The 144,179-nt window shown below is 43.0% G+C and overlaps 4 protein-coding genes across 6 annotated transcripts in view; 3 read left to right on the top strand and 1 right to left on the bottom strand.

Annotated features, from left to right (window-relative positions):
- The first annotated feature begins 60,858 nt into the window (after positions 1-60,858).
- On the top strand, positions 60,859-73,731 carry LOC129853519 (serine/threonine-protein phosphatase 2A 55 kDa regulatory subunit B alpha isoform). The gene is made up of 10 exons (XM_055919648.1): positions 60,859-61,343; positions 61,840-61,917; positions 65,138-65,235; positions 65,363-65,528; positions 65,707-65,819; positions 65,976-66,153; positions 66,372-66,536; positions 66,853-67,022; positions 67,357-67,448; positions 68,924-73,731. Exons 1-10 carry the CDS (start codon positions 61,337-61,339, stop codon positions 69,198-69,200), a joined length of 1,344 nt encoding a protein of 447 aa, XP_055775623.1. The 5' UTR covers positions 60,859-61,336; the 3' UTR covers positions 69,201-73,731.
- Positions 73,732-74,019: 288 nt separating this feature from the next.
- On the top strand, positions 74,020-88,879 carry LOC129853520 (BCL2/adenovirus E1B 19 kDa protein-interacting protein 3-like). Of its 2 annotated transcripts, none has more exons than XR_008759135.1 (6): positions 74,020-74,125; positions 84,650-84,911; positions 85,014-85,095; positions 85,220-85,314; positions 85,735-86,383; positions 86,663-88,879. XR_008759135.1 is itself a non-coding variant. In XM_055919649.1 (6 exons), the coding sequence occupies exons 1-6, from the start codon at positions 74,038-74,040 to the stop codon at positions 86,709-86,711; spliced, it is 726 nt and encodes a 241-aa protein (XP_055775624.1). In that variant the 5' UTR covers positions 74,020-74,037; the 3' UTR covers positions 86,712-88,879. The 2 variants fall into 2 exon arrangements, 1 of the variants encoding a protein (XP_055775624.1); XM_055919649.1 differs by having other exon boundaries at positions 85,735-85,884.
- A 2,851-nt stretch (positions 88,880-91,730) lies between these two features.
- On the top strand, positions 91,731-124,718 carry dpysl2a (dihydropyrimidinase like 2a). 2 transcript variants are annotated; one of them, XM_055919645.1, is made up of 15 exons: positions 91,731-92,112; positions 99,769-99,811; positions 99,952-100,040; positions 100,177-100,361; positions 100,586-100,750; positions 100,936-100,997; positions 102,626-102,706; positions 102,799-102,867; positions 117,843-117,963; positions 118,435-118,591; positions 119,910-120,051; positions 120,305-120,475; positions 121,008-121,187; positions 121,324-121,507; positions 122,194-124,718. In XM_055919645.1, exons 2-15 carry the CDS (start codon positions 99,794-99,796, stop codon positions 122,283-122,285), a joined length of 1,716 nt encoding a protein of 571 aa, XP_055775620.1. In that variant the 5' UTR covers positions 91,731-92,112; positions 99,769-99,793; the 3' UTR covers positions 122,286-124,718. The 2 variants fall into 2 exon arrangements, with proteins under 2 accessions (XP_055775620.1, XP_055775619.1); XM_055919644.1 differs by lacking the exon at positions 99,769-99,811 and having other exon boundaries at positions 91,735-92,112.
- A 6,667-nt stretch (positions 124,719-131,385) lies between these two features.
- The window catches only part of LOC129853518 (alpha-1A adrenergic receptor-like), a 19,450-nt gene continuing 6,656 nt past the window's right edge, over positions 131,386-144,179 (bottom strand). The window contains exons 2-3 of the mRNA XM_055919647.1: positions 138,754-140,480; positions 131,386-132,750 (exon numbers count right to left, since the gene is read on the bottom strand). Of these exons, the coding sequence (XP_055775622.1) occupies positions 132,200-132,750; positions 138,754-139,657 (1,455 nt within the window). The 5' untranslated portion in view covers positions 139,658-140,480 and the 3' untranslated portion in view covers positions 131,386-132,199. The remainder of the gene's footprint in view (positions 132,751-138,753; positions 140,481-144,179) is intronic.

Genomic DNA, 144,179 nt, shown 5'->3' with positions numbered 1-144,179 from the left:
CTGTGTAATGGGCCGCTGTTGCTGCTGTCGCTGCTGCCCGTTACTACGCTGCTTGGTCCGAGTTTGGTGGGTGGTTCTGTAACGGCAGCCTTCCTCCTCTTCGTCTGAAGAGGAGGTGTAGCAGGGATCGGACCAAGACGCAGAGTAGTTTGTGCTCAACATGATTTAATCAAGACGAATAACGTGAACACTTAAAAAATACAAAAATAACAAACATGGCAAACCGAAACAGTCCTCTCTGGTGAAACGAACACAAAGACAGGAAACAACCACCCACAAAATCCCAACACAAAACAAGTCACCAAAATATGATTCCCAATCAGAGACAACACAAAACACCTGCCTCTGATTGGGAACCATATTAGGCCAAACATAGAAACAGACAAACTAGACACACAACAAAGAATGCCCACCCAGCTCACGTCCTGACCAACACTAAAACAAGTAAAACACACAAGAACTATGGTCAGAACGTGACAGCACTGTAGCTGTGTTTTGTAATCAGTTTAATTTCAGCTAGTCTTGAAATAATGCTGTGGGAGGATCCATGTGGTGATGAGCCTTCATGCTAAGAAAGTCACAAGCCAAATGAAACAATGTAGAAAGAAAATGTTTGTAACAGATGGATAAGGTCACCCTGTAATACACAAACACAGGAACACTGGGCGGCTTATAGCCTAGCGGTTAGAGCGTTGGGCCAGTAACCGAAAGGTTGCTAGTTAAAATCTTTCGATGTGGCCTTGAGCAAAGCACTTAACTTTAATTGGTGGCGTAGCAGTCGGACGTGTGTTTGTCTTGTCCCGTCCTGTCCCGTGTATATATCGTTTTTTCTCGTATATATTTTAATCTCACTTTCCATCTACGGACTGAAAATACTCTCCTGCAACCCGCCTCAGCCAATGTGGTACGGATCTGCTATTTTTTATACTTTAGAACCAGAACCCGCATCAGAAGCTAGCCAGCTAACTAGCTACTGGTCAGTTAACGGTGAAGACTGCTAGCAGTGGTTAACTCGGACACCAGTCAGCCTCAGCTCGGTCAATACCTGCCAGTCTGCAGAACGCGATATCAACCCAGAGCACACCGGACTGCTTTTTTTCTACCACATCTCCGGATTCCTACCGCACGCTCTGAACCTTTACACCAGATCATCACAGCTTGCTAGCTGCAATCTGAGTGTTTACTCCTGGCTAACGTCTCTGTCCCGAAGTAAGCACCAGATAGCCTCGAGCTAGGCTCATCTCCCGGCTAGCCGAAGAGGTCCACCAGCCAATTCCTGGGCAACAATATCTCTTTTGCCAATTGGCCTGGACCCTTTACTGCCGACATGGAGCCCGGCCGATCTAATCGTCTGAGGTGGTTTCAGGCTCTTCTGTTGCGACGTCGCCGGAGGCCCATCTGCTAGCCCCGGCCCGCTAGCTGTCTGAATCGCCGTGCCTCCAGCTCGCCTAGCGTAGTAGTGACTACTGAATCTGCTCCCTGACTCATCTATTGCTACTCTTTGGACCCTATGATCACTTGGCTACACATGCCTCTCCCTAATGTCAATATGCTTTGTCTATTGCTGTTTGGTCAGTGATTATTGTCTTATTTCACTGTAGAGCACCCAGCCCTGCCCAATATGCCTTAGATAGCCCTTTTGTTCCACCCCCCACACATGCGGTGACCGTACCTGGCTTAACTGGTGCCTCTAGAGACAAAACCTCTCTCATCGTCACTCAATGCCTAGGTTTACTGCCACTGTACTCACATCCTACCATACCATTGTCTTTACATTATGCCTTGAACCTATTCATCCACGCCCAGAAATCAGCTCCTTTCTGTTCCGAACGAAATAGACGACCAGTTCTTATAGCCTTTAGCCATGCTCTCATCCTACTCCTCCTCTGGGAATGCGGAGGTTAACCCAGGCCCTGCAGCCCCCAGTACCACTCCCATTCCCCAAGCGCTCTCATTTGTTGACTTCTGTAACCATAAAAGCCTTGGTTTCATGCATGTTAACATTAGAAGCCTCCTCCCTAAGTTTGTTTCTTTCACTGCTTTAGCACACTCCACCAACCCTGATGTCCTAGCCGTGTCTGAATCTTGGCTTAGGAAGGCCAAAAATTCTGAAATTTAGTTTCCAAACTACAACATTTTCCGACAAGATAAAACTACCAAAGGGGGCGGAGTTGCAATCTACTGCAGAGAGAGCCTGCAGAGTTCAATCATACTATCCAGGTCTGTACCCAAACAATTCGAGCTTCTACTTTTAAAAATCCACCTTTCCAGAAACAAGTCTCTCACCTTTGCCGCTTGTTATAGACCACCCTCAGCCCCCAGCTGTGCCCTTGACGTCAAATGTGAATTGATTGCCCCCCCCCCCCGCCCCCCCATCTGTCTTCAGAGTTTGTAACTGGGATATGCTTAACACCACGGCTGTCCTACAATCTAAGCATGATGCCCTCAATCTCACACAAATTATCAAGGAACCTACCAGGTACAACCCTAAATCTGTAACCATGGGCACCCTCTTAGATATCATCCTGACGAACTTGCCTTCTAAATACACCTCTGCTGTCTTCAACCAGGATCTCAGCGATCATTGACTCATTGCCTGCATCCGTAATTGGTCCGCGGTCAAACAACCACCCCTCATCACTGTCAAACACTCCCTAAAACACTTCAGCAAGCAGGCCTTTCTAATCGACCTGGCCCGGGTACCCTGGAAGGATATTGACCTCATCCCATCAGTAGAGGATGCCTGGTTGCTCTTTAAAAGTGCATTCCTCACCATCTTAAATAAGCATGCCTGATTCAAAAAAATGTAGAACCAAGAACAGATATTGCCCTTGGTTCACCCCGGACTTGACTGCCCTTGACCAGCACAAAAACATCCTGTGGCATTCTGCATTAGCATCGAATAGCCATACGATATGCAACTTTCAGGGAAGTCAGGAACCAATATACAGAGGCAGTTAGGAAAGCTAAGGCTAGCTTTTTCAAACAGAAATTTACATGATGTAATACTAATTCCAAAATGTTTTGGGACACTCTAAAGTCAATGGAGAATAAGAGCACGTCCTCCCAGCAGCCCACTAAACTGAGGCTAGGAAACACTGTCACCACCAATAAATCTACGATAATCGATAAGCATTTTTCTACTGCTGGCCATGCTTTCCACCCGTCTACCCCTACCCCAGCCAACAGCTCAGCACCCTTTGAGGCAACTTGCACAAGCCCCCCCCCCCCCCCCCCCCCCCGCTTCTCCTTCACCCAAATCCAGACAGCTGATGTTCTGAAAGAGCTGCAAAATCTGGATACCTACAAATCAGCTGGGCTAGACAATCTGGACCCTCTCTTTCTAAAATTATCTGCCAAAATTGTTGCAACCCCTATTACTAGCCTGTTCAACCTCTTTTGTATCGTCTGAGATTTCCAAAGATTGGAAAGCTGCCGTGGGCATCCCCCTCTTCAAAGGGGGAGACACTCTATACCCAAACTGTTATAGACCTATATCCATCCTGCCCTGCCTTTCTAAAAATCTTCGAAAGCCATGTTAACAAACAGATCAACGACCATTTCGAATCCCACCGTACCTTCTCCACTTTGCAATCTGGTTTCTGAGGTGGTCATGGGTGCACCTCAGCCACGCTCAAGGTCCTAAACGATATCATAACCGCCATCGATAAAAGACAATTCTGTGCAGCCGGTTTCATCTACTTGGCCAAGGCTTTTGACTCTGTCAATCACCACATTCTTATCGGCAGACTCAACGGCCTTGGTTTCTCAAATGACTGCCTCGCCTGGTTCACCAACTACTTCTCAGATAGAGTTCAATGTGTCAAATCGGAGGGCCTGTTGTCCGGACCTCTGGCAGTCTCTATGGGGGTACCACAGGGTTCAATTCTCGGGCCGACTCTTTTCTCTAAATACATAAATGATGTCGCTCTTGCTGTTGAAGATTCTTTGATCCACCTCTACGCAGACGACACCATTCTGTATACATCTGGCCTTTCTTTGTGTTAACAAACCTCCAAACGAGCTTCAATGCCATACAACAGTCCTTCCATGGCCTCCAACTGCTTTTAAATGCTAGTAAAACTAAATGCATGCTCTTCAATCAATTGCTGCCCTCACCCACCTGACAGACTAGCATCACTACTAGCATCACTACTCTGACGGTTCTGACTTAGAATATGTGCAAAATTACAAATACCTAGGTGTCTGGTTAGACTATAAATGATCCAGCCAGACTCACATTAAGCATCTCCAATCCAAAATTAAATCTAGAATCGGGTTCCTATTTCGCTACAAAGCATCCTTCACTCATGCTGCCAAACATACCCTCGTAAAACTGACTATCCTACCGATCCTTGACTTTGGCAATGTCATTTACAAAATAGCCTCCAACACTCTACCCAGCAAACTGGATGCAGTCTATCACAGTGCCATCCGTTTTGTCAGCAAAGCCCCATATACTACCCACCACTGCGACCTGTATGCTCTCGTTTGCTGGCCCTCACTACACATTAGTCGCCAAACCCACTGGCTCCAGGTAATCTATAAGTCTCTGCTAGTTAAAGCCCTGCCTTATTTCAGCTCACTGGTCACCATAGCAACACCCACCTGTAGCACGCGCTCCAGCAGGTATATTCCACTGGTCATCCCCAAAGCCAACACTTCCCTTGGCCGCCTTTCCTTCTGCCAATTCCAAACCAGTTCTCTCCTGCCAATGACTGGAACGAATTGCTAAAATCACTGAAGCTGGAGACTTATATCTCCCTCTCTAACTTTAGCAATCAGCTGTCAGAGCAGCTTACCAATCACTGTACCTGTACACAGCCAATTTGTAAGTAGCACACCCAACTACCTCATCCCCATATTGTTATTTATCTTCTTACTCTTTTGCACCCCAGTATCTCTACTTGCACATCATCATCTGCACATCTATCACTCCAGTGTTAATGCTAAATTGTAATTTCGCCTCCATGGCCTATTTATTGCCTTACCTCTCTACATAGATTTTTCTATTGTGTTATTGACTGTACGTTTATGTGTAACTCTGTGTTGTTGTTTTTGTCGCACTGCTTTTCTTTATCTTGGCCAGGTCGCAGTTGTAAATGAGAACTTGTTCTCAACTGGCCTACCTGGTTAAATAAAGGTAAAATAAATTTAAAAAATTGCTCCAGGATCACCGTTGACAATGGCAGACCCTGGCCATGACCCTACTCTTTAAGGGTGTCTCAGGGAGAGTTGAGATATGCAAAAAAACATTTCCAATTCACGTGTATTAATACACATGTACATGTTTGAAATAGGACAAATATAAGCACCCACCTAATTATTTATTATTATCATTGATCTGCAAACAAGTGTCTATGGCTCACATTACACTTCCTGGAACTATACGGCATATTACAAAACACAGCTACAATACAAATTGTTGGTAATAGGAATGGTTAATATTGTAGAAAATACATTGTTTAGCTTTGATAACACCAGCTATCATGTAACCGTCGACTTATGTGTCTCTCTGCATGATTCATTAAAGGTAGACTCAGCGAACTGACGTTGCCACGAGCGGAGATGTGTGAGATGCAAGACTTGGCTCTCACAGAGTCACACAGTATCTGCACATATGCACAGTTTGCTTCAAACTGTTTCAGCTTGGTAACATCCTTAGTTGTTGGGGAAATTGATCTACTATGCTGTTTACTTTCAGCATCTACGTCATATCGCTGAGTCTACCTTTAAATACCTATCAATCAAATGTTCATCTTCTCACTAAACTTACTAAAGCTTGCACTATGCTCTTAGAAAAAAGGGTTCCAAAAGGGTTCTTCGGCTGTCCCCATAGGAGAACCCTTTTTGGTTCCAGGTAGAACCATTTTGAATTCCATGTAGAACACTCTTTGGAAAGGGTTCTACATGAAACCCAAAACGGTTCTACTTGGAACCAAAATGTTTCTACCTGGAACCAACAAGGGTTCTTCAAAGGGTTCTCCTATGGGGACAGCCAAAGTACCGCTTTTAGGTTCTAAGATTGTACACCTTAAGTCTTGAACTCTATCCAAACTTTCATAGGATAGGATAAGGTGCAGTCAGTCATCTTAAGTAAAATTGTTTCTGTAATGTTCCCTTGAAGAAAATGGGTTTGTGCACTGGAGAATACAGCAAACCATTTCAGATAAATTAAATAATGTTTGTACAGTAACAGCAAAGCATGTATCCACTTCTAAGTGATTTCCGGGGGGAAATCAATAGGTTTCTGGGCATGTTTTTGACAACTTGATGGAGGTAGCTGAAGAACAGGTATGCCGATAGCGCAAGTTTGAAATCAAACAAATCCAAACCACTTCATCTAAGGTGTTGGAAAAGTAGAGCACAAACTGAGCAGGAAAGTTGATCTTTAGACCTGCAGGTCTACAGCAGGTTAGAAAAAGAAGTATTGTCCACGTTGTTGTGTGGAGGAGTAAACTAAAGCTTGTAGGGTAGTAGGATTTTTGTGGGGCTTGCCCAGCAAAAGCCACAGCTTCAATCTTGAACATACTGTACTTTTTCTTATTATTATTCTTTAGCACGCTACTCCTCCTACACAGTTTAGAAACGTTGTTCAAACTTTAAAATATGCAGAATGGTTTCACTCGAGTAGCTTATAATACAACTTCTTACGTTATTCATTCTTTTGTCCATCTTCATTCACGTTCATGGCATTCTAAAGCTCCCCACTGTGACATCAAAAATACTACTTTTTACAGAAATCATCTACTTTGACAAAAAGTTAGAGGGTATGACATCTTATTCTACTTCTCTGCTATTCAAATCTGAAATAATAACACAAATATCTGGTACGGCTCTAACAAAATAGCTGTTTTAGTTACTGCATCAACAACATTTTCTGTAACTATTTTGCAATCAACTACTGTTTTGATCACTACCCCAACAAGTTATACAAAAAGTTAGATATTAAATATTCCTCTACTTCTCTGCTATTCGTATCTGTTTGCAGAACAAGCATATTCACTACGGATCTTACGGTACAGCTATTTTAGTAACTGCATTACTATATTTTCCCCAAACAACTGCCGTTTTGACCACTAACCCAACAAGTCTGACAAAAACATAAGGTGTATGAAATCTTCCCCTACTTCTCTGTTTGTCAAATCAGAAAACGGATTAAGAATATCGTCTACAAACCTGTAGATAGAGCTCTTTTAGTAAACCATCAACTGTTATCATTCTAGCTGCAGTAAATCATGTCATAAACTAGCAGATTAATTATTGTCCAACAACAGCTGCAAATTCCAAACAACTACATTACTTTCCTTGCTTTGTCTAAGAACACTATCATGAATCTAGCAAAGTATGTTTTGTGGGTCAGAATGCAGTATTTAGTTATTATTAAAGCACAAACTTACTGTATGTTAGTATGTTTCTCACACTTGCTTTAGCCAAAAGGGAGCAGCGTTGCCAAGGCTACTGTTGCCTAGCAACACATGACTAACGGGAATGAATGTATTCATAGCTTTTTAAATTCCCATGATTTGTCAATCTGTTTCTGACCGAACAGCTAGCACTAAGATTAACTTCTACTTGGTACTCATCCCGGATCCGGGAGCACCCTCATCAGTAAAAAAGATGACTAGCATAGCCTAGCATAGCGCCACAAGTAAATACTAGCATCTAAATATCATGAAATCACAAGTCCAAGACACCAGATGAAAGATACACATCTTGTGAATCCAGCCATCATTTCCGATTTTTTAAATGTTTTACAGCGAAAACACAATATGTATTTCTATTAGCTAACCATGATAGCAAAAGACCCAACCGCATATTTTCACAATTTTTTTACTGCATAGGTAGCTATCACAAATTCGACCAAATAAAGATATAAATAGTCACTAACCAAGAAACAACTTCATCAGATGACAGTCTTATGACAGATTTATTGTATAGCATATGTTTTGTTCGGAAGATTTGCATATTTCAGGTATAAATCATAGTTTTACATTGCAGCCACCATCACAAGTCTCACCAAAGCAGCTAGAATAACTACAGAAACTAACGTGAAATACCTAAATACTCATCATAAAACATTTATGAAAAATACACGGTGTACAGCAAATGAAAGACAAACATCTGAATCCAGCCAATATTTCAGATTTTTTAAGTGTTTTACAACGAAAACACAATATAGCATTATATTAGCTTACTACAATAGCCTACCCACAACCGCATTCATTCAAGGCACGTTAGCGATAGCGAATAAACCAGCAAAAGATATAAATTTTTTCACTAACCTTCTCAAACTTCATCAGATGACAGTCCTATAACATCATATTACACAATACATATGGTTTGTTCGAAAATGTGCATATTTAGCGGCACAATTCATGGTTGAACAATGTGAATACGTAGCCAAACTGCACAAAATTATCCGGATATATTTCTGACACTCACATCATCTAATCAAATAACTAATCATAAACTTTACTAAAAAATACAGGTTGGACAGCAAATGAAAGATACACTAGTTTTTAATGCAACCACTGTGTTAGATTTTTAAAAATAACCTTAGTACGACATACAGCTTACGTTATAGCGAGACAGCGTCCAAAATCAGCGCCCAAAATACGACGACACATTTGACAGAAATACGAAATAACATCATAAATGGTTCCTACTTTTGATGATCTTCCATCAGAATCTTGTACAAGGGGTCCTTTGTCCAGAATAATCATTGTTTGGTTGTAGAATGCCCTCTTCATCTGTAGAACGCTAGCCAACGCTAGCCATGCGGCACAGAAGTGTCCAACTCACCAGAACGCATAACAAAGAAAATACCGAAAATCGGAATAAACTGATATAAGTCGGTTTAATATAACTAGTTGATGATGTTTTTAACACATATCAAATAAAATCAAAGCCGGATATATCTAACGCCTATAACGAAAGCTTTTCAGAATGCAATCCAGGGGTCCCTTTCACGCCATGCAGAATAAAGGAAAGAGTGGTCGCGTCATTCCAACAGGTCTTGTTCGGCCTCAGATAGAGCTGTACACCCCATTCCAACTCTCACTGCCTACTGACATCTAGTGGAAGGCGTATGCAGTGCATGTAGACCCATAGATTCCATGCAAATTAATAGGCTGACCCTGGAACAGAGCCTCCGATTTCAGATTTCTCACTTCCTGTGACAGGAAGTTTGCTGCAAAATGAGTTCTGTTTTACTCACAGATATAATTCAAACGGTTTTAAAAACTAGAGTGTTTTCTATCCAATAGTAATAATAATATGCATATTGTACAAGCAAGAATTGAGTACGAGGCAGTTTAATTTGGGAACGATTTTTTACAAAGTGGAAACAGCGACCCCCCTATTGAGAAAAGGTTTAAGAATACTTTCCCGGTCTGGACGATCTGTAAAGATTTCTAATGTTTACTAGTTTCATCCTAATTTTCCAGGTTCATGCTCCGTGCTCTAAATAACTTAACTGTCTAGTTTGCCTGTCTCTAAAGAGAAGGTTGGGCTGTCCCTTCTGATTGGATACAACGATTAAGAACAGATTCTACCAATAAAAGTTACATCTGCTGGTCGGAGTTTTTTTATTTTTTATTATTTGTTTACTTATGCCCATAGTACACCAAGTAGTCACAAAAAGAAAATATATTTACAAAAGTAATTTTGTGCAAAAAGAAAGCAAAGCAAAAGTATTCAAGATTCCCCCCATACACATCAAGTTTCAAGTAATACCAGAGAATATGTCCCAAATGGAACGCTATTCCCTATGGAGTGCAGGAATAGGGTGCCATTTGGGATGTTCACAGAGAAGACTGCAAGGCAAGCTTCCCATTGTACAGTTCTATCTAGACTAGAGCCCAGTCCGGTTTTAACAGGGTACGTTCAACACCACAAAACGTTGCGCAAACCAAGTTAAAAACGGTTTAAAACAAATACAGGTTTAAAAGGCAGAATCAAAAAACCTTGTAAGGAAAGGTCTGTGAAATGGTGAAAGAACAGATGTTGCAGCTGCTTGTCGGAGTTGAGTGACAAAAAGTGGCTAGCTGACGTCTACTAACAGGTCTCCGTGTCATACTGAGCAGCCCAAACGGATCCGTTGCTATGGATACTCAGACAGAGGGCAAAAATTATGACGAGGATGAAGAGTGACCACGATTGTGACTCGTTTCAGTAAACTAGGCGTATGTCACAAGTTATGACTTCACAAGAGAGGCATTTCAACGTTTATTTAAGATATGCCTTCTGGAACATTTTAACTTTCTAGTGCCTTAATAACTAACTTGTATGCCATCTGTAAATACGAACTAAGTTGTTAAATTACGAGCCTAATTGGTTTAGCCACAGAAAAGACAGGAACCATCCCGCAAGCCATGATTGGCTGAGATAATGAATGCGCTGGATATGGAGTTTGGTCTGCCGTGTAGCATCTTCTGTCTATAACATTTCTACTGCAGTTTTTTCTGAATATATAACGTTACCCATGGAGAAGTGCAAATGTGTTGCTACTGTTCTCAATAACATTGCTGCCCTTTTCAGGCGTTATTGACAAAGGTCAGTGGGAAAAAGTTGCAATGGACTACTTTCAGGAGGACGATTGTACCATGCTGACTCTCTCTGACTCAGACAAATCAGACAAAGAGGAAATCCCTGATTTAGGTAAAAACATTTTAATTGAAGAACACATTGTAGAGTCTTCTGATGACAGTAATGGGGAAGAAATTGCAAACAGTATTGTTGTCACGGAAGAAGTTGGTGGAGTTTTGAAATCAGTGAAATGTTTGGTGGAAGCAGAGGATGATAAGGAGATGAATACAATTCTGGCATTTGATCACAAATGCAGAGGGAGTCGAAAAGAAGGCTGTTGTATAAAACACCTGTCTCTGTATTACATCTTCAAACTAAGGGCATCCATGACAAAGAGGGAGAAAGATCGAATGATTCTTATGGCATTGCACATGGTCAGTGTGAACCAGAGTGACTTGACACAATGGGCCAAGCAAGCTGTATAAACAAAACGGAAACATCTTATTTAATTAAAGGGGTTGCAGTCTGCCGTGAAGCATTCATCCACTTATACGGGTAAGAGTCTAGCTACAGTTTCAGAAATTATACGTTTCTACTTTTGTCAGAAAGTTGTTTTCATTGCAAGTTAAAGCTTACTGTTAGCTAGGTAGTGTTAGGTGGCTGGCTTGCTAGCTAACATTAAATGTACGATCTGTGTAGTAATATTATCTCAGCAAGCCATTTGCATTGCCAGTTATAGCCTAATGTTAGCTAGCTAACAAGCTAACATTGAACCTATTTGGTTAACTTTAGCTAGCTATGACAATCGGTTTGTATTGATAGTACTCTATGGATTGGGATTATGGTTCATTGTTTGGCTAGCTAGCTACATGTCTAAACAAAAGACTGAACTTCGCCAGATGATTACATGACCCATCAAGTTAGCCAGGTGTGTCTGACGGCGATTATGGCTATTGTATAGTAATGCTAAAATATTTGTCTGGAACTTGTCTTTCATTATCAGTAGAACACGCCTGACTCTCCTACACCAGTCATACAAGGATAATGGTATAATGCATCTTATCAAAAAGAGAGCTGGCCCAAGCAAGAACAGGTTACACCTGAAGCATGAGGACTTGCAGCGAGTCGTGGACTTCATCAACAATTACGCAGAGGATAATGCAATACTATTACCGGGACACCACCCAGGACACAAACACTTTGGTGGAAAGCTGCTGCCATATCATGTGACAAAAGCAGTGGTGTGGTGTCTCTACAAAGAATAAATGACAACACTTGGTATGTAAAGCATAAACACCACATTTTGATTATTTAATTTACCTCCAACATGATTGACACTACTTTTATTGATCTCACATTATTTCAGTATTTTCCAAAGGTGAGTGTTGTCAGGCTGTCTTCCTCCAGGAATTTGTGGAGAAAACTGCTACCCCACATCTCAAGCACTAAGCCCCGGACAGACCTGTGTAAGCAGTGCTAGAGGAACAACTATCAGGTCTTCAGATCTGCCAGAAGCTGTTAAGTCAGCCAAGTGGAAGAAGCAAGAGCAGCATCTCCTGCTTGTTCAGAGTGTGTGGTCTGTCTACCAGAAGATGGTTGCTGACTGCAAGACCATCTGTCAAGACCTGCAGTTGTCTCTGGGGATCCCTACTGAACCAGCAAGCAAATACATCCGTTTGCATTACAGATTAGATTTTGCTCAACAAGCTAGCAACATTTCCTTCTTTATATTGACTAAGGACACATAAACTCAGCAAAAAAAGAAACGTCCTTTTTCAGGACCCTGTCTTTCAAAGATAATTCGAAAAAATCGAAATTACTTCAGAGATCTTCATTGTAAAGGGTTTAACCACTGTTTCCCATGCTTGTTCCATGAACCATAAACAATTAAGGAACATGCACCTATGGACCGGTCGTTAAGACACTAACAGCTTACAGACGGTTGGCAATTAAGGTCACAGTTATGAAAACTTAGGACACTAAAGAGGCCTTTCTACTGACTCTGAAAAACATCAAAAGAAAGATGCCCAGGCTCCCTGCTCATCTGTGTGAATGTGCCTTAGGCATGCTGCAAGGAGGCATGAGGACTGCAGATGTGGCCAGGGCAATAAATTGCAATGTCCATACTGTGAGACGCCTAAGACAGCACTACAGAGAGACAGTTGATCGTCCTCGCAGTGGCAGACCACGTGTAACAACACCTGCACAGGATCGGTACATCCGATCATCACACCTGCGGGACAGGTACAGGATGGCAACAACTGCCCTAGTTACACCAGGAACGCACAATCCCTCAATCAGTGCTCAGACTGTCCTCAATAGGCTGAAAGAGGCTGGACTGGGGGCTTGTAGGCCTGTTGTAAGGCAGGCCCTCACCAGACATCACCAGCAACAACGTCGCCTATGGGCACAAACCCACTGTCGCTGGACCAGACAGGACTGGCAAAAAGTGCTCTTCACTGACGAGTCACGGTTTTGTCTCACCAAGGGTGATGGTCGGATTCGCGTTTATCGTCTAAGGAATGAGCATTACACCGAGGCCTGTACTCTGGAGCGGGATCGATTTGGAGGTGGAGGGCCGGTCAATGTCTGGGGTGGTTTGTCACAGCATCATCGGACTGAGCTTGTTGTCAATGCAGGCAATCTCAACGCAGTGCGTTACAGAGAAGACATCATCCTTCCTCATGTGGTACCCTTCCTGCAGGCTCATCATGACATGACCCTATAGCATGATAATGCCATAGTGCTCGTTCTGTGCGTGATTTCCTGCAAGACAGGAATGTCAGTGTTCTGCCATGACCAGCGAAGAGCCTGGACCTGTTGGATCGGAGGGTGAGGGCTAGGGCCATTCACCCAGAAATGTACGGAAACTTGCAGGTGCCTTGGTTGAAGAGTGGGGTAACATCTCACAGCAAGAACTGGCAAATCTGGTGCAGTCCATGAGGAGATGCACTGCAGTACTTAATGCAGCTGGCAGCCACACCAGATACTGACTGTTACTTTTGATCTTGACTCCCCCTTTGTGCAGGGACACATTCAATTTCTGTTAGTCACATGTCTGTGGAACTTGTTCAGTTTATGTCTCAGTTGTTGAATCTTGTTACGTTCATACAAATATTTACACATGTTAAGTTTGCTGAAAATAAACGCAGTTGACAGTGAGAGAACATTTCTTTTTTTGCTGAGTTTATATATATATATATATATATATAAGTTTGGGGTCACTTAGAAATGACCTTGTTTTTGAAAGAAAAGCACTTTTTTTTTTACCATTAAAATTACATCAAATTGAACAGAAATACAAAAGTATGTAAATGTTGTAAATGACTACTGTAGCTGGAAATAGTTGATTTTTAATGGAATATCTACACAGTCTGGACCTTCACTTCCTGATCACAGGTTTGTCCCGGGCTGGTGCTTCGGCCTCATCAAGCAGCGCTTCAGAAAGACCAGAGTGAACACTTTGTCCGAGATTGCTGGTGTTGTGAAGGACAGCACTGTGACAGGGGTAAACATCCCACAGCTGGTTGGACTGGAGGATGGTACAGTGCTGGTGGAAAGCTATGGCTGGCAAGAACACCTGACTCCATGCTTCAGGCCGCTGCCACAGTTCAAGCAGTACCAGCACTTCAGGTGAATATCATTTTCATTGCGTGAAGTTATTCTTCTAATCTAAAATTGGGAGGTGAATTGATGTTATGCAAGGTTGTAATATCTTCAAAAATGTTTTTGTTATTTCCTGTTTTACAGCTTCGATGCTCTGGAGCCTGGTGTTGTCGCCGCCAAGGAGCGGTCGGACTCAGTCGGGACCAAGTTTCAGCTGCTGCGCAACGCTGACATCCTTCCTCCCATAAATGGTCTGCCTGTTGTGTGGTTACTGAGCACAAGCACACAACTTCTGACCACAACCTTACAACAGCTTACAACAACTGCTGACCATAACCACACAACTACTGACCACAACAACTGACTACAACTACACAATTTCTTACCACACAACTACGGACCGCAACCACACAACTACTGAACACAACTCTGGTCTGCACTAGCTCTGGTCCAGCTCTGGTCCTGGGCGTAGCTAGCTAGCTCTGGCTCGCACAAGCTCTGGTCTAGCTCTGGTTTGTATTATAAATTATAACTTAAATATGCACTCATTAGCATATAATACCTACCAACAATAATTGTAACTCCTGAACCGTTCAAGCTAGATACACCAAGCCAACTTTCACATATTCAGGCTATCCTAACTAAAAAAATAATATTGTATCAACTAATAACTATAAATTACCATACATTAGCATAAAATAATGCACCAACAGTAACTCTTGAACTGTTCAAGCTAGATACAGCAAACCAACTTTCATGTTCAGGCTATTCTAATTTTTCATTTACCAAATTGTTCAACAATAACCAGTCACCACAATTACTACTGCAGACACTACCACTACTGTAAAGTTTTTCATAACCATACACACTTTTAAACTGTTTTGCCTTAAATAGTAAATTAAAATGTTTTAAACTTCGACCAGTACCACAAAAATAAATTAGCAAGCCCCACAACTGTCACGGCCGTCAAAGGAAGTAGACCAAAGCGCAGGTGAGTGTACATATTCCTCTTTATTAGGATGACGCCGACATAAACAATACAAAAACAACCGTGAAGCTTAAGGCAATAGTGCCACAAACAAAGACAACTTCCCACACTGAAAGGAGGGAAAAGGGAAACCTAAGTATGGTTCCCTATCAGAGACAACAATAGACAGCTGTCCCCGATTGAGAACCATACCCTGGCAAAACATAGAAATACAAAATCATAGAGAACAAAAACATAGAATGCCCACCCCAAATCACACCTGACCAAACCAAATAGACATAAAAAGGCTCTAAGGTCAGGGTGTGACAACAACTTTACTTGTAAAGTTAACATCTAGTTTGTATTACTACCTTGTATTTTTTTTGTTTAGTCATTTAGCAGATGCTCTTATCCAGAGCAACTTACAGGGGGAATTAAAGTGCCTTGCTCAAGGGCACATCATCTGAATTTTCACCTAATCACCTCAGGAATTTGAACCTGCAACCTTTTGGTTACTGACCGAATGCTTTTAACCACTAGGCTACCTTGCCTGCACAATATGAATTGATAGCAATGACTACAATACTTATTTAACATGTTTATATCACATGATTTGACATCTTTATACTATATCATGTGTGTCCAAGCAGTTGAATAAACAAGGGCTTGGTGGTATGGACTTGACCCTTGTTGTAACCCAACAGTTAACTTTAATGTGTAGTAGTTCCCGTCTGTGTCAGGGCCACTACCACCGTCCAGGTAGTCTGTGTCGGGTTACACAGACTGAGCCGACGTGTACATGACAAGTATAAATGGCTGTTTTTGTGAGTAAGCATACTTGCATGAAAACGAGCCATTACCTGTCCTTCCCAGGTGACATTATTAACCCAATGGTGTTGAACTAATGAGAAGAAGACTTAAGTCAAAGCTGCTGCTGCTGCCAAACACAATCTTAATTGCACGAAATCTATAGCACTAACCCAGACAATCTCTGTTGGTGTTATGTTGAGGTAGAGGTTCTTACATTTATCAAAGTCTGTTTCACACTAGAATAATGTCCAATACAGTATCTCAAATGGACTAATCAACAAAAAAACATAAAATGGGCAAACCATGCCTCTGCAATGTGTGCTGACAGAGCTGAAGATGATCTGGTCACTTACCATGCCGATGGAGTGAAAAGTGCAGCCTTTGTGTCTGGGAAGGCTTTAATAGCATCCACATCTGCTCACCACAATAAGTGCTAACCATAATCTCACACCTGCTGTTGGCTTTTCATCAAGTGGCTACAACAGGTAGATAAATCAGCAGGCCTGCCACACACACCCACCAGGTGCTGCAGCACACTTTTACTACTTCCAGCCACCTGGAGCTAATGCTCATGGGAGGAGAGTCTTTCTTCTTTATTGTATTATTTGTCTTCTCAAAACCACTCTGTTTAAAGTGGGGGGACATTGGAGAGGATAAAGTGGAATTTAGATGTAGGCTTCTTCACCCTGTGGCGGCGGTACTTGAAGTACAGTATGTCGCCGTCCCATTTTTTTAAGCCTAAAATTAATATAATGTTCCCCGGGCAATCCTCTTCCTAATCCGGCTCAGAGCGGTAGACTTCTATATTGGTCTCGGAGTCAGAGGCAGGACGGGATTACAGACTCATGGGAATTAATACTGTAACTATGACTTGGACACACTGCTCTACCAATAACTCTAGCCTACTCCAAGCACACTATAGAGTTTGGATGCATACAGCACACACACTCACACTCACATGTCAAACTGCTCAGCAAAACCTCAAAAATATCAAGCAAGAATATTTTGCTTCATGTAAAATGTACACGTTTAAAATCAATTCCTCGAGAAGGGTATGAGGTCAATCACATAATCTTAGGTTATACACCATTACATTTTCAATCACTTTTAATTAACTGAAGAAACATTGTGCAGGCAGAGTAAGAGCAAGAGAGTAAGTCAATATAGTATAAGCATGCAAATCCAGTCTTGGGACCTGTAGTCTCACATGGCTGCTAGAGTCTGTCCCCTTTATTGTTTACCAGTACTGTATATTCACATGTGTTCCTCTTGTCTTGTCTGCATACATATTGGAACGTTTTTGTGTTCTGGCTGCTGATCCAGTCTTCATCTGTTCTGCTTTGTTGGCAGTTCCTTATTTTATATTCCTTGGAGGCAGCAGTATCCATTCCAGACAATCCATCTTAGTGCCCATGGTTTATGTTGAAAACAACTGTAAAAGGTAAGCATTCACATGACAAATGGAAAGAGGAGGAAAACAATGGACAATGATCCTGCTTACATTGCTGCTCATTGCAACTATGACAGGTTACAGCAGACCAATGCATCAGGGAAAAATAATATGTTTTACCTTCATGCACTTTCTCTGCGTTCATCAGAGAGTGGAACCCATTAAAACTAATTGAGCATATTTGGCATTTGGGCTGTATTAATTGAAAAGCTATCACTGCCAGTCATGCACTAAATGACCACATTATCTGAGTCTGTCAGCATTATGTTTGACATCGTACTACATTCAGCCATGCTTGGGGAGTTGTGCGTGGACTCTTAGCAGCACTAGAACAGAGCTAATAGTCACAATGTGCCACTGTGAGGTGGTCAGGCATTAAGCGATAGAACAAGCTGTCCATCTCATTAAAGCCCCCAATTTGATACTTCAGAGATAGATTTTATCATTTTAATATAGGGAAGCATCCATCTGCCTACAGTCAAATGACAAACTTGCACTAATGATCCACACTGTAAAAGGCGAGACAACGCTTTGTTAATTCGAAGAGATTTTACTGATTGGAATGATTGAAAATTATGCTTTGGTTCATTCAACCTATTCTATTCAATTATCTGAAATCAAATAACAAAGTCAACAGATCAATGTGTTTTTTAAATGTAATTTTAATCAATGTTTTTTATTGAATGAAAGCTTCTAAATTGCTTTCAACACCTCATGCGCATGGAATAGCAGTGGGGGCAATGAAGCGACGGCAGCTTATCAGAAGAGTTGGAGCCGTGGCTTATTAGGGTGTGGCTTTAAGTTTGTTATTTTTGCCCACCCGTGACAGTGAATGTCATTCAAGTGAATGTGGTTTATTCTAGTTGTTATTCAAACTTAAACTTGTAGACTGACAGCATCTGTTGTGATACTTTTATGAATGCATGTGATACTAAATAGCCTAATTGTCACGTTCTGACCTTTATTAGTATGGTCAGGGTGTGAGTTGGGGTGGGCAGTCTATGTGTGTTTTTCTATGTTGGGGTTTTGTGTTCGGCCTGGTATGATTCTCAATCAGAGGCAGCTGTCAATCGTTGTCCCTGATTGAGAATCAGACTTAGGTAGCCTGGGTTTCACTTTTGGTTTGTGGGTGTTTGTTTCCGTGTCAGTGTTTGTCGCCACACGGTACTGTTTCGTTTGTTCATCATTTATTGTTTTGTTTAGTGTTCTGAGTTTGAATTAAAAATCATCATGAACACTTACCATGCTGCGCTTTGGTCCGATCCTTCTACCGCCACAGACGATTGTTACACTAATAAGGTTTCTATGTTTCTATGTTAAGGTAGCCAATATTTGGTTATTATATTGTGGCTACTAAGTGTGAAAGTCTTGTGTAAAGATTATGTTTGGGAGAACATTATTTGAAGTTATTTAACTAACAATGTTTTAATTCATAGGGAATTTATTGAATCGCTTTTATCCCATTTGAAGACATTTGGAAAGGTAATTCCAAATTAAGAAGTGAACTTGGAACAAGATTCTTAAAAATTATTTACGTTAAATATTTGTTTGTATTTATGTCACGCCCTGATCTGTTTCACCTGTCCTTGTGCTTGTCTCCACCCCCTCCAGGTGTCGCCCATCTTCCCCACTTATCCTCTGGGTATTTTTACCTGTGTTTTCTGTCTCTGTTGCCAGTTTGTCTTGTTGGTTCAAGCCTACCAGAGTTTTGTGTCTCAGCTCCTGCTTTTTCTACTTTCTCTTTTGTCATTCTCCTGGTTTTTGACCCTTGCCTGTCCTGAACCTGTACTCGCCCACATGACCACTCTGCCTGTCCCTGAGCCTGCCTGCCGTCCTGTACTTTGGCCTCTACTCTGGATTATCAACCCCTGCCTGCCTTGACCTGTCGTTTTCCTGCCCCTGTTACAATAAACATTGTTACTTCACACAGTCTGCATTTTTGTCTTACCTTGATTCCTGATAATTTCTTATTTATTAGGTTTAACACACGGGGAAAAGTAAGTTCAGTGTTAAATAGGTTGCAACTTTAAATATAAGTTTGGTAATAATCAAATAAAACAGTAGGCACTGAGTCATATTTGGTTTCAATAAATGTGGTATTTTTCATATTTACTTGTTATTTTTTTGGCTTCATCCAAATAGTTTTTTTTTCTTCTACAGTATCTAATACAGCGACTGTGGTAAGCGGAAACATGTAGAAATAATTGAATGGTGACAGGAAAGTAAATCCGATTATATCTGTGAGTCTATTTGCTGCTAATTTCTGTTTTTGGGCTCTCTATCATCCCCCTGTTTGATAATTTCACCCTCTTTGCTCCTTCAGTCTCGCCTTGCTCCAGTCTCACATTTTGTGCTTTTCAACTGAGGTAATTTAGGAAATAAAATGCAGATTACTGTCTCCTTTGGTCTGTCCTACACTCCCTCATGTCCTGGTCTGTGCAGTGTGGTGCTTGTAAGATGACAGCAGTGCTTATTTCTAACAAAGGTATTTGCTAGATCCTTCTTGATACACTTAAGTCATATATTTGTTCAGGCATGAAGTAGAAATGTGCTTATGAGGCTATACTGGTCTCATAGTTTTCTAAAGGGGATTGCTAAACGTCTGGACTGAAGCATGAGAGCCATTTCCTCTTACTGGTGTTTAGTTTTGGACAAAAGACCTGGCTGTGTTAAGTCCAGTCTAAACCAGCAAATGTCACATAATTAAGATGGATTTACCTGACGTATTCAGGCTGAGTTCTGGTTTGTTATATCCATAACTGTAATTTTGCATACTTCCAATAAAGTCAAAAGGTTATGGAAAAAAATGGAAAAGAATATTGCAAGGAGAAGGTGGTGTTCACAAACCAAACATTTCAACCAATTTCACTAGCTTGGTGTGTTGGAAGTCAATTTATTTCCACCTTGACATTAGCATATGGATGTGTGTCAAATGTAATTAATTCGGTAATGGTACTTGTTGACTGGATAATAGGACATATTTTCAAATAGAGTTTGAGCGTGTGGAGTGCATCCCAGTGCACTTCTGAACTGGCTTCTGTCTCAGCATGTGAACATTCCTGAAGCTGCCTCCCTCCCAGGTGATCTACTGCAGTATACCCCAGGGAACCGGAGAGCGAGTCTGAAAGCAGATCCCTTGCAGAGACTCTTTCAGTGTGGCTTTGTTGCTAAGAACGGCTATACAGCACAACATGCTGCATATCTTCCTTGCCTGCTCGAGCTATAGTTACTCTCATGCCTTTTGATTGTCATATCAGATCTGGTTCAGAGGATTAAACTGTTTTTTCAGTTTCGATTTTATGCTATACTCTTTATCAGGTTTGTAACAGCTTTCATTGGTGGAAGGAGAGGACCAAAATGCAGCGTGGTACGTATCCATAATAACTTTTAATGAGAATGAATACAAAAAGAACAAGATAATCAAAATGAAAACCGAAACAGTCCCGAATGGTGAGAACACTCAAACGGAAAACAACTACCCACAACCCAATGTGGAAAACATGCTACCTAAGTATGATTCTCAATCAGAGACAACGATCGACACCTGCCTCTGATTGAGAACCTTACTAGGCCAAACACATATAAAATTAACGTATAGAACAAAACATAGAAAAACAACATAGAATGCCTGTCACGATCGTCTTCGTGAGAAACAGTGGACCAAGGCGCAGCGTGTGCAAAATACATCTCTTTTATTTTAGAGAAGGAAAAAACACGCAACGAACACTATTACAAAACAAAAACAACAAACGATCGTGAAGAACAAACGATCTGCTCATGGCTGGCTGACGGATCTGGCTGCTCATGGCTGGCTGACGGATCTGGCTGATCCTGTCTGGCTGACGGATCTGGCTGATCCTGTCTGGCGGAAGGCTGGCTGATCCTGTCTGGTGGAAGGCTCTGGCTGATCCCGTCTGGCGGAAGGCTCTGGCGGCTCCTGTCTGGCGGAATGCTCTGGCTGATCCCGTCTGGCGGAAGGCTTTGGCGGCTCCTGTCTGGCGGAAGGCTCTGGCGGCTCCTGTCTGGCGGACGGCTCTGAAGGCTCATGGCAGACGGGCGGCTTTGCAGGCTCAGTACAGACGGGCGGCTTTGAAGGCTCAGTACAGACGGGCAGTTCATGCGGCGCTTGGCAGACGGACAGTTCAGACGACGTTGGGCAGACGGGCAGTTCAGGCGCCGTTGGGCAGACTGGCAGTTCAGGCGCCGTTGGGCAGACAGGCAGTTGAGACGGTGCTTGGCAGACGAGCAGCTCAGACGGTGCTTGGCAGACGGGCAGCTCAGACGGTGCTTGGCAGACGGGCAGCTCAGACGGTGCTTGGCAGACGGGCAGCTCAGACGGTGCTTGGCAGACGGGCAGTTCAGACGGCGTTGGGCAGAGGGGCAGTTCAGGCGCCGTAGGGCAGACGGGTAGGTAGTTCAGGCGCCGCTGGGCAGACGGCAGACTCTGGCCGGCTGAGACGCACTGTAGGCCTAGTGCGTGGTGCCGGAACTGGAGGTACCGGGCTAATGACGCGCACCATCAGGCTAGTGCAGGGAACAACAACACTGGACTCTCAAAGCGTACTATAGGCCTGGTGCGTGGTACCGGCACTGGTGGTACCGGGCTGAGGGCACGCACATCAGGGCGAGTACGGGGAGACGGAACAGTGCGTACAGGGCTCTGGAGACGCACAGGAGGCTTTATGCGTGGTGCCTTAACTGGAGGCACTGGGCTGGAGACACGCACCACAGGGAGAGTGCGTGGAGGAAGAACAGGGCTCTGAAGACGCACAGGACTCTGGAGACGCACAGGAGGCTTTGTGCGTGGTGTAGGCACTGTTTCAACCAGACGGCTAGCACGCACCTCAGGACGAGTATGGAGAGCTGTTCCCGGTGACATTAACTCACCAACACGTTCATTCGGACGGATGCCGTGCCTCATGCACCAAACCAGTACATCCCTCATAACTCTCTCCTCCAATTTCTCCATTAACTCCTTTACTGTCTCTGCGTCACTCACCTCCAAATCCGCCCTCACCAGCTCCTTTCGGTAAGCAGGAGGAGTTGGCTCACGTCTCCTGACTGACCCAACTACACTACCCGAGAGCCCCCCCCCCCCCCCCCCCCAATAAATTTTTGGGTTTGACTTACGGGTTTCCAGCCTTGTTTCTGTGCTGCCTCCTCATATCGCCGCCTCTCAGCTTTTGCTGCCTCCAGCTCTTCACGAGGAAGGCGATATTCTCCCGGTTGTGCCCAAGGTCCCTTTCCATCCAATATCTCCTCCCATGTCCATGAATCCTTTATGCGCTGCTCCGGTTGTTGTTTTTCACGCCGCTTGGTCCGATTCTGGTGGGTAATTCTGTCACGATCGTCTTCGTGAGAAACAGTGGACCAAGGCGCAGCGTGTGCAAAATACATCTCTTTTATTTTAGAGAAGGAAAAAACACGCAACGAACACTATTACAAAACGAAACACAAACAACAAACGATCGTGAAGCTAAAGACGTCAGTGCAAACACAAGCTACAAACGTACAACATAGACAATTACCCACAAAACCCAAATGCCTATGGCTGCCCTAAATATGGCTCTCAATCAGAGACAATAAACCACAGCTGTCTCTAATTGAGAACCAATCCAGGCAGCCATAGACATACAAACACCTAGACAAGACACTGACCCATTAAACGTACAAACCCCTAGACAAACCAAAACCCATACATTCCCCATGTCACACCCTGACCTAACTAAAATAATAAAGGAAACAAAGAATACTAAGGCCAGGGCCTGACAATGCCCACCCCAACGCTCTGACCAAACTAAAATAAAGACATAAAAAAGGAACTATGGTCAGAACGTGACAGTACCCCCCCCCCCCCCCCCCCCCCCAAATGTGCGGACTCCGGCTGCAAAACCTGAACCTATAGGGGAGGGTCTGGGTGGGCATTTACCGCGGTGGCGGCTCTGGAGCGGGACGTGGACACCACTCCACCATAGTCTCGGCCCACTTATGTGGCACCTTAGGAACGGCGACCCTCGCCACCGACCCCGGATTGGAGACCCTAGTAGAGGGCGCCTCTGGACTGAGGGGCGACTCTGGCAGCTCCGGACAGGAGGGCGACTCTGGCAGCTCCGGACAGGAGGGCGACTCTGGCCTGGCGAGAGAACCTGGAGGGAGGAGACGGAGAGACAGCCTGGTCCGTGGGGTTGCCACAGGACCCACCAGGCTGGGGAGACCTACAGGAGGCCTGGTGCTTAGAGGAGGCACCGGATGGACCGGGCTGTGGGGGAGCACTGGAGCTCTGGTGCGCAGCCTTAGCACCACTCCTCCAGGCTGGATGTCCATTTTAGCCCGGACCCTCCAGAGTGCAGGCACAGGTTGAACCGGGCTGTGAGTGAGCACTGGAGATCTGGTGCATACCACTCGCACCTCTCCCATAGGCTCAATGCCCACATTCGCCCGGCACGAGAGGAGCGCAGGCATAGGACGCACTGCACCCTCCCAGCGCCCCGGAGACACAGCACGCAGAGCCGGCGCAGGATACCCTGGGCCGAAACGGCGTACCGGAGACCAGACACGCTGAGCCGGCACAACACGCCCTGGCTGGATGCCCACTTTCCCATTGGACTTGCGGGGGGCTGGCCTATAGCGCTCCGGGCTATGAACGCGTACTGGCGACACCGTGCGATTAAACGCATAACACGGTGCCTGACCAGTAACGCGCTGCTTACGATAAGCACGAGGAGTGGGCTCAGGTCTCCAACCTGACTCTGCCACACTCCCCGTGTGCCCCCCCCCCCCAAAAATGCGGGGGCTGCCTCTCGTGCCTGTCGCGCTGCCGTGCTACCTCCTCATATCGCCGCTGCTCAGCTTTCGCTGCCTCCAGTTCTTCCTTGGGGTGGCAATATTCCCCAGCCTGTGCCCAGGATCCCTTACCGTCTAGTATCTCCTCCCATGTCCATGAGTCCAGAATCCTCTGCTCCTGTTTACCACGCTGCTTGGTCCTTGGTTGGTGGGTAGTTCTGTAATGGCTTTCGTTGGTGGAAGGAGAGGAGGACCAAAATGCAGCGTGGTACGTATCCATAATAACTTTTAATGAGAATGAATACAAAATACAAAAAGAACAAGAGAATCAAAATGAAAACTGAAACAGTCCCGAATGGTGAAAACACTAAAACGGAAAACAACTACCCACAACCCAATGTGGGAAAACAGGCTACCTAAGTATGATTCTCAATCAGAGACAACGATCGACACCTGCCTCTGGTTGAGAACCATACTAGGCCAAACACATAGAAAATTTACGTATAGAACAAAACATAGAAAAACAACATAGAATGCCCACCCCAACTCACGCCCTGACCAAACTAAAATAAAGACATAAAAAAGGAACTAAGGTCAAAACGTGACAAGGTTATGGTCTACATAGGTCTGTTACTCAATTTAACTGCTGCCTATCCCCAGCTTCTTTTCGCAGGGAACATTAAAACATCATATGGTTTTGTTTTTCTAACTGATGATGATGAAAATCCTCTAGCTTTTTTCAACCTGATAGAAAGGGAACATGAACATGCTTTCATGGGTTAACAAATGTGCTAAAACGTTCAGAGGCATAGATACACAGACAATGCTTATTTCCCAGCCAGGTTGTAATCCTATTAAATCAGCCACTCTGCTCAGACAAATGAAATTATCTGCTCCAACTGGAGGAAGGCCAAGTTTACATAAATAAATTAAGAAACAGATTCACTTCCAACCCTGCTGTGATTGTGACTGGATTCAAACAAACAGGAAAATAACATATCAAACACAATAACTGACTCATAAATTCCACTCACGTGGAATTAGTTCCCACTGGGTCTTTAAGTTTTAAGTTTGGACCTTTTGTAAGGTCACCTTTTCCAGTGATTTGTTTATAAGAAAATTGATCTTTGAGGCAAACAAGTAATTTGTGGTTTATATCAGTTAACATGGCCAGAAGCTTATTTGCCATCTCATGTCAAACATAATATTATATTTAATGTCCCTCCTCTCCCTTAGTCTCTCATTGAGACTTTATTAGTAACAGTTTGCCTTTCCAAATGTTTACCACTCTCACTACAGTTTTATTTGAACACACTCAAAAGGGTTGAGTAAGTATATTGGATATGGAGTTAATGTCCTTAAATGTGTTCTTGCATTGCATAGAGGCATCTCTTTTTAGGTCCAGTACTTATGCATTGATGTTCCAAGATGGCATAGCAGTTCAGACGTCATTTTGTCCTCATATTGTTGTGTCCTGTATATATATATATATTTACACCTTTCTTCGCATATCTTTTATGTATTTTATTATCCAAGAACTCAACTACAAAAAGCTTTCCTGCAACCCGCCTCACCAATTACAGAAAAAAAAGTATTATTTACCTCAAATCTGAAAATTCACAATTGAAGCTAGCCAGAAGCTAACCAGAAGCTAGCCAGAAGCTAGCCAGAAGCAAACCAGAAGCTAGCCAGAAGCTAACCAGAAGCTAGCCAGAAGCTAACCAGAAGCTAACCTGAAACTACCCAGAAGTTAGCCAGTTTACTGGCTATCGTTAGTATTTCAGCTACCCATGACCCTGTGGTCATCAGCTATTCCTTTAGCTCGATAATCTATCGGCACTTTTGTACAACGCAACTCAGACCAGAACATACCGGACCTATTTTTCTCAATATCCCCGGATTTCAACCGCAAGCTCTGGACATTTACACCTTGATTTCGCAGCTAGCTAGCTGCAAACCGTGTGACTATTAGCTTACGTCGATCCCGGAGCAAACTTAAATTATTCCGGAGCTAGCCAGCTGAAGAGTTCCATCAGCCATTTCTGGGCTACAATCACCTATCTGGACCCGTTTTTTTTACTACAAATGCGGAGGCCCACCGGGCCTTCACGACTGACTACCGACGTTATCTGCACGAGGGAGTTATCCAACTGGCACCTCCGTCGCGACGTTACCTGAACGCTCATCTGGGGCCCGCTAATCTTCAGCTGTCTTATCGGCTGCTATCTGAATAAGTATATCGGACAATTTTTCTTGGGTCACTATATCTTTTTTGCCAATTGGATTGATCCCCTCTACCACACGGAACCCCACTAATCTACCGACGGAAACGAACGAGGTGACTAAAAATAGACCTCCATCCTATGCTATCTTGCTACCGATAGCCAGATACCCGGCCAGCTGTCTGGATCGCCGTGACCCCAACCAACCTCTACTCACTGGACCCTTATGATCACTCGATTAAGCATGCCTCTCCTTAATGTAAATATGCCTTGTCCATTGCTGTTCTGGTTAGTGTTTATTGGCTTATTTCACTGTAGAGCCTCTAGCCCTGCTCACTATACCATATCCAACCTTTCAGTTCCACCACCCACATATGCGATGACATCACCTGGTTTCAATGATGTTTCTAGAGACAATATCTCTCTCATCATCACTCAATACCTAGGTTTACCTCCACTGTATTCACATCCTACCATACCTTTGTCTGTACATTATTCCTTGAAGCTATTTTATCGCCCCCAGAAACTTCCTTTTACTCTCTGTTCTAGACGTTCTAGACGACCAATTCTCATAGCTTTTAGCCGTACCCTTATCCTACTCCTCCTCTGTTCTTCTGGTGATGTAGAGGTGAATCCAGGCCCTGCAGTACCTAGCTCCACTCCTATTCCCCAGGCGCTCTCTTTTGATGACTTCTGTAACCGTAATAGCCTTGGTTTCATGCATGTTAACATTAGAAGCCTCCTCCCTAAGTTTGTTTTGTTCACTGCTTTAGCACACTCTGCCAACCCAGATGTTTTAGTCTTGTCTGAATCCTGGCTTAGGAAGACCACCAAAAATTCTGACATTTTCATCCCTAACTACAAGATTTTCAGACAAGATAGAACGGCCAAAGGGGGCGGTGTTCCAATCTACTGCAAAGATTGCCTGCAGAGTTCTGTTTTACTATCCAGGTCTGTTCCCAAACAATTTGAACTTCTACTTTTAAAAATCCACCTCTCTAAAAACAAGTCTCTCACCGTTGCCGCCTGCTATAGACCACCCTCTGCCCCCAGCTGTGCTTTGGACACCATATGTGAACTGATTGCTCCCCATCTATCTTCAGAGCTCGTGCTGCTAGGCGACCTAAATTGGAACATGCTTAACACCCCAGCCATCCTACAATCTAAGCTTGATGCCCTCAATCTCACACAAATGATGTAAAGGCAGTCAATGTTGTTCTCCCCCTTAGACGAGGAGGAGCATGGATAGGACCAAGATGCGGATTGAGGGAAATAAGCCATCTTTTAATGAAAAAACAGCAAACAAGACACTACAAACTACAAAACAACAAACGTGACTAACCTTCAACTGTCCTGTGAGGACACAGGAACAAACACCCACAAAACACCAGTGAAACCCTGGCTGCCTTTGTATGACTCTCAATTAGAGACAAACAATACACACCTGTCTCTAATTGAGAATCATACTAGGCCGAACACAAAACCCCACATAGAAATACAAACATAGACAAACCCACCCAACTCACGCCCTGACCAACTAAAATGAATACAAAACAAAGGAAAACAGGTCAGGAACGTGACAGAACCCCCCCCTTAAGGTGCGAACTCCGGGCGCACCAGCACAAAGTCTAGGGGAGGGTCTGGGTGGGCGTCTGTCCACGGTGGCGGCTCTGGCGGTGGACGAGGTCCCCACCCCACCATAATCAATCCCCGCTTCTTTATCCCCCTCCCAATGACCACCCTCCCACTAACCCCACCTAAATGAAGGGGCAGCACCGGGATAAGGGGCAGCACCGGGATAAGGGGCAGCACCGGGACAAGGGGCAGCACCGGGACAAGGGGCAACACCGGGACAAGGGGCAGCACCGGGACAAGGAGCAGCACCGGGACAAGGGGCAGCACCGGGACAAGGGGCAGCACCGGGACAAGGGGCAGCACCGGGACAAGGGGCAGCACCGGGACAAGGGGCAGCACCGGGACAAGGGGCAGCACCGGGATAAGGACCAGCACCGGGATAAGGGGCGGCAGGTCCTGGCTGAGGGACTCCGGCAGGTCCTGGCTGAGGGACTCCGGCAGGTCCTGGCTGAGGGACTCCGGCAGGTCCTGGCTGAGGGACTCCGGCAGGTCCGGGCTGAGTGGCAGCTCCGGACTGTAGGGCAGCTCCGGACTGTAGGGCAGCTCCGGACTGTACGGCAGCTCCGGACTGTACGGCAGCTCCGGACTGTCGGACGTCTCTGGCAGCTCCTGACTGGCGGGCGTCTCTGGCAGCTCCTGACTGGCGGGCGTCTCTGGCAGCTCCTGACTGGCGGGCGTCTCTGGCAGCTCCTGACTGGCGGGCGTCTCTGGCAGCTCCTGACTGGCGGGCGTCTCTGGCAGCTCCTGACTGGCGGGCGTCTCTGGCAGCTCCTGACTGGCGGGCGTCTCTGGCAGCTCCTGACTGGCGGGCGTCTCTGGCAGCTCCTGACTGGCGGGCGTCTCTGGCAGCTCCTGACTGGCGGGCGTCTCTGGCAGCTCCTGACTGGCGGGCGTCTCTGGCAGCTCCTGACTGACGGACGGCTCTAGCGGCTCCTGACTGACGGACGGCTCTACTGGCTCGGGACAGACGGGCGGCTCTAATGGCTCGTGGCAGACGGATGGCTCAGACGGCGCTGGGCAGACAGATGGCTCAGACGGCGCTGGGCAGACAGATGGCTCAGACGGCGCTGGGCAGACAGATGGCTCAGACGGCGCTGGCAGACAGATGGCTCAGACGGCGCTGGGCAGACAGATGGCTCAGACGGCGCTGGGCAGACAGATGGCTCAGACGGCGCTGGGCAGACAGATGGCTCAGACGGCGCTGGGCAGACAGATGGCTCAGACGGAGCTGGGCAGACGGGCCGTTCAGGCACCGCTGGGCAGACGGCAGACTCTGGCCGGCTGAGACGCACTATAGGCCTGGTGCGTGGTACCGGAACTGGAGGTACCGGGCTGAGGGCACGCACCTCAGGGCGAGTGCGAGGAACAGGAACAGGGCACACTGGACTCTCGTGGCGCACTCTAGGCCTGGTGCGTGGTACCGGAACTGGAGGTACCGGGCTGAGGGCACGCACCTCAGGGCGAGTGCGGGGAGAAGGAACAGTGCGTCCAGGGCTCTGGAGACGCACAGGAGGCTTGGTGCGTGGTGCCGGAACTGGAGGCACCGGGCTGGAGACACGCACCATAGGGAGAGTACGTGGAAGAGGAACAGGGCTCTGGAGATGCACTGGAAGCCTGGTGCGTGGTGTAGGCACTGGTGGTACTGAGCTGGGGTGGGAAGGTGGCGCCGGATATACCGGACCGTGAAGGAGGACACGTGCTCTTGAGCACCGAGCCTCCCCAACCCTACCAGGTTGAATGATCCCCGTAGCCCTGCCAGTGCGGCGAGGTGGAATAGCCCGCACTGGGCTATGCAGGCGAACCGGGGACACCACCTGTAAGGCTGGTGCCATGTACGCCGGCCCGAGGAGACGTACTGGAGGCCAGATACGTTGGGCCGGCTTCATGGCATCCGGCTCGATGCCCAACCTAGCCCTCCCAGTGCGGCAAGGTGGAATAGCCCGCACTGGGCTAAGCACGCGTACTGGGGACACCGTGCGCTTTACCGCATAACACGGTGTCTGACCAGTACGACGCCCTCTTACTCCACGGCAAGCCCGGGGAGTTGGCTCAGGTATCCAACCCGGCTTCGCCACACTCCCCTTTAGCCCCCCCCCAAGAAATTTTTGGGTGAGCCTCTCGGGCTTCCGTGCTAGCCGCGTACCCTCATACCTGCGCTCCTGGGCTGTGGCTGCCTTCTTCTCCTCCCGAGAGCGGCGATTCTCTCCCACCTTAGCCCAGGGTCCTTCTCCATTGAAAATTTGCTCCCAACTCCATTCCTCTTCTCTCCATTGCTTTAGTTCTTGTTCTCTCTCCTCAATCCGCTTGGTCCTGTTGTGGTGGGTGTTTCTGTAAAGGCAGTCAATGTTGTTCTCCCCCTTAGACGAGGAGGAGCATGGATAGGACCAAGATGCGGATTGAGGGAAATAAGCCATCTTTTAATGAAAAAACAGCAAACAAGACACTACAAACTACAAAACAACAAACGTGACTAACCTTCAACTGTCCTGTGAGGACACAGGAACAAACACCCACAAAACACCAGTGAAACCCTGGCTGCCTTTGTATGACTCTCAATTAGAGACAAACAATACACACCTGTCTCTAATTGAGAATCATACTAGGCCGAACACAAAACCCCACATAGAAATGCAAACATAGACAAACCCACCCAACTCACGCCCTGACCAACTAAAATGAATACAAAACAAAGGAAAACAGGTCAGGAACGTGACAAATGATCAATGAACCTACCAGGTACCACCCCAATTCCGTAAACACGGGTACCCTCATAGATATCATCCTAACCAACTTACCCTCCAAATACACCTCTGCTGTTTTCAACCAAGATCTCAGCGATCACTGCCTCATTGCCTGCATCCGTAATGGGTCAGCGGTCAAACGACCTCCAGTCATCACTGTCAAACGCTCCCTGAAACACTTCAGCGAGCAGGCCTTTCTAATCGACCTGGCCAAGGTATTCTGGAAGGATATTGATCTCATCCCGTCAGTAGAGGATGCCTGGATATTTTTTTTAAATGCCTTCCTCACCATCTTGATTAAGCATGCCCCATTCAAGAAATTTAGAACCAGGAACAGATATAGCCCTTGGTTCTCTCCTGACCTGACTGCCCTTAACCAACAGAAAAACATCCTATGGCGTTCTGCATTAGCATCGAACAGCCCCCGTGATATGCAACTTTTCAGGGAAGCTAGAAACCAATATACACAGGCAGTTAGAAAAGCCAAGGCTAGCTTTTTCAAGCAGAAATTTGCTTCCTGCAGCACAAACTCAAAAAAGTTCTGGGACACTGTAAAGTCCATGGAGAATAAGAACACCTCCCAGCTTCCAACTGCCCTGAAGATAGGAAACACTGTCACCACCGACAAATCCACTATAATTGAGAATTTCAATAAGCATTTTTCTACGGCTGGCCATGCTTTCCACCTGGCTACCCCTACCCCGGTCAACAGCACTGCCCTCCCCTCTGCTACTCGCCCACGCCTTCCCCATTTCTCTTTCTCCCAAATACAGTCAGCTGATGTTCTGAAAGAGCTGCAAAATCTGGACCCTTACAAATCAGCCGGGCTAGATAATCTGGACCCTTTCTTTCTAAAACTATCTGCTGAAATTGTTGCCACCCCTATTACTAGCCTTTTCAACCTCTCTTTCGTGTCGTCTGAGATTCCCAAAGATTGGAAAGCAGCTGCGGTTATCCCCCTCTTCAAAGGGGGGGACACTCTTGACCCAAACAGCTACAGACCTATATCTATCCTACCCTGCCTTTCTAAGGTCTTCGAAAGCCAAGTCAACAAACAGATTACTGACCATTTAGAATCCCACCATACCTTCTCCGCTATGCAATCTGGTTTCAGAGCTGGTCATGGGTGTACCTCAGCCACGCTCAAGGTCATAAACGATATCTTAACCGCCATCGATAGGAAACAATACTGTGCAGCCATATTCATTGACCTGGCCAAGGCTTTTGACTCTGTCAGTCACCACATCCTCATCGGCAGACTCGACAGCCTTGGTTTCTCTAATGATTGCCTCGCCTGGTTCACCAACTACTTCTCTGATCGAGTTCAGTGTGTCAAATCGGAGGGTCTGTTGTCCGGACCTCTGGCAGTCTATATGGGGGTGCCACAGGGTTCAATTCTTGGACCGACTCTCTTCTCTGTATACATCAATGATGTCGCTCTTGCTGCTGGTGAGTCTCTGATCCACCTCTACGCAGACGACACTATTCTGTATACTTCTGGCCCTTCTTTTGACACTGTGTTAACAACCCTCCAGGCGAGCTTCAATACCATACAACTCTCCTTCCGTGGCCTCCAATTGCTCTTAAATACAAGTAAAACTAAATGCATGCTCTTCAACCGATCGCTGCCCGCACCTGCCCGCCTGTACAACATCACTACTCTGGACGGCTCTGACTTAGAATATGTGGACAACTACAAATACCTAGGTGTCTGGTTAAACTGTAAACTCTCCTTCCAGACTCACATCAAACATCTCCAATCCAAAGTTAAATCTAGAATTGGCTTCCTATTCCGCAACAAAGCATCCTTCACTCATGCTGCCAAACATACCCTTGTAAAACTGACCATCCTACCAATCCTCGACTTCGGTGATGTCATTAACAAAATAGCCTCCAAAACCCTACTCAATAAATTGGATGCAGTCTATCACAGTGCCATCCGTTTTGTCACCAAAGCCCCATATACTACCCACCACTGCGACCTGTACACGCTCGCTGGCTGGCCCTCGCTTCATACTCGTCGCCAAACCCACTGGCTCCAGGTCATCTACAAAACCCTGCTAGGTAAAGTCCCCCCTTATCTCAGCTCGCTGGTCACCATAGCAGCACCTACCTGCATTCCAACAGGTATATCTCTCTGGTCACCCCCAAAACCAATTCTTCCTTTGGCCGCCTCTCCTTCCAGTTCTCTGCTGCCAATGACTGGAACGAACTACAAAAATCTCTGAAACTGGAAACACTTATCTCCCTCACTAGCTTTAAGCACCAGCTGTCAGAGCAGCTCATAGATTACTGCACCTGTACATAGCCCATCTATAATTCAGCCCAAACAACTACCTCTTTACCTACTGTATTTATTTATTTTGCTCCTTTGCACCCCATTATTTCTATCTCTACTTTGCACTTTCTTCCACTGCAAACCAACCATTCCAGTGTTTTTGACTTGCTTTATTGTATTTACTTTGCCACCATGGCCTTTTTTATATTTTTATTTATTTATATATATATATTTTGTTTGCCTTCACCTCCCTTATCTCACTTGCTCACTTGCTCACATTGTATATAGACTTATTTTTCACTGTATTATTGACTGTATGTTTGTTTTACTCCATGTGTAACTATGTGTTGTTGTATGTGTCGAACTGCTTTGCTTTATCTTGGCCAGGTCGCAATTGTAAATGAGAACGTGTTCTCAATTTGCCTACCTGGTTAAATAAAGGTGAAATAAATAAAATAAATAAAACGTTTGTATTATACACACAAGATACATTGAGGGACTCCACATATGTCTCAAAGTGCTATTAAGACTTTATTACCTTCAATGGGTTTGAATCAGGCACTTTGATCCTGTGTTAGTCAGATGTGCTATTTGAAGAAGTGTGGTCCAAGGACATGGCTCCGATCATGCCTCTTCGTGCTTGCCTAATTTTGAACAGTCACAAACATAGCCACTATCAAAGGCTTGGCAAGGATTGTATCTCCCATCTGCCAAATAACCCTTCATCTTGAAAATACTTGGATCTTCTCACTCTCTGTGCTCTGGCAAAGTTCCGCTTCAAAAGACTCAGAAGTCAATGTCTCGCCAAGTAGAGATCTTGCCTGAGAAGAGAACCACCTGTTGACTGGAGCTGTTGTGTTTTGGAACGCAATATTAATGCTTTCTTCTGAAATATTATTAACTGATGAAGGCTGATGAGCGTGATCAATACCCACTAGCTTGGAAATATTGAATCACTTAGAAATGATTTAATCAAATTCAAAATCCCCTTGTTGAACATTCTTCCAGTGAGCTAGGAGGGCATATAAACTGTCAATAAAGAGTATGGAGATTGCTACAGAGATTTCTTCTGACATACAGTATAACACTTGAAGAGCAAAGTGGTCATTCACAATGGTAATTCCATCAAAGAGATATGTAGATAACTATTGTGGTTCATTCCCTGTATTGTGTAGATACATCTGCCTTTTACACCCTACTTTTGCTCTATGAATAAACATCAGCATGTCCATAAAATACATAATTTGCATCTGTGTTTAAAGGAATTGTAGTTATATATTTTTCAAAGGTCTTGGTATTGTGCCTGCGAAATTGCATCTATTCTCTTGAAGTTAGTCTACAGTGCATTCGGAAAGTATTCAGACCACTTGACTTTTTCCAAATTTTGTTACGTTACATCCTTATTCTAAAATTGATTAAATCTACCCACAATACCCCATAATGACAAAGCAAAAATAGTTTTTTAGACATTTTTGAAAACTGAAATATTACATTTACATAAGTACTCAGACCCTTTACTCAGTACTTTGATGAAGATCCTTTGGCAGCAATTACAGCCTCGGGTCTTCTTGGTTATGACGCTACAAGCTTGGCACACCTGTATTTGGGGAGTTTCTCCATTCTTCTCTGCAGATCCTCTCAAGCATCACAAATGGATAAGGTCCCAGCACGGCTATTTTCAGGTCTCTCCAGAGATGTTTGAGTCTGGGCTCTGGCTGGGCAACTCAAGGACATTCAGAACCTTGTCCCGAAGCCACTCCTGCGTTGTCTTGGCTGTGTGCTTAGGGACGTTGTCCTGTTAGAAGATGAACCTTCGCCCCCAGTCTGAGTTCCTGAGCGCTCTGGAGCAGGTTTTCATCAAGGATCTCTCTGTACTTTGCTCCATTAATCTTCCCCTCGATCCTAAATAGTCTCCCAGTCCCTACCGCTGGAAAAACTTCCCCACAGCATGATGCTGCCACCACCATGCTTCACTGTAGGGATGGTGCCAGGTTTCTTCCAGACGTGACGCTTTGCATTCAGGCCAAAGAGTTCAATCTTGGTTTCATCAGACCAGAGAATCTTGTTTGTCATGCTCTAAGTCCTTTAGGTGCCTTTTGGCAAACTCCAAGCGGGCCGTCATGTGCCTTTTACTGAGGAGTGGCGTCCGTCTGGCCACTCTACCATAAAGGCCTGATTGGTGGAATGATGCAGATGGTTGTCCTTCTGGAAGGTTCTCCCATCTCCACAGAGGAACTCTGGAGCTCTGTCAGAGTGACCTCTGTGACCAAGGCCCTTCTCCCCCGATTGCTCAAGTTGACCGGGCGGTCAGCTCTAGGAAGAGTCTTGGTGGTTCCAAACTTCTTCAATTTAAGAATGATGGAGTCCACCGTGTTCTTGGGGACCTTTAATGCTGCAGAAATGTTTAGGTACCATACCCCAGATCTGTGCCTCGACACAATCTGTCTCCGAGCTCTGAAGACAATTCCTTCGACCACATGGCTTGGTTTTTGCTCTGACATGCACTGTCAACTGTGGGACCGTATGTAGACAGATGTGTGCCTTTCCACAGGTGGACTCCGATCAAGTTGTAGAAACATCTCAAGGATGATCAATGGAAACAGGATGCACCTGAGCTCAATTTCGAGTCTCATAGCAAAGGGTCTGAATACTTATGTAAATAAGGTACTTCTGTTTTTTTGCAAATTTGCAAAAAATTCAAAAAACCTGTCTTCGCTTTGTCATTATGGGGTACTGTGTATTGATTGATGAGGGAAAAAAATATTTAATACATTTTAAAATACGACTGTAACGTAACATAATTGGGGTCTGAATACTTTCCGAATGCACTGTGTACCTGTGTGTGATTACCAATGATTCTGTGTGGACTGTGGAGTGTGGAGCCTGACATGAAAGCCCTCTCTCTTTTTCTCTGTTAAACACACCTTCTTAATTTCCTGAAAAAGCTATGATGAGTGACTAAAATGTTTAGTTCTAAGCCCTGCAAATGGAGGAATATATTGGCAAACGTTTCATTATCCTGGCCCTGAAGAAATGATCAGATCAATTCAAACGTGGGATTGAAATGAAGGCTTGGCTGACACAGTGACAATTTCTATTAGTGGGCAGGGGAATGAAAGACATATACTCAAATCCCAGGATGATGACGCTATGTCTTTCACCTCTGGTACTACAATGTCTTCTTATGCATGAATTAGTACTTTTCTTTTGTTTTTCCAACAGACTATGCCCACTAAGATGTGTGTTTCACACCTGCACTGTACTGTATTTGAGTCCTGCTCTGGGATGCTGTTTCTGTTGTCATGACTGGCCTGCTCGGGTCAGGTTACCGTGGACCACAATCCTACAGAGAGATATCTCACACCCACCAGAGGGGAAGAGATCGAGAGGTATGGAGATGGGGGGTTTATGACACCTCACGCCCATTGTAAATCTTAAGGCAGCAGACAAAATTCCTTTGTCCTCTCACTATGGAGAACCAGCCTCAGAACATTAAGATGCAATAAAGGGACTTTGGGACAATAGGTTTTGTCAGCCACAGTGGTGGTAATGACGATAGATGGAATATAAAAATGAATGTCGTTTTTGTTATGTTATTAAAGGTTAAAGGATGACATTATAACGAAACCAACTTTAAGAGTTTTCCTAATATGTGCCTACTGTTTGCATATTGTACATTGTGTGGAAAATGTCCAGATCAAAGAGAATGTTTTTGTAAAGATGAAATGTGAAGTTAGTTGTCTAAGTTGGATCTGAGTCAAATCCAGACCTTGCCTCGTAACTTGGTATGCCCAGAGAATTGCCCTGAAGGCGGAAACACCCATTTCTGACCCGAGGGTATAAAACATGTGAGTTAAGAATTAACATATTAGACTAAGGGACCCTGAGCTGCAGCCAAGGTCTGAGTGGTCAGAAAATGCAACACGAGGTTGAAGAAGACAAAGGAACCTTTTAACAACCTATGCTATGGTCGAGTAGCTGTATCTAAAGGGGGTGAATTCAAGCAGGACCACCCGGTCACCGCTCTCCAAGGAATCGTGTGTCTACACTGTTTTGTTTCCCACGCTGGAACCATCCACACGGCTGATTAGCCCTCCTCCGAAACCCCTTTTCAGAGCAAGGGTGAGGAACCAGACCACTAAGAGAAAGGACACTGACATTGTGAGGAGAAACAAAGAGTTACACCCGGTACCCGATGACGGACCGTCATCAGAGAAGTCGGAATCCGGTCTACGCAGAGACACCCATCGGATACCTTCAATACGTAATTACATCATTATATTCTGACCCATAAGAGTGGCAGTTCGGGGCAAGGTTAGGGTTAAAATAAGCACAGTTGACAAATGCACCCAAGTGTGTTTTCTCTCGTGCACTCTCTCTTGAAATCCCCATTTTGTGTACATGTGTCATATTGTGTTGGCCCTCTAGGGATCTGTTTTATCATACTAAGTTCTAATCAATAGCCTAGACTGTGTTTTTGTGTATCTTATATTATAATTTTAGCTTGTTAGCTAGCCTGTAGGGGAAATTGATTAATTAGCGAGTGTTGTAAAGTCGATATTCTGATATTCTTTGAGTTAATTTGGGAAATAGAAACTCAAGAAAGCTAAAACTTTCCCATGGTGCCCCAGGTTAATGAGTTAATAATTGCCTGATTCATTTAATCACATAATTATAAACCGTTAATCATTCGACAAGTCACATTAATCAATACAATGTCACGACACTGTGGTGAGAAGAATCACATTTTATATTTGGTCGTGTATTGTATCTGTATGTGTGGTGTGGTATTTGATAAAGCACTTTTTTGGTGGTTCAGCCAGTACAGAAAACTATATCAAAGCCCAGTAATGTCCCCCTGGGAATTACATTTTAATGGAGTTATAATAGAAAGCAACTACAAATAATTAATCAGCAGAAAGGAGAGATAATTCCAAATGGCTTTGCTCCATGATATCATGACAGTAAGGGAAGCTGGCGCAGCGGGGTAACACTGTGCACTGGAACATTTTACTCACATAGTGTCTGCTTCCATAAATGATTGCATACCAGTATCGAAGGTAAAAAAGAAGGGATCATTTTAAAAAGGGACATTAATAGGCTGTTGATGTGACTCCCCTCTCCATCGGTCTGCCTGTAAGTCTATTGATAAGGACATTTGTGTTGCGCTTTTTGCGCTATAATTCATGGGGGGTATCTATACTGTCACAAAGACCTGTGGCCTGTGATGGGACTAGGTGGGTGGTTGTGATGGGATGATGTACAGCCACTGTGCTAATCACCCATTCACTGACATCAATTACATTCACATGTGACAGGTAATCCTCCAGTCTCTCCTACTGGTTTTATGAATTAGTCAAATTGAGATACATTTCACCATAACAAAAAGGCAGTAAGAAAGGGCACAGGGTGGTGGGTGTGGGTGGGTGTGTTGGGGGGGTTTGGGAGCTGGGGATTGACTTCTACCTACTGAATTCCACCTGCCCTGTTTGGTGATGGTTTCATCAATCTTTCCATTTTACAGTTAAAATGACTTCAATGGTTGGAGTCCCTGGTGTTTTATTTTATCCCCATACCATGCGTTCTGCTTTAAATCACTAGGCAGGAGATGCACTAATCAGTCCCTGGCCAGTTTAATCACCATAAAGAATTGTGCAGCCTTTGTTGCTGCTTTGTTTTTGTCACTCCTTTAAAATGATACATGGCTGGCAATATGTTAAATAAATTATTCTGAATACGGCAAGACAAAGAGAGAACGACTGAGAGAAACTGTGGGTGGTTTGAGAAAGGTGTCCTTCAGTCTTTTCATGTAAGAAAAAAAATTGCACAAAGGAAGCAATTCCACACAACAGACCACAAGTTCCCTCTAAGGGTTGTTCATATTACTTAACTCCCTTTGAGTTGGAAAAGCTGTCCATGTAGTTCCATTTATATACTTGTCAATTTCTCATTATCTAACTGACTAACCTGTGTCCTCACCAAACGTCCATCTAATGAGTTTGAGTCATATGCCAAACTGACTCAGAAACTGAAGTAATTTACAGATTGAGAAATCACAGTTTTCTATGCATATATCCATACAGCAGACAAGTGAAACAATCATACAATCACACACAATCTGTCAATCACACAAATGTTTATTTTGTTTTGTTCACCTTCAGTTTTTGCCACTATCATCATACAAGGCCATGTCTGTTCAGTAAACAATCCAAAAAGACAATTATGGCAAAGGGAATAAGCAGTTGCCAGTTCAGCTAAAACACAATTTCTCCAGGTAAATAACCCTAGCCAGCTCGCTCAAAACATTTCTAAGCTCAATGCACTGAATCTAGCTTCCTTTTTTACAGTACAAACTTCGAAGCCTTCAGCACCATGGACAAGGCCTCCTCCACCAGCCTGTACAGTGCCACGGACAGAGCAGGTCAATGCCACAGGCAAGTTAATATGATAATTTGAGGTATTATTAACAAAACAAAAAAAACTGAAACGATTTACTGCGGCATACTGTAAATTATGGTGCATAGTGGGAAAATTGCTGTATTTCGAATGGTACTGTAATTTCACCCCTCAAAATACAGTACCTTACAGTACCATTAGAGCGCCCAAAAACTTTTAACCACTATTGGATGCATGGTATGGTTGTTTCTGAGCATTAACATATTTTGAGGCGTGCCTTGTAAGAGGCTATATTTGTTACTCCTGTGAGTGAGAATGCTGTATCAAATTAATTCCTATGTGGTTATAGTGCCCCATCCATTTAAAATGTATAGAGGATGTATGGTTGAGCATTTTGCCATGTCATTTTCATCTGTTTGCCCTGTAGTCGCTGCCAGTTTGAAAGTCTTTGTTGAGGCCTCAAGAAGTGCAAGTGATATAAAACACCAACTATTCATTAATATGGTGTAACGTGTAAACACTTTACCTAGCAGCCAACCTGCTTGCACCAATCCCTTGTAATTAACAGAAAAACACTCTAAAATCTCCTAAAGAACTACATTTTTTTGGAATGGTCTGCTAATCCATGTGAGAGACATAGACTCGATCTCAAGCTATAAGTATTTACTGAAGACTCATCTCTTCAGTAGGGCCTATGATTGAGTGTAGTCTGGCCCAGGGGTGCGAACGCGAATGGCAAGGCACTGGAGTGACGAACCACCCTCCTGTCTCTGCCTGACCGCTTCCCCTATCTCCATTGGGATTCTCTGCACATTACGGGGGCTGAGTCACTGGCTTGGTTGCACTCTTCCGTCCTTCCTGTCCTCGGGCTCATACGGTGTGGAGATTTTTGTGGGCTATACTCGGCCTTGTCTCAGGGTAGTAAGTTAGTGGACTGTTGATATCCATTTAGTGTTGTTTTGGCTGTGCTTTGCCAAAGTGGGTGGGGTTATATCCTACCTGATTGTCCCTGTCCAGGGGTAACTTTGGATGGGGCATCAGTGTAGCCGACCCCCCCATCTCAGTCTCCTGTATCTATGTAGCAATAGTCTATGTGCCGGGGGGCTAGGGTCAGTCTGTTATATATGGTGTAATTCTCCTGTCTTATCTGATGTCCTGTGTGATCTTAGATATGCTCCCTCTAATTCTCCCATATCTCTCTCTTCATCCCCTCCAACAGGACCTGAGCCCTAGGACAATGCCTCAGGAATACCTGGCCTGATGACTCCTGGCTGTCCCCGTCCCTAGTCCACCTGGTCGTGCTGCTGACCCAGTTTCTGCTGTTCTACCTGCGGCCATGGAACCCTGAGCTGTTCACCCTCAACACCCCACACATGTTGTCGCACAACTGACATTAACTCCCAAGGTGCTGACCTCTTGCACCCTCTACAACCACTATGATTATTATTTGACCCTGTGGTCTTCTATGAACATTTGAACATCTTGAAGAACTGTAGTAACCTGGTATATTTATGTTTACCAATAGATGGCAGTATTGACTCAAGACGGGGGTTTGCTTCCCGCTATCCGTAGCTATTTCCTATGTCTGCCTATATAACGATGGTTAAGAAAGCTTCAGGTAGCTTAATTAAGCCAGGTGCATTAGAGAATATAATTCTAAATTACAATTAAATACTAAACCGTATATAAGTCTCATGAGTCATAACTCTAAGAAGCCTTTAAGGATACTGCATATTTGGCGATGAGGATAACTATGGAGAACTGCGTTGGATTTTTTTTTGCCACGAATTTAACGGAGTGTTTGGCGTGCGACGCGGGAGGTGAGACTCAAGTGAGCGGTGGAAGATTCTGAAGGATTGATTCCCTGGATACGGGTAGGACAAATTATTGACTGTGTGAGGGGAGAAAGAATCGGAAAAGATGGCTTTGGCAACAATAGGCTCGCTGCCACCATTTGATCCTAAAAATCAGAAATGGGAGGAGTACTGTGAAATAATGGAACATTTCTTTGCTGCTAATGAAATAACTGATGCCACTATACATAAATCCATACTGGTAAGCATTTTCGGTGCACAGACGTACAGCTTAATGAGAAACCTGTTGAGCCCAAATAAACCATGAGAAAAGTCATTCATAGATTTAGTCGAGCTATTAAAAAATCACTTCAACCCAAAACCCAGTGAGATAGTACAAAGATTCAAGTTTGATTCACGCATGAGAAAACCTATCGAATCAGTGGGGGAATATGTGGCTGCGTTAAGAACTAGCATTCCCATATAACTATGGGAATACATTATCGCAAATGCTACGAGATCGGCTGGTGTGTGGGATTAATGATGACAGGATACAAATACAATTGTTATCAGAGCCCAATCTCACGTTTGAGAATGCACTCAAACTGGCCCAGGCCATGGAGTCCGCAAATAGAAATGCATTGGATTTGCAGGCAAGGGGCGCAACTGCGTGCCATACAGTAAAAGAGAGCAGCGCTGAGCGCGTAGAATTTCAAAGAACGGAAAGCCGTGGTGCAGCAGCTAATTGAGACTGTTATCGTTGCAAAGGCAAACACGCAGCGTTTGACTGTAAATTCAAACACGAAAAGTGTTATCCATGTGGGATAATAGGCCACATTGCGAGGGCGTGCCGCAATAATAAAAAAAGCCAAGGGCTGCAGAAAAGAGAACGGACAAAAAAACAAATACCTCCAGATGCTCTAGCTACCGCTCTAATCAAGTGATAGAAAGTGAAAGGGAGTACGCAGAGCAAGCATTCTCAATGTACAGGGTGCGATTACGAAGACGGTGAAGCCTTTCATTGTGGAAATGGGAATAAATGGATTTAAGGTACCGTTTGAACTAGACACAGGATGTAGTGTCACACTGATGAACAGGTCCCAATTCTATAGGAAGTGGAAAACCGTTGAAGTGCCTAAACTGAGAGACACCCCCATTAAACTCAAAACGTACACAGGGGAGAAGATCACTGTGATTGGAGTTGCTGATGTTCAAGTGGAATATCATGGACAAAAGAAAAGTCTGCCTCTCTTAGTAGTGGAAGGTACTGGCCCCAGCTTACTAGGGAGAGGGTGGTTGGAGGAAATAAAATTGAACTGGGATGAAATCAAACATGTCACCACAGAGACATTGACACTACAGCAGGTGCTTTCAAATCATGAGTGTGTTTTCAAAGAAGAGCTCGGGACATTAACTTCTCTAGGGTAGGGGGCAGCATTTGGAATTTTGGATGAAGGCATGCCCAAATTAAACTGCCGGCTTCTCGGGCCCAGAAAATATGATATGCATATAACTGCTATATCTGGATATAAAACACTCTAACGTTTCCAAAACTGTTAAAATAGTGTCTGTGAGTATAACAGAACTGATTTGGCAGGCGAAAACCTGAGATAAATCCATTCGGGAGTTGTTTTTTTTGTTGTTTTTGTAGTTTTCTATTCAATGCCATTACAGTATCCATTGACTTAGGACTCAAATTGCAGTTCCTATGCCTTCCACTAGATGTCAACAGTCTTTAGAAATTGTTTCAGGCTTGTATTCTGAAAAATCAGGAAGTAAGAGCAGTCTGAATGAGTGGACCCTAAAGTGTCACAGAGCTTTTTCATGCGCAAGACCGAGAGAGTGCCTTTCTTGTTTACCTTTCATATTGACGACGTTATTGTCTGGTTGAAATATTATTGATTATTTAGGCTAACAACAACCTGAGGATTGAATATAAACATCGTTTGACATGTTTCTATGAACTTTACGGATACAATTTGGATTTTTTGTCTGCTTGTTTTGACTGCGTTTGAGCCTGTGGTTTACTGAAGAAAACACGCAAACAAATCAGAGGTTTTTGGATATAAAGAGACTTTATCGAACAAAAGGAACATTTATTGAGTAAATTCATGTCTGCTGAGTGCAATCATATGAAGATCATCAAAGGTAAGGGATTAATTTTGTCTCTATTTCTGCCTTGTTTAACTCTTCTACTTGGCTGGTTACTATTTGTAATGATTTGGGGCGGCAGGGTAGCCTAGTGGTTAGAGCGTTGGACTAGTAACCGAAAGGTTGCAAGTTCAAATCCCCGAGCTGACAAGGTACAAATCTGTCGTTCTGCCCCTGAACAGGCAGTTAACCCACTGTTCCTAGGCCGTCATTGAAAATAAGAATTTGTTCTTAACTGACTTGCCTAGTTAAATAAAGGTAAAATAAAAAAAAATTAAAAAAAATTGTCTGCTGGGCTATGTTCTCAAATAATCGTAAGGTATGCTTTCGCCGTAAAGCATTTTTAAAATCTGACACCGAGGTTGGATTCACAAGAACTTAATCTTTAAACCTATGTAAAATATGTTTTCTTTTCGGAATTTTTATAATGAGTATTTCTGTATTTGAATTTGGCGCCCAGCAGTTTCACTGGCTGTTGAAGAGGTGGGACGCTAACGTCTCACGTACCCAAGAGAGGTTAAAAGGGGTCCAAGCTACCATTCATGTTGCTGCTGATGCTACTCCCAGATTCTGTAGGCCAAGATCAGTTCCATATGCCATGAAGCCTAAAGTGGATGTGGAAATTGACAGACTCTTAGCAGAGGATATAATTGTACCTGTCAAGTTTTCTGAGTGGGCAGCACCAGTTCCCATACTAAAACCAGATGGTTCAATCAGATTATGCGGGACTATAAGCTGACTGTAAATAGAGTTTCCTCTCTGGAGCAGTACCCCATACCCAAAGTGGAGGATTTGCTTTCAACGTTAACCGGAGGGCAACAGTTTACAAAACTGGACATGAGTCATGCATATCAGCAAGGGCTAATGGATAAAGCTTCACAGAAGTACCTGACCATAAACACCCACAGAGGGATGTTTACCTATAAACGCTTACCTTTCGGGGTGTCTTCTGCACCAGCTATCTTCCAAAGAACCAAAGAATGGAGGGAATTCTGCAGGGGATACCCAAGGTAGCGGTTTACCTCGACGACATTCTTGTCACGGGAGTCACGAAGGAGGAACATCTCAGAAACTTAGGTGAAGTGTTGAGGAGGATGGAGGATGCCGGTCTCTGGCTGAAGAGGAGCAAGTGTACACTGTTAGCTGATGAAGTGGAGTACCTGGGTCACAAGGTGGATGCCAAGGGATTACACACTGTCAAAGCTAAAGTGAGGGCTGTTGTGGAAGCTCCAGCTCCGACAAACGTTACAGAGCTGAAAGCCTATCTAGGCTTGCTGAATTATTATAATCGCTTCCCCCCGAACCTCTCTACCCTCTTAGCTCCTCTACATCAACTGCTAAGGAAGAATGTGGCCTGGAAATGGTCAGAAAGACAGGAAGAAGCTTTTGCAAAGTCAAAGGTGTTACTGCAATCAGCTGAAGTGCTAGGGCACTACTCAGCAGACAGAGATCTCATCTTATCGTGTGATGCCTCATCGTATGGTGTGGGGCGGTGCTATCCCATCGGGTGGAGAATGGTGCAGAGAAACCTATCAGGTTATGTCAAGAACATTGTCGCCAGCGGAGAAAAAGTACTCTCAAGGAAGGACTGGCTGTCATATTCGGAATACAGAGATTCCACAAGTACTTGTACAGGAGAACATTCACTACTGTGACCGACCATAAACCTCTGATCTCTGTGTTCCATGAACAAAAGCCAGTACCACAAATGGTCACTCCAAAAGTTCAGTGTTGGGCTGTGTGGCTCCGGGCCTACGAGTACAGAATAATTTACAAACCAGGTAGATACCATGGGAATGCTGATGCTCTGAGTAGGCTGCCCGTTCCAGAAATCATCAGTCAGGAAGAAGAAAATGACCAGGTTTTGATGATCGACGTGTTGGATGATGCACCGGTGAACACAGCACAAATCAGGCAATGGACTTCAAAGGATGTGACGCTATCACAAGTGCATGAATTTATCCTGAGAGGATGGCCTACAGTGACCGAGCCTCAGATCATGCCTTACTACACTCACCGCTTGGCATTGAGTGTTCGAGATGGATGTGTCCTGTTCGAGTTTAAGAGTAGTTATCCCATCACAAGGGCGGGGGTTGCTACTGAATTTGTTGCATCAGTCACATCCAGGTATGTCGAGAATGAAAGGCCTAGCAAAGTCATATGTCTGGTGGCCAAAGATGGACCACGATGTGGAAAATGAGGTTAGCCGGTGTGAAGATTGTCAGAGTAACAGGAAGTCACCCCCCACCGCGCCATTACATCCATGGGAATGGCCAGAAAAACCATGGACATGACTACATGTGGACTATGCTGGACCTTTCCTAGGAAAAATGTTCCATGTGCTGATTGATTCTCATTCAAAGTGAATGGATGTTTACCCCATGAACACGTCAACATTGTACGCTACAATTGAAAAGTTGAGACAAAGCTTCAGTGTTATGGGATTGCCTCAAATGCTGGTTAGTGACAATGCTACTTGTTTTACAAGCACTAAATTCACAAGTTTCATGAAAAAAAAATGGAATTCAGCATGTACCGTCGGCCCCTTTTCACTCATCTTCAAACGGATAAGCAGAACGTGCAGTTCAGACCTTGAAGGAGGAGATGAGGAAGATGCAAGGGCACAGCATTGAAACAAAGGTGTCAAGATTCTTGTTTAGCTACAGGATTACTCCTCAAGCTACAACTGGGTTGTCACTTGCAGAAATGTTGATGTCAAGGAGGTTAAGGTCAACCTTGGATCTCATCAGACCAGACCTGAAAATGAAAATACAACAAAAGCAATGGAATCAAAAATGTAATCATGACACCCGAGCCAAACTCAGAAGTTTCTCACCTGGAGATTATGTCTATACAAGAAACTATGGGTTTGGTCCTAAATGGATTCCAGCTACCATTGAGGATTGCTCAGGACCAGTATCTTATACTGTGATCATCGGAAGTGGACAAAGACTAAGGAGACACGGATCAGATCCGAGCTTGAATTGCAGTTCCATCCAGAGATCTGGATGAATTCTTAAACGAGCAGGACAGGACATTGGAACGTTCCCCAGAGTTGCAGTTGGACAAAAACCACCTGAGACCAACAATGCTCAACTTCCTGAGACCACCAGTCCGGGACGACCTCCTCCTGTGAAGTCTCCACAAAAGGACTTTGTTTCACCATCAAGGGGTGAAGATCTGGTGGCACCACCTACACCACCTCTGAGACGCTCTATTAGAGAGAGACGTCCGTCAGCATTTTTTAGATCCTAAAATTTTTGAAAAAATGTAAATAAGAAAATAGCATAGCTCAGAAAGGATTTAAGTTGGGTTATTAGCTTTAAAGGGGGGGAATGTAGGAACCTGGTATATTTATGTTTACCAATAGATGGCAGTATTGACTCAAGACGGGGGTTTGCTTCCCGCTATCCGTAGCTATTTCCTATGTCTGCCTACATAACGATGATTAAGAAAGCTTCAGGTAGCTTAAGCCAGGTGCATTGGAGAATGTAATTCTAAGTTACAATTAAATACTAAACCGTACTTAAGTCTCATGAGTCATAACTCTAAGAAGCCTTTAAGGATACTACAAGAACGATCTAGCCTTAATGACCAAATAGTCCTAGAATCTCCACATGGCACATCCAGAAGAGGACTGGCCACCCCTCAGATCCTGGTTACTCTATGTCTCTTCCTAGGTTCCTGCCTTTCAAAGGAGCTTTTCCCAGCCATGGTGCCTCTACATCTACATTGCTTGCTCTCTGGGGTTAAAGGCTTGGTTTCTGTATAAGCATTTTGTGCCAACTCCTGTTATAAAAAGGGCTCTCTAAATACATTTGATTGATTAAAATAGAAAGCCCTCACCTCAATGAATTTCATTCATGAATTTATTCCGATTACGGTAGCATTTAATTTTTTTACCGTAAAATATCGTAACTTTCACAGTATTGTGTGTCATTACATAGTCCTTGCTTTAGTACCATATTTATATTACAGCAGGTGTACTGTATTTTACTTGCCACGAGCTGCCTGTCAAATTCATGCCAATCTCTTTACAGTGTAAGCTTCCTCTGTTACATGTCAGCTGGCTGAAGTGGTACATAGCACAACAGAATATTATCAGGTATCAAGGTAAGACCCAAGTGCAGACTGTGAAGTAACAATGTTTATTGTAACAGGGGCAGGCAAACGACAGGTCAAGGCAGGCAGGGGTCAATAATCCAGAGGTACAGGACGGCAGGTAGGCTCAGGGACAGGCAGAGTTCTGTAATCCAGAGGGGGGCTAGAAACAGAAAACAAGGGGCAGTCAGACATGGTTTTGACTCTAGACACAGAAAAGGTAGGAAAAATACGGAGGGTACGGGGCAATAGAGGATGAACAGCAGAGGGACTAATGATCTTGGAGCGGGGGGTAAAGGTCTCGGCTTCTGGGGGTGTAGCCGCGGCATTATAGCGGCATGCCAGCTCCTCAGGCTTGACCTTCTTGAATACTGGTTGGTGCTGCGGAAGCAAAGTGGCAATTTCCAAGCCCCCAGGAAGATGTCCCGGGGCAGGCAGAGCTGACTTCAGGCAATGAGTGTGGCAGGATGGGCTCCAGCCCACGATGGCACCAGTAGCCCAGTCAATGGAGGGATTGTGTTGCTGGAGCCAAGAGAATCCCAATACCAGCAGGAATTGGATCATCTCGCTGTGGTTCCCTGACACTCGTAGGTTGACGGGGTGGTATGGTGGGTGACCCGGCCTCTAACACCCATGGGAATGGAGAGGGGTTGAGTCGGGATGCCCAGCTCGGGCGCCAGGGTAACGTCCATGAGACTCACATCGGCCCCTGAGTTGATGAGTACCTGGAGAGACTTGGACTGGTCACCCCACAGCAGGGTGGCATGGAGAGGGGAGCGAGTATGGGGAAAATAACAATTATCTTTAAGACCCACCAGTGTACTCACTCCAACGAATGAGCTAGGTCTCTTGAAGGAACAGGTAGAAGCATAATGACCGGCAGTACCGCAATACAGACAACTCTGGGTCTCAAGTCTGCGTACGTGTTTGGCTGGAGACAGCCTAGCCCTGCCGAGCTGCAATGGCTCGGGAAGAGGTGAATCGGTAGTTTCCGGAGGGACTCGGGTAAGCTCGGTGACGTAGACGCCAGGGACTTCCGGAGTTCATCAGCTGCAAGGTGGAATTCTTGAGTGAGCGATTGGGACTGCAATCAGACCTCTTCTCCCTCCTATGTTCCCGTAGCCGATCATCGATCCGGCTGGTTAAAGCGATGAGTGAGTTGAGATCTGTTGGTAGTTCTTGGGCTGCCAGCTCATCCTTTACCTCCTCAGATAATCCGTGCAGGAACGTGTCGAACACCCCTCCTGGGTTCCAGGTACCCTCTGCTGCTAGCGTGCGGAACTCCACCGCATAGTCTACCACACTGAGTGTGTCCTGCCTAAGCTGGAGTAACTTCCGGGAAGCCTCTTTCCCGGACACCAGAGCCTCAATCTTTTCTCACCTCTGCCACGAATACCTCCAGACTGAGGCAGGCAGCGGATATTTGCTCCCACAACTCCATGGCCCAGGTCAGTGCCCTCCCGGATATCAGCGTAATAATGTACGCTATCTTCGAGCAGTCCGAGGGGAACGAAGAAGGCTGCAGCGCAAAAACGAGCGAGAACTGGAAGAGAAAGTCGGGGTTCCCAGGAAACCGGGGTGATGGTGCTGCTACCAGGCGGTTTACAGAGGGGCTGGGAGATTATCATCAACCCGAAATCCGTAAACATGGGCACCCTCATAGATATTATCCTGACCAACCTGCCCTCCAAATACACCTCTGCTGTTTTCAATCAGGATTTCAGCGATCACTGCCTCATTTTCTGCATCCGCTATGGGTCCGCGGTCAAACGACCACCCTCATCACTGTCAAACGACCCTAAAACACTTCTGCGAGCAGGCCTTTCTAATTGACCTGGCCCGGGTATCCTGGAAGGATATTGACCTCATCTCGTCAGTCGAGGATGCCTGGTCGTTCTCTAGAAGTCATTTCCTCACCATCTTAAACAAGCATGCCCCTTTCAAAAAATGTAGAACTAAGAACAGATACAGCCCTTGGTTCACTGCAGACCTGAATGCCCTCGACCAGCACAAAAAACATCCTGTGGAGGACTGCGCTAGCATCGAATAGTCTCCGCGAAACGCACCTTTTCAGGGAAGTCAGGAATCAATACACACACTCAGTCAGGAAAGCAAAGACTAGCTTTTTCAAACAGAAATTTGCATCCTGTAGCTCTAACTCCAAAAAGTTCTGGGACTGTCACGTTCGTCGTATGAATCGGACCAGGCGCAGCGTGGTATGCATACATTCTTTAATATAATAAGAATGAACACTGAACAAACAAACCAAAATAACAAAACAACACGTGAAGCTATACAAATGAATGCTGACAGGCAACTACACATAGACAAGAACCCACGAACACCAAAGGGAAAATGGCTACCTAAATATGATCCCCAATCAGAGACAATGATAAACAGCTGCCTCTGATTGGGAACCATATCAGGCCACAATAGACATACAAATCACCTAGACCTACAAAAACCCTAGACCTACAAAAACCCTAGACAATACAAAAACTAACGTACCCACCCTATTCACACCCTGACCTAACCAAAATATAAAGAAAACGGAGATCTCAAGTCAGGGCATGACAGGGACACTAAAGTCCATGGAGAATAAGGGGACCTTCTCCCAGCTGCCCACTGAACTGAGGCTAGGTACCACTGTCACCACCGATAAATCCACGATAATCGAGAATTTCAATAAGCATTTTTCTACGGCTGGCCATGCTTTCCTCCTGGCTACCCCAACCACGGCCAACAGCTCCGTACCCCCCGCAGCTACTTGCACAAGCCTCCCCAGCTTCTCCTTCACCCAAATCCATAGCAGATGGATAGCATATGTTCTGAAAGAGCTGCAAAACCTGGACCCGTACAAATCAGCTGGGCTAGACAATCTGGACCCTCTTTTTCTAAAATTATCCACTGCCTTTGTTGCAACCCCTATTACCAGTATTACCAGTCTGTTCAACCTATCTTTCGTATCGTCTGAGACCCCTAAAGATTGGAAAGCTGTCTCGGTCATCCCCCTCTTCAACGGGGGTGACACTCTAGACCCAAACTGTTATAGACCTATATCCATCCTGCCCTGCCTTTTCTAAAGTCTTTAAAAGCCAAGTTAAAAAACAGATCACTGACCAATTCGAATCCCACCGTACCTTCTCCGCTGTGCAATCCGGTTTCCGAGCTGGTCACGGGTGCACCTCAGCCACGCTCAAGGTCCTAAACGATATCATAACCGCATTCGATAAAAGACAGTACTGAGCAGCCGTCTTCATCGACCTGGCCAAGGCTTTCGACTCCGTCAATCAACACATTCTTATCGGCAGACTCAACAGCCTTGGTTTCTCAAATGACTGCCTCGCCTGGTTCACCAACTACTTCTCAGACAGAGATCAGTGTGTCAAATCGGAGGGCCTGTTGTCCGGACCTCTGGCAGTCTCTATGGGGGTACCAAAGGGTTCAATTCTCGGGCTGACTCTTTTCTCTGTATATATCAACGATGTCGCTCTTGCTGCTTGTGATTCCCTGATCCACCTCTACGCAGACGACACCATTTGGTATACATCTGGCCCTTCTTTGGACACTGTGTTAACAAACCTCCAAACAAGCTTCAATGCCATACAACTCTCCTTCCGTGGCCTCCAACTGCTCTTTATCTCTAGTAAAATCAAATGCATGCTCTTCAACCGTTCGCTGCCCGCACCCGCCCACCCGACTACCGCCACTGCTCTGGACGGTTCTGACTTAGAACATGTGGACAACTACAAATACCTAGGTGTCTGGCTAGACTGTAAACTCTCCTTCCACACTCATATTAAACATCTCCAATCCAAAATTGTATCTAGAATCAGCTTCCTATTTCGCAACAAAGCCTCCTTCACTCACATACCCTCGTAAAACTGACTATCCTACCGATCCTCGACTTCGGCGATGTCATTTACAAAATACCTTCCAACACTCAGCAAACTGGATGCAGTCTATCACAGTGCCATCCGTTTTGTCACCAAAGCCCCTAATACCACCCACCACTGTGACCTGTATGCTCTAGTCGGCTGGCCCTCGCTACATATTCGTCACCAGACCCACTGGCTCCAGGTCATTTATAAGTCTATGCTAGGTATAGCTCCGCCTTATCTCAGCTCACTGGTCACGATAAAAACACCGACCCGTAGCACGCGCTCCAGCAGGTATATCTCACTGGTCATCCCCAAAGCCAACACCTCCTTTGGCCGCCTTTCCTTCCAGTTCTCTGCTGCCAATGACTGGAACGATATGCAAAAAATCCCTGAAGCTGGAGACTTATATTTCCCTCACTAACTTTAAACATCAGTTATCTGAGCAGCTAACCGATCACTGCAGCTGTACATAGCCCATCTGTAAATAGCCCACCCAATCTACCTACCGCATCCCCATATTGCTTTTATTTACTTTTCTGCTCTTTTGCACACCAGTATTTCTACTTGCACATCATCATCTGCTCATCTATCACTCCAGTGTTAATTTGCTAAATTGTAATTACTCAACCATGGCCTATTTATTGCCTTACCTCCTCACGCCATTTGCACACACTGTAAATAGACGCTCATTTTTTCTATGGCGTTATTGACTGTATGCTTGTTTATTCCATGTGTAACTCTGTGTTGTTGTTTGTGTCGCACTGCTTTGCTTTATCTTGGCCAGGTCGCAGTTGTAAATGAGAACTTGGTCTCAACTAGCCTACCTGGTGAAATAAAATAAAAATTGCCTAGTAGGCAACCCAAGGAATTACTCCCTCAATGCGTCCAAGGCTAGGTCGTGACGTTCAGCCACTGCCTGGAACCCTTCCATCAGACCGCGAAGCAACTCCTCGTGCCTACCAATGGTGGATCCTTGGGAGGAGATGGCATTGCGGAGCTGGTCCAAGTCTGCTGAGTCAGTCGTGGCCAGTTCATACTATCAGATATCAAGGTAAGACCCAAGTGCAGACTGTGTGAAGTAACAATGTTTAATGTAACAGGGGTAGGCAAATGACAGGTAAAGGCAGGCAGGTGTCGATAATCCAGACAAGGAGCAAAGGTACAGGGTGGTAGGCAGGCTCAGGGACAGGAAGAGCTCAGTAATCCAGAGGGGGAGTAAATGTACAGGATGGCAGGCAGGCTCAGGGTCAGGCAGAGTGGTCAGGCGGGCGTGTACAAGGTCAGGACAGGCAAGGGTCAAAAACCAGGAGGACGAAAAAGAGAGTCTGGGAAAAGACAGGCGCTGACAGGACAAACGCTGTTAAGCTTGACAAACAAGATGAACTGGCACAGACAGACAGAAAACACAGGTATAAATACCCAGAGGATAAATGGGGAAGATGGGTGACACCTGGAGGGGGTGGAGACAAGCACAAGGACAGGTCAGATCAGGGCGTGACAGATATAACCATTTAATTTTCCCTTTTACTCTGTATTATGAGACATAATGTATTTAAAGAAGCCAAAACAGGAGTAGGCCTATAGAGAATTTTTGGGGGGCGCATGTCAAGAGTGTTGATAGTCTTTGAAGAAGAGAGCATTTGTCTTTTTAGGGAAGAGGGAGGCAGAAAAGTTGCAAGTTCATGAAATTGAGGTATTGTAAATCCCACTTCTACCTGTGGCAGGCAGGCGGTGGAAGTTCTGCTGTCCAGCTGACATTTTAATCCGTTTAGAGCCACCATGCAGGTAGTCATAGTAAGCTGACTCAGGGTCAGTGTACACTGTAAAACACTATTGAAGGATGAACTTCACAGAACTTCACAGATCACTAATCCATTCTTGTTCCGCATGGACAGTGCACCATTCTTGCATCTTGGTCATATTTTGCTTGTCTCGCCCTCAGGACAGCCTCCTTTGCTGTTTTTCTGTAGCTGCCATAAGACATTGGGGAGCGCATGGACAGTGAGAGGAATGCAAAGAGAAAAATGACTGAAGTTCCTTCTCTCTGATGTGTATCACACAGGCTGTGTACAGGAAGATAATTAAAAGTATAAGAGCTGGAGACCATTCAGTAGTTTAAACAAAGATAATTCCAATAGATACATCTCACCTTATTCACATAGCATTTTCCAGCATTTTGAAACTTCAGATGACTCCAAATAAACCCTCCCTTTAAGTAACTGTTGGATAAATTGCTGGGGGAATATACTTATTTTTCAAGTGTCAATCTCAGCCGAGTCTGCTTTTTCAGGCAATAAATGCACGTTTAAATTGAGCCAGTTTGGCAGAATAGCAATTCCTTGGAGAGTAATATCCCACTGATCTGGATATACTTTGCAATAAGATCCCAATAAGCCATGCATCTTCAAAAGAGATGCATACTCCTCACCCAAACGAATAAGATTGAATAAGCAATATTCCAACACTCTCAACCGCTCCTCTTGTGCCATCATCCTATTAAGGATTTATGGACATATGGACATACAAGATATGCCTCTTTTGTTTGAGAATATTATCTTTAAAGAGTTTATTGCTATGTCATCCCTGTTTATGATCTGGGTTGTGGTGTGGCCCACTTGTAAACAAGATCCAAATATGCAGGGAGAATAGATTAGAAAATTATAGGATGAGGTTTAGTACATGTCAAGTAAGTTCTGCAACTACAGGAAGTGATTGGATGTTTTAGCATTTCATTTCCATAGAGAGTGGCAAGCACTTCTGATGAATAGGTAATGCCATCCCTGCCAGGGAGCACTGCACCGGCTGGATTGTGGGAGGATTCCTGCAAGGTCTATTTTTTAGCAACTACGTAGACTATACTTGCTTGCTTGATTCTGCTATTTCAAATTACCACTTTTTCTTCAGGCTACAAATGACCAACTTTAACATGTGATGTTTGGTGGCTGTTTTTTCTTCAGCAGTTACATACAACATCGATGGGTGTGAAAATAAGACCTCCTACATGCATTTTTGAGTCCTTACAAAATGACTCTAGTAGGACATTAATTATACATCACATCGACTGCAAAATTCTACACAGGAAAGGCTCTCAAGGTCAATGGCAGAGAAAATCACTTTTTATAAATGGAGTGACTCAATTGGGTAATTAATAAGGACATGTTCTAATATCATACAGTGCAGTAAGATTGGCTGGGGCAAAGGAGTCTTGGGTGACCTTGATGTTGCCTCATTCCGTATTAGCAAAGATGGCAAAAAAAAATAACACAAGAAGCAATAGATTTGTCTTTTAAAAATGACCCAACACATTTAAAAGTACACTTTTTTATAAAGGATTCAGAGTCAAACAGAATAAAAAAACATTTCCACAAGGTCATCTGGTAAACAGATACCAGAATAGTAATTCATTTTCCTCTCCTTTCATAATGACACAAAGACATCTTGTATAACCATGAGTAGTTGCAGGGCTCACTGTTTAGAATCCTTTGAGTTTGAGTCTAACTATGTTTAAAAAAACACAGGACAGGCTTAAGGAATAGCCAGAGGAAAATTCATCTAAAAAATGTTATAAAACATAAAAAAATTCCAAAACCTTTGGCCTTTGGCAGCTTTTGCAATAAATGTGGTGAATATTTCACAAAAGTAACACACATTGATACAAAGATTTTGTATATTACATCATTGTTGCTTATGGGTTGCATGTTACTTGCATGTTACTACTGCTGTTGTTGTTGTTGACAATCCTTGGAAACCAAGAGAACAAATCCTTTTCCTCAGCAGATAAAAATTGACAGTTTATGAGCTGAATCTTCTGATGAGAAGTCTGTGTTTTCTTGGGTTTAGCCTGTGAAATCTGCCCGATGTCTACAGAGAAAAAGGCATGGAAGACAACAGCTAATCAGTGCACTTGTGACTGCCTAAAATGTCAGACTTAATTCCCTTTGATTATCAAAACCTATGGCCTCCTCATCTAATCTGTTTTAATTGTAGAGGGGATAAGTCTTCATTGTGATGATGGAGGTGGCTGTGTCTTTGAAAGTAATATTTAAGACAAGAAAGCATACTGTAGAGACGTTGGGTCAGCAACCGAAAGGTTGCTGGTTTGAATCCCCGAGCTGACAATGTGAAAGATCTGTATATGTGCCCTTGTGCAAGGCACTTAACCCTAATTACTCCTGTAAGTCACTTTGGATAAGGGTGTCTGCTAAATGACTAAAATGTAAATGTAACTTATTTCAGAACGTCAATAACTTGGCCAATTAAGCATACATACTCACAAACAGTATACATTTAGTTACAGTAAAGGAAATTCTCTTAAGTTTTTCTGTAGGAGAACCAAACCAGTGCTGTGAATGATCTAATTCATTAATCAAATTACCATAAACTCTGAGAAATCAAGGCTGGTTTGGGTGCACATCAGGTAGGCCTGGAATGTAATGTGGTTTGTGGTTACAAAAATTCTGCAAATAACACTCACTAAAAGAGTCTTCTATCAAAGTTATCAAATTATCAAAAATACAATAAATGTGATTGGGCATTCATATTTCAATCCCAACCTGCAGGTCTATCTTTACTTTCATTTACAGATATTTAAATTCTTGCATAGATGGGGAGATCAGGATAATGAATACCCTTGGCAACATGAGGTTGAGGTATTGCAGATTACAACCAATCAAGGGTATTGTTCAGAAGAAACGTTATGCAGCCATTATAATGTACAAGTGAGTAAGTTACTGGCTACAGGAAACAAACTCAGTCATGTTATCCATCAGATTTTAACACAAGCTAAACATACATTACCACACGTTGAAGCATACAAATAAATAAAATGCATTTGATCTATTCAAACCCATGAATATGATATACACTGCTCAAAAAAATAAAGGGAACACTTAAACAACACAATGTAACTCCAAGTCAATCACACTTCTGTGAAATCAAACTGTCCACTTAGGAAGCAACACTGATTGACAATAAATTTCACATGCTGTTGTGCAAATGGAATAGACAAAAGGTGGAAATTATAGGCAATTAGCAAGACACCCCCAAAAAAGGAGTGATTCTGCAGGTGGTGACCACAGACCACTTCTCAGTTCCTATGCTTCCTGGCTGATGTTTTGGTCACTTTTGAATGCTGTCGGTGCTCTCACTCTAGTGGTAGCATGAGACGGAGTCTACAACCCACACAAGTGGCTCAGGTAGTGCAGTTTATCCAGGATGGCACATCAATGCGAGCTGTGGCAAGAAGGTTTGCTGTGTCTGTCAGCGTAGTGTCCAGAGCATGGAGGCGCTACCAGGAGACAGGCCAGTACATCAGGAGACTTGGAGGAGGCCGTAGGAGGGCAACAACCCAGCAGCAGGACCGCTACCTCCGCCTTTGTGCAAGGAGGTGCACTGCCAGCGCCCTGCAAAATGACCTCCAGCAGGCCACAAATGTGCATGTGTCTGCTCAAACGGTCAGAAACAGACTCCATGAGGGTGGTATGAGGGCCCGACGTCCACAGGTGGGGGTTGTGCTTACAGCCCAGCACTGTGCAGGACGTTTGGCATTTGCCAGAGAACACCAAGATTGGCAAATTCGCCACTGGCGCCCTGTGCTCTTCACAGATGAAAGCAGGTTCACACTGAGCACATGTGACAGACGTGACAGAGTCTGGAGACGCCGTGGAGAACGTTCTGCTGCCTGCAACATCCTCCAGCATGACCGGTTTGGCGGTGGGTCAGTCATGGTGTGGGGTGGCATTTCTTTGTGGGGCCGCACAGCCCTCCATGTGCTCGCCAGAGGTAGCCTGACTGCCATTAGGTACCGAGATGAGATCCTCAGACCCCTTGTGGGACCATATGCTGACACATGCACATTGTGGCCTGCTGGAGGTCATTTTGCAGGGCTCTGGCAGTGCACCTCCTCGCACAAAGGCGGAGGTGGCGGTCCTGCTGCTGGGTTGTTGCCCTCCTACGGCCTCCTCCACGTCTCCTGATGTACTGGCCTGTCTCCTGGTAGCGCCTCCATGCTCTGGACACTACGCTGACAGACACAGCAAACCTTTTTGCCACAGCTCGCATTGATGTGCCATCCTGGATGAACTGCACTACCTGAGCCACTTGTGTGGGTTGTAGACTCCGTCTCATGCTACCACTAGAGTGAGAGCACCGCCAGCATTCAAAAGTGACCAAAACATCAGCCAGGAAGCATAGGAACTGAGAAGTTGTCTGTGGTCACCACCTGCAGAATCACTCCTTTTTTGGGGGTGTCTTGCTAATTGCCTATAATTTCCACCTTTTGTCTATTCCATTTGCACAACAGCATGTGAAATTTATTGTCAATCAGTGTTGCTTCCTAAGTGGACAGTTTGATTTCACAGAAGTGTGATTGACTTGGAGTTACATTGTGTTGTTTAAGTGTTCCCTTTATTTTTTTTGAGCAGTGTATATTATACATATGTTTTATCATTGTGAGGAACAGTAATATGCAAGGAACAATTATCCTGGCAGCAAATAACTTGAACAAAGATAGATTACACATACGTAAAATTATTTATTTGGTAACCTTGGTGAAATGGCATTCTTCAGCAGTGTAAAAAATGATTTACATTTTGATCAAGGAAAGCCTCCTTGATTGAAAAAGCATATGACATAAAGATACTGGATGGCTTCCATGTTACTATGGTGAGCACAGCTTTTATATTCTAGGGGAAGCTAGAGCTGTGTAGAAGTGTTTTTCCCCTCTGTCAAATCTGCAGGCCGTTGTCTGCAAGTAACACAAGAACCAGTTTGGGGACAGATTACATGTTACATTATTGCCATCTAGTGTTTGAAATTGTTCCGTTTTCTCAGATACTGGGGGATTATGGTTACAGGAGTTCATCCCATGTGATATACAGTGCATTCCGAAAATATTCAGACCCCTTGACTTTTTCCACATTTTGTTACGTTACAGCCTTATTCTAAAATATATTTTTTTGTATCCCTCATCATTGTACACACAATACCCAATAATGACAAAGCAAAATCAGGTTTTTAGAATTTTTTGCAAATGTATTGAAAATAAAAAACGTAATTACATTTACGTATGTATTCAGACCCTTTAATAAGTCCTTTGTTGAAGCACCTTTGGCAGCGATTACAGCCTCGAGTCTTCTTGGCTATGACGCCTCAAACTTGGCACACCTGTATTAGGGGAGTTTCTCCCATTCTTCTCTGTATATCCTCTCAAGCTCTGTCAGGTTGGATGGGGAGCTTCGCTGCACAGCTATTTTCAGGTCTTTCTAGAGATGTTCGATCAGGTTCAAGTCTGGGCTCTGGCTGGGCAACTCAAGGACATTCAGAGACTTGTCCCAAAGCCACTCCTGCGTTGTCTTACCTGTGTGCTTAGGGTCGTTGTCCTGTTGGAAGCTGAACCTTCGCCCCAGTCTGAGTACCTGAGCGCTCTGGAGCAGGTTTTCATCAAGGATCTCTCTGTACTTTGCTCCGTTCATCTTTCCCTCAATCCTGACTAGTCTCCCAGTGCCTGCCACTGAAAAACATCCCCACAGCATGATGCTGCCACAACCATGATTCACTGTAGGGATGGTGCCAGGTTTCCTCCAGACGTGACGCTTGGCATTCAGGCCAAAGAGTTCAATCTTGGTTTCATCGGACCAGAGAATCTTGTTTCTCATGGTCTGAGAGTCCTTTAGGTGCCTTTTGGCAAACTCCAAGTGGGCTGTCATGTGACCTTTACTGAGGAATGGCTTCTGTGTGGCCACTACCATAAAGGCCTGATGGTTGGAGTGCTACAGAGATGGTTATCCTTATGCAAGGTTCTCCCATCTCTACATTGGGCCTCTTTCAGAGTGACCATCGGGTTCTTGGTCACCACTGTGAACAAGGCCCTTCTCCCTCAATTGCTCAGTTTGTCTGGACTGGGCCAGCTCTAGGAAGAGTCTTGGTGGTTCCAAACTTCTTCCATTTAAGAATGATGGAGGCCCGTGTGTTCTTGAGGACCTTCAATGCTGGAGACATTTTTTTGGTACCCTTCCCCAGATCTGTGCCTCAACACAATCCTGTCTCGGAGCTCTAAGAACATTTTCTTCGACCTCATGGCTTGTTTTTTGCTCTGACATGCGCTGTCAACTGTGGAACTTTATATAGTCAGGTGTGTGCCTTTCCAAATCATGAATTTACCACATGTGGACTCCAATCATGTTGTAGAAACATATCAAGGATCATCAATGGAAACAGGATGCATAGCAAGGGTCTGAATACTTATGTAAATAAAAAAAAACATTAAAAAAATTCGAAAACCATATTTTCGCTTTGTCATTGTGGGGTATTATGTGTAGATTGATGATTTAATTTTAAAAAAAATCCATTTTACAATAAGGCTGTAACGTAACAAAATGTGGAAAAAGTCAAGGGGTCTGAATACTTTCCTGACTGCACTGTAATATACACTACCGTTCAAAAGTTTGGGGTCACTTAGAAATGTCCTTGTTTTTGAAAGAAAAGCATTTTTTTTGTCCATTTAAAATAACATCAAATTGATCAGAAATACAGTGTAGACATTGTTAATGTTGTAAATACCTATTGTAGCTGGAAATGGCTGAGAATTAAGGAAATATCTACGTAGGCTTACAGAGGCCCATTATCAGCAACTGATTTTGGATCAGTAGGAGTGAGATTTTTGGAAAGAGTGGATTCCTGCTTTTCGGCCAACCCATACATTGTTTCAAGCTGGATAAAGGACCAACTGGGAATGGTTACATCTTTGATAGTTTTGAGAAGTGGAATTGTTTTGATTCTTTTGTGTAACAGCCTCCCAGAGGAAGCGGGCGCTTCGAGTCACGCGGCTAGGGGCTCAACCTGTAGTGTGCTTTGATATTCTGTGAGGGCTTATGTTCTGAACCTGCTTCACTGCATTAGGTCCTAAGGATTCGGACATGTTGCAGCAGTGTGTAAGAGATTCCACAATGTGAGAAATTGCAGGAGGGCATGGTCAGAGGGAGTTTGCAGTTGGGATAGAGAATGCACTGTGTCAACTGTGGGGGTGCCCATGCAGCTGTGGATCAGAAGAGCCCTGTGAGAGAGGGACAGGTTGAGATTGTTCGAGTGGGGCAGAATGTTTCCTATGCTGAGGCAGTGAAGAGAGTAGAGGATAGCCCAAAGGTGAGTGAGTTGACTGGGAGCCCCCACAGTGAATAGTCCTGTAGAGAGTTTTAGTAAGGTTGGATTTCTTGCAATTATAGCGTTGGTGATCAACTGCATTGTACTGATGGAGCGGAAATCATCAGGATAGATGTGGTAGTTGCAGATAAATATTTCGGTGTAAGATTTTTTAGTGCAGAAGATCTACAGAAAGTTTTGAGAGAAGGGGTTCCATCCTCCCAGGCCGACGGCCTGGTGTAGGATCGTTTAGGGCTAAGTAGTGGGATTGGTTGGTGGGTTTGGGGGCTAGTGTATAGGATGGCAGGTAGGTGAAAAATCTGTTTCCTTGAGCAAGGATAAGTGTGTCTGCTAAATGGCTGAAATGTAAATGTATATTAGGTGCAGGGTGAGATGGTGGTGCAATTTAAGGTTTTCCCTTTATTTTTTGTTTTGTCACAATGTGGAATGCACATTCCGAACTGAGAAAGGAAGCAATACGCCAAAACACGTCTAGTCTACCGGAAATTCAGAAGAAGAAGTCTGTCTCTCACTGACGTCAATGCAGGACTAGGTTGCGCCATTTTGAAAGTAGAAGCAGGGAGAGGGAAATTTTGCAAGCAAGCAGCCAGCTAAACAAGAAGCTTTGCAAGGTGTTCCAAGGGAGCGTTGCTGATTGTCAAAGCACTGCTAAGCAAGATAAGTGACATGAGAAGTTGAAGAATAGTAGGGGGGAAAAGCCACACACTCTATAGCTTTACGATTCACCTGCACATCGATATTCTGCTTGTACACACCCTAGCACGGTAAACTGGAAAGATAAGCAAGGGCCCCAACCAAGACAAGCCCTCCTCGACAGAGATTCCCTCTCCACCATGGCAGGTAAAGTTAACTAGCAGGCTAGTAAAATAAATAAAATGGTAAAGTTAATCGCCCATAAAGTCTATAAATTGTTTTGATGTAGCGTTAGATTGTCCGTTTTCTTGCCATTTAGAGAGAAGCTAGCTAGCTAAGGTTAGCATACTACGTCTACGAGTTGAGAGTGTAAACGCTGCTCTGCATGTGTTGACCAGCGTTAGTGGAGGATTCGGCTAGGTTAGCTAGCTAACTCTACCCTCAACATTTTGATAGCTAATGTTACCTAACTTTATCTGTGTTAGTTATCACTTCCACTCTGTATTGAAGCTAACGTTACCAAGCAAGGATGTCTATAAGTTGCTCAATAGTTCTCTTGATGATGTTTTATGGAAAGTAGCTACAGTAGTCAGGAGATTATAAACAAAGCATGCTGATCAGGAATATTCATATTGTCTTTGACATCAGAACCATGATGATGCAGCTTTTGATTTCCAAAGCATTGCTGTTTGTGCGGTTCTAGGAGCTGGCGGCGGAGGCAATGATGTGCAGTGGTGTTTTTCTCAAGTCAAAGGAGCGATTGATGACGATGTGGCTGAAGGTATGACTGATGATTCAGACTCTAGACTGCTAACTAGCTAGTTGATGTAGTGTGCAGTTAGCAACGACAGCCACCGACTCACTTTCACCTCTCCTCTCAAAACATACGATAACTTCAATTCAAATCACGGAAAACAACAAGCGTTTATTAGAGACGGGCTTCTATTTGAGCCAGGCATCAGGCATCTATTAATACATAGACGTTTGCTCATTTGCATAGCTAGTTGATTTTGTTTAATTCCTGCATTCACTTCAAGCATTTTAATCAATCTATTCATTGCCTGCACAAATATGTTTGTCATGTGCACACAGTGTCAACAATCATTTTGTCTTAGTATGCCTATTTAGAAGTTGTTGACTTTTTGTGCTTGCCAGTTAACAGCTGAGAACTGCAAGCTACTGTTATCAGCCAATGGCTAGCAGTTTCTTACTCGCGATGAAAAAACGGATGATTTCCATAATTTAAAAAAAAGTAATTATTTAATTATTTAATGTAACACATCAAACTTTAAACCTGGTAATCTATTCATGGTAACCTCGTAAACAATTCATTTAGACACAAGGTTTATTTGCTGAAATGTGTGCCTTTGCCCGGCTATTAAAAGGGACAGGTGGCTTTTTGAGACTCAGTTTAATTTAAGTTTTACGGTACCCACCAAACATGTCAAATAATAAAGGGACATGGCAATTTTGCGATCAGATGTGATGGTGCGTAATTGATTGTCTGGAAATGGTCAGTGACCCAAAACGAAAGGTAAGGTGATGTTGGGTGATTCTCATGACGGAGATATAGTCTTTCATGCCATGCAGTTTTGGTCTGTAGCCTTCTTCATCTCATGATGCAGGTTAGTAAAGCATTGGTAAAGAGCCAATGTTAACTGTTGTACTTTTCCACTTAAACTCATTAAGACGCTGGGAACACTATGGCACTTTTGCTTTTTAATTTGAGAGCTAGTAGCCTAATTGGGTTTAGGTTGCATAGACGGTGTGCTTAGTTGCACATAACATATAGGGAAAGGTATAATGACTCTTGGGTGCCTTTGGCTCACCTCCTCTGTTGAAGTGTGTGAATAGCTTGGAGCCGAGTATGATTGATCACGTGTCCACATTACAAGGTTCTGTTTACAGTACAAGCTTTGCCTGAGAACAAGCGTAACAAAGCAGAGTAGGTCAGGATCTGTATGTGTCTGTAGCTAGGTTTCCATCCAATTGGCAACAGATTTTCATGTGAATATTCAAAAATCTGCATAAAAACAATAGGAGCATTTTCTAGAGATGTTTCCATCAAATGTACTTGTTGTGGATAAAGGCTGTGCGTGATGATATAGTGCACCTAAATACAGTTGAAGTCAGAAGTTTACATACACCTTAGCCAAATACATTTAAACTAAGTTTTTCACACTTCCTGACATTTAATCCTCGTAAAAATTCCCTGACTTAGGTCAGTTAGGATCACCACTTTTATTTTAAGAATTTGAAATGTCAGAATAATAGTAGAGAATCTTTTATTTCTTTCATCATATTCCCAGTGAGTCAGAAGTTTTTCTTCTGAGGTCTTGACTGACTTCTTTTGATTTTTCCATGATGTCATGCAAAGAGGCACTGAGTTTGAAGGTAGGCCTTGAAATACATCCACAGGTACACCTCCAATTGACTCAAATGATGTCAATTAGCCTAACAGACGCTTCTAAAGCCATAACAAAAATTTCTGGAATTTTCCAAGCTGTTTAAAGGCACAGTCAACTTAGTGTATGTAAACTTCTGACCCACTGGAAATGTGATACAGGGAATTATAAGTGAAATAACCTGTCTGTAAACAATTGTTGGAAAAATGACTTGTGTCATGCACAAAGTAGATGTCCTAACCGACTTGCCAAAACTATAGTTTGTTAACAAGAAATTTGTGGAGTGGTTGAAAAATGAGTTTTAATGACTCCAACCTAAGTGTATGTAAACTTCTGACTTCAACTGTATAAAATTGACAGTTAAATTACCATGTACCTATTTTAAAAAGTACAATTTCAATTGCTTTCCATCGCATTTTCAACTCTACTGATGGTTTTGTCACACAAAAAAAGTGCATTGTATAGCAAATGTGACCACTCTGGCCTTGGCACGTGCGCTCTAGCCAGCAGCTCACAGACACATTTAGGTTTAACCTATGTGAGGAGATTATTATGGACAAAAGAGAAAGTGTTTTTATTTGTTTAACAGCAGCCAATCATCGATTCTCAAGTCACCAGAATAAGACGCTCAATATTTATTTGAAAGGAGCATCAAGCTGATCTCCGTGTACTTTCACCACCCTGTGAAGTTCGTTGTTTATTTAATCTAGCCTAGTAAACTGCATGCTTTCCCAAGTCGTACTGGGAGGATCACACAATATATCATCACGTGACTCAGTTTGCTTCGATATGGTAGTTATGTCAACATTTGTGCATAAGTGTTTCCACTGCCATTTCTCTCTCATAATTACATTTACAGACACACAAAAATCCTTTCTTGTCTAGTGTGTTTTGTAGACATTTGGAACATTTACCAACAAATGTGCAGTTTCCATGAGGCCTGTCACTTTTTCCTGACATGTACTTTACTTGCATAAAAAGGTTGAATGGAAACCTTGTTGCTGTGTGCCTGTCCCGTTAAATTAATCTAAACAGACTTTCAGACATGCGAAAGGCTGCAGGACCCAGACAGTGGCAATGTGGGACATGCAACAGTTTTCATGCTGCAACAAAATATAGTTTATTTCTGCTTGTTTCCTTTCCCCTTTGTCTGTTCCTATTGGAACTGTGGAGAGGCAGTGTGTGGCTGTGGCAGGAGCTGAGTCAAGCACTTCTCCATAGCACTCCTGTTATGTCGGGGATAGCACTACCCTACACTCAGGCTTGTGCCAACCTCAGTCATAAGGGAGAGATTGTTGAGCTAAAGGCAGCGGGATGAGAATTCTATGGAAGTGGTTAGCTGCAGATGCTATGTTTGTTTTACATTTTCCCTCTGGGGTGGTTAAGTAGGCCTATACCTTGCTTTCCACAGCTTCTCAAAATCAGATTTAGGCTAGTAGTATTATGCTCAGTAGTGAAATCAGTGCACCACTGTTGGGCACTAGACACATTGCTAAATGGAGAGTTCCCCACCTCAAAAACCATGACAAATGTTGATACATCTATTATTTTGCAAAAATAAATTTAACCTACTACTTGTCATGTTATTTGTAACAGCTGACATCATATCCACTGTGGAATTCAATCACTCTGGGGAGCTACTAGCCACTGGGGACAAGGGGGGCCGCGTTGTGATCTTTCAGCAGGAGCTAGAGGTAAGTAAAGGTTCCTGCTCAACACAGTCCACTAAAATCAATTACTTGACTGAATCTTGTCTCAGTAGTATATTTATTTTTTACATGATTGGACCCAAAATCTGTTATGCATGTTGTCATTGTGCAGAGCAAGAACCAGCCACAGTGCCGTGGGGAGTACAATGTTTACAGCACCTTCCAGAGCCACGAGCCTGAGTTCGACTACCTGAAGAGCCTTGAGATCGAGGAGAAGATCAACAAGATCCGGTGGCTGCCTCAGAAGAACGCTGCACAGTTCCTCTTGTCCACAAATGGTCAGCAGATTAGTGTGTGCATGTACCTCCCCAGCCCTTCCTCTGGTGAAGATGGGGAAACTCTAGATAAGCTGTTTTATTAAATTGACTCATTTGTATGATTTGAGTAGGAGAGGGATCAACAGAAATATGTAGTTTGTGCAGAAGCAGTGTGACATGCATGTGTGTTGTCTTGCAGATAAAACTATAAAGCTGTGGAAAATCAGTGAACGGGACAAGCGACCAGAGGGGTACAACCTCAAGGAAGAGGATGGGCGCTACAGAGACCCCACTACCGTCACAACACTACGGGTGTGTAGACCTTCACGTACCCACTACCTATACCCTACACACTCAAAGACCCCAACACTGACACAACTAAGAGTGTGTAGACTCACCCTATACACCTAATCCTATACACACACAACTCATACTACAGAACCTGCTAAATCTCTTCTTCACCATCAGGTCCCAGTGTTTCAGCCGATGGACCTGATGGTTGAGGCCAGCCCCAGGCGAGTGTTTGCTAATGCACACACCTACCACATCAACTCCATCTCAGTCAACAGTGACTGTGAGACCTACTTGTCTGCCGATGACCTTCGCATCAACCTCTGGAACCTAGAGATCACTGACCGCAGCTTTAGTATCCTCTGTTTGGTCCCCATCACTTTTTCCTTTCGTGCTGTCTGATAGAATATATATATATATGTAGACTGTCTTGGATAGTACTGTAATCAATTTGACTGAGACAGTTCAATAAAGCACAATTCAAGTAATTTGTGGGTCAGGGTAGTTCAGGAGCCCCCTTATCTGTGGTGGTGTCAGAGCTTTTATGTTTGCCCTTGACCTCACTGACCTCAGACATTGTGGACATCAAGCCAGTCAACATGGAGGAGCTGACAGAGGTGATTACAGCAGCAGAGTTCCATCCAAACCAGTGCAACACATTTGTCTACAGTAGCAGCAAGGGCACCATCCGCCTCTGTGACATGAGAGCATCCGCTCTCTGTGACCAGCACTCCAAACGTAAGTGGCATCTGACAGTGGAGTCAAAGATTTTGTGCCCTGTGGAGACGACTAGGTAAAGTGACTAAAATGGCATATTGATTGAAATGACTACTACATGTACGCAGTTTTTCGGAGACAGATTAAAAGTACTGAGAAGCCCAGAAATTTCAGAGACCTTGGAAGCAGATGTTTCAAGAGTCCATTCCTGTCATTGACTACTCAATCAATCAAATGTATTTATAAAGCCCTTACATCAGCTGATGTCCCAAAGTGCTGAAAAGAAAACCAGCCAATGAACTGACTAAGCGAGCACACTTCTCCTTGTCTCATTCAGTGTTTGAAGAGCCTGAAGATCCAAGCAATCGTTCATTCTTCTCTGAGATTATCTCCTCCATCTCTGATGTCAAGTTCAGCCACAGTGGGCGCTACATGATGACCCGGGACTACCTGTCCGTCAAAATCTGGGACCTCAACATGGAGTCCCGTCCAGTAGAGACTTATCAGGTCAGCTGGTGTCTGTGTGGTGGGAGATGGTGACATCATGGATGTTGCATCCAAAATTCTATTTGCTTGTCAAATCTCTAAACTTTAGTTTGATACCAAAGTCTTCCACTAGGGGGAGATATAGTGTATACATGTGTCCTTTACGTGTACACTTGTCCTGTATTGGCCCTTGTTTTATTTGATGGTTTTCAAGCAAGGATACATTCAGTTGATTATTGTATCATTTGTTATCATTTGATGGTATGCTTATATTAGACTGAACCAATGTATTTTTTGTGCAAATATGATGTACTGTTTTCAGTGTCTTGATAAACTATCATTTTCCTCCCAACAGGTTCATGAATACCTCAGGAGTAAACTGTGCTCACTCTATGAGAACGACTGCATCTTTGATAAGTTTGAGTGCTGCTGGAATGGAAACGACAGGTGAGAGTCAAGTTTAGCATTAGGTTTAGAATTATGAATAGCTGTCTGACATTGATCATGAAGTTGATGCTGTATGATACATTAGATCAGGGATGGGCAACTCCAGTCCTCTGGGGCTAGAGTGGTGTCACACTTCTCCCCCTCCCTAACAAATACAGCTGATTTAAACAAATTGCATTCTAAACTGAAGATCATGATTAGTTGTTTATAGGAGTCCGGTGTGTTAGCTGGGGCAATCAATCAGGCCCCCGAGGACTGAAGTTGCCCATCCCTGCATTAGATCAATGTTAGACATTGAGGACACATTAAAGAGTAATAGTTGTATTTATTTTGAAGTTGTACATAGTTATGTTCCATTTGGCCTGCAGAAGAAAGGCTGTAGCTACTGTAAGATACAGTACATGGGGATATCCCCTCATCTGAACTGAGCGGCACAGACCTTATCAAAGGCTGCCTTTATCGCTGTCAAACAGAGCTCAAGGCTCACCCTTGCATTTTCATGTGACTCCGCCTGCAGTTTGATAAACGGCATTGGCACTTGGATTGGAACCAGTTGCTATGGTCAGATTACATGAAAATAGAGCTATTTGGCGACACGCCAATGGCCGGTTTGGCGTTGAAAAACAGAAGCATATGCAGAGAAGTACCTCATATCTACGGTAAAATATGGTAGTGGAAATGGTTAATTGACCACAAAAGCACTATATTTGCAATGGCCATCTGTCTCCAGACTTGAACCCTTTGAAAATCTGTACTTTGAATTGAAGAAGGCAGTCCATAGCAGCAGACAAAGTATATCAATGATCTAAAAAGATTTTGTATGGAATAATGGTTTAAGATCCCTCCCAACATGTTCTCCAATCTCAACATTTTAGAAAAAGGCTGTGCCATTATCCTCGCACGGGGAGGGTGTTAGACTATTGAAACAGGGGGGCCAATAATTTTGACCCCTATCTTCTTTACTTTTTAAAATTTGTATTACTTGTTAATCTCTTTCTCTGAGCTATTGTATTAGCATTTTTTTTTAAAGAATTTCCCCCTTTTTGCATTCCATATAGGTCTGTGTTTATTTTATAAAGTATTTTTGCTTATTTTAATCAAGGGTGCCAATAATTATGGACCTGACTGTAAATTTATTTGACCTTTTATTTAGCTAAGCAAGTCAGTTAAGAACAAATTCTTATTTACAATGACGGCCTAGGAACAGTAGGTTAACTGCCTTGTTCAGGGGCAGAACAACAGATTTTTACCTCGTCAGCTCAGGGATTTGAACTAGAAACCTTTCGGTTACTGGCCCAACGCTCTAACCACTAGGTTATCTGCTGCCCCAAATGCCACAATACAGTTGAATTTTGTATGGTCTTAATATGCCTGAGAAATGTTTTGGTTCGATTCTGTGATTGAAAGACTTGGATGTGAAACCACTGTCAGTCTGCCACTACCTCAGTTTCATTCCCCACCCTTGTCCTCCTCAGTGTTGTGATGACAGGCTCATACAACAACTTCTTCAGGATGTTTGACCGAGGCTACCGGCAGGATGTGACCCTGGAGGCGTCTCGGGAGAGCAGTAAGCCTCGTTCTGTGCTCAAGCCCCGCAAGGTGTGCACAGGTGGGAAGCGCAAGAAGGACGAGATCAGTGTAGACAGCCTGGACTTTAACAAGAAGATCCTCCACACGGCCTGGCACCCTCAGGACAACATCATTGCAGTGGCCACCACTAACAACCTCTATATATTTCAGGACAAACTGTAACAAATATTCAATGAACCCTTCATATCCCAGATCCCACTTTAGCCTCACTACTCTGGTCCCCAACATCTCGACTGGAGAAGTGCAGCAAAACGCCTCTGTTTTGATGGCTTTCTTAGTCTTATTTCCTGTTCAGGGGGCTCCAACAGTACCACACTTCTTCTGCCACATTGCAACTGTTGTCCACTACATCCCAAAGGGAACACTTTTATAACACTAGTCTTTAAGATATTGTTTATTTTGTTAATTTACTATGTTGCTCATTTAACGGTTTTGGTGCCACAAGCATTTTTTATATATACAAGCATTTTTTCTTTTGATAGGAAGTTGTTCCCTCCATCGTTGACACAGATCACAACATTGCTATTCTTCACTGACCAAATTGGCAAGCTGACAGCTCTCAATTTTTGTCCCAGGTCATTTGTCAAATTTCCAAGTTTGCTCACCCTCCTCTTTCACATACAGTACACACTTACTCTAAACATTGATGTAGACAAGCATACACACGCAATAGCTCAACTCAGTTGGTGGGCTGGGTTGGGGTCTGGGGGTAATTTCGAGACGACCATGTAAAATATACAGTTAGCCAGTCTGAGACTACAGACAAGGGTTAACCCTCTGGTAAGCACAGTGCCCTTCTCCAGAGCTAGCCTACAGTATGAAGCCATTGCTTTTCCAAGTAAACGGTAGTGGGCAGAGGCATTGCAGCCTAATCTCCTTCTTGCACTTAGAGTGCCACCATGTACAGCTCATCACAGAGGCTCCAGTGCAGTAATTGCAGGAGAAAGACAGGCCTGCCTTGGCTGACCTGCATGATTTGTCAGTTTTTAAATGTGAGCGGCAACCATTTGTACCTCTGCTGCTCAGTTCCATGCATGCGTCTTGACTTATGCTTATGTTTCTTGTGAATTTTTAAGTTTTCCCTCTGGATCAAGTTTTGTTTGTTTTTTAATGATGTTTTGTACTTCAGATAAAGAATAATCACTATAATTAGTTTATTTTTGTATGAATTAAGAAGACAGAAATATTGATTCATATTCTTTAATCCCCTCTCACTACTTGGTGTAGTCTGATCACTGTTGTCTATTAAGCTGTAGGTTTTGGACGGATCTATGGACTGAAGGATTACTTGGACTGGTGATAGTTAATCTGACTTATTGTGTTAAATTCACGTGAGCTGCGGGTTTAAAGATGGAGTGCATATTAATGTGCCATTAATAAAGGCTTTATGCATGTTGGATGTCCAAATAAGTATTTTCAGGTATGTGTCACTTTGGAATCATAATGGTCATTTGTTTTTGTATTTGGGTTACTGTAACCGATATTGACTGGAATGGATTCGGGTGCTTCTGAGTTAAAGCTAGTTCATTTGCGCTAATTGTTTTAACTCCGGTGTGGATCTGTGTGCATCCGTTTGTTTGCCATGGCTGTGTTTTCCAAAAAAATTGCACTGAGTAAAAGAGAATTTTATTATTAATAGCCCATTGTACGTTGGTTGAGAATGGGAAAGGCATTATCTGTTTGCTTCAGTTTGACTGAAGAAATGCTCTTAACCGTGCGTTCACTGAGTATCAGGTTTATTGACTAGACAGGGTTACTGACTTGAAATATTTGATGAAACAATATTTTCTCTCTTTGATTGTGCATAAGTTTTTTATGCAGGAAACAAACTAAACTGTTAAGTGAGTTGTGTTAGTGGGTATCATTGGATGGAATTACTGGGTAATGTCAGCTCAGGGCATTGGAGACAGTATTTCAAATAAACGGCATTTCCAGCGTTTGTACTGTATTTAGTCAATGTGGCATTCTTTGTTGATATTTTGGGAAGTAAATCATTTTTTGTTCTGTCTGTAGCACATGGCTACGCGAATACTTGATTGACGAGATACCAATTGTGAGCCATTTGATCGTAATAAGTTAGCATTAAGCGTATCAATTGAGTCTCATTTACTAGTAAGGCTACCAATAAGCACTATTGCAGACTGTGCAATAAAGGTCATTAGCTCTACTGGTGTTGTGAGGGTCACTTCCTCATGTCCTTGTTGAATACTTAGATTTTCTTATGTTTGTTTTGTGGACAGTTTATAATGGCTGTCACTTATAATAGCTGTTGTGAAAATGTGTCATAACATGAGGAAGAAGAGTAGCCTACTACTAGCCTTATGTTTAGTTATGGTTAAGATGTAAAATGCTCAATAGGAGAAGCAACACGTGATACCCCTAACCCCATACCGCCATCACACTCTTGGCATTAGAACATCACGGCTCAGTTACGGTACAAATGTAATTTTTGCCACAGATTGGATCTTATTTATATATATATATATATATATATATACATACATATATACATACATACATACATACATACATACATACATACATACATACATACATACATACATACATACATACATACATACATACATACATACATACATACATACATACATACATACATACACACATACATACATACACACATACAGTTGAAGTCGGAAGTTTACATACACCTTAGCCAAATACATTTAAACCCAGTTTTTCACAATTCCTGACATTTAATTCTTGTATAAATTCCCTGTCTTAGGTCAGTTAGGATCACCACTTTATTTTAAGAATGTGAAATGTCAGAATAATAGTATAGAGAGTGATTTATTTCTGTCTTTCATCACATTCCCAGTGGGTCAGAAGTTTACATACACTCAATTAGTATTTGGTACCATTGCCTTGTTTAACTTGTGTCAATTGTTTCGGGTAGCCTTCCACAAGCTTCCCACAATAAGTTTGGGGGAATTTTGGCCCATTCCACCTGACAGAGCTGGTGTAACTGAGTCGGGTTTGTTGTAGGCCTCCTTGCTCGCACATACTTTTTCAGTTCTGCCCACAAATTTTCTATAGGATTGAGGTCAGGGCTTTGTGATGGCCACTCCAATACCTTGAATTTGTTGTCCTTATGCCATTTTGCCACAATTTTGGAAGTATGCTTGGGGTCATTGTCCATTTGGAAGACCTATTTGCGACCAAGCTTTAACTTCCTGACAGATGTCTTGATGTTGCTTCAATATATCCACACAATTTCCTTTCCTCATGATGCCATCTATTTTGTGAAGTACACCAGTCCCTCCTGCAGCAAAACACCCCCACAACATGATGCTGCCACCCCCGTGCTTCACGGTTGGGATGGTGTTCTTCAGCTTACAAGCATCCCCCTTTTTCCTCCAAACATAACTGGTCATTATGGCCAAACAGTTCTATTTTTGTTTCATCAGACCAGAGGACATTTCACCAAAATGTACGATCTTTGTCCCCATGTGCAGTTGCAAACCGTAGTCTGGCTTTTTTATGGCAGTTTTGGAGCAGTGGTTTCTTCCTTACTGAGTGGCCTTTCAGGTTATGTGGATATAGTTGCTTTTGTACCTGTTTCCGCCAGCATTTTCACAAGGTCTTTTGCTGTTGTTCTGGGATTGATTTGCACTTTCCACACCAAAATACGTTCATCTCTAGGAGACAGAACGCGTCTCCTTCCTGAGCGGTTTGACAGCTGCGTGGTCCCATGGTGTTTATACTTGCATACTATTGTTTGTACAGATGAACGTGGTACCTTCAGGCGTTTTGGAAATTGCTCCCAAGGATCAACCAGACTTGTGGAGGTCTACAATATTTTTTCTTCTGAGGTCTTGGCTGATTTCTTTTGATTTTCCCATGATGTCAAGCAAAGAGGCACTGAGTTTGAAGGTAGGCCTTGAAATACATCCACAGGTACACCTCCAATTGACTCAAATTATGTCAATTAGTCTATTTGAAGCTTCTAAAGCCATGACAACATTTTCTGGAATTTTCCAAGCTGTTTAAAGGCACAGTCAACTTAGTGTATTAACTTCTGACCCACTGGAATTGTGATAACGTGAAATAATGTCTGTAAACAATTGTTGGAAAATTTACTTGTCATGCACAAAGTAGACGTCCTAACCGACTTGCCAAAACTATAGTTTGTTAACAAGAAATTTGTGGAGTGGTTGAAAAACGAGTTTTAATGACTCCAACCTAAGTGTATGTTAACTGCGATCTTCAACTGTATATCTCTGCTGTCAGTTTAGACTAAAACAATACTTGGAGACACCTGATCAAAATAAAATAATACTTTCCCCCACACACTCCTGTCTTCACAGCTCTTGTCTAAAGCCACCAAATGTCATTCAGAAGGACCTAATTGCCTTTATCATAGCAGAGGAAATTAGATCAAGTATGTTTCCTGAAGTGACTGGCGGCTTGTCAGGCAGGAGAATGCTCAGGGGGACTTAAATATAATGTATTCACAGGACTCACAACTGAATGCACTTTTTATTTTTGTGAATTTCTTTTATTTTTATGTTTTGTTTTGAGGGACTCTTGATAAAGATTGGGAAATTCTGGGTGATTTAAAAGGAATACAGCAGTTTTAAAGGTTCACAGTATAGGTCTGTTTGCATTTGTCGAACAGAATAAAATACAGTTTAGGTTAATGAGTAATAAAGAATGAATACAATAATTGTAATACGTTTCTGACTTCTTTCACAGTGAGATGCCTTGTATTTTTATGTCCTCATAATGTATAATGTTCTTATATAGGAAAGTGTCTTGTCATTACATACACAAGCAACATTATAAATTGAGAAAATAAAGCAAGAGATCAGAAAATTGAAATGCGAAAAACAAGGAATACACATCACAAACAAATGTTGATTTCCGTTGGTACATACTTTGCACAACAAATTAAAGTTAGTGAAATAATTTGGTGACGTCTCTTCTCAGGTGAGCCAATCATATATGATATGCCTGCGCGCGCGGTCGCTTGCGTGTCATGTTGACAAACGCTAAAAACGGAGCTGGCAACATGTCCGCCACTGCTGCTGCTCAGCAAAACAATAACGAGGAGCCTAGCCTCAACGGTAAGTATCATCGACAACCTTTTCGAACAATCAAGAGTTTTGAATACATGTCCAACAAATGTGCTTGCTTTTCTTGGTAAATATTTCTAACAAAATATCGCAAAAGTTGCCTCGGTTGGAATTTCTTCTGCTTCCACAGGGCGGGAGGAGCTCTTAATATTGTTTTAACGTCACCCTTATTGCTCCAATGGATTTACTTTGAATGTTTGAGTGACAGGAATTCAACCAACCATGGAAGGATACCACTAAACTCTAATTTGTCTTGGGGCGGGCTTTAATCCATATCAAAACATGTCTTAAAAGAAAATTATAAATGAAATGTGTCGAATCCGAACAAATTCCATGTTTTAAGTAATGTAATGTGTTAAGAACTCCAGCTATTCATAAGCGTTTATGGTTTGAGTTGCACACATTCAGTGCATTGTCGATTTTCTGAATCCACACAAAGGCGAATGGAATGCTTTAGAAATGCATGTCTGCTGTGGAAGGCACTCACTAGACGTTTTTGCCATGCGAAACACATTTCTAGACGTTTGCATGCAGCATGTCTACATATGTGCGTTTTCCTGCAGAGAACATTTTGACAACATGCAGTTCAAAAAATCCAAGAGGTGGGACCAATTCGCTATTATTCGAGTCACAAGCAAGTCACAAATCGAGTTCCAATTAGAACGGGTCAAATACAAGTCGTGCATTCTAAGAGCAAATCCAGTTGTCACAAGTTTTTTTTTTATATTCTCAACTCAATAAAAAATGTGCTATACAGGCAATGAATTGTTCAACTACAAATCAAATACAATTGTATTTGTCACATGCGCATAATACAACCTTACAGTGAAATGCCTACATACAAGCCATTAACCAACAATGCAGTTTTAAGAAAAGGAAAAAAATAAATATCAAATTATTAAGAGCAACATTAAAATAACACTAGCGAGGCTATATACAGGGGGTTCTGGGACAGAGTCAATGTGCTGGGGCACCGGTTAGTCGAGGCAATTGAGGTAAAATGTACATGTAGGTAGGTAGAGGTAAAGTGACTGCATCGATAATAAACAGAGTAGCAGCAGCATAAATATGTGGGGTGGGGACAATGCAAGTAGTATGGGTAGCCATTTGATTAACTGTTCAAGAGTCTTATGGCTTGGGGGTAGAAGCTGTTAAGAAGCCTTTTTGACCTAGGGTGGCTGGAGTCCTTGGCAATTTTTTGGCCTTCCTCTGACCACCTGGTATAGAGGTCCTGGGTGGCAGGAAGCTTGACCCCAGTGATGTACTGGGCCGTTCACACTATCCTCTGTAGTGCCTTGCGGTCGGAGGCTGAGCAGTTGCCATACCAGGCGGTGATGCAACCAGTCATCCTGACCCTTGATGGTGCAGCTGTTGAACTTTTTTGAGGATCTGAGCAACCATGTCAAATCTTTTCAGTCTCCTGAGGGGGAATAGGCGTTGTCGTGCCCTCTTCACAACTGTCCTTGTCTATTTGAGACTACCATACAGCCATTTTCATTATTCTATCTTCAACACATTTTTGAATATGTTGTTCATTTTTACAACAAATTCAAATGTGAGCTTCGTAAGTAAATGCTCAATTTCAAGCAATTTTGACATAACAAAATATCAGTAGGCTTATGCTAGTAATTGTTGCTTGATGCCCCATTTCTGGTGAGTTTGCAAGGTAAAAAGGTTATTTTCTTGATCACCAAACAATTTTTGGATCTGCATATTCATTTATGGCAATCTTCTCTCCTTACAATGTGACGTTTACGCTGCACCCGGTCCTATTGCTGTGAAGTAAATCAGCAATCTGTTTGCTAGCGCAAGGATTTTATAACTTTTTGACCCCCACAAGGCCTGGTTCAAAGCTTGCGCACAGGGTGAACTCGCACGCACAATCACTGCACAAATATAGCCTGTCATTACAGCCATAAATAGTGATGCATTTTCAAACCACAAGCTTCAGAAATTAACAGCGTTTTACACCTGCATTTTGAGACGAGTCATTCAAGTAAGCAGTCAATATCAACCAGGGATATCATGTCACGTTGACCACGTTTAAATGCACACATTATTCCAGATAGTAGCTCATATCCCGCTTAAGGTCTAATACTGGATAAGCTGTTTACATGCACCTTTTGTTATCCCGCTAAATGAGTATCACTCTAACCACAAATAAACAGAATATTCCTAATTTAAGTTCATATGGTTTAAATGGAATAATAACTGATATATGGACACTGACTGTAGGCCTATAACCTCTCACATGTAGTCTAATATATTTTCTTGCAGTAAAATTATAAAAGAAATGTTAATTTTGTCTCAGGAACAGGAGGGGAGAAATGTGATTTCTTTCATTATCTCTTGAGAAAATGTGAACGTGTGTGTAATGTTATCTTTGAAACTGTTCTGCAAGCAGACAATTTCAACCTTAAAATATGCACCTAGTACGAAACAGAAGTTTTATCAGAAATGTTTTTCTCAGCTTTTCATTTCCATAAAACTGGTCAAACTGATGACATTTTGCACAGGACCAATCGTTCCACTTTTTAAAATTTGATTTATTTACCCTTTATTTGGCAAGTCAATTGAGAACAAATTGTTATTTACAATGACGGCCTAACCCGGCCAAGCCCTCCCCTAACCCATACGACGCTGGGCCAATTGTGCGCCGCTCTATGGGACTCCCAATCACGGCCTGTTGTGATACAGTCTGGGATCGAACCAGGGTCTGTAGTGATGCCTCTAGCATTGTGATGCAGTGTCTTAGACCGCTGCGCCACTCGGGAGCTCAAAAGTTATTGTTTTGGAGTTATTGCTTTTTCTCCCCGGTCCCTTAACGAAACAGACAACTTCACTGGTGTTAACTAGATTACTAATGCATTTATTCTATTGTTGTAAGACATTATTCTGGTAAGCACTACTTTATTTAGTCTTCTGGGGCAACAAGTTATGATAGAAGAGAAGCTGCATGTATCGAACTATAGTTGATAAACAAATGTAAGTTGTAAGTTATAAGTTCTTATAGCCTTTAGCCTTACCCTACTCCTCCTTTGTTTCTCTGGTGATGTAGAGGTTAACCCAGGCCCTGCAGCCCCCAGCACCACTCCCATTCCCCAGGCGCTCTCATTTGTTGACTTCTGTAACCGTAAAAGCCTTGGTTTAATGCATGTTAACATTAGAAGCCTCCTCCCTAAGTTTGTTTTATTAAATGCTTTAGCACACTCCGCCAACCCTGATGTCCTAGCCGTGTCTGAATCCTGGATTATGAAGGCCACCAAAAATCCTGAAATTTCCATCCCCAACTACAACATTTTCCAACAAGATAGAACTGCCAAAGGGTCGGAGTTGCAATCTACTGCAGAGAGAGCCTGCAGAGTTCAGTCATACTATCCAGGTCTGTGCCCAAACAATTCAAGCTTCTACTTTTAAAAATCCACCTTTCCAGAAACAAGTCTCTCACCGTTGCAGCTTGTTATAAACCACCTTCAGCACCCAGCTGTGCCCTGGACACCATATGTGAATTGTTTGCCCCCCCCCCCCCCCCCCATCTGTCTTCAGAGTTCGTACCCCCGGCTGTCCTACAATCTAAGCTAGATGCCCTCAATCTCACACAAATTATTAAGGAGCCTACCAGGTACAACCCTAAATATGTAACCATGGTTACCCTCTTAGATATCATCCTGACCAACTTGCCCTCTAAATACACATCTGCTGTCTTCAACCAGGATCTCAGCGATCACTGCCTCATTGCCTGCGTGCGTGATGGGTCCGCGGTCAAATGACCACCCCTCATCACTGTCAAACGCTCCCTAAAACACTTCAGCGAGCAGGTCTTTCTAATCGACCTGGCCCGGGTATCCTGGAAGGATATTGACCTCATCCCGTCAGTAGAGGATGCCTGGTTTCTCTTTAAAAGTGCTTTCCTCGCCATCTTAAATAAGCATGCCCCATTCAAAAAAAATGTAGACCTAAGAATAGATATAGCCCTTGGTTCACCCCAGACTTGACTGCCCTTGACCAGCACAAAAACATCCTGTGGCGTTCTGCATTAGCATCGAATAGCTCCCGCGTTATGCAACTTTTAAGGGAAGTCAGGAATCAATATACTCAATATACTCAATATCCCCCCCCCCCACAGTTTCTCCACCCAAATCCAGACAGCTGATGTTCTGAAAGAGCTCCAAAATCTGGATCCCTACAAATCAGCTGGACTAGATAATCTGGACCCTCTTTCTAAAATTATCCACCGAAATTGTTGCAACCCCTATTACTAGCCTGTTCAACCTCTCTTTCGTATCGTCTGAGATCCCCAAAGATTGGAAAGATGCCGCTGTCAAAAAGGGGGAGACACTCTAGACCCAAACTGTTACAGACCTATATCTGTCCTACCCTGCCTTTCTAAGGTCTTCGAAAAGCCAAGTTAACAAACATATCACCGACCATTTTGAATCCCAACGTACCTTCTCCGCTATGCAATCTGCTTTCCGAGCTGGTCATGGGTGCACCTCAGCCACGCTCACGGTCCTAAACGATATCATAACCGCCATCGATAAAAGACAATACTGTGCAGCCGTCTTCATTGACTTGGCCAAGGCTTTCGAATGTGTTATTCACCGCATTCTTATCGGCAGACTCAATGGGCTTGGTTTCTCAAATGACTGCCTTGCCTGGTTCACCAACTACTTCTCAGATAGTTCAGTGTGTCAAATCGAAGGGCCTGTTGTCCGGACCTCTGGCAGTCTCTATGGGGGTGCCACAGGGTTCAATTCTCGGGCCGACTCATTTCTCTGTATACATCAATGATGTCGCCCTTGCTGCTGGAGATTCTCTGATCCATCTCTACGCAGACGACACCATTCTGTATACTTCTGGCCCTTCTTTGGCCACTGTCTTAACAAACCTCCAAACGAGCTTCAATGCCATACAGCACTCCTTCCGTGGCCTCCAGCTGCTTTTAAATGCTAGTAAAACGAAAAGCATGCTCTTGAACCGATTGCTGCCCGCACCCGTCTGCCCGACTAGCATCACACCTCTGGATGGTTATGACTTCGAATATGTGGACAACTACAAATACTTAGGTGTCTGGTTAGACTGTAAACTCTCCTTCCAGACTCACATTAAGCATCTCCAATCCAAAATTAAATCTAGAATCGGCTTCCTATTTCGCAAACAAAGCATCCTTCACTCATGCTGCCAAACATACCCTCGTAAAACTGACTATCCTACCAATCCTTTACTTCGGCGACATCATTTACAAAATAGCCTCCACCATTCCACTCAGCAAACTGGATGTAGGCTATCACAGTGCCATTTGTTTTGTCAGCAAAGCCCCATATACTACCGTCCACTGCGACCTTTATGCTCTCGTTGGCTGGCCCTTGCTACAAATTCTTCACCAAACCCACTGGCTCCAGTTCATCTATAAGACGGGGCTATACCTAGCAAAGACTTATCTCAGCTCACTGGTCACCATAGCAGCACCCACCCGTAGCACGCACTCCAGCAGGTATATTTCACTGGTCATCCCCAAAGCCAACACTTCCTTTGGCTGCCTTTCTTTCCAGTTCTCTGCTGCCAATGACTGGAACGAATTGCAAAAGTCACTAAAGTTGGAGACTCATATCTCCCTCACTAAGTTTAAGCATCAGCTGTCAGCTTACCGATCACTGTACCTGTAGACAGCCGATCTGTAAATAGCACACCCACCTACCTCATCCCCATATTTGTTATTTATACTCTTGCTCTTTTGCACCCAAGTATCTCTACTTGCACATCACTATCTACACATCTATCACTCCAGTGTTTATTTCTAAATTGTAATTATTTTTGCCTCTGGCCTTTTTATTGCCTTACCTCCCTACTCTTCTACATTTGCACACACTGTACATATATTTTTCTATTGTGTTATTGACTGTACGTTTGTAAATGTGTAACTCTGTTGGTTTCGTTGCACTGCTTTGCTTTATCTTGGCATGGCCGCAATTGTAAATGTAAAACTTGTTCTCAACTGGCCTACCTGGTAGAATAAAATAAATAAATAAAAATTATCAGAAACTTGTCAAAATTAGGGGTGAATGTAGCAATGCTATGTGGTCCAGTACGGAGGATTGAACTGCGCAGGTAGGTAGACTACTTTAAAAATCTATATATATATATAATAATTTTTTTACCTTTTTTCTCCCCAGTTTCGTGGTATCCAATTGTTAATAGTTACTGTCTTGTCTTATTGCTACAACTCCTGTACGGGCTCGGGAGAGACGAAGGTCGAGAGCCATGCGTCCTCCGAAACACAACCCAACCAAGCCGCACTGCTTCTTAACACAGCGCGCATCCAACCTGGAAGCCAGCCGTACCAATGTGTCGGAGGAAACACCGTACACCTAGCGACCTGGTCAGCATGCACTGCGCCCGGCCCGCCACAGGAGTCGCTAGTGCGCGATGAGACAAGGATATCCCTACTGGCCAAACACTCCCTAACCCGGACGACGCTAGGCCAATTGTGCGTCGCCCCATGGACCTCCCGGTCGCGGCCGGCTGCGACAGAGCCTGGGCCCGGTCGCGGCCGGAGTCTCTGGTGGTACAGCTAGCACTGCGATGCAGTGCCTTAGACCACTGCGCCACCCGGGAGGATTGGTAGACTACTTTTTGAAGTGATTTGTTTGACAATCAGATGAAAACATCACACAACACCCATAAAATGCTAAACTCAGCCTGCGCAGACCGTGTAAAGCAACAGTAAACAGCATAAAATGTTCACATGCCACAGTATCCCATCTAAGATCAACATATCCCAGGCATCTTATCCGGGTTCTCATAACCGGGATACAAGCTTTTTCGATTTATTTTAAAGGGATATGATGTTTACATGTGTCAACTCAAAAGCAGAATACTTGAGATCCCGAATAATAACGGGATATTGGTTTGCATGTAAACATGGTCATTGTCACTTCTCTGGAGTCCAGAGCAAGCAGGATCATACTTGTATGAAGCGGATGTTGCACAATTGAATGGAAAGCATGATCTGTCTTTGGCCTTTTTTCTTCCTCACAAATATCTTAATTAGTTTGCCAGAATGATACATCTTCATTTCATAAGAATTTGAAGGGGTGTGTGATGTTACAGCTATCTATAGACATAATATAGCCAGTACTACCACTGAGGTATATAATTAACCCACCCAAACTAGGCCTATCTGAAATATGAACATGATCAATGAAATCACCAGGTAGCCTATTGTTGTGACAAAGATGTGTCTGTAGCAGATTGCTAAATGGTACTTAATATGGATTAATGTAGGGAGGCTACATTAATGGCAGGCAAAACCGGAGAAAATTAAACAAGTGCTTTCTGGTAACTAATCTGAATATGTGTGCCCGCCTTTGCGTGCCAATGCTGATGATTGGTCAACAGTCAAGATGTGCAACTTTTTGGTTCTTAAGCACAGATTAGATGATTTTGAAACAAGAATTTGGTGCATTTCCGTAGGCCTATGTTAGTGACCAGGTTGAATAAGCGAAGGTATAAATATAAAATCCAAATGGTAGGCTACACTCGCAACCCACCCAAAACCTTTTCACTGAGCTAGCTCACCCGATCTGTGTTGACTGATATTTTGCTGGTCCAAGTAGAGGGCCAAGTGTGCGTTTTCACTTTTTTTTTTTTTTTTTTTTGGCAAGTGCGATACTGTCTCTGGCTGCGTGGAGAGTAATTCACGGAGACTCTGTGCCACAAAGTAAGTGACAAAACATTATAAAACCTGGCCAGATAAGTCTCCAGTCAAATAAGAGTCCTGAGCATTAAGGCTCCAAGTCCAAGTTATTATTATTTTTTTTATCATGTTGAGTCTCAAGTCATCAAATTTGTGGCTCAAGTCAGACTCAAGTCCAAGTCATGCGACTCAAGTCCACACCTCTGTCTAAGCCTATCAATTGCCCATAATACTCAGTGATAGGCTACTGAGTGTCATCATACCATATCCTTACAAGGCTTTCTCATAATAAGATTGATACTAGATAGGCTACTCAATGTTTCAATCTAATCAGTAATAAAAATAATGATATTTTTTTTTTTTCGGTAGGGGTGGTAAATCTGTTTGGGTAGGAACTGTCAAAGGTAAACCTTGCAGATAACGCAATAGGTATATGGCCTACTTCCACCCCCAATGACCGCTACTGTATGCTGAACAGTCTCAATATTCACATGACCATCAGATGCAGTTTCTAAACTGCCCACACAGTCCACGTTGGAGGAAAAAGCACAAGATTAAGATGGTATAGGTTTGTATTATTGGTGTCCTTGTATAGTACTTTCTGTTCCTCCTTGTCCCTTTTATACAGTATGGAGATGCAGAGTGGGTTTCTGGTAGAATGCACAGGGAAAGTCCTAGAAGAGGTTTAGTTAGTTGAATGTTGCTCAGGCGTAACTGGCTAAATAGTCAGGCCCTGGATTCTATGCTTAGCTTGATTGCAGAGATTGCATAACTGCCCTCCCTCCTACCCGTGCATGGGAGCAGTTTGGATTCCATTCAGGCTGCCTGCTGTTAGAGGCAGTAGCACTATCATTATGAAATGTAGGCTATCATCTGGATAGTGTGTTTATTTATAGAGAAGCAATCAAATGAAGCAAAATTATGAATAAGAGGCATACTATTTCAGATAATGATGGATAGACATAACATCTCTATGCTATGTCTATGTTTTATAGAATATGCACATTATGTAACGGCCTAGATTGGCAATGGAACCACACAACCTCACTGACACAGTGGCATTCAGGCCACCCATACTAACCTTATCCCCAGGCTCGAATTAGAGAGGGAGCTAGCTGGTGGATGAGATTACCCCATTACAAGTCCAATTGATGTCCCCAAGAGAGGAAGTCAGGAATGTTTTGCTTAATAGGCGTGGGTGCTTGTTTATCACTGTGAGCAAAGACTGAGAGCATGCTTTGTTCCAGTTGCGGCTTAAAGCAGGCTAGACTCTGAGTCCAGGGCCTTTTTCTAAACTGAACTCTGCTGAAGTCTGTTATACTATATATATACAAACGTGTGTGGACGCCCTTTCAAATAAGTGGATTTGGCTCTTTCAGCCACACCTGTTGCATGGCATACAGCCATGCGATCTCCATAGACAAACATTGGCAGTACAATGGCTTTACTGAAGAGCTCAGTCGCTTTCAACTTGGCACCGTCATATGCCACCTTTCCAACAGATTGGTTGGTTCGTCAGATTTCTGCCCTGCTAGAGCTTCCCCGGTCAACTTTAAGTGCAGTTATTGTGAAGTTGAAACATCTAGGAGCAACAATGGCTTACTCGCGAAGTGGTAGGCCACACAAGCTCACAGCTGGACCACTCAGTGCTGAAGCGCATAAAAATCGTCTGTCCTCGGTTGCAACACTCACTACTGAGTTCCAAACTGCCTCTGGAAGCAACGTCAGCACGATAACTGTTCGTCGGGAGCTTCATGAAATGGGTTTCCATGGCCAGGCAGCCGCAAACAAGCCTAAGATCACCATGTGCAATGCCAAGCGTCGGCTGGAGTGGTGTAAAGCTTGCCGCAATTGGACTCTGGAGCAGTGGAAATGGGTTCTTTGGCGTGATGAATCACGCATCACCATCTGGTAGTCCGAAGGATGAATCTGGGTTTGGCGGATGCCAGGAGAACGCTACCTGTCCGAATGCATAGTACCAACTGTAAAGTTTGGCGGATGCCCTTTCCTGTTTCAGCATGACGATGCCCTCGTGCACAAAGCGAGGTCCATACAGAAATGGTTTGTCGAGATCGGTGTGGAAGAACTTGACTGGCCTGCACAGAGCCCTGACCTCAATCCCATCGAACACCTTTGGGAGGAATTGGAATGCTGACTATGAGCCAGGCGTAATCGCCCAACATCAGTGCCCGACTTTACTAATGCTCTTGTGGCTGAATGGAAGCAAGTCCGTGCAGCAATGTTCCAACATCTAGTGGAAAGCTTTCCCAGAATAGTGGAGGCTGTTATAGCAGCAAAGGGGGACCAACTCCATATTAATGCCCACAATTTTGGAATGAGATGTTTGAGCAGGTGTCCACATACTTTTGGTCATGTAATGTATGTTTGTTTTTGTTAATGAAGGTAATCATTTCAGTAACATGCACATGCATGCATGTCTATTTTTTGTTTTACAAAATGATTCTGCTTTCATGCATATGGAGTTAGGCCTAATCCTCGGCAGCATAGGGTGGCCATCCACTGACTCTCCTTGTTAACATGCACTGCTGTATGTTCCATACAGTGACTTCATTACACATACTGTAAGTGGCTGAGACTAACAAGGCCAGACAAAGCACAGACATGTCTCATGCATCTGAGATAAAAGGTCCTAAACGGTAGAAGGGCTCAAAATGCAATGTCTTTTGGTGACGGTGCAGTAAGCCATGCATCGAATTTGAGAACTTGTCACTGTATCTTTACCATTAGACTTATGTCACTAACATTTTTACTAATACACATACTTCCTCCAAACCCCACTGCCATCTTTATGTTTTCAGGGTCGTGGGTGGAGCTGGAGATGAATGGAAACAACAGGAACCAGGCCCTGCTGCCAAACTCCACCACACCCTCTCCTGCCCCGGGGAATGGGAATGAGGGGCAGAGTCAGGCCCTGGAGGTGGTGTCAGAGGAGGTGGAGGAGAGTCTGACAGCGGCGCTGGAGCATGTGCCCTCATCCTCCTCTATCCACAATGGAGACATGGAGAAAATCCTGCTGGACGCTCAGCACGAGTCCAGCCAGAGCAGCTCCTCCTGCGACAGGTAAGGGAGTGTCATGTTTTTAGAGTACTCCCTAAACTCTCTCCTCCATGTTGGGGTGTTTGTATAATTTGTATATTTATTTCCTCCTGTGTTGCACCTCAGTCCTCACAGACCTCCCAGTCCAGATCAGGATGATGGCCAAATCACCTTTGATGTGGAGATGTCCAGTCGGAGAGGGAGCCAGGTACAACAACCCAGCCTGCCCTCATGTCTCTCTTCCTCCATCCATGCCCCTGTCTACACTGTTACACTATAGGCCTACAGTACCTCTCTGTTCACATGTGCTCTCTCTCTCCCCCCATCTGCAGTTAGAGGAGGAAGGTCCAGAGAAAAACAGAGAAGAGGATATCCTGATGAACAAGGTTGCAGATTGGTCCAGTCGGCCTGAAAACGTTCCACCCAAGTATGGAGACACACTGCACACTCTAACACAGGGTTGGGCAAACTCCGATCCGGCCCGCGAGCCCATTCAATCCAGCCGGAGGGAGATTTAAGTATAAAGATAGAAAATGTAGAAATTATAATGGCCCTATATATATATATTCTTTTTTTGATATCTGCTCTTTTTCTTCCCCAGCAAAAAACTGTGTGGCCCTTTCAAAATCCCTATGTGGCCTTCGAGCCTTTAAAGTTTTCCCACCCCTGCTCTAACACAAAACTGCTAGCCTAAATCATAGCAAAAATAGACAACTTAGTAAAGTTCCATATCTGCCCAGGCAGACCATGAAAGTGTATAATACAAATGCCAATTTTCTGTGGGATAACAATGCAATTTCTTTCAAAATGGTGAACATGTTCAGTGATTTATTTTGTTTTTTTGTAGGGAGTTCCACTTCCGTCACCCCAGACGCTCAGTATCCCTAAGCATGAGAAATAGTGGAGCCATGAAGAAAGGGGGTATCTTCTCTGCTGACTTCCTCAAAGTCTTCATCCCTTCCTTACTTCTATCTCACATTCTTGCCCTCGGCATTGGGTGAGTGACTGTTCCATCTTACACAACTAGCAAATCAAATGGATATATGTGAGTATTTGTAGATTGTCTGCTGTTGAATCATTTTCATTAGTGCTGAGCGATTAGTGCTTTTTTGTGATCTGTTCGATTATACGTTTTTTGATTTTGCTCTAACACACTAAAACAATTAAAAGTCCCATGATGGTAGTGACTGCCCATTATTACTTATTAACCATAATTTTCCACATTACTTTAGTTGTGTATTACATTAGTTTATTTGATAACTTGAAATTATATAATAAAGTCATCTTATTTCTCTAGAGCTGCTGCATATGCTGTCTGACAAAATCACTCTTTTGTATTTCTTAAATAAGGCGTACTTTTATGACTGCTGAATACCAAACTAGATCATGTCTTTTCAGGTAGACATACCTTTGCAAAGCAACAGCTGCTCTCTCTATCCTCTCACGATTGTGCATTCTTCTGCCTCTTCCGTAGCAGGTATAAGAGACTGGACAAGGTAGATAGATGCGCAATGGATTATGGTCATTGTTGTTGATTACCATGTTTTGCGCTAAACTATGTAGAATATTGGCCTGTTGTAAACTACAACTCCCTACTACATCACACAGTTCAGGCTGGGTCTGATTTATCTTTAGAGAAAATGTTCAATGTGCGCATTGAGCTCACAGAAGGAAAAACTGAATGAAATGAACCATCGTCGCTCAATTAGCTGTTAAAAAAAAAAAACTGTCAGTTAATCACCTGCATTGTCATGCTGTACTTATTGTCTCCTTAGGGTCTACATTGGGAAGAGACTCCCCACGCCTTCCACCAGCTCTTTCTAAACCCAAAGTGAAGCAGTGCCTGGAAGTCGCATAAAAATTATCCTGTTGACTAGTTGTTACAATGTCTTCATGTGCTTAAATGCCCTCTTTTCCTCTGCATCCATTGTATGCCTAGCTATCTCCTTTCAACAGTTTTTTTCCCCCTTTTAGTTATTTGTACCTCTTTATCTGACAATGACTTTCCCAAGTTTTTGATGTAGCGTGCTTTTGGAGGGTTCATAATTCATAAATGACTGGGAACCTTTTACCTTTTGACACAGATTGGCTTTGAACAGTAATGACCACTAGCAGCACATAATAGTTAACAGCACATGCCTGAATCTGAGTGTTGTACTTCTGGACAAAATTATTCTTCAAAAGCTGTTGATACTGTTCTGCACAAACACTGTGACTGGTATTGGATGGCACAGGGCCTGAGGGTTTTGGAATCTCTCTTAGATTTCTATACAGATTCCTTGGCTTAGACCGAGAGATTGTGCTTTGAGAAATCAATAATTCCTTTACTGCTCCCTACTCCAAGTCAGTTCATTTCATGGTGACTTTTACCTGAACCAAAATAAGCTACATATCTGCAATACGTCTTTCAATTGGCATTGAGAATTGCAGTGACTGTGAATCAAGTGGTATTCTTGTTCAGATTTGTTATTTTATTACATAGTTTGGAATAATATTCAGCCCAGACTTATCAATTCAGGAGAAGTTTGCTTCTATTCCAGCCTACTCTAGTTATACCTCATTTTTGTCATTTAGTAGCCCCAAATAATTTTCTCTAAAGGTGGCCTCCTGGTGAAAGGGTGTGAATAGCTACTGCAGGTTTCCATTGATTAACAGGAAAACATCCCAATAGATTGATGCAGAAAGAATAGTACATCTAAATGCTCTGCAGTACAGGGTAAAGCACGGGGTAAGGGAACGTTTGAATGAAGAATTTTTTATAAACAGTAGTTGATACAAATATACACAACCTGCCTGCTGTTCAACAACTCAAATGTGTCAATGCCACACATTCTTCCTTTCGTTTGTCATATCTTATTTATTTTCTCCAAGCTGATTCTATAAACCTTTCGAATGTAAGTTTTCCTGTGTGGTAACACGCCCTCAGTGTATAGGTCCAGCCACCATACAGAGTAGGATGTATTGGTTGAAGGATGTTATAACTGGCCACAAATAATTCAGTTTTGTTTGCTTTTGGTACACAAAATGACTACTGCATAGTGCCAAATATATAGATTTATTTTAATCTCAGCGCTTTCATTACAAAGGTAACACACACAGTGATTTCTCAACTATTGGACAAGTTTAACTAGAAGGTTAGACTAACACAAACAGTGACATGCACTCATATCTCCAGTCCTGATAAGTCACCTACCTGGTTTTGACATGTCCTCTGGTGATCCATTTTGAGATTTTTCATGATTCTTATGGTGAACATTTTGTGTATGCATGAAATATGTTTCCATTCCCAATAGGCATACATTTCCATAAAGCAGACCATATGTAAGTAATGATTTTTGGATAAATGTTTAACAATGACCTATTTGGTACTGAAATAATTTTATGAAATCTGATAAAGGACCCTTTTTCTTTTTTTTGCAATAATAAAACGTTTTTTTTTTTTCATACACTAAGAAATTATTCTCACATAGCGTGCGATAGGAACTCCTGGGAAAGTTAACTATACAGAACCAGCACTCTACCACTGCTTGGTTATTTCGGGTTTAGTTTTTTTATCTTTGGGGGGAAGGGTGAGTGGACAATGGGGATAGATGTGATGACAGTAGTAGGGTTCTTTTTTTTGAGTGGGATTGTTTTTTGTGCCTCTGTTCTTGGTTTGTGCCAACTCAAAGTAACTCCCATTGCATGCATGCCTTTAGCTTGTAATTGGCATTAATTAACTTATTATCATTCATGAGATGCCAAAGGCTGTCATAGCTTTCATTTAATATTGGCAAGTCCATCCTGTATCTAACGCAGAAGAACTATGTGCATTATTATTGTTTTCATATTTTTTCTTTAATAATCCAAAATACAAACTGAAAGATGCTTGGCCTTTTCCTTGAACATGTTTTGTTTGTGATATTGATTCTAGTAGCAAGAACTTTCAGCCTTGTTTGATAGTTTTTCCAATTTTATGAAAATCTGACATTAAAATGAGAAATTAACCGCAATACACTCCAATGTGGGTTTTGTATGGTGAAATACAGATATAACAGAAATGCATTGTAAAACATTGTCAACAGAAGAGGAAGGTGGGTGATGGATTAGTGTCAAGTACTCTGTATCTTGATGCATGAAAAGTAGAAAGAATAGGCAGTGGCAGAGGTGTTTCACATTAATTGGCAGATGTTTATTGAACCTAGACAGAGACTGGGTAGATGTAACAGTACCATCTCTCCATATTTTCAAACAGTGACACACTAAATCAATAATAAGGTCAAATTAACCACTGCATTGATCTGAATATCGGTGAAAGGTTGTAGATTATTGTTGCAAGGTTTATTGCTGTTATCTCCGACTTGAATCATTTAAACATTGTCAAGTCACCCCTTTTACCAAGTTACGGAGCAGTTAATGTTGAGGTTTAGAGGAAATATTGTGTAAATAGAAAAGTACTGTATTAAGATGTCTGTCCTCTTAGCCTCAGCATGCTGTCTCTAAATGAAGGCTTACGTTTTTGTCTGTGTATGCCGAAACACTTTTGTAAGGAACAGATCCCTCTTGGTTCATCCCATTAATTCATGCTTCTATTATACTCTGAGGGATAAATACCTCTTAACCCATGGCAACAGAGGAGAGGTTTGGGGATTTCAGACATCTCGATTGGCTTACAGCAGATGTTCTGATGTTGAAAGAAGTGGTACAGTGCATTCGGAAAATATTCAGACCCCCTCGACTTTTTCCACATTTTGTTACATTACAGCCTTATTCTAAAATTGATTAAATAGTTTCCCCCTCATCAATCTACACACAATACCCCCATAATGACAAAGCAAAAACAGGTTTTTAGATTTTTTTTTACACATTTTATTAAAAACAAACAAATCACATTTACATAAGTATTCAGACCCTTTACTCAGTACTTTGAAGCACCTTTGGCAGCAATTACAGCCTTAAGTCTTGGGTATGATGCTACAAGCTTGGCACACCTGTATTTGGGGAGTTTCTCCCATTCTTCTCTGCAGATCCTTTCCAGCTCTGTCTGGTTGGATGAGGAGAGTCGCTGCACAGTCTGACGTCCTGAGCGCTCTGGAGCAGGCTTTCATCAAGGATCTCTGTATTTTGCTCCATTCATCTTTCCCTTGATCCGGACTGGTCTCCCAGTCCCTGCCGCTGAAAAACATCCCCACAGCATGATGCTGCCGCCATGCTTCACTGTAGGGATGGTGCCAGGTTTCCTCCAGACGCTTGGCATTCAGGCCAAGGATTTCAATCTTGGTTTCATCAGACCAGATAATCTTGTTTCTCATGGTCGGAGTCCTTTGGGTGTCTTTTGGCAAACTCCAAGTTGGCCATCGTGCCTTTTACTGATTGGCTTCTATCTGGCCACTAGCATAAAGGCCTGATTGGTGGAGTGCTGTAGAGATTGTTGTCCTTCTGGAAGGTTCTCCACATAGGAGCTCTGTCAGAATGACCATTGGGTTTTTGGTCACCTCCCTAACCAAGGCCCTTATCCCCTGATTGCTCAGCTTGGCCGGGCGGCCAGCTCTGAACTGTCTTGGTGGTTCCAAACTTCTTCCATTTTAAGAATGATGGAGGCCAGTGTTCTTGAGGACCTTCAATGCTGCAGAATTTTTTTTTGGTACTCTTCCACAGATCTGTACCTTGTCACAATCCTCTCTCGGAGCTCTACGGACAATTTCTTTGACCTCATGGCTTGGTTTTTGCTCTGACATGCACTGTCAACTGTGGGACCTCCATATAGACAGGTGTGTGTGCCTTTCCAAATCATGTACAATCAATTGAGTTCACTACAGGTGGACTCCAAGTTGTAGAAACATCTCATGGATGATCAATGGAAACAGGATGCACTTGAGCTCAATTTCGAGTCTCATAGCAAAGGGTCTGAATACTTATGTAAAGGTATTTCAGATATATATATTTTTTCAATATATTTGCAAACATTTCTAAAAACCTGTTTTGGCTGTCATTATGGGGCATTGTGTGTAGATTTGAGGGGGAAAATAATTGAATCCATTTTAGAATAAGGCTGTAACATAAAAATGTGAAAAAGGGAAGGGGTTTGAATACTTTCTGAATGCACTATGTGCTGAAATTTCTACCTACATGGACAAACTGCTACTTGGCCACATGACTATGCGTATACGTATGAATGGCTTCCTTCCTCATTTTAAAAGCAATCTAATTGCATTTATATTACATTAAATTAAACAGAATATGCACAATACATCCCTGAATTCATTAAATCAACATGCACACCTGACTCGTATTGTTTGATGAAACATAACAGCATTTAATCCATAAGGCTTCCACACACTATGTATATTACTAAATACACATCATTGGTTTCAATCAAAGGTGTAACAAATTTAAACCTGACGGTAGATTGTTCCTATACCCCCAATAGAGGGGGTACAGGGATATTTGTGTGTGGGCCTTTTCCTCATTACTCCAATTAGTCACCACTCATACATGAAAGGATCATTTCCACACCTACTCAGTCTAGACTGGGATACAGGGGTTGTATCTGTCATAATTAATTGTTCAAAAGATAATTATAATGCAGTGTGTGTTTTGAGAAAAATGTTTGATCTCTGAGAAAAGATCATATTTCAGGTTTATTACCAGTTCATTCCATTCATACCAATGTAATGTCACCACTTGCACTGCTATAATAAACAAATGCAGGGTAATTGGTCAAACATGGAACGCCAGTTCATGCGCTCATGTCATTGGACTTTGCTTGTCCTTTCTAATTAAAGGAAGTTGCATTGTTTCAGACAAGTCGAATAAGCATCAGTGTCACTCCTAGTCTCCCATCCATCCGCTAGACTTGGCCTGCAGCAGGTGAGTGGAGAGGCAGGGTGGGGCATTGCGCATGCACGGTGGCCGTGGCCCTCATCACTGTTTATCTTATTGCTTGGTGACTGCTGGACAGGTTTGGCGCAGCATTGGAACGTGAGGAAAGGCTGTCAAACCTTTTAAGTTCATTCAGCAAACCTAGTTGGAACGGATTGAGCTATTTCACGAATTTAGTCAGGCGATAGCCGGAGACACAATTTTGTCTGAGCGTTGACTGGTCTCAACGCATCCGAGCATCCATCCCTTTCATTGCTAGCGGTCTAGCTAACATCAGTGAGGTGACAGCCATAAACGAGGACGCTGACAACGCGCCGCTAAGATGTCCGGATACCAGGGAAAGAAAAATATACCACGCATTACAGTGAGTAGTGTTTTAAATGCTCATAATTTAACAATTGTGTGTAAAATCTATACCTATGAATAAACTAGCAGTAGGGATTAAACAGCTAGACTGTGCTAGCTGTAGTTATCACGCTATCTGAGGAGGGGGGGGGGGGGGGGGCATTCATACCAATGCAATGTCACCACTTGCTTTGCAATAATTAACAAAGGCAGGGTAATTGGTCATAATTGGAACTCCAGTTAATGCGCTCATGCCATTGGAATAATCGTCAAGACGCTCATTTTATTGTGTGCATGCTATTTTTTAGCCATTCCATATCCTACCATGTTAGACGATTTAGCCTAGCCGACAGGATCAGGAACAAGAATGGATGATTGGGACAAATCTTTTATATTTTCCATCCTTATATTCAGATGGATTCTAATATACTTGTAATGCCTTATTGGTAATACTGTAGCTATAGACTATGGGGATACCACAATATGAATTAAAATGTGGGGAAAATCCCAGCAACAATAATACAATGTTTTTTGGAGAAAATGTATTCATTTATTGAATACATATGTATTTGTCACAATTCGTCTTATCAACCCTAGACAGCAAAGGGTTGATTTGCCATGATGACATTTAGGGAGGGGGTCATAACCTTAGGAGTTAAAAGGGCAAAAACCTTTAATGAAAAGTAGGTCATTGGATTAAATCCATCCTTGCTGTAAACTGTTTTTATATTTAACTAGGCAATTCAGTTAAGAACAAATTCTTATTTACAATTACAGCCAGGGAACAGTGGGTTAACTGCCTTGTTCAGGGGCAGAATTACAGATTATTACCTTGTCAGCTTGGGGATTCGATCAAGCAACCTTTCGGTTACTGGCCCAACGCTCTATCCACTAGGCTACCTGCCGTGAAGGCCTAGCTTTTGTCTGTATGCTGCCATACTCTACATGTAGTAATGACATTTAGGCATTTAATGTCTTTAATCAAATAGCACAAACCACACATTTGCGTGCGTTCCTGTCAAAAATATATGAATTATTGAAATAAAATGGTTCTAGAGATCTGTTCCTTTTGTTTCTGCAAGGGCAACATGGAAGGAAACTGGGATGGGGGGAGGTATTTTCAGGCAGCTGTCGGCTCTCTCTCACAACTGGAGCAGACTTATCTAAGCACCTGACATCAAATGACAGCGTGTTGCGGCTTTAAAATGGGGACAGAGCAATGTGCTGTTTTCCCATCAACTGTACCAGTGGCACCATCTCATTGCGGTGTGGCTGACTCATATCTTCCATGTGAAACACTGTTACTGAAGCACCCTAGGGTTTAGGCCTTGGCCCTGTTACTTGCACACTCCTCTCTCAGCCCACCAAATGCAAAGAGAGAAGTTATGGGATGCTGCTAATGTACATGGCATTGACAGATTGAGCTGCTGTTCTACTTTTCTGTTCCAGTAGTTCCCTTTTGGATGCACCACCTCATCAGCAAACAGTGCTATAAAAAAATAGATTTTGCCTACAGACTGCATAGCAGTGATTGATATGCAATCCCATGGAAAGTAGTAATATACCTGCTATTATAATGACCTAGACCAGGGATGGGCAACTGGCGGCCCGTGCCAGTTAATTAACTCTAAAACATCTTACAAAATTTCACGTAGGGCCCCCAAAAGGTTAGGGCTGGCTCTGACTGCATGTGTGGGTATTGATGTGGGTATGTAGACCTGCGAGCCACTGCGGCCCCTGAGTTTAGATTGTTTTGTGGCCCCCACCCCCAGCAAAGTTGCCCATCCCTGACCTAGACCAATTGACCAATGTTTGTGGTGTAGCCTAAATATTTCCAAGAGAGTGTTTGGTACAGAATCATTTCCGTGTCACAAAGATTACTCATCCATCCACAGAGCCCATCCAGCTCAGCATTTTACTGGGCTCACTGTACACGAGGCAGGAGGATACCTTTTAACTTCTTCTTTTAACATCCGGGGAAATTGCAGAGCGCGAAATTCAAATTACAGAAATATAAATATTTAACATTCATGAAAATACAAGTATACATTAAAATAAAGATTAACTTATTGTTAATCCAGCCGCTGTGTCAGATTTTAAAAAGGCTTTACGGTGAAAACACACCATGCGATTATCTGAGGACAGCGCCCCACATACAAAAACATGAAAAACATTTTTCAACCAGGCAGGTGCGACACAAAAGTCAGAAATAGCGATATAATAAATGCCTTACCTTTGAAGATCTTCTTCTGTTGGCACTCCAAAAGGTCCCAGTTACATCACAAATGGTCCTTTTGTTCGATGAAGTCCTTCTTTATATTCATAACTCAGTTTAGCTGGCGCGCTTCATTCAATAATCCACCGGTTTCCCTCCTTCAAAATGAATCCAAAATGTTAGCAATTAACTTATCCAAACAAGTCAAACAACGTTTATAATCAAACCTCAGGTACCCTAATACGTAAATAAACAATAACATTTTAAGACGGAGAATAGTATGTTCATTACCGGAGATAAATAACAAAGAAAGCGCTTTCATCCACGCGCATGGAAACACTACAGCCAAAATGGGAGCCACTTATAAAAACTACAACTTCTAGTTCATTTTTCCAAAAGCCAGCCTGAAACTCTTTCTAAAGACTGTTGACATCTAGTGGAAGCCCTAGGAACTGCAATCTGGGAGGACTTCGCCTCATAATAAACATGAAAGTCATTGGAAACAGTGGTAGGCTGAATTTTTTTTTTTTTTTTTTTAATGGTTTGTCCTCGGGGTTTAGTCTGCCATATCAGTTCTGTTATACTCACAGACATTATTTTAACAGTTTTAGAAACGTTAGAGTGTGTTCTATCCAAATCTACCAATTATATGTATATCCTCTGCTTCTGGGCCTGAGTGGGCCTAAGTAACAGGCAGTTTACTTTGGGTCCGCTTTTCATCCGCATGTGAAAATACTGCCCCCTACCCAAGAGAGGTTAAGTGACAATATGGATTTTCATTACCGGACTAGTCATAATGCATTAGTGTGGCCTGTTATAAATGCCATTAAGTGCAATAGTTGCATTTAATTTCCCCCTCAATTCATCACTGTGTCGAGCGTTTGCACAGCATGGAGTTTTCTCCGATTTTCCACAATTATAGCATAGGCTTATTGTTAACATCTTGTCCATGAAATAAATACATTCTATGCTTGCCATTGAGGTTGTCAGTCTCAGGGATACTGTATGTATAGAAATAGGCCTAGTTCATTTAACCTTCTCTGGTGCTGTTAGGTGGGACAGAGACTCATGAAGTCATTCTGTTTGTGAGGTATTTATAAAGAGATCCAGTGGCAAGACATAAAACCCACTAAGTAAGTCAGTGTTTTGCATAGTAGTGTAAATCTCATTGCATAACACATTACTGATTATGTTCTGTACTCAATGTTTCCATCTTGTGAATACCCAGTGGAATCAACCACTATCATGAATGGTTGCATTGATTGCATCCTTGTTTTAGGTGCTGATTCCATCTTATTTTCTAATAGGCCTATAATAAAGATATTACTATGGATTAGAGGTCGACCGATTAATCGGAATGGCCGATTAATTAGGGCCGATTTCAAGTTTTCATAACAATCGGTAATCGGCATTTTTGGACACCGATTGTGGCCGATTACATTGCACTCCACAAGGAGACTGCATGGCAGGCTGACTACCTGTTATGCGAGTGCAGCAAGAAGCAAAGGTAAGTTGCTAGCTAGCATTAAACTTAGCTTATAAAAAAACAATCAATCTTAACATAATCACTAGTTAATTACACATGGTTGATGATATTACTAGTTTATCTAGCTTGTCCTGTGTTGCATATAATTGATGCGGTGCCTGTTAATTTTTCATCGAATCACAGCCTATTTCGCAAACGGGTGTTGATTTAACAAGCGCATTCGCGAAACAAGCACTGTCGTTGCACCAATGTGTACCTAACCATAAACATCAATGCCTTTCTTTAAAATCAATACACAAGTATATACACTGCTCAAAAAAATAAAGGGAACACTTAAACAACGCAATGTAACTCTATGTCAATAGAGTTGCAGGGCTCTGGCAGTGCACCTCCTTGCACAAAGGCGGAGGTAGCGGTCCTGCTGCTGGGTTGTTGCCCTCCTACGGCCTCCTCCACGTCTCCTGATGTACTGGCCTGTCTCCTGGTAGCGCCTCCATGCTCTGGACACTACGCTGACAGACACAACAAACCTTTTTGCCACAGCTCGCATTGATGTGCCATCCTGGATGAACTGCACTACCTGAGCCACTTGTGTGGGTTGTAGACTCCGTCTCATGCTACCACTAGAGTGAAAGCACCGCCAGCATTCAAAAGTGACCAAAACATCAGCCAGGAAGCATAGGAACTGAGAAGTGGTGTGCGGTCACCACCTGCAGAACCATTCCTTTTTTGGGGGTGTCTTACTAATTGCCTATAATTTCCACCTTTTGTCTATTCCATTTTCACAACAGCATGTGACATTTATTGTCAATCAGTGTTGCTTCCTAAGTGGACAGTTTGATTTCACAGAAGTGTGATTGACTTGGAGTTACATTGTGTTGTTTAAGTGTTCCCTTTTATTTTTTTGAGCAGTGTATTTTTAAACCTGCATATTTAGTTAATATTGCCTGCTAACATGAATTTCTTGAAATTGTGTCACTTCTCTTGCGTTCCATGCAAGCAGTCAGGGTATATGCAGCAGTTTGGGCTGCCTGGCTTGTTGCGAACTGTGTGAAGACCATTTATTCCTAACAAATTTGCCAGAATTGTACATAATTATGACATAACATTGAAGATTGTGCAATGTAACAGCAATATTTAGACTTAGGGATGCCACCCGTTAGATAAAATACGGAACGGTTCCGTATTTCACTGAAAGAATAAACGTTTTGTTTTCAAAATGATAGTTTCCAGATTTTACCATATTAATGACCTAAGGCTCGTATTTTTGTGTGTTATTATGTTATAATTAAGTCTGATTTGATATTTGATAGAGCAGTCTTACTGAGCGATGGTAGGCAGCAGCAGGCTCGTGAAGCATTCATTCAAACAGCACTTTCGTGCGTTTGCCAGCAGTTCTTCGCTGTGCTTCAAGCATTGAGCTGTTTATGACTTCAAGCCTATCAACTCCCGAGATTAGGCTGGTGTAACCGATGTGAAATGGCTAGCTAGTTAGCGGGGTGCGCGCTAATAGCATTTCAATTGGTGACGTCACTCGCTCTGAGACCTTGAAGTAGTTGTTCCCCTTGCTCCGCAAGGGCCGCGGCTCTTGTGGAGCGATGGGTAACAATGCTTCGAGGATGGCTGTTGTCGACGTGTTCCTGGTTCGAGCCCAGGTAGGGGCGAGGAGAGGGACGGAAGCTATACTGTTACACTAGCAATACTATAGTGCCTATAAGAACATCCAATAGTTAAAGGTATATGAAATACAAATGGTATAGAGAGAAATAGTCCTATAATTCCTATAATAACTACAACCTAAAACTACTTACCTGGGAATATTGAAGACTCATGTTAAAAGGAACCACCAGCTTTCATATGTTCTCATGTTCTGAGCAAGGAACTTAAACGTTAGCTTTTTTTACATGGCACATATTGCACTTTTACTTTCTTCTCCAACACTTTGTTTTTGCATTATTTAAACCAAATTGAACATGTTTCATTATTTATTTGAGGCTAAATTGATTTTATTGATGTATTATGTTAAAATAAGTGTTCATTCAGGATTGTTGTAATTGTCATTATTACAAATAAATTAAAAAAATCGGCAGATTAATCGGTATTGGCTTTTTTTGGTCCTCCAATAATCGATATTGGTATCGGCGTTGAAAAATCATAATCGGTCGACTACAACTACTTCTACTATGGATGTTGAACAGATGAAGATAAGTAAGACAAGATCACTCATGATTTATCAAAGACATATGAAACAGGATATTGGAACCAATTTGCCTTATCCCTTGCACTCAGGCCTGTTATTTTCCTTTTTCTGGTTGAGTGCAGAAATGTGGTCTAATCTGAAGTCAACTGACCCATTTGAAGATAATAGACTGTTAGATCATGCTGGAAGAATGCAGTTTTGTGAGGCCTGTTCAGTCTTCTGTGCGACCACCACAACTATTAGTTGTAGGCTATAGGTCACTGTCTGATTGTGAAAGCACTCAGGGCAGTGTGCTAGCTAGGGGATACTTACACTCTACATCTTGTGACTGCTGTATGGTCTGGAGAGAGGATGAAACTCTATCGGCCTCATTAAGGTAGCTACTCAGCTCACAGTCCCCGAGGAAGGCCAGATGAGAAGAAGGGCTGATGAGAAGTAGGCCAGCCCGAGCCAACAGTAGATGCTCTCCTCAGATGGAAATGGGATTATTTGTCCTACTCTTAAGTGGATGCTCCTGGTCTTCCATTAAGCCATGCTCTACTCTACACAGCCCTGTATCTCAGACTGAACTAGGCTACCCCTCAAGATCTGAGCTGTTTGTGATCAGGGTGGAATATGTCATGACTTAACACATAAAGCCTTATTCTATATGAAATAAATGGCCAATAGCCTAGTAAAAATGGAGAAGCCAAGTGTTGCCTGAGTAGTGGTTGCTTTAAAAGGCCTTTCAGTTGGGCATTAGCCTAATCTTTGCACTAATTTTTACATTTCAGTCATTTAGCAAGCGCTCTTATTCAGCGCAACTTACAGTATTGAGTGCATACTTTTTTTGTACATTTTCTGTACTCACATGATATACACTGAGTATAGAAAACATTAGGAACACCTTCCTAATATTGAGTTGCACCTCATTTGCCCTCAGAACAGCCTCAATTCGTTGGGGCATGGACTCTGCAATTTGTCGAAAGCATTCCACAGGGATGCTTGCCCATGTTGTCTCTAATGCTTCCCAGAGTTGTCAAGTTGGCTGGATGTCCTTTGGGTGGTGGACCATTCTTGATACACACAGGAAACTGTTGAGTGTGAACCCAGCAGCGTTGCAGTTCTTGACACAAACCGGTGGCACTTACTACCATACCCTGTTCAAAAGGTACTTAAATCTGTCTTGCCCATTCACCCCATTAACAGCAAACATACACAATCCATGTCTCAATTGTCTCAAGGCTTAAAAATCCTTCTTTAACCTATCTCCTCCCCTTCATCTACACTGATTGAAGTGGATTTAACAAGTGACATCAATAAGGGATCATAGCTTCCACCTGGATTCACCTTGTCAGTCTGTCATGGAAAGAGCAGGTGTTCTTAATGTTTTGTTTACTTAGGGTAGAGACATTCTGAGTATGTGTCGGAATTCCCCTTAACTGCATCACTGGTTTGACAGAAAGAAACAGCTCTTGTTGGTTAAGAAGATAACTTTGCAGAAAGATCACAAAAGTAAAGAAAATTGTGGCCATAAGCCTGTGTCCTTTTGTTTGAATTTTTCCATTTCGATAAAACACTTAAAAATATATTGTTGAATACAATTGGGTGTTACTTTGTTTCTGATTTAGCTCTGCTAATGCATTGTTGTTTGGGGTTTCTTGGCAGACAAGACAATGGCCATGTCTTGGCCAAGCCCTAGTGCTGTTTTATACAGAAATGCATACTAAGGACTCTATCCTTGTGTGGAACTTTTTAGTCCCTTATGGTATGCCTCTGATGTGCTTCTATTCAGTTAGGTTCTGTTGAAGCTCTCCTGGATGGATGGATGTGCTGGGGTTGAGTATTTGCTAGCTTACCTTTCATGCCATATTTGTCCAATATGAAGTATGCTTTTTAAATCTATCATCAATGGGTTGTGGTGCTCATTGCTGTTGACACAATTAAGTCACAAATTAAATTCCGTCTCTTCTCACAGAGTGATCGTCTCCTTATCAAATGTGGAAAGATTGTAAATGATGACCAGTCTTTCTTTGCTGACATCTATATCGAGGATGGAGTCATCAAGTAAGTCTTATTAGTTCGAGCACCATTGTTGGCACTTTTGTTGGCTATATATATATGGGGAAAAACAGTATCTTATTTTGTAATGCCTTTAATCATTTCTGGTCTCTCCCTCTCTTAATACATTTCTTCTCCTCAGGCAAATTGGAGAGAACCTGATAGTTCCTGGTGGGGTAAAGATCATTGATGCCCATGGACGCATGGTGATGCCCGGGGGCATAGATGTGCACACACGCTTCCAGATGCCAGACAGGGGCATGGTGTCTGCAGATGACTTCTACCAGGGCACCCGTGCTGCTTTGGCTGGGGGAACCACCATGATAGGTATGTACTAATGAAATGCTTCATCCCCAATGATACACTTTACAGAAACCTCTAGATTCTGAAATACCGATATCAACCAGCCAAAACATTTGTTACTAATTTACCCTTTGCAGATATTCATGTTGCCTCATGGTTTTGAATATTATGTCTGGCTTCTGTAAAACGCGATAATGTTACTGCTAAGGTGGTTTCAATGACAATGGTGTCTGTCTGTCTGTCTGTAGTTGATCATGTGGTTCCAGAACCTGGTGTGAGCCTGGTGGCAGCGTTCAACCAGTGGAGGGAATGGGCCGACAGCAAGTCCTGCTGTGACTACTCCCTGCATGTGGACATCACTAACTGGCACAAGGGCATGCAGGAGGAGATGGAGAGCCTGGTGAAGGACCACGGTACGCAACTAACACAATTACACAAACCATTGTCACCCATTCACTCATGTCAGTTGGGGTGGGGGAGCTATGATTTCTACTAAGACTCTCCTTGTGGTTTATTTCCTTCCTGTGACTGTCCTTTCCTCTCCCTTTGCTAACCCTTTGTCTATTGCTACTATTGCTCATAAGTTTTCTATCTTTAGGTGTCAACTCTTTCCTGGTCTATTTGGCTTATAAGGATGTTTTCCAACTTTCCGACTCCCAGGTACGATTTGAAGCATTTCAGATTGGTATGATTTACTGCCGACGGATGGAGGAGTCAACATTTGTGGAGGCTTGTGCATGCATTTAAAGTTGTGATTGCATTGCACTTTGCGTAAATGCATTGCATGAAATTATATTCTGTATGATCTTGCTTGGTAACACTTTACTTGAAAGCCAGCGTCATAACCATGTCATAATATGTCATAACCTTTTATAATATGGTCAGAAACACTGTCATGACACATATTTAGATCTGTCATGATATATATTGTGTTATTTTATGGCTGGTTATGACACCTACATAAGAGTGTAAAAACCCACAAAACCTACCACACAAAGCAAAAACATTCCATTACACCATAGTCTGTGTCAACAGTATGTTTATGTTATATCAATTTTTTTGTTGTTGACCATATTAAATTATCATTGTAATTGTGCACACATCGATGTCAGACATGCAGCTTACCCCAATGCTCTGTTGCTGATGACTGAGATGAATGCAGGAACAGATTTCAGAAGCAGGACCAGACACCCTCTTTTTGACTGATATAAGGGTGTGTACGAGATAGGCCTATCTGGCTTGTATGATTATTAAGGTCATAATGCTTTTTGACAGTGTAATAAAGTGTATTTTCTTAGTCCAAGTAAAGTGACACAGTATGGTCATAATTCTTCATGAGTGTCATAAAGTTATTTAAAATATGATGAATAAAACATGACTATAAATAATTTATTACAACAACAACAAAGGATTTAAGAAACAAACTTTCAAACGAAAGGAAACTTCTTGGCAGGGAAAAAAATAGTTTGAATAAATGTGGGTTTTGACACTCTTATGTAAGTGTCATAACCAGCCATAAAATAATGCAATATATGTCACAACAGGTGTAAATATATGGGTTATGACAATATTATGACAGGTTGTCAGCTGTTATGACATTAGTTAATGGTTATGACCATGTTATGGCACTGCGTGTCAAGTAAAGTGTTACCCATTGCTTATAAACTCTTTGAAGGCTGAAACCTAATTTGAGATTAGTACGTGTAAAAAGTAGTTGATGTCAATGGGGGATTTGCATGGATTTATACGTGCATATCTCAAATTTGGTGACTACAGCACGTCATTGCTCCAACAATTATGAGATTATTGAATTCTTCTTCACCTCCTCTGGAATATCTACTGCTATCTGACTGCTAGATAAAGGATTGTCTTTCTGTGGGGTGATTGATCTCTCTCACGTTGCACATGTATTTCTGGGAAAGCTTTGTTAATGGCACTGTATTGAGTTTTCCCACTCAGCACAGGCTGGTTAGTGGTTAGGACTGCCACTGGGGATGACTCTTGTAACACGTGCTGAAAGATTGCCTGACAGTTTCCTGTGGCCTATTGCAGCTGTCAATTCCTAGTTGATTGCCATGTGAATTCTGAGTTGAACCATGTGGTCAACCTAAAGAAGTAGAGTAAATTAATTAATCTATGCATTTAACATTCTCATCCAACATGTCTTGCTCTGACAAAGATCTCCACTAAACCTTGGACCACCAAAAAACACATTGTAAATGTCCTCATTGCTAAAGCCCCTTGTTCCCTGGCCTGTGTGTTGAAAGGATGCTTTCCTCTTCCTGTAGATGTACGAGGTGTTCAATGTCATCAGAAACTTGGGAGCCATCGCTCAGGTGCACGCAGAGAACGGGGACATCATTGCCGAGGTAACAGAACTTCTAATAAATCCTATCACATTGTCCCAGTTTGCTGTCTCCACAGGCCAAGCCACTAAAGCTGTTGTCTGATGTGTTTGCAGGAGCAGCGTAAGATCCTGGAGCTGGGCATCACTGGCCCTGAGGGTCACGTGCTGAGCCGCCCGGAGGAGGTAACTATGACCTCTGGCCAAGTGCTGTGCTTCAATTAGTCTTCTACTTGAACTTGAAGTGTGCCTTTGGTTGTTTTACATGGAAAGCAAGAAAGAGGCTATATGATATTAAAGGAGAATGTTGCTTTTTTACAACCACATCTACATTTTTAATGTAAATCTCATGTTATAGATGGGTCCAAATGGAAGCCCTGAAGCCCTTGGCAAAATAAAATAAGAACTTAGACTCTATTAATTATCTTGTTTGAACAAGTTAGTAAAAAACAATACGATTGTTTTGTCTAATTAAATCTAATTTGTTATGCAGCTTGTCAGACCGTGTAATGGTTGCTGCAGCCATTCATTCACTGATTTCATCCACTGATATGATTAATAATTGACCGTTTTTTGATTGGCATTCAACAGCAGCCCTGCTTTAGCCTGAGCATGTAAGTGGGCGAGTGTTGAGCGAGGAGCAGAGCGTAATTTGAGCAGATTTTTAAAATGGTGTGTATCTTCTCCCGCTTCAATTTCGCTCTGCCCTGCCTAGCATTTTTTGTGTCCTTTATCACCGTTCTTTTACTTAGGTCTATTTGGTTGTAATTATTTAGCCTACCCCACCCAGAGGAGCCTATTTCTAGTTTATATTCTACTTTCTAACATTAGGATATGTCATTTCTATTTTAAATGACTAAATGTATTCAGGGATGTTTTAGGTAGGCAATCCATAGGCTACTGTAAAATGTATTTTTGTTTTTCTTGGAATAGGATCGCTATAATATAAATGAATCAATTTAATTAATCTAAAATATCAGAAATAAACCGTAAATAATAAAGGCCAGTATCAGCTTCTTTTCATAAATAATCTCAAACTGCAGCAGTCAAATGATTTGCGCACAGAAGCAAACGCCAATAAGCTTCACATGCGCATTAAGCATGGGAAATGCGCTTTACAAATTAAATTTTATTATTATTATAATAAAGACAGGTGAGAGAATGAAAACAAGTAGGCCCTCAGGTCATGACAATACTGTCATCTGCAGGAAGATAATGAGATTTCAACATACAATAGGGACGGGCACAAAGTCCAGAAGGACAGTGTCACAAGGCTACATAGTCATAGCCCTACACTTCACCACTGCTGGAGAGAATACACTAGAGAATGAGCGATGTGGATTTTTTTTAGGGCTCATTCCGATACCAATTTTTGTCGGTAACGGAGGCCAATATTTTATATCATTAAATTTGAAAATGTTGATGACAATCATTTTATTTGGAAGGTAAATCTCTTGATTAACTAGGTAAATCAAGATGCCATACAATAGGCTTACTCACAGTACAGATGAATGCATATTCAATAGGAGTGTGTGCATGCATTGAGTTATTGAGCTTGTTTTGACTGATCGGTGGAGTCTGATGCTTCAGATGACAAAAAAATCTGTTAGCCTTCCATTTGGGACTGATATTATCCTACTGATCAACAACATTCTCATAGGAGCATCACTACAGCATGTCACGCCTGTATGGAAGGACATCATAATGGCACTGCTGTTAGTTTGAGAATATAAAATAACACATTCAAAACAAACGGGTCCAACATAATGTCATGATTTGTGATCACAGATGTTTATGAAACTATAATTTGTCACTTTCAGTGATCGGGATAAAAAAAAATGTAGCTGTCGGGCCGCATCTTGAAACAACTCAGCTGCCAGGACGAAACTCGAAACAGCTCAATTGGCCAGTTCAGCTCTGTCAAGAAATAGACGGGTTATAACTTGATCCTACTGCTACGATTGGATGAGCGACTGTAACATAGTTCCTATTCACATCTCCTCATCCATTGTTGCCAACTTTGCAGCGAGATTTTGTGAGTTTTCAGACCCCTCCAGCGACTTTTATTGGCAAAAGAGTATAGCGACAAATGTAGCTACTTATTAAGGCTGCCTCAGCGACTTTTGTTTGATTTAGCGACTTCCCTGTTTGTGCCCGCTCGGCTGAGTGTGTGTGCACCCATCACTTGCGCCAGATCTCCGGCCTCTTCGCTCCGGTCCTCTCCCCGCTGCAGCAGCGAGTGAGGTAATTTAAAAAATATATATATATTTCTTTATTTCACCTTGATTTAACCAAAGTAGGCCAGTTGAGTACAAGTTCTCATTTAAAACTGCGACCTGGCCAAGATAAAGCAAAGCAGTGCGACACAAACAACAACACAGTGTTACACATGGAATAAACAAACGTACAGTCAATAACACAATAGAACAGTCTATATACAGTGTATGCAAATTAAGTAATATTAGGGAGGTAAGGCAATAAATAGGCCATAGTGGCAAAATAATACAAATTTAGCAATTAAACACTGGATAGATGTGCAGAAGAGGAATGTGCAAGTAGAGATACTGGGTTGCAAAGGTGCAACAAAACAAATATGGGGATGAGGTAGTTGGGTGGGCTATTTACAGATGGGCTATGCACAGGTGCAATGATCTGTGAGCTGCTCTGACAGCTGATGCTTAAAGTTAGTGAGGGAGATATGAGTCTCCAGCTTCAGTGACTTTTGCAATTCGTTCCAGTCATTAGCAGCAGAGAACTGGAAGGAAAGGCAGCCAAAGGAGTAATGGCTTTGGGGGTGACCAGTGAAATATACTTGCTGGAGCGCATGCTACGGGTGGGTGCTGCTATGGTGACCAGTGAGCTGAGATAAGGCGGGGCTTTACCTAGCAGAGACTTATAGATGACCTGGAGCCAGTGGGTTTGGTGACGAATATGAAGCGAGGGCCAGCTAACGAGAGCATACAGGTCGCAGTGGTGGGTAGTATATGGGGCTTTGGTAACCAAACGGATGGCACTGTGATAGACTACATCCAATTTCCTGAGTAGAGTTTTGGAGGCTATTTTGTAAATGACATCGCCGAAGTCAAGGATCGGTAGGATGATCAGTTTTACGAGAATATGTTTGGCAGCATGAGTGAAAGATGCTTTGTTGCGAAATAGGAAGCCGATTCTAGATTTAATTTTAGATTGGAGATGTTTAATGTGAGTCTGGAAGGAGAGTTTACAGTCTAACCAGACACCTAGGTATTTGTAGTTGTCCACATATTCGAAGTCAGAACCGTCCAGAGGAGTGATGCTGGACGGGCGGGCAGGTGCGGGCAGTGATCGGTTGAAGAGCATGCATTTAGTTTTACTTGCATTTAAGAGCAGTTGGAGGCCACGGAAGGAGTGTTGTATGGCATTGAAGTTTGTCTGGAGTTCAGTTTGGACACTGTGTCCAAAGAAGGGCCAGAAGTATACAGAACGGTGTCGTCTGCATAGAGGTGGATCATAGAATCACCAGCAACGAGCGATATCATTGATGTATACAGAGAAAAGAGTTGGCCCAAGAATTGAACCCCGTGGCACCCCCAGAGACTGCCAGAGGTCTGGACAGCAGGCCTCCGATTTGACACACTGAACTCGGTCTGAGAAGTAGTTGGTGAACCAGGCGAGGCAGTCATTTGAGAAACCAAGGCTATTGAGTCTGCCGATAAGAATGTGGTGATTGACAGAGTCGAAAGCCTTGGCCAGGTTCATGAATACGGCTGCACAGTATTGTCTTTTATCAATGGTGGTTATGATGTCGTTTAGGACCTTGAGCGTGGCTGAGGTGCACCCATGACCAGCTCGGAAAGCAGATTGCATAGCGGAGAAGGTACGTTGGGATTCAAAATGGTCGGTGATATGTTTGTTAACTTGGCTTTTCGAAGACCTTAGAAAGGCAGGGTAGGATAGATATAGGTCTGTAACAGTTTGGGTCTAGAGTGTCTCCCCCTTTGAAGAGGAGGAGGATCGCGGCAGCTTTCCAAACTTTGGGGATCTCAGACGATACGAAAGAGAGGTTGAACAGGCTAGTAATAGGGGTTGCAACAATTGCGGCGGATAATTTTAGAAAGAGGGTCCAGATTGTCTAGCCCAGCCTATTTGTAGGAGTCTGGATTTTGCAGCTCTTTCAGAACATCAGCTATCTGGATTTGGGTGAAGGAGAAATGGGGGAGGCTTGGGCAAGTTGCTATGGGGGGTGCAGAGCTGTTGAAAAATGCTTATTGAAATTCTCAATTATCGTTGATTTATCGGTGGTGACAGTGTTTCCTAGCCTCAGTGCAGTGGGAAGCTGGGAGGAGGTGCTCTTATTCTCCATGGACTTTAGTGTCCCAGAACTTTCTTTAGTTTGTGCTACAGGATGTAAATTTCTGTTTGAAAAGCTAGCCTTTGCTTTCCTAACTGCCTGTGTATATTAGTACTTAACTTCCCTGAAAAGTTGCATATTGCGGAAACTATTCGGTGCTAATGCAGAACGCCACAGGATGTTTTTCTTCTGATCAAGGGCAGTCAGGTCTGGAGCGAATCAAGGGCTATATCTGTTCCTGGTTCTACATTTTTTGAATGGGTCATGCTTATTTAAGATGGTGAGGAAAGCACTTTTAAAGAATAACCAGGCATCCTCTACTGACGGAATGTGGTCAATATCCTTCCAGGATACCTGGGCCAGGTCGATTTGAAAGACCTGCTCGCTGAAGTGTTTTAGGGAGCATTTGACAGTGATGAGGGGTGGTCGTTTGACCGCAGACCCATTCCGGACGCAGGCAATGAGGGCAGGTTGGTCAGGATGATATCTATGAGGGTGCCCGTGTTTACGGATTTGGGGATGTACCTGGTAGGTTCCATGATAATTTGTGTGAGATTGAGGGCATCTAGCTTAGATTGTACCACGGCTGGGGTGTTAAGCATATCCCAGTGTAGGTCACCTAACAGTACAAACTCTGAAGAGAAATTGGGGGCAATTATTTCAAATATGGTGTCCAGGCCACAGCTGGGGGCTGAGGAGGGTCTGTAACAAGTGGCAAAAGTGAGAAACTTATTTCTGGAAAGGTGGATTTTTAAAAGTAGAAGCTTGAATTGTTTGGGCACAGATCTGGATTGCATGACAAAACTCTGCAGGCTGTCTCTGCAGTAGATTGCAACTCTACCCCCTTTGGTAGTTCTATCTTGGTGGAAAATGTTGTACTTGGGGATGGAAATTACCTAATTTCCTTCCTAAGCCAGGATTCAGACACGGCTAGGACATCAGGGTTGGCGGAGTGTGCTAAAGCAGTGAAGTTGAAAACAACTTAGGGAGGAGGCTTCTGATGTTAACATGCATGAAACCAAGGCTTTTACGGTTACAGAAGTCAACAAATGATAGCGCCTAGGAATAGGAGTAGAACTGGGGGCTACAGGTTAACCTCTACATAACCAGAGGAGGAGTATGATAAGGGTACGGCTAAAGGCTATAAGAACTGGTCGTCTAGTGCGTTGGGGACTGAGAATTCAAGGCATAATGGACAGACAAGGGTATGGTAGGATGTGAGTACAGTGGAGGTAAACCTATGCTTTGCGTGACGATGAGAGAGGTTTCGTCTCTGGAGGCATCAATTAACCTAGGTGAGGTGCATGTGTGTGGGGTGGGACGAAAGAGCTATCTAAGGCATTTTGAGCGGGACTGAGGGCTCTACAGTGAAATAAAACAATAACAACTATCCAAGACAGCAGTAGACAAGGTATATTGACATTAGAGAGAGGCATAAAGCAATCACAGGTGTTGATCAGGAGAGCTAAGACAACAACGGGTAAATGGCGATGAATGGGCAGAACGGGTCAGTTAGGTACATACAGGACCTGAGTTCGAGGCTTGGGCTGACAGGTAAACATAATTAGGTACTGTGTTAATGAAACAGTCCAGGGGGCATCAGCTGTGTAGCTGAGTGATCATAGGGTCAAAAGAGCAGCAATAGGTGAGTCAGAGTGCTGTTCGGTAGTCACCACTATGCTGGGCGAGCAGGGGACACAGCGTTCAGAAAAGCTAGCGGGCCAGGGCTAGTAGATGGTTCTGCGGTTCCTTGTTGTTAATGATTCCACAAGTCTCCCAGGCATAAACTATAATAATAATAAAAATATAGTATTTTCTCAAAGTTATCTACCTTTGTTTTTTCTGTGCTGTTTAATGATCTAATTGGTTCCTTTTTGTTCACCTTGAAACATTCTATTTAGTTTTGCTTTTGAGAATTTATCAATCCATGAGAGACTGAGGGACAGCATAAGCATAAAACATTTAACTAAAATGTTTTACATTTGCAAATTAACTCTATGACGTCACTAGTACGTAATCTAGCGACAAATTGAGCAACCAATACTGCTCACGTCTCATCGCTCATATCACTTGGTGCTGTTTACTACTACTATGAAAACCAGCTCAATGGCGATGACATTTGCTACCAAGCCATAAATGTGCATAATATCTAACAAGCAGAGCGAGGGTAGGAAAAAATATGAAATAACAATGCACGTTCTGTTTCAATGGCTCATATCTACCCATAATTTGGGTAGATATGAGCCATTCAATACACGCGCTGATGTATAAATATACAAGAAGATTCTTAGTTAGCTAAACCTATTGCCAACCTTTATTTGGGCATTTTAAAGTACTTCATTCTTTCCCTATTATGACAATCATCTAATCCAATTTTCAACTGTCAATTTATGGATACGATTGCGGCTGGTCAGATCAGCACGTCAGTAAATAACTAACGTTATACCGCAAGTCAGATGGCTCGTTGCCGAAAATGGTGCCTGTTCAAAATGATGACCAGCTAATGTTTGCTAGCTACATTGGCTATTAGCTCCTGTCTGATATCTTAGCACCATGTTTATCTAGCCAGCTAGCTCGCATTGTAGCTAATATGGCTAGCTAGCTAACACCACAGATGAAAGGGTTAATTATGCAAATTTTTGCTGACAGGTCACATAGCTATCTGCTTAGCTAGCTTGCTTATTGCATGAATGTCCGGGCATGTCGACACAAGCCTAATTATTAGTGAATTAACTAAACTAATATTTGCAGCAGGAGTTCGATTTTGGTCACTGTGTCAATTCATCCATTTCTCAATACTGCACCTTTCTGTTAGAAAATGAGCTAGCTTGCTGTTTTCTGACATTTCTCGGCATTGTGTAGTGCTCGTGTCGTGTCTCAGGCGGGGAGTGGTGGCTGGCATAGCTACAGTTTTGCTATGTAGAGGGACTATCAGCAAAGCCTGCAAAACTGATAGAGAAGGGCCGTTAGACAAAACAATTGCAGATTATCGGTAGTTCTCTAGAATGCACAGCCCTCCTTGATTGTGAGCTAGAATTAAATGTTGAATGAAATGTATGCGACACAAGGTTTTTCATCAATGGAATCAATGTAGGTAGGTCATGTGATATTATAATGGAATCCCTTACCGGTAGGACTAGTTTAGTTATCTCATGAACTCTGGCAGAGAAGTAGCCAATGTGAGCTCTTTAACAGTAGCCTAAACATGCAATTAAAGTAGGCATCACCAATAAAAGTAGTGATCAGAATCACCTACAAAAAAGAGATTTGTGATAGGCCTTCAGTTGAATGGGTTAACTTGTTATAGCCTACAGTTCACAATAACAAGAAAAAATACATTTAATCACCAAAATAAAATGAAGAGATAATAAACTTTCATGATGACACTTAGTTTAATCTTTGTGTTGCCTAGTGGTTTACTGAAACATAAGGAAGCTATTCAATTTTCAATAGCATGGATGACAACAACCTATTCATTTGATGATAAGGCAAAGCTCCTGGAGAAGGAGCACTTGACAGGGAAAACCGTGCGTAATGGATAGACTTTGCGGACATGTTGCAAAATAAATCCTTGCATTGCAGTGATCAACTTGTTGTGGCAGTTTTATAGCCTCATGCAGTAATAATAATAAATCATTACTACCTTTTTCAGTTCTGCCCACAAATGTTCTATAGGATTGAGGTCAGGGCTTTGTGATGGCCACTCCAATACCTTGACTTGGTTGTCCTTAAGCCATTTTGCCACAACTTTGGAAGTATGCTTGGGGTCATTGTCCATTTGGAAGATCCATTTGCGACCAAGCTTTAACTTCCTGACTGATGTCTTGAGATGTTGCTTCAATATATCCACATAATTTCCATTCCTCACAATGCCATCTATTTTGTGAAGTGCACCAGTCCCTCCTGCAGCAAAGTACCCACAACATGATGCTGCCACCCTCGTGCTTCACGGTTGGGATGGTGTTCTTCGGCTTGCAAGCCACCCCCTTTTTCCTCCAAACATAATGATGGTCATTATGGCCAAGCAGTTCTATTTTTGTTTCATCAGACCAGAGGACATTTCTCCAAAAAGTACAATCTTTGTGCCCATGGTCAGTTGCAAACCGAAGTCTAGCTTTTTTATGGCGGTTTTGGAGCAGTGGCTTCTTCCTTGCTGAGCGGCCTTTCAGGTTATGTGGATATATTTTACTTTGTATATAGATACTTTTGTACCTGTTTCATCCAGCATCTTCACAAGGTCCTTTGCTGTTGTTCTGCGATTGATTTGCACTTTTCCCTTCAAAGTACATTCATCTCTAGGAGACAGAGCGTGTCTCTTTTCTGAGCGGTATGACGGCTGTGTGGTCCCGTGGTGTTTATACTTGCGTACTATTGTTTGTACAGGTGAACATGGTACCTTCAGGTGTTTGGAAATTGCTCCCAAGGATGAACCAGACTTGTGGAGGTCTACAATTGTTTTTCTGAGGTCTTGGCTGATTTCTTTTGATTTTCCCATGATGTCAAGCAAAAAGGCACTGAGTTTGAAGGTAGGCCTTGAAATACATCCACAGGTACACCTCCAATTGACTCAAATTATGTCAATTAGCCTATTTGAAGCTTCTAAAGCCATGACAACATTTTTTTGGAATTTTCCAAGCTGTTTAAAGGCATAGTCAACTTAGTGTATGTAATCATCTGACACACTGGAATTGTAATACAGTGAATTATAAGTGAAATAATCTGTCTGTAAACAATTGTTGGAAAAAGGGCTTGTGTCATGCACAAAGTAGATGTCCTAACCGACTTGCCAAAACTAACCTAAGTGAATGTAAACTTCCGACTTCAACTGTAAGTATTCAGTCCCTTTTCTATGAGACTCGAAATTGAGCTCTGGTGCATCCTGTTTCCATTGATAATCCTTGAGATGTTTCTACAACTTGATTGGAGCCCACCTGTGGTAAATTCAGTTGATTGGATGTTTTGGAAAAGCACACACCTGTCTACATAAGGTCCCACAGTTGACAGTGCATGTCAGAGCAAAAACCAATCCATGAGGTTGACGGAATTGTCCGTAGAGCTCCACGAAAGGATTGTGTCGAGGCACAGATATGGGGAAGGGTACTAAAAAATGTATGCAGCATCAATGGTCCCCCAGAACACAGTAGCCTCCATCATTCTTAAATGGAAGAAGTTTGGAACCACCAAGACTCTTCCTAGAGCTGGCCGCCCAGCCAAACTGAGCGATCGGGGGTGAAGGGCCTTGGTCAAGGAGGTGACCAAGAAACCGATAAACACTCTGACAGAGAGATGGGAAAACCTTACAGAAGGACTACCATCTCTGCAGCACTCCACCAAGCAGGCCTTTATGGTAGATTGGCCAGATGGAAGCCACTCCTCAGTAAAAAGCACATGACAGCCCACTTGGTGTTTGCCAAAAGGCACCTAAAGAACTCTCAGACCATGAGAAACAAGATTATCTGGTCTGATAACAAAGATTGAACTATTTGGCCTGAATGCCAAGTGTCACGTCTGTAGGAAACGTGGCACCATCCCTACGGTGAAGCATGGTGGTGGCAGCATCATGCAGTGTGGATGTTTTTCAGTGGCAGGGACTGGGAGACTAGTCAGGATCGAGGGAAAGATTAACGGAGTACTATCCCTACGATGAAGCATGGTGGTGGCAGCATCATGCTGTGGGAATGTTTTTCAGTGGAGGCGACTGGGAGACTTGCCAGGATCGAGGGAAAGATTAACAGAGCAGTCCCTGCCACTGAAAGTACAGAGAGATCCTCGATGAAAACCTGCTGCAGAGCGCTCAGGACGTCAGACTGGGCCGAAAGTTCACCTTCCAACAGGACAACGACCCTAAGCACATGGCGCCGATAGATAGGGCCGCCATGCTTCCAGACCCTAGGCAACTTTTTAGTATTTTTTTTTTTTTATGTGTTGTTTCTTACATTATTAGCCCAGATTTGTTTTGTGTGATTACAGACAGCTGTGAAGAACTTTTGCATATCAGAGCGGCGGTAACTCACCAGCATTACCAGCATTACGAGGAATATACCTTTACCGAATCGGATCCGTTGTTCTTACCCCCCAGGGCAATTAAATTGATACCAGAGGCTGATCCAAAACACCGCCGGCGGAGAAGAGGTATTCGGAGTGGACTTCTAGGCGAGCACACCACCCGCATCCGAGTATATTGCTCGCTAATGTTCAGTCTTTGGATATTGAAGGTGACGAGCTCAGGGCGAAGATTTCCTTCTAGAGAGACATCAAGGATTGTAACATACTCTGTTTCACAGAAACATGTCTCTATCTGGATATACTGTCTGATGTGTTCTCAGTTCATCGTGCAGACAGCAATAAATATCTCCGCGAAGAAGAAGGGCGGGGGTATATGTTTCATGATTAACTACTCATGGTGTGATTGTGATAGCATACAGAAACTCAAGTCCTTTTGTTCACTCAACCTAGAATACCTCACAATCAAATGACTGCCGTATTACCTCCCAAGATAATTATCTTTGGTTATAGTCACAGCCGTGTATATTCCCCCTCAAGCCGATATCACGACAGCCCATAAAATAACTTCACTGGACTTTATGTAAACTGGAAACCACATATCCTGAGGCCTCATTTTATTGAAGCTGGGGATTTTAACAAAGCACATTTGAGGAAAATGCTACCAAAGTTCTGTCAACACTGACTGCAGTACTTGCGCTGCTAAAACACTTGACCATTGCTACTTCAACTTCCGGGATACCTACAAGGCTCTCCCCCGCCCTCCCTTCAGCAAATCTGATCATGACTCCGTTTTGCTCCTCCCTTCCTATAGGCAGAAACTCAAACAGGATGTACTCGTGCTAAGGACTATTCAACGCTGGTCTGACCATTCGGAATCCACGCTTCAAGCTTATTTTTGATCACTGGGACTGGGATATGCTCCGGGTAGCATCTGAGAATAACATTGATGATTACATTGATACGGTAACTGAGTTTATCAGGAAGTGTATAGGAGATGTTGTACCCACTGTGACTATTAAACATGCCCTAACTAGAAGCCGTGGATAGATGGCAGCATTTGCGCAAAACTGAATGCGCGAACCACCGCATTTAACCATGGCAAGGTGACTGGGAATATGGCAGAATACAAACAGTGTAGTTATTCCCTCCTCCATAAGGCAATCAAACAGGCAAAACGTCAGTATAGAGACAGTGGCGTCGCAATTCAATGGCTCAGACACGAGACGTATGTGGCAGGGTCTACAGACAATCATGGACTACATAGGGAAAACCAGCCACGTCGTGAACACCGACATCTTGCTTCTGGACAAGCTAAACACCTTTTTTGCCCGCTTTGAGGATAACACAGTGCCACCGACGCGGCCTGCTACCAAGAACTGTGGGCTCCCCGTGGCCGACATGAGTAAGACATTTAAGCGTATTAACCCTCGCAAGGATGCCGGCCCAGACGGCGTCCCTAGCCGCGTCCTCAGAGCACGAGTGTTTAAGGACATATTCAATCTCTCCCTATCCCAGTCTGGTATCCCCACATGTTTCAAGATGGCCGCCATTGTTCCTGTACCCAAGAAAGCAAAGGTAACTGAACTAAATAACTATCACCCCGTAGCACTCACCTCTGTCATCATGAAGTGCTTTGAGAAAATAGTCAAGGATCATACCACATTTACCTTACCTGGCACATTAGACCCCCTTCAATTTACTTAATGCCCCAATAGATCCACAGACGATGCCATCGCACTGCACACTGCCCTATCCCATCTGGACAAGAGGAATACCTATGTAAGAATGCTGTTCATTGACTATAGCTCAGCATTCAACACCATAGTACCCTCCAAGCTCATCATTAAGCTTTGGGCCCTGGGTCTGAACCCCGCCCTGTGCAACTGGGTCCTGGACTTCCTGACGGGCCGCCACTAGGTGGTGAAGGTAGGAAACAACACCTCCAATTTGCTGATCTTCAACACTGGGGCACCACAAGGGTGCGTGCTCAGCCCCCTCCTGTACTCCCTGTTCACCCATGACTGCGTGGCCACGCACTCCTCCAACTCAATCATCAAGTTTTCAGACGACACAACAGTAGTAGGCCTGATTACCAACAATGACGAGACCGCTTACAGGAAGGTGAGGGCCATGATCGGCTACTTTGTTTTGTTGACGTTGAGTGAGAGGTTATTTTCCTGGCACCACACTATTCTACTGTATCTTAGTCTATGCTGCTCTGACATTGCTCCTCCAAATATGTATATATTCTTAATTCCATTCCTTTACTTCGATTTGTGTGTATTGTTGTAAAATGTTTAGATATTACTTGTCAGATATAACTGCACTGTTGGAGCTAGAAACACATGCATTTCTCTACATCCGCAATAACATCTGCTAAACACGTGTATGTGACCAATACATTTGATTTTGATTTGATGACAACGCAGGAGTGGCTTCGGGACAAGTCTCTGAATGTCCTTGACTGACCCAGCCAGAGACCGTACTTGACCCCGATCGAACATCTCTGAAGAGCCATGAAAATAGCTGTGCAGCGACGCTCCCCATCCAACCTGACAGAGCTTGAAAGGATCTGCAGAGAAGAATGGGAGAAACTCCCTAAATACAGGTGTGCCAAGCTTGTAGCGTCATACCCAAGAAGACTTGAGGCTGTGATCGCTGCCAAAGGTGCTTCAACAAAGTACTGTCTAAAGGGTCTGAATACTTATGTAAATGCAATATTTCAGTTTATTCAAATAAATCAATTTTAGAATAAGGCTGTAACGTAACAAAATGTGGGAAAATTAGAGGGGTTTGAATACCTTCCGAATGCACTGTATTTTGTAAATATTTTCTCTAAATAGTTCACTAAAGTTTATTGCACCATACTGGCCGCTTACTTGTTTTCTTTCTCCAATCAAAATAATAATAATGATGCATAATAGACTCTGTAAAACATTTAATAAATGTTTTGAAATAGTATCCACGTATTTTTTAATTGGAGGCTTTTCATATATATTCCATTCTCCTTTTTCTTCTTTATATTATGTATATATTCCCAGTAATATTCCTTTATGTAATTAAGCTTTTACATGTGTATTTTTCTTTCTTTATAATAGTGATAATAATGATATTTAATTCGTAGAGTGCTCATATGAAGCTTATTGGTGCTTGCTTCTGTGCGCAAATCATTTGACCCCTGCAGTTTTCTATTATTTATTCTCATTTAAAAAAGAAGTTGATACTGGCCTTTATTTTTTTTTTTTATATATTTTTGCTTCATTAAATTGATTTATATTATGGGGTTTCTATTCCAAGAAAAACCTAAATACATTTTACAGTAGCTTATGTATTGCTCACCTAAAAAAGCCTTTAATATATTTGAAGTCCTTCAAAATAGAAACTACAGAAAGTAGAATGTTAAATAGATTTACTGTGGGTGGGGTAGACTAAATAATTACAACCGAGTAGCCCTAATTAATAGAATAGTGATAAAGAAACAAAAAATGCTTGGCAGAGCAGGCCCAAAGCTTGTTGCTGAGCAGTACCAGAGCGAAATTGCAGCGTGAGAGAAGGCTACAGCGACATTGGAGCGGGCGAGAAGGCCAACACCATTTTTTTATAATCTGTTCGAATTACGCTCTGCTCCTTGCTCCACATTTGTCCACTTACATGCTCTGGCATTCAAAAGCAGCCCTGCTTTAGGCTATCAAAGAACTGTCAATTAATAATCGTATCAATTGATCAAATCAGTGAATGAATGGCTGCAGCAACCATTACACAGTCTGACAAGCTGCATAACAAATGTCGCCTAATTAGACAAGATAACAATTAAGTCGTTCAAACAAGATAATAAGTAATTGAAACAACTTAGTACCTCTTTTGAACGACTTAGTATCTCTTAGTATCTTGTTCAAACAACTTTTTTTTTATTAAGTCGTTCAAACTAGATGATTCCAAGAGTCTTCTTGGAAGTTTTCTTTTTCGCCTTGGGCTTCAGGGCTTCCGGAGGTCTAGACACTTTTTTGTTGTTGCAATTTATCAAAAAAAAATGGAAATGTACCACAACCAGCGATTCACTTTCTGTTGCGCAGTACAGGGGCTCCGAATAAACATGAACAAATGCTCCAAAAACACAAAAATAAGTCATTTTAGAAATGCAAACGCTCTCAGTATAGTCATGCAGTTCTTTAGATGTTGTACACATGAAATTGTGTCATTCCGAACTTTTTCCGCAACATTATATTCCATTTTGAGCTATACCTCTCCGTCCATTCTAGCAGCAGGTTACACAGTGAATGGAAATGCTGGATGGGGGAAAAGCTTGAGTCGCAACGAAATGGAATATACCATCGCGGATAAAGTTCAGAATGACACGATTTAATGTGTACAACATCTAAAGACCTGCACCTGCATGACTATACTGGGAGCGTTTGCGTTTTCTAAAATTACATATTTTAGTGTTTTTGGCGCCTTTGTTCATGCTTTTTCAGAGCCTCTGTACTCCACAACGAGGAAGAGAAAGTGAATTGCTGGTTCCAGTAAATAAAAAATATAAAAAGTTCAATTGCAAAATTAAGTCTTTGGATTTTTCTATGACATGCTATTTAAAGATTTGGTTGTTAAAAAGCAAACTTCTCCTTTAACAGAACTCACTACAGAAGTAACTGAACAGCGAATGTGAGAGTCAAGTCTCTTGAGTTTTCTTTTCCTATGCTTGCTTCTTCCAGAATGCCTAGTCAGCATTTTGGTAAATGCTGCAGCAGTGAAGAAGTCCGTAACTCAACATGAAGGTCACTGAGTCTGGTCTGAACTCCCTTTCTCTGTGTCTGTCTCTATTGTGTAGGTGGAGGCAGAAGCAGTCAACCGGTCAGTCACTGTGGCCAATCAGACCAACTGCCCCCTCTACATCACCAAGGTGATGAGCAAGAGTGCTGCTGATGTCATCGCCCTGGCCAGGAAAAAGGGTAATAGTAAAGAGAAAGAAGTGATGGACTAATGTAACATGTTTTCTATTGATTGCTCTCTGTGGTTTGTGTATCGTAACTACTGTTTAATAATAGTAATGTGTGTGCTTATATTTGTCCTATTTCACACGTGCGAATTGGAAATTCTTTTTTTGCATACCCCATTGCCCCTGAGAAAGCCCCGGAGAGTGTGGTCAGAGCCAAGGATCAGCCATTATTGACGGCGATCCCGAAGCAATAAGGGTTAAGAGGGAACATTGACAGATTTTTCACCTAATCGGCTCAGGGATTTAAACCAGCAACCTTTCGGTTACTGGCTCAGCAGTCCTAACTGCTAGGCTACCTGTCCGTTTTAAGGTACACTAAATGTCAAATCGCACACAAATGATTCCCCTTGTAAATCAGTCCTGCTTTGGAGACAGGGCACAAGCCCTCTGACCTGGTGTTTTGCTGTGTTCTGTGGTACTCTAGGTGCTGTGGTGTATGGAGAGCCTATCTCTGCCAGCCTGGGCACGGACGGAACCCACTACTGGAGTAAGAACTGGGCCAAGGCAGCTGCCTTCGTCACCTCCCCACCCCTCAGCCCTGACCCCACCACCCCTGACTATCTCAACTCACTGCTCTCCTGGTAGGTGCTCCATTTACACTATGTACCTCTACTCCCGGGTGGCGCAGTGGTCTAGGGCACTGCATCGCAGTGCTAGCTGCGCCACCAGAGTCTCTGGGTTCGCGCCCAGGCTCTGTCGCAGCCGGCCGCAACCGGGAGATCCGTGGGGCGACGCACAATTGGCATAGCGTCGTCCGGGTTAGGGAGGGTTTGGCCGGTAGGGATATCCTTGTCTCAGTATGTTAAAATGTATGCACTCTACTGTAAGTCGCTCTGGATAAGAGCGTCTGCTAAATGACTAAAATGTAAATGTAAATGTACTCAACACAGAGATAAGCAGTAATCATGTGTAACTTACACACATCCTCCACCAGAAGGTGGTATGTCATTCTAGCCTCCTGGGGCTTCATTTATCAAAGGTTTAAAAATTTAAAAAATAAAAATAAAAACGTCCAGTTGTCCCGCAAAGGTTGGTATTTATCGATTTTGAATTTGATGGGAAAGTGTGTGTATCTCCACGCAAATACCTTGAGATGTGTCTACTTTTTAAGACTTGAACATGAATTCCCCCCGTGCACATTCTCTCAGGCAGTCTTTGCCACTCTTCAAACATTACTATTCAGTTGATTTAAATAGTAAAGAAAAACAATCCAAATTACTATGCTAAGGTCCCTAAGAGGAGATCGCATAGCAAGCAGCATGTCATCTAATATGTTTATTTTAATTTTATTATATAGGCCTAAATCATAATCAAATTGCAGGACATGTCTCTCCTTTTCTGACATAACTGGTTTGAATTATTCCCATTACACAACAAATAGTAGGCTACCATTTATCAATCGCTCATTCAATAGCCAAGCATGCTCAAAAGTAAATAGGCCGTTCACCTCGACAGTATGTGACAGTACGGGTAGGCTACAGTATTGATGTGCGATAGGATTAGGAGCGCGACATCGTAGCCAAGCCTATTTAATTTCAGATTCTATAACAGGGGTGTCAAACATAAGGCCCGCGAGGGGGTCCTATCCGGCCCCCCGGTGGTTTGAATTAAAACAATAACAATAACGTTTTATACATTCTTGGGGTAGGGAACGAACTCAGTATACTTTAAGATGACTATAATCCAATCAAAACTGTGTAGAAAATGATAATGGACCTACATTTCATACAGTTTCTTGACTGTTTCCAGCTCACTAATAATCACAGAAATGAAAGCTAGACAGTCGGGGAGAATTTTTTAAAGAAATGTACGCACGGTTGATAAATGAGGCCCATGGAAAGTCATATCACTCAGTGGAGTGTCTCATTCTCTCTCCCTCCATCCTTTGTTCCTCTCCAGTGGTGACCTGCAGGTGACTGGTAGTGCTCATTGCACGTTCCACACCTCCCAGCGTGCTGTGGGCAAAGACAACTTCACCCTCATCCCAGAGGGCACCAACGGCACTGAGGAGAGACTCTCCCTCATCTGGGACAAGTGTGTGGTGAGGCACACTCTACTGACATTTTTTTGCTGGTTTTCCTACAATCAAACATACCACAATCAAACATTCTTCTTTCAAATTGATCTTGTCTTTGTAAATAGATATAGATTTTGTAGAATTAACAATTAATTTACTTTCCCCATTTGTGATGCAGTCATTCATGTCATCAAGGGGTTCTCAGTTGTTCAAGTGAACGTTTGCAGCTGTCTTGTTAGTAAGGAAGTGACAATGCTTTGTCTTCTGATTCCCTTAGGTGACTGGAAAAATGGACGAGAACCAGTTTGTGGCTGTGACCAGCACCAACGCAGCTAAGATCTTCAACCTGTACCCCCGTAAGGGCCGCATTGCAGTGGGCTCTGACGCCGACCTGGTCCTCTGGGACCCAGACGTCAGCAAGATCATCTCTGCCAAGAGTCACAACCTGGTGAGAGCCTGGCCAACCCACACTGTACTAACCATATCATAACCGTGGTGTTTATACATGGTTTTAGTCCCACCTACTGTATGTAAGACTCAGTTTGGATCAAACAATTCTTACCCATTTTCATATGAAACATTGAAGCCTTTTTCCTACGAAGTGTTGAGACAAACCATTAAGTAAAATCTACTGACCTGAAAGGAGTTGTTAGAGAACAGCTCATGCAGACAAGGCCTGAGTTATCCCTCAATGAGTCACCACTTTCTTTCATTTAGAGGAGCTAGCTGGCTACATCAGCACTAGTTTCTCCTGATGATGTCAGCTGAATGCCACAGTTACCATGCTGGCACAATTCATTGAATATATAAGGGGCTAGACTAAAGTTCATATGGAAAAAGGCCTCAAATCTTTGAAATATTTTTTGGGGTTTGCAATGTGCATGTGAAAGTAGAGTAAGTGCTGTCTTTCTCTGTGATTTGCCCTCTTGTACTTTGTCAGTCTATTTGAAAGTCTTCTCATCAAAGCTCTTCTTTTGCAGGCTGTGGAGTATAATATCTTCGAAGGCACCGAGGTGCGTGGAGCTCCCCTGGTGGTGGTCAGCCAGGGCAAAATAGTGTTGGAAGAGGGCAACCTCCATACCACTGAGGGCTGTGGGCGCTATGTGAGCCGCAAGCCCTTCCCTGACCATGTCTACAGGAGGATAAAGGCTCGCAGCAGGGTGAGTTTATAGTGCAGTGAAACTGACATTGAATAGAATATAGATGGTTGATTGTTAATTACCATTCTCACTGACAGTGATGAACTTGAACAGCCGAACTGATGCTGTTATCTCGTCTGTCTTTCTGTCCTCCCAGCTGACGGAGCTGAGTGGGGTCCCCAGGGGTCTCTATGACGGGCCGGTGTGTGAGAATGTGACACCTAAGGTCATGACCCCGGTCACCTCAGTGAAGACCTCTCCAGCCAAGCTGCAGCAGCAGCAACAGCAGCAGGCTCCCCAGCCCGTCCGTAACCTGCACCAGTCTGGCTTCAGCTTGTCTGGTCAGTACAGCTCAACGTTTCTCTCACAGCTCCACATGGAATATCAATAGGAATAGCATAATACTATGATGTGTAAGCACACAAGTATTATCATTTGGCCTGATATTGTACCATATTGGGTTTGGCAGATGCCTGGAGAACACTACCTGCCCCAATGCATATTGCCAACTGCAAAGTTTTGTGGAGGAGGAATAATGGTCTGGGGCTGGTTTTCATGGTTCAGGCAAGGCCCCTTAGTTCCAGTGAAGGGAAATCTTAATGCTACAGCATGCAATGACATTCTAGACTATTCTGTGCTTCAACTTTGTGGCAGCATGACAATGCCCCCGTGCACAAAGCAAGGTCCATATAGAAATGGTTTGTCGAGATCGGTGTGGAAGAACTTGACTTGCCTGCACAGAGCACTGACCTCAACCCCATCGAACCCATTTGGGATGAATTGGAACGCAGAGTGCGAGCCAGGCCTAATCGCCCAACATCAGTGCCCGACCTCACTAAATCTCATGTGGCTGAACTTCTAGTAGAAAGCCTTCCCATAAGAGTGGAGGCTGTTACAGCAGCAAAGGGGGGGACCAACTCCATATTAATGTCCATGATTTTGGAATGAGATGTTTGACAAGCAGGCGTCCACATACCTTTGGTCATGTAGTGTAACTGACTTTCTTTTCTCTTGTCTCTCATGCCAGGTGCACAAGTAGATGACAACATTCCCCGCCGCAACACCCAGCGCATTGCAGCACCCCCTGGTGGTAGGTCCAACATCACCAGCCTGGGTTAAGCTCTACTGTCAGCTGAGCTAGGGAGGAGAGGAGCGGAGCAGGAGGATCCACCTCAGCTCCCAGACCAACCATCACAACCAACAAAGCTTCATCTATTGTAGTCCCGTCTCCCTGACTTAACTGCAAGCTGGTGGTCAAAACACTCCATCCATCTTCATTCTTAACCGCTCTGTCACCTCATTCAAAGGAGAAAAAAAAGAAATAGCACTCATTTTTTTTTAAAGAAGAGTCAAGTGAATTGATGTTTTTCTGTATATACACTGAGTGTACAAAACATTAGGAACACCTTCCTAATATTGAGTTGCACCCCTTTTTACCCTCAGAACAGCCTCTAGCGTTCCACAGGGAGGCTGGCCCGTGTTGACTCCAATGTTTCCCACAGTTGTGTCAAGTTGGATTGATGTCCTTTGGGTGGTGGACCTTTCTTGATACACACAGGAAACTGTTGAGCATGAAAAAGTACACCTGGCACTTAACTACCATACCCAGTTCAAAGGCAATTTTGTCTTGCCCGTTCATCCTCTGAATGACACACATACACAATCCATGTCTCAATTGTCTCAAGGCTTAGAAATCCTTATTTAACCTGTCTCCTCCCCTTAATCTACACTGATTTAAGTGGATTTAACAAGTGACATCAATAAGGGATCATAGCTTTCACCTTGTCAGTCTGTCATGGAAAGAGCAGGTGTTCCTAATGTATTGTAAACTCAGAGCCATTGCATTAGATCACTGTCAAAGACACATGGCATGTTTAACTATAGTACATCGGTTATTATTTTTCTTCCATCCTATAAGTAAATGGAAGGTTTCACAAATGCTTTTATATTTTCGAGGCTGTAAAATAATGTTGTTGAAGGAACGTTTTTACCTCACTAAGTCAGTTTGCAGTATTTGTATGATTTTTAAACAGCTGTGAGTTCTAGTTATTGTCCTTCCATAGCCTGACTTTCTGGTCAGTATTACAACAGAACTTTCAGCTGAACAAATTCACTTCCATCTTACTTTGTCTCATTGCTGCACTTTTTGTATTGTTGTAATGTTTTTGTTGTTAATATTATACATTTTTGATCGTGTCTAGAGCTAAAACACTACTTCAATCTCTGAAATATTGACTCTTAGATCTTAGCTTGTCTGCTGATGGAATGCGCAGAAGTCAAGGGAGATGGTTAAACCATTCATCTCCTCACTCCCCTCAGTCGGAACACCTTTGACATAAAGCATGCACAATACATGGCAGCAGGGAGAACCTTCACCCCCCCAAAAAAACTGACGAGACATTTTGCCTCTTTCCTTCTCTTTCTTCTCTTTTCACGAGCTGTCTGAAGTTAAAGGTCGCCGAGACACCAGGCTTCCTATATTCACACTGCTGTTTATTTTCTTATGACACTGACAGCCATGCTCGATAGAAGGTTGCCCCTAACAACCTCTCTGCACCAGGTGCTATTTGATCAATGCTGTGTATGTGCAGATGGTGGTGCCTACTTTTTCCACTCAACCACAGCAATTCAAGCTTTGTGAAACTACTTTACGGGGGAGCGGAGTCGGCTATTACATGACACAAGTCTTCGTTTTCTATCTGCTAAAGTGCAAAAGGTGAATCTGTGGAAATGCAATGTTGATTTTGTATTTGATATGTTTGTTTTTGTTGTTTTTTCAGAATGTTTGTTCAATATCACTTGCCTGCCTATTCTATAAAGTATTGATTGATAGTACGCTTTAAGAACCATGTATTTATGAAAAATACCTGTTAAGCACTGTCAGTGACCAAGCTAGTACAAATACCTGTTAACCTCTGTCAGTGACCAAGCTAGTTAATGTAGTGCTTTGAGATCCAGAGAAAAAAGCTATTTACACTAATGATGTGGTTTGACTCCTGTCCTTATTATTGGAGTTACTAGAATAGCACCTCCTCTTAGCCCTGTGAGGGTTGATGATGGGAGCCACTTTTAACATGTGCTTGCTCCATCATCACTCGCTTTACCCTCTTACCTATTCACATTAGACCTTACTGTTAGTGCCATGCATCAGAGTATGAACAATGTTACACTAGACCACAAGCCAATGTTTATTAACCACTCACTCGACACTGTGAACGGTACAGTAAGGAAATTTACAGTAGGCTCCTCATTTCTCTGACCAGTTCTCTGTATACTGTACAAGCATTGTATTCTTTCCTCCTCCTTGCCTTGTCAGGTTTGGGTTGTTATGCCAAGCTATGTGTTGTAAGTAAATTGCCGGTGGGGAGGTTTCCTATAGTGTTTGTTTTTTATTTCAGATTTTTAGCACTGTCGTTGCCCTCCCTCCCATCTTGTGATAAACTGTTGACCATGTATGTTTTGGGATTTTGGAATACTTATTCCTGACGACGTTAAATACTATCAGTGTTGACTTAAATGGTTTTAAACATAAAAATAAAAAATAAAACAATTGATGTGTCTCTTTAACAATTATTGTCTAATAACAATTATTGTGCTAGCAGATACTGTCTTAGTTTTGGTAGTCATAAAATACTGTACATACATACCGGTAAATAAACACAAAAAATATGTATAAATGAAAATGTCAGGAATCTCATGTTCCCATTGTAATAACTACTATTTCAATTCAATGTTACATTTAAACCAGTAAGTATAAATCACTGTTTTAAATCTTAAGGTGAATAGTCAATGTTCTTCACTGTAGTAGTTTGCTGTTCATTAGATTTGTCTTGAATGGCGAAGATGCTTGAAGATGACGACCCCCATGTACTTTACCACAAACAACTACAGTATATCACAAAAGTGAGTACACCCCTCACATTTTTGTAAATATTCCAGTATATCTTTTCATGTGACAACACTGAAGAAATGACACTTTGCTACAATGTAAAGTAGTGAGTGTACAGCTTGTATAACAGTATAAATTTGCTGTCCCCTCAAAATAACTCAACACACAGCCATTAATGTCTAAACTGCTGGCAACAAAAGTGAGTACACCCCTAAGTGAAAATGTCCAAATTGGGCCCAATTAGCCATTTTCCCTCCCCGGTGTCATGTGACTCGTTAGTGTTACAAGGTCTCAGGTGTGAAAGGGGAGCAGGTGTGATAAATTTGGTGTCATCGCTCTCACACTCCCTCATACTGACTGGTTACTGGAAGTTCAACATGGCACCCCATGGCAAAGAACTCTCTGAGGATCTGGAAAAAAAGAATTGTTGCTCTACATAAAGATGGCCTGGGCTATAAGAAGATTGCCAAGACCCTGAAACTGAGCTGCAGCACGGTGGCCAAGACCATACAGCGGTTTAACTGGACAGGTTCCACTCAGAACAGGCTTCGCCATGGTCGACCAAAGAAGTTGAGTGCACATGCTCAGCGTCATACCCAGAGGTTGTCTTTGGGAAATAGACGTATGAGTGCTGCCAGCATTGCTGCAGAGGTTGAAGGGGTGGGGGGTCAGCCTGTCAGTGCTCAGACCATACGCCGTACACTGCATCAAACTGGTCTGCATGGCTGTCGTCCCAGAAGGAAGCCTCTTCTAAAGATGATGCAGAAGAAAGCCCTCAAACAGTTTGCTGAAGACAAGCAGACTAAGGACATGGATTACTGGAACCATGTCCTGTGGTCTGATGAGACCAAGATAAACTTATTTGGTTCAGATGGTGTCAAGCGTGTGTGGCGGCAACCAGGTGAGGAGTACAAAGACAAGTGTGTCTTGCCTACAGTCAAGCATGGTGGTGAGGGCGTCATGGTCTGGGGCTGCATGAGTGCTGCCGGCACTGGGGAGCTACAGTTCATTGAGGGAACCATGAATGCCAACATGTACTGTGACATACTGAAGCAGAGCATGATCCCCTCCCTTCGGTGACTGGGCCGCATGGCAGTATTCCAACATGATAACGACCCCAAACACACCTCCAAGATGACCACTGCCTTGCTAAAGAATCTGAGGGTAAAGGTGATGGACTGGCCAAGCATGTCTCCAGACCTAAACCCTATTGAGCATCTGTGGGGCATCCTCAAACGGAAGGTGGAGGAGGGCAAGGTCTCTAACATCCACCAGCTCCGTGATGTCGTCATGGAGGAGTGGAAGAGGACTCCAGTGGCAACCTGGGAAGCTCTGGTGAACTCCATGCCCAAGAGGGTTAAGGCAGTGCTGGAAAATGATGGTGGCCACACAAAATATTGACACTTTGGGCCCAATTTGGACATTTTCACTTAGGGGTGTACTCACTTTTGTTGCCAGCAGTTTAGACATTAATGGCTGTGTGTTGAGTTATTTTGAGGGGACAGCAAATTTACACTGTTATACAAGCTGTACACTCACTACTTTACATTGGAGCAAAGTGTCATTTCTTCAGTGTTGTCACATGAAAAGATATACTCGAATATTTACAAAAATGTGAGGGGTGTACTCACTTTTGTGATATACTGTAATTTGCTAAGTTCGCCGTATTTTACAGTGCTCTCCGTTACTCATTTTTTGTTTGGCATTCGCACAGTATACATGATCCCAATTTTAGCTCCAAGACGGCAGCAATAAAAATAAAATAATTAAAAGTAAATTGTGCTGATTTATAGGCACATTGAACCATGTCGTGCTCCGTAGTTTGAAAAGTCTATGGATAGTGTTCAAAACAAAGACACATATCTGATTTCCTCCGTCACCATTCTTTTGATAATTCATGTACTTGAATTTTACACTGAGTGTATAAAACATTAGGAACACCTCTTTCCATGACAGACTGACCAGGTGAATCCAGGAAAAAACTCCCTCATTGAGGTCAGTTGTTAAATCCACTTCAATCAGTGTAAATGAAGGGGAAGAGGCAGGTGAAATAGGGATTTTTAAGCCTTGAGACAATTGAGATATGGATTGTGTACGTCTGCCTTTCAGAGGGTGAATGGCCAAGACAAAAGTTTGAAGTGCCTTTGAACAGGGTATGGTAGTACGTGCCAGGCGCACCGGTTTGAGTGTCAAGAACTGCAACAATGTTGGGTTTCCGATGTGTGTCAAGAATGGTCCACCACCCAAAGGACATCCAGCCAACTTGACACAACTGTGGGAAGCATTGGAGTCAACATGGGCCAGCATCCCTGTGGAACGCTTTCAACACCTTGCCCCGATGAATTGATGCTGTTCTGGGGTCAAAAGGGGGTGCAACTCAATATTAGGAAGGTGTTCCTAATGTTTTGTACACTCATTGTATGTATTACCTAATAACCTCTGAGATCTTGGAGTTGCAGAAATTATGTCGATTTTTTTTATTATTGTAGGCTACAGGCAAGCACTAGGTGGAGACAGTCTGCTTTGTATGGTCAGGGTTGGCTCTTTCTCCCTTTCTCCAGGCTCCTTTCCTATGAGAGACACAGTGGTGAGAAAGATGGGGGTAATGAATCCTGGCAACATGTAGAATTAGTCCACAAGAAGCATCATGATTATCCTGAACCATGCCCCATGGCATCAGTGGTATCTTAGCAGTTGTCCAATTATGACTGAATCTAGTTATGACTTGCCTTGTTAAATTAAGGTAAAATAAAATACATTTGAGGGCACACTAATTGATAGTGGAGTGGAGAAGGGAGAGCATTGGGTCGATCAATCCACCCCTTTTCATGAGAGCTTCTGAAAACAAACAGTGTAGAAGAACTCTAGAAGAAGCTCCAGGGGATCCTTTACAGGACCATGTTGAGTCATCATCAGTGTCTTCACTCTTAGAAAAAAATGTGCTATCTAGAACCAAAAAGGTTTGTTCAGCTGTCTCCATAGGAGAACCCTTTGAAGACCCCTTTTGGTTCCAGGTAGAACTCTTTCCTCTGTGGAATGGGGACACCCTTTTTTCTAAAAGTGTTCCTAGAAAACAGTGAGAATATGACAGTCACTAATAGGGAGCTATTATTATGATTATGTTCCCATTCTGCTCACTCTCTCTGAGTCTCTCTGTGAGAGAAAATGAATGAGCAGCATCTTTGCCCTTGTGGGAACTTTGTATCAACGTATTTCTATGGAAGTCTAGCCTTCATATGTCACCAGCACGTCACATTGGGCTGAGTCAAGAACAAAGTCAGTCATTGCAACAGAAGATTTTTTGTATTTTTCCACTGATCCCTTTTCAGCCAAAGCTCTATTGCATTTCAAAGACTGTAGATTAGAACATTAAAATAGAGTAGCAGGGGGGTGTGGCGTAGAGAGATGCAGTATCTTTCTCAGTTGTTCTTTAAAAAAATCTATTTGACTGACGATACTGGTGAGATGTTACCTCCATGACTAATTTATCTTTCTTTAGAAACTACAGCAAGAGCATCTACCTGGGAACGGTGTCTACTCGGTACTGATAGTAATCCCACACTCCACCCGGCACAGCCAGAAGAGGACTGGCCACCCCTCATAGCCTGGTTCCTCTCTAGGTTTCTTCCTAGGTTCTGGCCTTTCTAGGGAGTTTTTCCTAGCCACCGTGCTTCTACAACTGCATTGCTTGCTGTTTGGGGTTTTAGGCTGGGTTTCTATACAGCACTTTGAGATATCAGCTGATGTAAGGGCTTTATAAATAAATTTGATTTGATAGTACATTTTTACAGTACCCACAACTTTTCTATGATGCTATTACATGATCTGAAAAAAGCTACTGTGTGCCTTTAATAAAACTAATGCAGGTTTAATTGAATTGGACTTCCCTTTGTATCTCTTGTATCTCTGTCTCTCTGACTCTCTCTCTCCTAATTACCCCCCCCCCCCCCATACTCCCGATCACTCATCAATACTATCTGTGGTTTGATGACCAGAGCCAATATTCTCTCGATGATGTCAGTACTGAGACAGTATGACTCACAGAGGGGCATAGTCGTGTCAGCCAATGTCAAGTATTTCTGGCCACTCCCCTCAGGAAAGCATGTCCACTTGGCTATCAAGACTTGCTGGAGATACGCTGTATCAGAGGGATTATATTTTATATTTCATCTTTATTTAACCAGGTAGGCTAGTTGAGTTCTCATTTACATCTGTGACCTGGCCAAGATAAAGCAAAGCAGTGCAACACAAACAACAACACAGAGTTACACATGGACTAAACAAACATAGTCAATAACACAATATAAAAAAATCTATATACAGTGTGTGCAAATGAGGTAAGATTAGGGAGGTAAGGCAATAAATAGGCCGTAGTGGCGAAATAATTACAATTTAGCAATTAAACACTGGAGTGATAGATGTGCAGAAGATGAATGTGCAAGTAGAGATACTGGGGTGCAAAGGAGCAAAGAATAATAACAAACAAAATAACAATATGGGTATGAGGTAGTTGGATGGGCTATTTACAGATGGGCTATGTACAGGTGCAATGATCTGTGAGCTGCTCTGACAGCTGATGTTTAAAGTTAGTGAGGGAGATATGAGTCTCCAGCTTCAGTGATTTTTGCAATTCGTTCCAGTCATTGGCAACAGAGAACTGGAAGGAAAGGAGGCCGAAGGAGGAACAGGCTTTGGGGGTGACCAGTGAAATATACCTGCTGGAGCTGGTGCTGCTATGGTGACTAGTGAGCTGAGATAAGGCGGGGCTTTACCTAGCAAAGACTTATAGATGACCTGGAGCCAGTGGGTTTGGCGACGATTATGAAGCGAGGGCCAGCCAACGAGAGCATACAGGTCGCAGTGGCAGGTAGTATATGGGGCTTTGGTGACAAAACGGATGGCACTGTGATACACTGCATCCAATTTGCTGAGTAGAGTGTTGGAGGCTATTTTGTAAATGACATCGCCGAAGTCAAGAATCGGTAGGATGATCAGCTTTACGAGGGCATGTTTGGCCGCATGAGTGAAGGATGCTTTGTTGCGAAATAGGATTTAGTTTTGGATTGGAGATGCTTAACATGAGTCTGGAAGGAGAGTTTAAAGTCTAACCAAGACACCTAGGTATTTGTAGTTGTCCACATATTCTGAGTCAGAACCGTCCAGAGTAGTGATGCTGGACGGGCGGGCAGGTGCGGGCAGCGATCGGTTGAAGAGCAAGCATTTAGTTTTACTTGCATTTAAGAGCAGTTGGAGGCCACGGAAGGAGAGTTGTATGACATTGAAGCTCGTCTGGAGGTTAGTTAACACAGTGTCCAAAGAAGGGCCAGAAGTGTACAGAATGGTGTCGTCTGCGTAGAGGTGGATCACAGAATCACCAGCAGCAAGAGCGACATCATTGATGTATACAGAGAAAAGAGTCGGCCCGAGAATTGAACCCTGTGGCACCCCCATAGAGACTGCCAGAGGTCCGGACAACAGGCCCTCCGATTTGACACACTGAACTCTGTCTGAGAAGTAGTTGGTGAACCAGGCGAGGCAGTCATTTGAGAAACCAAGGCTGTTGAGTCTGCCGATAAGAATGTGGTGATTGACAGAGTCGAAAGCCTTGGCCAGGTTCATGAATACGGCTGCACAGTTTTGTTTTTTATCGATGGCGGTTATGATATCATTTAGGACCTTGAGCGTGGCTAAGGTGCACCCATGACCAGCTCGGAAACCAGATTGCATAGCGAAGAAGGTACGGTGGGATTCAAAATAGTTGGTGATCTGTTTGTTAACTTGGCTTTCAAAGACCTTAGAAAGGCAGGGTAGAATAGATATAGGTCTGTAGCAGTTTGGGTCTAGAGTGTCTCCCCCTTTGAAGAAGGGGATGACCACGGCAGCTTTCCAATCTTTGGGTATCTCAGACGATACGAAAGTCAATCAATACTCTCTGCTCTCCATATCCTGTTCACTACTCGTTGTTTTTCCTTGATGTAAGTCACAGATAAGCCGATGCAAAGATTATTGTGCCCACACTGTGGCCAGTGCATATCCATGCAATTACTTATATTTGTGTGCTTGTGCGTGTAAGTGCATATGGATGCAATCTGCAAATAGCTCATTTCTTACTTGTTCATGGTGGATTTAGAGGTTTAGGGAGCAGTTATGAGGTCAAAACCCATGAAACGATCCCTCAGAAATCCACAGGAAGAAGTTAATCTTCTATCTGGCAGAGGAAAGGGGTATCATGGGAATGTTGGAGTACAAAGTATTATTGTCCATGCATGTTTATGAAACGTGTGTTCATGAAATTACTGAGAATGAAAGAAAAACTGAGAATATCTCATATTCTTTTTATTGGAGTACGTGACATGGAATGACAGTATCCTCCTGGGTTCCTGCCTGCTTTAGACACAGTCATATACACTATTCTCACAACAGGAAAAGAGCTTGGTAAATGGTAAGACACTGGGAGAAAGGTAATCATTTTGAACAATATATGAGGTTACCATCAATAACCTATGTACAGACTTGACCTGTTAAAACTTGTAAACATTACCCGAGGAACAAACCATTTGGCTCTTTTATGAAATACCTTCACAAACCCCAATATCTTCTCAGGAATATCTGGAATAAATAATACATATATTGATATAACTAAAGTGTAGGTCCCAGTAAAATGACAGATCTCCCTGTGAAAAACCGGGAGGGGGAAATAGTTTGCTCTTAGCATAGTAATTTGGACTGTTTTTCTTTACTATTTAAATCAACTGAATAGTAAAGTGTGAAGAGTGGCAAAGACTGCCCGAGAGAATGTGCACGGGGGGAATTCATGTTCAAGTCTTAAAAAGTAGAAACATCTCAAGGTAAAACCTTGGTTTAGTGTACAAAAACAAACTTTTCTTCAGTCATTAATTCAAATCCACTGGCATTGTGTAACTGCAGTCAGAATATTACAAATATTAAAATATTCCCACCATCTCCTCCAGCTATTATTATTATTCCATCCTTGTAAACTCCACTGGCATAGACATGTATTCACTATTCACTTCAGTTTCCTTTAATAGTGCTGGACCTTGAGGGTGGATCATTGTTAGGGTTAAGAGTGAGGAGCTACAGTACATTCATACCAGAGACGATCCAAATCACTTATTATCTCTGGTTATACAGCCTCTCCATTTTCACACAAAGACAGCTGGTGGATCTTAATGATGGGCAGGGTCCCGTGTGGAGGGGGCTGGGGATGGCTGGGCCCCTGGCTGGGCCCCTGGCTGAAGCTCCTGTCTCTGATGCAGCAGCAGGTCTTCAGCAGATTCTTACCGCACAGTTGGACCACCTTAGCCCGTCCTGTCTCTACCGCTGTCCCAGACCCTGCCACGGAGCTTCCAGAGAATACCCTCCACTCCCTGCCATCCCTAGAGGAGGGTGTGCGGGACAGGGCTATGGAGGAGGAGGGGCTGAAGCAGGAGGGGTCCCCTCGGCCATCTAGTCTCAGAGTGAGAGAATGACCCTGAACCTGGGCTGGACCCGGGTGATGAGTGGCTCTGGACTGGGCTCTCAGACAGCGCACTCCCAGAATACTCTGGAAGGCCTTCTTAAACTCCTGGTTGGAACAGGGGTAGATGATAGGGTTGATGCAACTGTTGAAGTAGCCCAGCCAGAAGGTGATCTTGAAAACTGTGTCCGAAGGTCTGTATGCTGGGAATATGGAACCTATAATAGACCACACACACACACACACACACACACACACACACACACACACACACACACACACACACACACACACACACACACACACACACACACACACACACACACACACACACACACACACACACACACACACACACACACACACACAGGGAAGAAAACTGATTATCATACTTGAGCTCTTTATCACAACACAATGCACAACAACAGGTGTTTAACCCATATTGTTATTTCAGAGTCTTTGTTGATGATATGACTATGCAAATCAAGATATCAACATGAGATAATAAGAAACAATTAGAGGAACATATTTTCATTAAGATTTTGTGCCATACTTTATAACATTCCTAATATATCTAAATCCAATCAGGGTTAATGTTGATCACGTGTGAAAGAAGCAGATACTTTGTACACACTCAACAGAAGAGCCAAAGACTGTGTTGAGAAAAACACATTTATTTCCACTTGGGTTCAATTTATAGTTTTATCATATTTCTAGAGCTACCAATGTCAAGGTATTTGTTGTAATAAAATTGCCTTCATAAATCATGCTGCTTCTGATTAGAGGGACTAATGTGAGAAAGTGTGAGAGTGTGTGAGCTGCACACTTCATAGTGCAGTAGAGGAAATGGTTTAAGATACACATTACATGCAGACTTTTACAGTTGTTTAAAGTACTACTAGTACTTAAGTAGTTTTGGGGTGTATCTGTACTTTACTATTTATATTTTTGACAACTTTTACTTCACTACATTCCTAAAGAAAATAACGTAGTTTTACTTTGTATATTTTCCCTGACACCCAAAAGTACTTGTTACATTTAGAATGCTTAGCAGGACAGGAAAATGGTCCAATTCACGCACTTATCAAGAGAACATCCCTGGTCAGCCCTACATAAATGCTTAGTTTGTAAATTATGTCTGAGTGTTGGAGTGTGCCTCTGGCTATCCATAGTTTTTTTAATGAATCATTGTGCCATCTGGTTTTCTTAATACAGTATAAGGAATATGATAATTATTTATAATTTTACTTTGAATAATTAACTATATTTGAGCAATAACATCTACTTTTGATACAAAGTATATTTCAAATCAAATACTTTTAGACTTTTACTCAAGTAATATTTTAGTGGGTGACTCACTTTTATTTGAGTCATTTTCTATTAAGGTATCTTTACTTTTACTCAAGTATGACAATTGGGTACTTTTTACACCACTGGACTTTTCACACCAAATGCTTGACACACTAAAATAATTAAATGGCTGAGGTCTTGGATAGCCTTGAAATTGAGCATCTATCTTCAAAGGCAGGATGGGATGAGCTGTCTTGTGAAATTCTTTATTGGAGAGGCCGTCGGAGACAAAAATGAAAAATGACAGCGTGATGTGGAGATGGATAGAGAGGGAGAGAGATTGAGGAGAGAGAGGAGGTAGTTTGAGCGATATGATTCTGTGCTAAGCACATCTCAGATGACTCCTACTGTGCAACGAGCAACAATAATTATATTACTCTGCTTGTGACTGAATTCATACATTTTGGAGCCTAAAACCTCCTAAGGGGGAACTTGATTGGTATTTGGTATTTTATTAGGATCCCCATTAGCTGTTGTAATAGAAGCAGCTATTCTTCCTGGGGTCCACACAAAACATAAAATATGAAATAATACAGAATATTAATGGAAAAGAACAGCTCGAGGACAGAACTACATACATTTAAGATTGTCGTTACTCAAGTAGCCTCATTTGTCTATAAAATGTTGAACCCATAAAAAGACAGTGATGCAAAACATGCTTTTTAAAGAAAACAGAGGTTATATAGTGATGTATAGCAAAGGAAAACAAGATAGATTGAGCAATAAATAATGGATGACCAATAGATATGTGCTTACTTCCCAAGAGAGACGTTTCCATACTGTACATCCAGGAAGACAAGGATATAAACTACTGCTATAGTACTGTAGATCATCATCAGAGCCACCACCACCACAAAATATGATTCATATTGTTGATAATGATTTAAGATAAGAATACCAAAGATACATGGCTGGCACCATAGCAACTACTGACTAACAACCACAGCACCAGCAGGAAGGGTGCAAAATACCACTACCCTTGTGAACACGTGAGCAAACCGTTGCTATGCTCTTGGTCATGCCTTCAGAAACGGCTCCTGGAATGTCAAGAAGAAAAAAGAACAAACCAGTCTCAAAATAAACACACTGCCAAGACAGTGATATCCCTCCTTAACCTTTTGACCCTCTCAAATCCCCACAAGGGTTCGTTTATAAAGCCTGTCCCAATAAAACAAGCAAACAGAAATAACCATCCCCGGCCTAACACAATCAATCTTAAATGGAAAATCGTTATATTTAACAGGATAATAATAGATAACATTGTGACATGTTGTCCTTGATGCCTTCATGGTTTTGTTAGAAAGGGCAGCCAGCCATGGTTAGGGGGTAGAATAACCACCAAGAAGACCCAGCCCTCTGTTGCGCTTGCTATATTTATGAGCATGAGAGCGTATAATAAATCTGAACCCTGAGGGGTTAGGAAGTCCGGAGTTGAACAGTTACATATTTTTTAAACACTTGATTTGTATTTCATTCCCACATTCTTCCTATACTAAAATTATGAAACTAACTAGCAGTGAGTGTAGTACACATTTGTGCTTTTGCTGAACTCCATATTGTTCTTTATTAAACAACCACGAAGGGGACCCGAGGTCGTCCTTCAATAAAAGCAATGATGTGATGACTATCTGTCCTTCCTGCTGTGATCACATTGTTGAGAATGCCTCTATGTGATAAGTGAGTTGCAAGCAAGAGCAATAGATGACAAGCCTGGGGAGGGAGGGAGAGAGGGAGAGAGGGAGAGAGGGAGAGAGAGAGAGAGAGAGAGAGAGAGAGAGAGAGAGAGAGAGAGAGAGAGAGAGAGAGAGAGAGAGAGAGAGAGAGAGAGAGAGAGAGAGAGAGAGAGGCAGAGAAAGAGAGAGCGAGAAAAAAAACAGTTATCTTGTCAAATGCCAGGAAGACTTATTGGCTCAGTGGGGGCTCAAGTGTGTTATTGAAATATGAGCAGCTAACAGGTCCGGCAGCATGTGCTCAGCTCTCAGCAGCAGCATTACCACAGCAGCTCTTTGATCACACTGAGAAGATGACTGGGACAGAGGCTGACTGAAAGGGACTATAAAAACATTGAAAAGGGACTACCCACCCATACTGAGAGTATCTCTGTTATCTGTGGAACCCTATGATGGCTCAGTGCCTGGCTAGCCTAATGCTAGACCAGACCACAGCTTTTACCTGAGTTAGCTGCACTGCATCACTGAGACACCTGACACCCAAATTACAGTAACCCCTCAGTGGCCTTCTGAAAAACCAATTCAAATAACATCCAAACTATTAATTTGAAAAGCACTTAAGGGCTGGCTGGATAACAAATCAATAAGAGTGTCTGAAAATGAAAAATGAACTGGAAATGAATTAATAATGTCAATGTATACTGAACAAAAATGTAAACGCACATGCAACAATTTCAAAGATTTTACTTAGTTACAGTTCATGAGGAAATCAGTCAATTGAAATAAATTCATTAGGCCATAATCTATGGATATCATATGACTGGGAATAGAGATATGCATCTGCTGGTCACAGATACCTTTAAAAAATGGGCCTCACATTGGGCCTCAGGATCTCGTCACGGTATTTCTGTGCATTCAAATTGCCATCGATAAAATGCAATTGTGCTTGTTGTCCGTAGCTTATGCCTGCCCATGTCATAACCCTACCACTACCATGGGGCACTCTGTTCACATCAGCAAACTGTTCACCCACACAACGCCATACACGTGGTCTGCGGTTGTGAGGCTGGTTGGAGGTACTGCCAAATTTTCTAAAATGATGTTGGAGGCGGCTTATGGTAGAGAAATTAACATTCAATTCTCTGGCAACAGCTCTGGTGGGCCTTTCCTGCAGTCAGCATTCCAATTGCATGCTCCCTCAAAACTTCTGTGGCGTTGTGTTATGTGAAAAAACTGCACATTTAGAGTGGCCTTTTATTGTCCCAAGCACAAGGTGCACCTGTGTAATGGCCATGCTGTTAAATCAGCTTCTTGATATGCCACACCTGTCAGCTGGATGGATTATGTTGGCGAAGGAGAAATGTTCACTAACCGGGATATAAACAAATGTTTATATATAAACAAAAAGAGAAATACACTTTTTGTGCTTATGGACAATTTCTGGAATCTTTTATTTCAGCTCATGAAACCAACACTTTACACTTTTTGTTCAGTTTAAATGGGTGTTCCAAAAGTACTCTAGGTCTCTCAGTAGCTCTCTATCACTCTCACTCTTTAATGTGTGAGCTTGCTTGTGTGTGCACACCACAGGAGGTTGGTGGTTCCTTAATTGGGGAGAACAGGCTCGTGGTAATGATTGGAGTGGAATCAGTGGAATGGTATCAATTACATTAAAACATGGTTTCCAGGTGTTTGATGCCCTTCCATTTACTCTGTTCCAGACATTATTATGAGCTGTTCTCCCCTCAGCAGCCTCCTGTGGTGCACGTGTGTGTGTGTGTGTGTGTGTGTGTGTGTGTGTGTGTGTGTGTGTGTGTGTGTGTGTGTGTGTGTGTGTGTGTGTGTGTGTGTGTGTGTGTGTGTGTGTGTGTGTGTGTGTGTGTGTGTGTGTGCGTGCGTGCGTGCGTGCGTGCGTGCGTGCGGGTGGGTGGGTGTGTAGTTCAACTCTCTAATGTAGGATCATTTCTTGAGACTGGTATTTTGGCTTGCCTGAAAATACTCTCAATAATTTCTACACAAAAGTGTTCTTTCATAATATGAAATAGTGAGGATGATAATATTGCCTATTCTGAAACTTTCATCGATCAGTTTTATTTTTTAAATAATACTGACTCTATTCAAAGCTTGTGTTAACATCAGAAAACGCTTACGGCAATTATACCTGTCTTTCAACATTTTGTATGGTCTGAAATAAAAGCTACTGAAATTACTTTATTTTATTAGTTACACATGAAATACCACATTGTTAGTACGTGTATTCATATACTCACAAAAAAATAGTATGGTAGTTAAATGATATTTCAAAGCAGTCGTGTACGAAAGGTAATGTCATGCCCTGACCTTAGAGAGCCTTTATGTCTCTATTTTGGTTTGGTCAGGGTGTGATTTGGGGTGGGCATTCTATGTTCTGATTTCTATGTTTTTGTATTTCTATGTGTTGGCCGGGTATGGTTCTCAATCAGGGACAGCTGTCTATCGTTGTCTCTGATTGGGAATCATACTTAGGTAGCCTTTTCCTCTTTTGTCATTGTGGGAAGTTGACTTTGTTAGGGGCATTATAGCCCAAGTTAAGCTTCACGGTCGTTTCTATGTTTATTGTTTTGTTGACGACATCATTATAATAAAAGTATGTCCGCTCACCACGCTGCACCTTGGTCTTCCTTGAACGACGGTCGTGACAGGTAAAATAACAACAGGATGAGGAGGAGATTGAAGTGTTGCATGTGTACACTTTCTGATACGACATTTGACTTATTTCAGATTGTTTTAATTTGGCATCAATAAAAGGAAATCTTTGCAGATGCAGCCCATTACTGATTAATGGAAGAATAGCACATAGATCAATATAATTTTTTACATTATCCACATCCAACAACCTCACATAACATAAAATAACTTATTTATTACACATGTAAATAAAGTTGTTCTACTTCTATGGTTGATACCGTATGACATAAGAAAGGTATGCATGATATGGCACCAGAGACTGTTGTGAAAATCTATTTTGGGAGTCATCCAACACTCTCCTCCTCACCCTCCCTCCGGCCAACAGCCATCTCTGCAATACATTTGAATTACAAAACCTCATAAATTCTTTTGACAAGTATAGATACAAGAGGGGGTGGCATTAACAGCATGACATGGTAGCTGTGGAGCATGGTCTACAAGGTAAGGAGCCTGGGTACAATGGGTAACACTCACCTATGGGCAGAACCAGGAAGAAAGGGAGCCAGCAGAGCACAAAGCAGCCAACCACAATGCCCAGGGTCTTGGCGGCCTTCTTTTCTCTGGAGAACTTCAGGAGACGCAGGGCGAAGTGTGTGCGGCTGTGCAGGGCCTCGTCCTCAGACACGGCCATGTTGCCGCGGTGGATCCTCAGCGTGACGCTCTCTGAATCTGACTTGTCTGTTTTGTGCCCCTCTCTCAGGCCCTGGCTCTCCTGGCGGGCCACCACATACACCCTACAGTACATAGACAGTATGATGGCCAGCGGGAGGTAAAAGGAGCCCACAGCAGAGAAGATGGCGTAGGCAGGCTCCTCTGTGATCTTACAGATAGACTCGTCTTCTGGAGCCGGCTCTTTCCAGCCAAACAGAGGGCCAATGGAGATGGTGACGGACAGAGCCCACAGGCCAACCAGGGCAAGCAGTGCCCTGCGCTCTGTCACGATGGCTGGGTAGCGCAGCGGGTAGCTGACCCCGATGTAGCGGTCCACTGAGATCACACACAGGCTCATGATGGAGGCTGTGCAGCACAGCACGTCCACCGCTGCCCACACATTGCAGAAGGGCCTTCCGAACACCCAGTACCCTAGGATCTCAAAGGTGGCAGAGAAGGGCAGAACGATGGAGCTCAGTAGGAGGTCTGCCACCGCTAGGTTGACGATGAAGTAGTGTGTGACTGTTCGTAGGTGTCGATGACAGACCACCGACAAGATAACCAGGATGTTCCCAAAAACCCCACATACAATAATTGTCCCAAGTATCAGTCCCAGCACGACAGCCTTGACCACATTGAGCTCTGGGACAAACGCCTGGCTGCAGTTGGAGCAGTTTTGTGTTGGATGCTCTGGGGTCATGTTCATGTTATCTGCTATAGGAACCATCTGTTCTCTAAAAAGTATTGATACACTGTCCTGCCCTGTACTGAACAGTAGACTGACAGACAAACTGCAGACAGTTAAGTTTGCTGAGAGAAGACAAAGACATCAGAGCACTTTCCTGAGAGCCATTCAAATAATGATCACATTAAGTCTGTCATGTCAAAGCTTCATTTGACTCATGTTGTCTTAATCTAATGGGCAATTACAATTAATCAAAAATAGAAAGCTATGGGCTTGTTTAAAACACTGATAGAGACAAGCATTGTGTATGCAGAGGAACGCTTTTTAACAAACAAAAGCTAATCCATCTTGAGATTATCCTTGATGTTAAACCACAAGTTATAATACAGCTGGAGACCTAAAATATATTTGATGGAGTGTGGAGTTGACTCTGACAGTCTGACCTATCAGAGGAGTATTTGGTTACTGAGGATCATTATCATAGGCATAGGTTCTGGGGTCCCTCTCTTTGATTTTCCCAATAGCTAGATCAAAGTGAACAAGTGCAAGTCTGTATCATATCAAAATGTTGAATAGTGGGAAGAGGAAGTGAAGCATATGCAATCTGTAAAAGTGTCAATGCGAGTAGTTTGGTTTTAGTTTGGTCCAGTCCAACTGGAAGTGAATACTGAACGATGTCCTCCCTGTTAAAGCTTGAGCTCCAGACCAGACCCCTTGCCAGGGTAGGAGGTAGGGGGGTTAATACAGGTGAAAAAACAGGCCAGTCCCAGGGTAAAGTCTGTCCAAGTCTTCTGAATGTTGGGACAACCTCAGTCTGGACGTGGATGAGTTCAGTAGTCACTGTGTGTCTGTGGCGTGACTCCCCCTGTAACAAAGAGATACAGCCACAGTGATGCTTTGCTCGAGTAAGGAAAAGTGTAAGCTGGTTTGACATCCAACACCCACAAAAGATCTCATGCAAAATCAACTCTCATCAGACAAGTGCATCTTATAAAAATGTTCAGACAGCCACATTTTGCATTCTGCAGCATGTTTCAATATCATTAGCTGTTCAAAAAACTGTCTCATATCCATCGCCATTGTATGGGAGCGAGAGCATGTCTCAGGAACGCCCTCTCCTCTGGCTGATCAATGGAGCTGTGGCCTTATTTTGTTGTTATTGATTGGACATGTTGGTTGAAGAATACAGAGGCAGATCCAGCCATGGACACGAGTGACCAATAAAGTGCAATAAAGCCCACAGGGGCACGTACCCCCTCAGATTTGTCCTGTTTGAAAATTATTGTTTTGTTACATTTTTTTGTTTTTGTTTCTTTGTAATACTACTAGCCACCCAGCAATTGTATGAAGTTGGCTTTATCTAGCCCAGATTGAGAACCTATCTCACAACCTCAATTAGCTACCAAGAAGGCATTACAGGCTATCAATCAAGTTAGAGTAGCTAGCTTGTCTATCTTAGCTGGCATGCCTGCTGGCAAGGTTGGTAGAAAAGCAAGTAATAACTAAATGTACTGAATAAAACTCACATTCCTTTCAATCTTTTACCCAGATTTTATCAGCAATGCAGAGTATATTTTGTTTCTTTAAAAAAAGAAACACCGGTCAGGAGGATAGAGACAGATCAAGAGGTAGGCTTAGATATGCAAAACGTCAGTACAGAGACAAAGTGGTGTCGCAATTCAACGGCTCAGACAAGACGTATTTGGCAGGGAATCCAGACAATCACGGATTACAAAGGGAAAACCACCCACGTAGCGAACACCGACGTCTTGCCCCCGGACAAGCTAAACACTTTGCCCGCTTTGAGGATAACACCACCCTCAAGGACTGTGGGCTCTCATTCTCAGTAGCCAACGTGAGTAAGACATTTTAGATTGTTAACCCTCGCAAACCTGCCGGCCGAGACGACATCCCAAGCCGCGTCCTCAGAGCTTGCGCGGACCAGCTGGCTGGTGTGTTTATCGACATATTCAATCTCTCCCTATGCCAGTCTTCTGTCCCCACTTGCTTCAAGATGTCCACCATTGTTCCTGTACCCAAGAAAGCAAAGGTAACTGAACTAAATGACTATCGCCCTGTAGCACTCACTTCTGTCATCATGAAGTGCTTTGAGAGACCAGTCAAGGATCACTCAACACACGTGCTTCGTTTGTAAATGATGTCTGAGTGTTGGAGTGTGCCCCTGGCTATCCGTAAATGAAAATATAAAAACAATAAAATGTTGCAGTCTAGTTTGCTTAATATAAGGAATTTGAAATTATTTATAATTTTACTGTTGATAAGTATATTTGAGCAATTACATTTACTTTTGATACTTAAGTATATTTAAAACCAAATACTTTTTGACTTTTGCTCAAGTAGTATTATTTACATACACCTTAGCCAAATACATTTAAACTCAATTTTTCACAATTCCTGACATTTAATCCTGGTAAAAATTCTCTGTTTTAGGTCAGTTAGGATCACCACTTTATTTTAAGAATGTGAAATGTCAGAATAATAGTAGAGAAAATGATTTATTTCAGCTTTTATTTCTTTCATCACATTCCCAGTGGGTCAGAAGTTTACATACACTCAAGTAGTATTTCGTAGCATTGCCTTTAAATAGTTTAACTTGGGTCAAACGTTTCAGGTAGCCTTCCACAAGCTCCCCACAATAAGTTGGGTGAATTTTGGCCTGTTCCTCCTGACAGAGCTAGTGTAACTGAGTCAGGTTTGTAGGCCTCCTTGCTCGCACACGCTTTTTCAGTTCTGCTCACACATTTTCTATAGGATTGAAGTCAGGGCTTTGTGATGGCCACTCCAATACTTGGGGTCATTGTCCATTTGGAAGACCCATTTGCGACCAAGCATTAACTTCCTGACTGATGTCTTGAGCTCCTGCAGTCCCTCCTGCAGCAAAGAACCCCCACAACATGATGCTGCCACACCCATGCTTCACGGTTGGGATGGTGTTCTTTGGCTTGCAAGCCTCCCCCTTTTTCCTCCAAACATAACGATGGTCATTACGGCCAAACAGTTCTGTTTTTGTTTCATCAGACCAGAGGACATTTCTCCAAAAAGTACGATCTTTGTCCCCATGTGCAGTTACAAACCGTAGTCTGGCTTTTTTATGGTGGTTTGGGAGCAGTGGCTTCTTCCTTACTGAGCGGCCTTTCAGGTTATGTCAATACAGGACTCGTTTTACTGTGGATATAGATACTTTTGTACCTGTTTCCTACAGCATCTTCACAAGGTCCTTTGCTGTTGTTCTGGGATTGATTTGAACTTTTCGCACCAAAGTATGTTCATCTCTTGGAGACAGAACGCGTCTCCTTGCTGAGTGGTATGACGGCTACGTGGTTCCATGGTGTTTATACTTGCATACTATTGTTTGTACAGATGAACGTGGTACCTTCAGGCGTTTGGAAATTGCTCCCAAGGATGAACCAGACTTGTGGTGGTCTACAATTATTTTCTTCTGAGGTCTTGGCTGATTGATTCAAGGAATTTCCAAAGCTGTTTACAGGCACAGTCAACTTAGTGTATGTAAACTTCTGACCCACTGGAATTGTGATACAGTGAATTATAAATGAAATAATCTGTCTGTAAACAATTTTGTGAAAAATATCTTGTGTCAAGTAGATGTCCTAACCGACTTGCCAAAACTGTAGTTTGTTATTGTCACGCCCTGACCATAGAGAGCTTTTTATTCTCTATGTTGGTTAGGTCGGGGTGTGATTAAGGGTGGGTTATCTAGGTGAATTATATTTCTATGTTGGCCTGGTATGGTCCCCAATCAGAGGCAGCTGTTTATCGTTGTCTCTGATTGGGGATCATATTTAGGTAGCCATTTCCCCATTGTGCTTTGTGGGATCTTGACTATGTATATTTGCCTGTGTTCACTTTTATTAGCGTCACGTTTCGTTTGTTCGCTTTATTATTTTTGTTCTTTGAGTTTTTTCTCTTCCTATTAAAAGAGATGGAAACATACCACGCTGCATCTTGGTCCACTCTTTTCGACGATCGTAACAGAAGATCCCACCACAAACGGACCAAGCAGCATGGCCAGGAGGAGCAGGTATCCTGGGCCTGGGGGGATATCCAGGAGATAAAGACATCCTGGACTTGGGAGGAGATAATGGCAGGAGACAAAAGCCTTCCATGGAAGCAGACACAAGTGGTGAAGGAAGGACAATGACGACACCGGGGTTCACGGCCACGGCGGAAGCCCGAGAGGCAGCCTCCAATTTTTTTGAGGGGGGGGGGGCTGGCAGGGTGGTTGGCGGAACTAGGTTTTGAACCAGAGCCAACTCCCCGTACTCACCGTAAGGATCGTGTGACCGTTCAGGCACCATGTTATGCGGTGATACGCGCTGTATCCCCAGTGCACCTTCACAGCCCAGTGCGTTCTGTGCCAGCTTCCCGCACATGCCAGGCTAAAGTGAGCATCCAGCCAGGACGGGTTGTGCCAGCTCTACGCTCTAGACCTCCAGTGCGCCTCCACAGTCCAGTACGTCCTGTGCCTCCTCCCCGCACTCGCCCTGAGGTGCGTGTCATCAGCCCGGTGCCACCTGTACCGGTC

Source organism: Salvelinus fontinalis, chromosome 4, assembly GCF_029448725.1.
Source record: "Salvelinus fontinalis isolate EN_2023a chromosome 4, ASM2944872v1, whole genome shotgun sequence".
NCBI lineage: Eukaryota > Metazoa > Chordata > Actinopteri > Salmoniformes > Salmonidae > Salvelinus > Salvelinus fontinalis.
The sequence above is the reverse complement of the archived record's forward strand: the minus strand, read 5'-3'. Positions and strand labels throughout refer to the sequence as shown.

Bases quoted from the DNA above. Each gene is read 5' to 3' on its own strand.
- LOC129853520 (XM_055919649.1), top strand. From the start codon at position 74,038: ATGTTGACAAACGCTAAAAACGGAGCTGGCAACATGTCCGCCACTGCT. The intron at 85,096-85,219 runs GTACAACAACCC...CCCCATCTGCAG, and splicing joins CCAGTCGGAGAGGGAGCCAG to TTAGAGGAGGAAGGTCCAGA. The intron at 85,885-86,662 runs GTGAGTGACTGT...TTGTCTCCTTAG, and splicing joins ATTCTTGCCCTCGGCATTGG to GGTCTACATTGGGAAGAGAC.
- LOC129853519 (XM_055919648.1), top strand. The intron at 65,236-65,362 runs GTAAGTAAAGGT...GTCATTGTGCAG, and splicing joins TCTTTCAGCAGGAGCTAGAG to AGCAAGAACCAGCCACAGTG. The intron at 67,023-67,356 runs GTCAGCTGGTGT...TCCTCCCAACAG, and splicing joins GTCCAGTAGAGACTTATCAG to GTTCATGAATACCTCAGGAG.
- dpysl2a (XM_055919644.1), top strand. From the start codon at position 92,071: ATGTCCGGATACCAGGGAAAGAAAAATATACCACGCATTACA. The intron at 92,113-99,951 runs GTGAGTAGTGTT...CTCTTCTCACAG, and splicing joins AAAATATACCACGCATTACA to AGTGATCGTCTCCTTATCAA. The intron at 120,052-120,304 runs GTGAGGCACACT...TGATTCCCTTAG, and splicing joins TCATCTGGGACAAGTGTGTG to GTGACTGGAAAAATGGACGA.